Below are 144,179 nucleotides of genomic sequence, written 5' to 3'. Positions count from 1 at the left end.
AAGGCTGCCAGGCCTTCCGCGTGTTGGAGTCTTCCAAAGGACAAAGGGAGCCCTGTTGCAGCCCAGGACACCTCCCTTTGGCTAAGCAAGACCTTCTCTCCTCAGCTCTGAACCTCTGGCAAGCTGAAGGGATGGCAATATTATCACTGCCCCCTTAATGCAGCACAGGGGAGGAGCCTTGGTTGCTCTGCTCCTTCTCAAGGCCTCCCGCCCCCCATCCCTCCATTTGTTCAGCACATGCTATAAAATATATGGACATCTGTGGGCATCCACAGGGGGCCTCCGTGCACACAACACGTTTTGGGGTGCAGATGCTTGGCCTAGTGTGGACAAAATGCTTTTTTGTTGTTTATTCGGTCAGTCGCTTCCAACTCTTCGTGATTTCATGGGCCAGCCCACGCCACAGCTTCCTGTCGGCCGTCGCCACCCCCAGCTCCCCCAAGGTCGAGTCCGTCACCTCCAGAATATCATCCATCCACCTTGCCCTTGGTCGGCCCCTCTTCCTTTGGCCTTCCACTTTGCCTAGCAGGACAAAACGCTAGTGCAGCTTAAAAAAAAAGAAAAACAACTCCCCAATTGGTCTGCAGTGTACACTATGGAGATAATTTTCCTCAGTTGCTTTCAGGCAGGTTGTTTGAGAAAGACAGTGACTTTGCTGAGCATGCACAGAAAGCCCTTCACTTACTGGCAGCCCCCGCCCCACCTCCATCCCCCATCACTGCTTCCAGAGTCAGAGTGTTTCAGGGCACCGTTTATGCCATGCATCTAAGCTGACTGAAGAGTTCTCCTTCCCAGGGCATCTTGGGCATGGGAGTTCTGTACGGGAGGCTTGGGACCTCTGACAGAGAATTCCCAGCCTGTCTCCTGTGAAGATCCTAGCCTGCATGGCAGTTTGACATTAGGGGCCTCCATTTCAAAGGGGAACACGCTATTTTGGGAGCTGGCATGTTTGTCTGGCTTGCTTCCTAGGTGCCGCAGGCTGACAGAGGGGCCCTCTCCCTCAGGTGCTCCTGTGATTTATGAATGTTAATCAACTAGGGAGCTGTCTGAGGGCACCAGGGGAGGATCGGAGACTGGCAAAAAAGAGAGCGCCATGTGGAGCGGCTCCGCGTTGCCCACACTGCCAAACTAAACTTCCCAGGATTCTTTGACAGATAAACTGAGATAAGACCCATAAACATTTGTAGTGTAGATCTCATCTCCGTCTTCCAGATCACCCTGAGCCTGTTCACATTTTTAAATGATTCTGGATGTGGAATTGGCATGTTTTTCTCAGCCTGCTCTTAGTGAGGCATGATTCCTCACCCTGGTGTGAGCCCTTCCCTGTTATCTGCTCATGCAGAATAATTAAGCCTCCTCCTCTATCTACGCATCACAAAATAAGACAACGGAAGGGCACGACTGATGTATCACAGGGCTCCCAATCTTAAGCCTAAATTATAGGTCCCAGTGCACAGGATCTGTAAATATAGGCATTTAATGGGGTTTTAGGCAGGCTATTTTTACAACTTTAATGCACTTAGCACTAATTTGGGGGAAGTTTAATGCAAAACACATAAATGTTGGATGGGAGAGGGTTGAGGTGTTTTATGGCCTCTGGGAAATATACAAAGTATGTGGGGCTCATTTTAACTTCTGATATCACTCAGCACAAAATTACCTTTGCTTGGCCCAGTGCCAAGGAGAGCCTGGCCACGGCTGGTGGGTGTGATGCATTACTATGTCACTTTCATAACTGGGACTGTGTATATATCTAAAACTGAGGCCCTTTCAAGGACTCAAAGCCCTGCTAATGCCTTCCCTAATCTGTCAGGATCAAATTCATCCGATACACTCGGAGTCTCTCAGACTTAACATCCTTGGGGTTTCGGAGGTTTTCATTTTTATGGAGTGTGTCCATAGCACAGACAAGCCAACGGAGGGTTCATGTGCATGGAGTGCCGCCTTGCCAGGGCTCTCTTTCCTCCAGTGTATCTCCCCCTTTCTGCTGCAGAAATCCGGATTTGTGGGATTCTCATTATCTGAGTTTTGGAAGGGAAAAAACAAATCCAAAGGGAAAAAGCTGATGTGGGCATGGAGAAGGAGATGCTTTTGAAAGCACCACCCAGGGATCAATGGACACCAGCGCTCTCCCCTGCCAGCACCCATCCATTTTTGATTGCCTCCAGCCACCTTTCTGGACCATCTGCTTCTCACTGCCTATCAAGTAGGGAGGGCTTTCCTCCTGCAACCTGGCATCCTTCTTTGCAAACTTGCCAGAGCTCTTCATCCCTCCACCAGCTATGCTGTAGAAGCAGATTTCCAGCACTGGCACAGGTTTGGACTAGGTGGCCTTTGAGATCCATTCCAACTCTATGGCTTTATGATTTTATGAAAAATATGAGTTCACAAGAGAGGGGAAGGTCATAGCTCAATGCTGGAGCACATGATGTGCATGCAGAAGGTTCTGGGTTCCATCCCAGTAGGGCTGGGAAACACTCCTGCCAGACCCCTGGAGAGCTACCACCAGTCAAGAAAGGCAACATGGGTGCAGACAAACAGATGGTCTGATTTAGTACCAGGACAATCACTGAGGGGAAAAGGAGAGGAAGAAAGCATATGCTTTATGGATTCATTTAGTATCATTTGAGGGGCATATTGATTGACTTATACAGTGATCCTGCTGCAGAGGGTAAGCTCTGTTCCAGGGATAATGCCACAAAAAGCAGTCACACTGTTCACAATGCTGTGCTCAAGTGGCAACAGCACAGCAATGGCCATGGAAACCAACAACAGCTAATGCAGCAAAGCAGACCAACAGGTCTACAATGTCCCTGGACACTCTGCCATCACCTGTCATTCTTCAGCAATGATGCCCCCACATTACCCATGAATGGAGGCACCTATCAATGCAGGGTGTTGGAAGAACGACACCAGAAGAATAACTCTGGAGGGAGGAGTTTGGGGGAGGAAATGCATGTGCGTGCAAGGCTTCACTAGACTTTGCACCCTGAGCCTTCTGGGATAACTCTGGGGGTCAGGAGTTAATAGAATGAACCACTCCACCGGTGGCTAGGGAGGAGACAGTAGGCATAGCCTAGTAACCACCAGGCCATTGGTCTTCCCCCACCACCCTTTTTGTGTTGGTAGGCTCCTTTCCTTGCCTAGAGGAAGCCATTCCTTTTCTCCCTTCCCTGCATGATGGAGCTAGAAGCTCCCCCATTGCTCTCTCTCTCTATGTAACAAGTAGAAGCCATGGCTGTGATAAGCTATGTTCTTTAAGTAAACTTCCACGTAGAAGGATTTCTTCTCCAGTCTCAGTCTTGTTTTCATCAGCCATCCTCTGCTATCAGATGGCATCACCCAGCTAAGTACACACACCTTCTCTACGCACAGCACACAGTGGGCAGCCAAAAGGGGGTCACGGTGCCCTTGCAGCTCAAGTGACCATGGCACAGTTGGCAGGAGAGCAGCAACAGCTGCCTGTTGTCACAACCCGCCAGGCTTCCTGCTGGCAGAAGGTTGAATCCTGCAGCTGCCAGCCTTCTCTTTTCCCCAGCACATGGCCTCTGTGACCAGTCTAAAGGCCCAGGCACATAGGTGTAAGCAGTACTTCAAATAACCTGATCCCAAACCATTTAAAGGAAACCATAAGCACTTTCAGTTGGGCCTGGAAAAGCACAGGCAACCAGAGCAGCTGGGATAGAATAGGTGCTATATGCCCCGATTATTTGGGCCCACAAGCAATCAGACAGCTGCATTCTGCACCATCTGAAGCTTCCAAGCCATCTTTAAAGGCAGCCCCACACAGAACACCTCATAGTAATCTAAACTGGATGTGACCAAGGGATGAATGACGGCGGCCAGGTCTGCCTTTTCCAGATAGGGCCACAGGTAGTGACCGACATCACCCAAGCCTCCACTGACGGTGTGGGGACCAGGAGACCAACCACACCCAACAGGGGGCACATCTCCCTCCAAATCAGCAGAATTCCCCATCCACAGTACTTGCATGTTATCTGGATTAGACTCCAGCTTGTTCACGCACATCCATCCCAAAACTGCTTCCACACATCAGTTCAGGGTTTCCACAGCCTCCCTGCAACTTGTAGAAGGAAACATGAGGTAGAGGTGTGCAGCATCCTCTTACTTACTTAGTAACAGCTTTCTAAACTGCCTTCCAGGACGTAAAGCCCCTCCTAGGCTGTGCTCAACAACACATAGTTGGGGGATGCCATGGTGGACTTTGCACTGGCCACCAGAGTGTTAGGCAGACGTCAGAAGTGGTGGAACTGAGTTCCAAGGCTTTGGATGACCCACTAAGACCCCCCCCCCACACACACACAAACACATCCACCCCGTGGTGGTTTGGTCAGCGCTGCCCCTGGCTGTGGGAGGAGCCAGCCAGGCCTTTCCACCCCTTTAACAGGCTGCTTTGGTACCACCCTTGCCCCTTAAGAAAAAATAGGGTGTATACAATGATTTTTTCCCCCATTTTCTCCCGTAATGATGGAGGGTTGCTTTTCTTTTCCTCTTTCAGAAACATGGCTCCTTTCCCCACAGGCAGTTTCTTTCCAGCTGCCACTTGGCTTGACTGCAGGGCTTCCCAAGGTGCTCCAGCTGTGAGGGTTTAAATGAGAGAGACTTCAGGAGCCTGATGAGTCCGATGCTAAAGGCAAAGGGTAAAACACACAGGAACCACCACCACCCCCATCAACAGGGCTTCAGAGACTTTAAAACAGGCCTTGGCCATCCATCTGAGAGAATGTTTCCAACCTTGAAGGTCTGAGGGCCAAACCAGATGAGGGTACAGTGGTGGCTGTCGAAAATGAAAAGCAGCCTTAGGAGGCTTTGGGTGGAGCGATGGAGTGGGTGGTGGGCAGCATGACCCTTTCCTACCCTTCAGTCATTTCCCACTCAAAGTTGTCTGCATGTCGCATCTAGTCTGGAGTGAGTCTCAACAGTTTTGGCTTCTCCTTCTTCCCCCTTCCTCTTTAGGTGCCCTGTTTGTTTTTGAAGGCTTCACCTTTCATCTCAGTGTTCTTTCCTTGACTGGACAGCTCTCAGTCTAATGATGTCATGTTACCCAAGTAACGGCATGAATGGTGTTGCCCAGAGCGATCTTTGTTTTCCCATGTATTCTTCCAAGCAGCACCTTTGAATTTATTCAACCAGGAGAGGAGCCAAAGAAATTTCTTGGGCACCAATGATGTGCCCAGACAATGCACCTGGAAAAACACAAGTGGGCTCCACAATGGCCCACCTTGGAAGACAGGGTAAGAGACTCAGTCCCCTGCCCAGGCTAAGTTTCAGACCACATGAGGTTACTGTTCCTCAAGAGCATCTTCAATCTCTAGCTATTATCATAGGAAATTATTATTTAAGTGTTATTTCAATGCATATCCTGCCTTTCTGTCAATGGCACTCAAGGTGGCTAAAAATACAATAAAATACAAATGGGGGGAACGGTAACCACAGCAAATACCCATGAAATATACAAAGCCACTTCTTAGTCTATCCCCCACCCCCCACCCCTTTGATATAACCTTGAAAATATCCAAACAAGGGCTTTGCTGAGGATATGAAGAGAGACTGAAAGAACTGGGCATGTTTAGCCTTGAGAAGACTGAGGGGAGATATGATAGCGCTCTTCAAGTACTTGAAAGGTTGTCACAGAGAAGAAGGCCAGAATCTCTTCTTGATCATCCCAGAGTGTAGGACACAGAATAATGGGCTCAAGTTACAGGAAGCCAGATTCCGGCTGAACATCAGGAAAAACTTCCTGACTGTTCGAGCAATACGACAATGGAACCAATGACCTGGGGAGGTGGTGGGCTCTCCCACACTGGAGGCCTTCAAGGCGAGGCTGGACAGCCATCTGTCAGGGATGCTCTGACTTGGATTCCTGCATTGAGCAGGGGGTTGGACTGGATGGCCTTGTAGGCCCCTTCCAACCCTACTATTCTATGATATTATGATATTGGCCACACCACACCGACCAGAAATAATTTGGTGTGTCATGCACCAAGTTTGGTAGATTCTGGAAGGCCTTGGGCCGAGCTTGGCAGGTCAGGGGGGAGCGTGGGTGGGTGGGTGGTGGTAGTGGTGATGGTGGGTGTGAGGTCAAAAGGAAAACCCATGCTTGGGACACATCTGAGATTTCCTGGCTCCCTGCCCAGTAATTCCCTGCCCACCAGAACATGTTGTCCTGCATAGAACAGTATGATAATGGCCAAATGGTGATCCTGAGGATGGTACTTTCCCTCTTGGTTGCACCTTACAGAGTAGACCAGGAGCACAGGAAACTAGGGATGTATGAAAGTCACTTACCTTTTGTGGATTATGTTGATGGTGGGGGGGGGAGGCATTCCGTCCCTCCCCCCAGAATCCTCGCCGGGGGGGGAGGCGCTCCATTACTCCCCCCCCTGGAATCCTGGCCGGCCGGCTGTGCTCTGCAGCGATTCTGTGGAGCCACCGGCCGGCTCCGCCAGCAGCCGGACATCCAGCCGCTGGCTAGCAAGGATGCAAATGGCGGCGGCCATAGCTGCCGCCATTTGCATCCCTGCAGTCAGCTGTGATAGGCTACGTAAATGTTTACGTAGCCTATCACGGCTGAGTTAAACAAAAAACAAAAAAACGCGCATACGCAAATGGAGACCGCCATTTGCGTTCCTTATTTTGGCACGTCTTAGTCTACATAAACATTTATGTCTACATTTATGTAGACGCTACGCTATTTGCGTTCCCCATATTTTCCCCGTCTTAGTCTACGTAAATGTTTACTTAGACTAAGACGTGCCAAAATAAGGAACGCAAATGGCGGCGGCCATGGCCTCTGCCATTTGCATACGTGCATGTTTTTTTAAAAAGTGAGCCGTGATAGGCTACATAAACATTTACGTAGCCTATCACGTGTTTTTTTTTTTTAAACTGGAAATGGCGGCGGCGGCAGCCGGTCAGAAGACCGGCTGCCGCCGCCGCCACCACGCTGCCACGCTGCCGCCGCCACGCCGCCGCCACCAGGAAGGTCCGCCCAAGGTAAGTCTCATCCGGGGGGGGCGGGGGGCGGGCTGTTCAGCCACCGATTTTGGGGGCCGAATGCGCTGGTATTCGGCCCCCCCAAGATCCGTGGTGGAATTTTTGTACATCCCTATCGACAAGGCTGGTGGGCTGTGTCTGGCTGGTCAGGTGACAAGCTGAGCTTACCCAGCTTAATGACAAGAGAACCAAAGCAGAAGAGCATCCAATGGTTCACCCCAACTAGGATCCACACTTAAGGTACAGACTCAGGGGACTGCATCACCCAGGTGAGGGGCATGCTGGCCCTCCGCAACTGCATTTTTAGCAGTGATGCCCTGCATGCTTCCAAGAAAAGGAAGTCTTTTGATTCTCACCAGTCAGGCTTCTAGGTAGGAATGAGCAAGAAATAGGGCATTCATTACTTTGGCCAGAACTGGAAGCAATGATTGAGATGAGGTGTAGGGGGAGGACTCTTTGGTGCCATTCAGACACGCCTTTAGTAGCCAGTTAACATAGCAGGACATATAAATGCTAATTAAAAGGGCTCAGGAGTTACAGACCCTGACCACTGCTGCCATGGAACAGCTGGTTCGGAAGCGAACAGGTGCTTAATTTCACAATGTTCTAAGCAAAAGGACCATCACCTCTTGGCACAGTCTGAGGTCATTGCAGCTCTCTGCTGCAGGCCTCCAGTTGGTCAGGAGCAAATGACTTGAGGGGTGGGAGAGAGGAGGCCATCATGGATCAATATTCTGGAGAGAGGTTTTCTACTTTTTTTTGCAAAGAAGTGGGGGAAGTAATTGGCACCTTCTCAGAATTTCACTAGGGGAGTTCACACATTCCCATGAGAAGTAAAAATGAAAACATATAAAGAAGCCAGTGGCTGCACAAGGAGCTCTCCGATGAGCTGATACTCAAAAGGGTCATGTATAGGAGAGATATCACCAAGGTGGAGTAGCCTCAAACTGTCAGGATGGGGTCAGAAAGGTGGAGGCTCACAACAAACTGAGGCTGGTGAGGGAGGCTAAAAACAACAGAAGGGCTTCTGTGGCTATGTTAGGAGCAAGAAGAAGATCAGGGGAGGGGCAGGGCCTCTGCTGAGGGAAAATCATGAACTGCTAACAGGTGATGGAGAGAAGGCGGAACTACTCAACTCCTATTTGCCTCAGTCTTCTCCCACAAGGGTGGTTGTGCTCAACCTGGGACAAGTAGATCAAATGCTATACGGAGGGATTTGCAGCCCAGAATAAGTAAGGACATGGTTAGAGAGCACTTTGCTATTTTAAATTGATTGGATATTTGTATTGCTGCCTCCTGTTAAAAGGGCAGCTAGCAGAGAAAAAACAAACGGCAAAACAGAATGAGCATTTTCCACTCCGACATCCACACACAATAAAAGAGAGACCGCACCTTTCTTTAGTGAAGAAAAGGTAAAAGCTTTACTGACAGATATTCTTGCCTATACGTACATGCAGGCACAGCATAGGATTTTGAAAGGAGTTTGTTCAGTCATATCTGTGTGTTCTACAACATGGGCAAGAGAGCGAGAGCGAGCTCTGTGCTCCCAGCCGTGGAGTCATGGAGAGTGCCAGTGCAGGAAGAGGGGGAGCAGGATAGAGGAGCCACGCTGTAGGCGGTAGAGATCCTGAGGCTAGCTGTGCCCATGCATCAACTAACTAAATGCAAGACCCTGCCCCACCCCTTCCTGTAACTTGCAGACGAGGGTGCAATATTCCCAACATGCATGAGTTCAGGTCTCAAGGGCCAGATGAATGAATGACCTCTCCAGCTGCTGAAGGAGCTTGCGGGTGTTAGTTCACAGCTGTGGTCTGTAATCTCCAAGAACTCCCGGAGAACTGGTGAGGTGATGGAAGACTGGAAATGGGCAAATGTTGTCCTGATCTTCAAGAAGGGAAAAGGTAGATCCAGGAAAGTACATCCTGACATCAGTGCTGGGCAAAATTCTTGAACAGATGATTGATCGGTCAGTCTGTGAGCATCTAGAAAAGTTAGTGAGATAGGATTTACCTTTGCAGAAGATGTATTGATTCTTTTTCAGCAGGACTTGCCTGCTAATTTTACTATTAATACCATTTTCCACCAATTTACCTTAAACAGACATTAAGCTTGCTTGCTTGTTATTTCCTGCACCCCCTATGACCCCTTGTTAAAAACTGTCATTACATTAGCCACTGTGATACAGAGACTGATCTTAAGGTGATGATGATCTTTCTAAAAAATTATGTAACTATTTCACGTTTCTTTAAGAACTTTTGGATGGGTACCATCTGGACCATTCATTTGTTTGTATTCTGTTTGTCAAAAAGGTCTACATCTCTTGTCACTACTATTTGCCTTAGTTCCTCAAACTCCCTTCCTGAAAATATCTGTTCAGACACAGGTATCTGCTTTACATCTTCTGCAGTCAAAATAGATGAAAATAATTCATTTAGCTTCTCTGCACTCTCCTTGCCCTCCTTTAACTCCATTGTCATCCAATGGCTCAACTGCCTCCCTAGCTTGTTTTCTGCTTCTGGTATATTTTTTTTTAAATTGGCCTTAAAGTTGTTAGTGATATGCTCCTCAAATCCCCCCCCCCTTTGCAATAATACACGACTGGTCTTCTTATATTTTTTAATGATTTAGATAGAACTAGTAACTTTTTCCAGACAGCGGAATCCTATGCAAGCTCTAGGATTTTTTAAAAATGAAAACAGCAATATTTTTATGAGTAATTTTTTAAAATTAAAACAACAATATTTATTGCAGAATCAGATCCAAAAATTCCTTATTTCTAGTGTTTGTTTTTTTAAATAAATGAATATTAAAGCAGTAATATAAGGGTATTTCATGACATGTTCTTCCAGGTGAATGAAAGCCCTTTGATGGGTGAAACAATGCTGGTATATCAACTAAGAATGTCAGAGGAATGGGGGGGGGGGGCTCAATGAGCTTCCATCAGCTGAGCCCCCTGGACTTCAGCTCATTTTCCTGTGAGTTGGCCCAACTGAATCTGCATCAAGTCAGGCCAGTTTGTAGATTTTCCAGGTTTTAAAAATTTGCATAAAAAGAAATTTGTGCAAATTGCAGCTGCAATTTGTGTGGTTTATGCAAAGTTCAGCTGTAATTCACATAATTTATTCAAATGTCTTCTTATGCAAACAAAACAGCAACAACGGAAAAGTTCCCAGATTTCAGGAAAGACCGAGTGGCTTGATCTGCAAATGCAAACCGAGTCAGGTGTTCAGCAAGAGATTCCACTGAGCCCCCGAAGGACCAATGACAGACATCCTTAATGTCATCCATAAGAACACCAGAAGAGCCCTGCTAGATCAGGCCAAGGGTCCACCTAGTCCAACATTCTGTTCACACAGTGGCCAACCAGCTGTCGCCCAGGAACCCACAAACAAGGCATAAGCGCAACAGCTCTGTAAAATTGTATGTATACCCCATTACATGTGAATAACTGCACATATGTACAGATCAACCATCTGTATACACATGTACACAGATCATATGCACATTGTAACATGTGAACACCCTTTCACTGGCATTATGCTAGGAGTTCCATTTACACAATCAGTATTCAGAGGTTGTTATCCCAGAGTTGCTACCAATCCTTGTGTACAGAGCACTGAAAGCTGCTTCAGCCACATCTCCCTTGCTGACTTGTCCTCGTTATCCACATGTACCTTGTAGGTGTGGATAAGGAGGGGCAGGGACACATCCTTGGCCGCATGCCTGATCTCTCATGTGCCTCTGGCTTTGCCCCCAATGCCTGCATGTTGAACATGAATGTCTAGAAAGGGGCAGCTATGCAGGTTCAGCAGTGTGCAGGGATGTCTCATGTGATCAGGACTTCTGATCATGCAGCTGAGTCCTGATCACCTGGGTCCACACTGATAACTTCTGAATCAGGCTACTGTCTGGGATCATTCTCATCTCACCGTGTTTTTCCACAAACTGTAGCTGAGAATTCCTTTTTTATGGTTTGTGGGATCACATATCCTTGTTGTTGTTCAGTCGTTCAGTCGTGTCCGACTCTTCGTGACCCCATGGACCAGAGCACGCCAGGCCTTCCTGTCCTCCGCTCTCTCCCGGAATGTTCACATATCCTAGAGAAGAGTTAAGAACACTCTTCCTTTTCCCAGAGTAATTCGCCATATCACAATGAGGTAGAGCTGGGGTGGGGCACCTACAGCCCTCAGCCTCATTTCAAAGCCCACCGCAGGTAATACATTCAGGCCTCTGGCAAGAGCGATATGTCCCTTCCCTGGCAGCCTGCCAGGGGAATGAAGAGGGGTGGGTGGGAGAAAAGAGTGGCAGAAAGAGAAAAGGGTCACCCACCCACCTTTGCCTCTGGCCCCGCCCCACACCGGTTTTGGCTCCAGCCACCACTGGCAGGTGGCCCCCAGTAGATTACAGACATGGGAATATGGCCCTCAACAAAAAGGGTCGCCCACCCCCAAGGCAGAGGGAGGAGGTAGCAGCAGTGGGGAGGAATGAAGGCCCCTCTGCTGGAAATGTGAGCTCACCCATTCCGAAAGGTGTGTCTCTGCGGCACCGCTCTTGGGTACAGGTTGTTTGTAAAGTCTCCCTGCGCCCACAAGAGACACATTGTTTCCTTGCTTTCCCTGGCCAGACCTCCCCGTCTTTTACTTGACCTCCCATTGGCTTGTGTCTTCCTGGGGTTTTCTATGCGCCTCTTCGCTTCCCCCTCCTCCAAGCTGCCCCCCTCGCCCCCCGAACTCTGCTCTCTCTGCAGACAGACCTCTTTCGCTCATTTTCTGTGAACATTTTTATGTTTGTCAACAAACAGGCTTCCCTTGGAGGGAATCAAACAGAATTCTACATGCCAACCATGAGAAAGATACGCTGCACTTACTGGGGAGGGGCCCAGGGAGCTGAAGTTGGCAAACTATGGTAAAAAAGGGGTGGAAGCAGGAGAGGGTCCTCAGAAACGTTGGATGCCACAGACAGTTCCTTTTTTTAACCTGCCAAAGTTTGTTTGTTTGTTTATTATTTATTTATTAATTAAATTTATTAATCACCCATCTGGCCTGTCACCCAGCCACTCTGGGCGATGTACAACAATAAAAACAGTTTACACAATAAAATTCAACGTTAAAAACATCACATTTCTAAAATTACCCTAGCCCTCCCCAAATGCCTGAACAACCACGTTTTTAATGCGTGGCAGAAGCTCATTAAAGAGGGGGCATGGTGGAGTTCCCTAGGGAGGGAGTTCCACAGAGTGGGGGCCACCACAGAGAAGGCCCTCTCCCTCATCCTCACCAGCCTAGCTGTTCTGGCTGATGGGACAGAGAGAAGGCCATCCGAGGCTGATCTTGTTAAGTGGCCTATCTGGTGTTGCTGGAGGCGCTCCTTGAGATAGGCTGGGCCGGAGCCGTATAGCGTTTTAAAGGTCAAAACCAACACCTTGAATTTGGCCCAGAAAGCAACTGGTAGCCAGTACAGCTCCTTCAGCACTGGAGTGATGTGATCTTGCCGGTGGCTGCCTTTAATCAGGCAAGCCGCCGCCTTCTGTACCAGCTGCAGCTTCCGAACCGTTAAGTTAAGGTGTATAACTCTGATTTATGACTAGGTAAATATGGCTTAGTAAGGGCAATTTTCTCACTATTAGACCCAACTGTCACATTTCACCAAGACGGTGATTGCGTTTCACTGCAAGGCTTAGACCAACAGGCCTGCCCTCCCGCAAGAGGGGCCTGCCTCTCGGGGGGCTCATGAGGGCAAAGGTGAGAGAGCTTTGCAGAACCCTCCCCTCCCCTTCTGTCGCCTTTAACGTGGCCCAGGGCAGGCAGGCATGAAGGCCCCAGGGGCAGAATAGGTTTCCTCTTGGCAGACCTTTGCCGCTTTGACCAAAGGTGTGTTATTTAAAGTGATTCACTTGAGCAAAAGACCAGCTAAGGTGGCAATTTAAAACGAGGCTATTAGCAAAGGTCCATGTCACTCCTCCTCTTCAGCTGCTACAAACCCGAGTCAGGCTAGTTTGGCTGACAAAGGTTCTGTGGAACAAAAGGGCAACAACAACAACAACAACAAAAACACTGCATGCAAAGTGCTTGAAAGCCCTAAACCACTAAATAAAATGGTATGAATGATGATACAAATGTGTGGAAAATCAGAATCGTTTCTAAAACTTTAGAAACAGCTTTAATGAGAAGTTTTAACAAAGGGTGGTTTAAAAATTAACCACTTCTGGGCCCCATCTACATGAGGCTTTTGCTCTGGTTTTACTTCATCCCCAAGGTGATAGTGGCAGATGACATATACTGCTCTCCATAGCTAGCCCAGTGTTTCTTACACTAAATCCAATTTTTCCCCAAACTCATGCTGTGTCAGATTTTCCCGTTACAGCGGCTTCAGTGCTGTTTGAGAGTCCATGTGCCCTCAGCTGGCTTTGGTGCAGGCTGGTGGGAGTGGTGCTGCTTGGCAGAAGGGAAAGTTGCTTGAGGCATGGGAGAGCAGAGAGGTGAACATGTCTACCTGGAAGCGACTTGTTGCCTTCAGTTCCACTTTGCTGAGCACAGGAGTAGCCCTGATGCTTTGAAACTGTGCAACTACCAAGGAGCACAGCTAAGAAATGGTCGATGCCTGTTGATTTGAAGCTGCGCACCTAAGAAAGGGTGGATGCCGGGGCAGATGCCTTTCATGAATGTGTACTCAGACGCACTTCACTGTGCCTGTGTTGGGGCGGGGGGGGGGGAGCCTGTTGATCAGGCAGTTAATATACATCAGAGACAACGCGCTAGCTGCTCTCCCTCCTCACTGGCTCCGCGCTCTCTGCTCTCAGCGCCTCTTGCACGCCCGCTAAGTACCTGCTCAGTCTCTGGGTGGCGGCAGCTGCCCACTTGCCTGCCCACCTCATAAATGTGTCTGTGTGGCATGTGGGGTTTGTCGTGAACATCTACTTGTGAGCAAGTCCTCCATTGCACTTTGTTGAACACGCGAGGGAGGGGGAGCAAGCCCCCGCTCACTGGCTGTCCTGCACCTACGCAGCTGCTGAAGTTCATTTCTACCTGCGGCGGGACCTGCCCACCCCACCTCAGTGGCTGGGCTTCAGTTCCTGTTTACCCATGAAGGCGGAGGAATGCAGCACTGCAGGTACCATGGGCAGCGCTAATTCAATTCTGTGGAAATGTGGATTTCGACCAAATCACTTCACAAAGTGTTTCCGTTTAGACTGGCCCTGGTGCAACCAAGCGAGTCCTCAGGCGTGAGCCAGAACACACAAGAGGTATCTCTCCTGGGACAGCAGCCCCATCTCTGCCCACCCTTTGCCTCGGCACCGAGCTGCGTGCCTGACTCCTTCAAGCAGTGAGGAGGACCCAGTGGGCTGGGGAAAGGCACCCAGGATGCCTTGCTGCAGGCTGTACTTTTAGCCTCCTTCCCCTTCTCTGTTCTGGCAGAAGAGAGGAAAGCGGGAGGGAAGCAGGGTGTCCACAGGCAGCAGCAGCAGCAAATGGTTCTGGACAATCGGATCAGCAGAGGGCGGGTGAAACTGTCCCCCACCCCCAATATCCACTTGCAAAGCTGAACTAAAATTCCCTTGGTACAAGTCACTGGATTGAAGGGAAGCAACTGAGTCATTGTTCTGCTAGGATGAAGCGAGCTCTCTTCTCATGGCTGGTTCACATGTGCATGCTACTGCGTCCATCACTCCATCCATTTGAAGCCTGACAGCTGAATGTATGGCCTGGACTCGGATTCCACAGAAAAGTCTCATGCTTGGTCTGTGCATGTGTGAGTTGGGCCTCACTTGAGAGAAAACAACTATTTTCATTGTAGAAGTTGGAGAGCACTTTATTGCAGATTCTGTGACTGGAGAAGTGGACTGAAACTCCACGTCCTGATCAAACAAAAGAAAACTGGCCCCAAATTGAGAAGAACTGCCCTCTGCCCCCAGGAATGCAGCGGAATGAGCTAATGTGCCTGCTGTATCTCGGTACTCTCTGGTTCAAAGCTCTCCCTTTCCCACTCCACTTTGCTGTGCACATCAAGCCCCCGAGGGTTGGCCCGGGGCCCAGACATCCTCTTCTCTTTTGTTGAGTCAGCCTTGCACGGCAGATTCAAAGAAGAGTTCACCAGGGCCTCCGTGTGAGGAATCTTCTCTTTCTCTTGTACATGAAGCATACCGAAACCTCCAAGAAATGGGAGGAAGACTGAAATACTGTTCTTTAAAGAACCACCGCAGAGCTACAATGTGTCTAGTGATCTGGATTTCTGGACGTCTCTCCACTCACAGAGAAAGGAGAAAAATGGGGACATCCCCATGGGGGATGGGGAAAAATGGGGAAATCTATCTGGATTTACTGTCTATTTAATTTGTCACACCTATGTATCAATACCTAATCTAAGTATCTTTCTGGATTACTGTATTGCACCATGTGGGGCTGCCCTTACAAACAATTTGGGGTCTTCGGCTGGTTCAAAACACAGGAGCCTAAGCATTACTTGGAATGTCTTACAGGGTGCACATGACTTCTGTATGAGAGTGCTCCCCATTGGCACTATTTGAGATGCTGATTTTAATCTCTTTAGCATCTATGTGCTGAGATCATCTGCAGAGCAGGACCGGCCCTACCATGATGCATCGTGAAGTTGTGGCCATGGACAGCAGCTGCTGGGGGGCAGCAGTAGCAGACCTCCTCCACTGTTCGTCCTGAGCTCCCCACACCCCTGGCTGTTCCCCTCTGGTAGAGGACAGAGCTGTGTATGCCACAGGACCTGTCCCAGGGGTAGGGGAGAATGCTATCCTGTCAGCAGCATTGAAGTCCGGTTCAGCTGCCAGTCCAGTCAGTTACGGGTAGACAGAGAGAGCAGTGGGCCTCACACCCTTAACCTCAGGCAGCAAGATGTCTTGGGCTGGCCCTGCTCAGGAAGCTCGAGGGGCCTCTGCACACGGAGGTCTGTCTCCCAGGAGCAGGGAGGTTTATTAAGCTAGAACAATGCATTCTGTGGGCTTCTGCAATTCCTTCATCTGCATTTCTTTTTTAGTCCAAAGTAGGCTGCTGAGCAGGCTGAGTCTGAGTGGAGGAAGAGCACAGAGAGAGAGGGGGGTGCACAGTGGCGTCACCTTTTCTCCTCCTGGGCCAAAATCACCAGCTGCAAGCAATAGGCACCCTGAACCTCCCTTTCCCTCCAGAGGTAGCTTATCTCGTGGAGGATTATTTTGAGCTGGGAGAGGGCTAGAGTGGACATGCAAAGGCACTTCCATTGCATGCCCAGCTTCCTCCACAGAAAGCAAATTTGGATCTACTGGCAGAGGTCTGGGTGATCTCCAGGAGATCAGCAAGGACTTCTACCTCCCAATTGTTTAACAGCTGCAGCAAAACGGCTTCCAGTCCCCCCACCCTACATTATACTGCTGAAATGAAGAAAACTTGGCATAACCAGGAGTGGATTTTGTTTGGAAGGAGAAGGACTCTTCTCAAAACAGGTTCCTGGGCTCAGAATAGTTTAATTCTAAGTCCATCTCTTTCGGTGGGTCTCAAGATTTCAGTAAAAAATGAAGCAGACCTACTGTATAAGCCTGAAGTCTACCCACCCCTGTTCTAACTTATCACTTCTGAAGGCTGCTTGTTTGATTTTTAAAAGCAAAGACAGGGTGGCCACTTACAAATGGCCTTGAGGTTAGTCTGGAGAAGAGAAGACTGAGGGGAGACAGGATAGCGCTCTTCAAGTACTTGAAAGGTTGTCACAGAGAGGAAGGCCAGGATCTCTTCTTGATCATCCCAGAGTGCAGGACACGGAATCATGGGCTCAAATTACAGGAAGCCAGATTCTGGCTGAACATCAGGAGAAACGTCCTGCTGTTAGAGCAATACGACAATGGAACCAATGACCTAGGGAGGAGGTGGGCTCTCCCACACTGGAGGCGTTCAAGACGAGGCTGGACAGCCATCTGTCAGGGATGCTCTGTCGTGGATTCCTGCAGTGAGCAGGGGGTTGGGCTCAACGGCCTTGTAGGCCCCCTCCATCCCTACTATTCTATGATTCTATGAAATTGCCGAAACAGAGAGCAAAAGGAGACATACAGTCAGGGCCAGAAATATCGGAACAAGGATAACTGTTTTGGCAGTTGGCCTCTGTACACCACCGCATTGAAGTTGAAAGGAAACACACCCAGATGGGAGCGAAGTCAAGACTTTCAGCTGTAATTCAAGGGGTTGGACAAAAGTGCGGCACTAACCGTTCAGGAAGTACAGCCAGCGGCATACACACACACCCATCGTTGGTGGCTCATAAGTAATGGAACAAACCAACATCATTTCAAACATAAGGATCGCCTTTAATACCTGGATGAAAATCCTTTGCAGTCAATGACTGCCTGAAGTCTGGAACCCATGGGCATGACCCAATGCTGAGTGTCCTCCCCCGAGATGAATAAGATTCCAAAGAATCTTATTCCAGAAGTGGGCAGGCTTTTTTAGGTGTTTGCTGGCAAAGGCTAATCTGGCCTTTCGGTTCTTGAGCGTTAACAGTGGTTTGCACCTTGTTGTGAGGCCTCTGTATTTACATTCATAAAGCCATCTCTTGACTGTAGATGTTGACATGCCTACCTCCGCAAGAGCGTTCTTGACCTGGCGAGATGTTGTGAAAGGGTTCCTCTTCACCATGAGCAGCATTCTGCAGTCATCCACTTGAGTTGTCTTCCGTGGTCTTCCAGGCCTTTTGCTGTCACTGAGCTTGCCAGTTGATTCCTTCTTTTCCAGGATGTTCCAAAGTGTTGTGTTGGCACTCCCACTGTGTTTGCTATCTCTCTGATGGGTTTATTTTGCTTCCTCTGCCTAATGATGGCCTCCTTCACTCGCATGGACACCTCTTTGGACCTCATGTTGGGAGTTCCAGTGAACAGCTACCAAATGCAAATGTAACACTCAGAACTACCTCCAGGCCTTTTATCTGCTTGCTTGGTCATGGGGCACCCAGGAAACAGGCCACACCTGGCCATGCAGCTGCTTGTCAGCCATTCATTCCATTACATATGGGCCACCAACAATGGGGGTGTATGTAAGCCACTGGCTGTCCTTCCTGAATGGTTAGTGCCCCACTTTTGTCCAACCCCTTGAATTGCAGCTGAAAGTCCTGACTTCGCCCCCATCTGGGTGTGTTTCCTTTCAACTTCATTGTGGTGGTGTGCAGAGGCCAACTGCCAAAATAGTTATCCTTGTTCCGATATTTCTGGCCCTGACTGTAGATCTGCATAAAGTTTTCACATGCTAATTTATATGAAGACATGTACATTTAGAAATAATTACTCTAATTTAAATAGAAATGCAATACTTCCCACCATAGTGTGACCTGGGCTAGATCTACGCTAGTGTTTTTCATCGGTATTGAAGTGCCCTGATAGTTGTTGGGGCACATGACGCATTCCGCATACCGCTTTTCTAGCATTATTTCCTGCTTTTTATTCCGTATTATCCAAAGTACCACAAAAGATGTCATTGTGTGTGTTGCAAGATATAAATGTGCAAGAGCGATATAGCGTCACCTTGATGGAATCATATTGATATGACATGAGGTGTGGATCTGGCCCTGGTGACCTGTGTGCTGGCCTGTTACTCAGCCTGGGCAACTCAATGCCCCCCCCCCCCCGCTCTCCCTTCTGATGGTTGTTTATTTTTAAACTGAACTTGGACTGGACAGACTTCAAACAGAGGAGGATGCCTTCAAGTAGAGGACTGTCGCCTGTCAGCACACATGGCCACCCTAGGAGAAATGTGTCATTGGAGAAGGCCCACCAGGTACTACTCACCTTGATTTTCACCCCCCCCGCCAAAGCTGCTGTTAGCCACAGGGCTGGGGGAGACAGGTGCAACATCTGTCCCTGTCTCTTCACCCTCCCCCTCACACAGCTAATAGCTGCATTTGGGGGAGGGCGATTTAAACTGAACAAGATCACCCCCTTCTCTCATATCACCACTTCCCAGCTCTTCAAAGCAGTCCTGATGTGGGGCTGCTGATTCTTTTTCTTTCCTTGTAAGTGTGGCGTGGGGTAGTGGGGTGGGGGGAGATTCTGCTAATATACACTGTTCTCCCACTCCAAGTCTGGCTTAGCCCTTGGAAGGATTTTATTTATTTATTTATTTATTTATTATTAAATTTATTAATCGCCCAACTGGCTGGTCACCCAGCCACTCTGGGCGATGTACAGCATATAATAAAACAGTTTAAAACAATAAAATTCTACAATAAAAACATTTTCTAAAATACCCTAACCCACCCCAAATGCCTGCCTGAACAACCATGTTTTTAATGCACGGCGGAAGCTCATTAAAGAAGGGGCATGGCGGAGTTCCCTAGGGAGGGAGTTCCACAGAGTGGGGGCCACCACAGAAAAGGCCCTCTCCCTCGTCCCCACCAGTCTAGCTGTCCTGGCTGATGGGACAGAGAGAAGGCCATCCGAGGCTGATCTTGTTAAGCGGCCTGTCTGGTGCTGCTGGAAGGATGATGAAGATATTCCTGTTTCCAAAAGGCCTTTGAGACGAGGAGCTGGAATGAGCGACTGAAGAGCCCTGTGGCTGCTGTAGGCTGGCTGCCTCACTGAGTTTTAGACCGTTCAGCATTTCTGTGCTTTAGCATTTTTTTTAGGTTTTCGTGTGATGGTTGACCCTGATCACCTTGAAGCCCACTTTGGCCCTAATGGCTCTCTAGAAACTGGATGCATGAATGAATGTGGGGAGCATGCCCAGACTCTCTAGGGGCTTCACTGCGGCCAGTTCTGAAGGAGGACTTGCTCCCGTATCTCTTCTGGTGCTCTGAGGTGGTGCTGCTGGCTGACCTCGGGTGTTATCCAATGTGTTTGATTCTTTTGTATTTGACTTGTTTTATTATTTTGTTGCCATTGCGTACTTTTATGTTTTTAATTTGTAAATCACCCAGAGAACTTAGGCTATTGGGCAGTTTTAAAATACCATAAACCAGAGCTGGGGTGAAAAGTCATGCTGGGGGGTTTCTCATATTGAACATGAGAGTGGGCACATGAGAGTGAGCACATGCAAACATGAGAGTGGGCACATGCTCAGAGACGCTGGGTGGGGGAGGGCTCTTCTGGGGCAACCGCTGTGCCGCGGGCCCAAAGAGACTTTCTGACCTGCCCAGGGCCTCATTAGGGTTCTTCCCTCCATCTAATTATTTCACCTCCTTATCGGGAGGAGTATTTTCTTTTTTTCTCACTCTTTTTTAATTTGGTGGTGGTGGTGATTAATTTCCAACTCCTGCCTCAAACCCCAGCCTGCTGGCAGCATCGAAGCCAGCGAGTCAGCTCACCGTTTGCGTCGGCCAGCCCCGTTGGCATGCAGAGGAAGTGTGCTGGCGCTTGGCTCGCCAGGGCATCTCACCTCTGGGTGATTAATTATCCCCTGAGCATGCTGGCTTTTTCACCTCCAGACATAATTCAAAGTTGCTACAAAATCAGTGTTTTTCTTCTCTCTGTACCATTTAATTAGTTACACATGTTTATAGACTCTGTCCTGGTCTGCTTTTTTTTTTTTTTTTAAGTGATACGGTGTTCATTACTTTTCCAGAGATCCTATTTTACTGTCATTTTCTTCCTTCCTTCCTTTCCCCCAGCCTGGCCATGGCAGAGGAAGTGAACTCTGAAGTGATTTCCACCACACCTGAGCAAGTTTTGACGAGTTTTGCTGTCCATATGTTCACCTAGAGATTTGTCTCCTGAAGGGACCATTTTTGAAGGCAACAGAAGTGGCGGAGGGCAGAGGGATAATCCAGGCAGGGAAACCTGGAACTTCTCACTCTCCGAGTTATCAAACATGCAGTGACCCTCTCCCAAATATTTTCAACCTTACAATGATGCTTTGAATGAATTCATTATTGCCCTGTCTCTCAACAGATGTGCCTGCTCGTCTGAAATCCCTGTCTTCATCTTAAGACAGCTGCAAAGCAAAAGAGGCTGTTTTCTCCTTGGCTTCTCCTTTGTCCTCAGGGCCCAGGATCCAGGAGGAGTCAGGAAGGACATGAGGGGGTGAGACTTCAGCAGAATGGACAATGGGAGACAGACGTGACAGAGATTTTATTATTTGTTGGTTTATTTATTAATTAAATGTCTTAATCGCCCATCTGGCCAGTCACCAGGCCACTCTGGGCGATGTACAACAGTACAACAATCTAAAACAGTAAAATTAAACATTAAAACATATTCTAAAAATACCCTAACCCACCCCAAATGCCTGCCTGAACAAACAAGTTTTCAATGCATGGTGGAAGCTCATTACAGAGGGGGCATGGTGGAGTTCCCTAAGGAGGGAGTTCCACAGAGTGGGGCCGCCACAGAGAAGGCCCTCCCCCTCATCCTCACCAGCCTAGCTGTCCTGGCTGATGGGACAGAGAGAAGGCCATCCGAGGCTGATCTTGTTGAGCAGCCTGTCTGGTGTTGCTGGAGGCGCTCCTTGAGATAGGCTGGGCCAGAACCATATAGGGTTTTAAAGGTCAAAACCAACACCTTGAATTTGGCCCGGAAAACAACTGGTAGCCAGTTGAACGCCTTCAGCACTGGAGTGATGTAATCATGCTGGTGGCTGCCTTTAATCAGGTGAGCTGCTGCGTTCTGCACCATCTGCAGCTTCCGAACTGTCTTCAAGGGTAACCCCACATACAGTGCATTACAGTGGTCTAGACAAGCGGAGACCAGGGCATGTACTACTGATGGGAGCAGATGGTCAGGAAGGTAGGGGCACAGCCGCCGTATCAGATGGAGTTGGTACAGCGCTACACCTGAGCCTCCATGGACAGCTGGGAGTCCAAAATGACCCCCAGGCTGCGGACCAGGTCTTTCAAGAGTAGCCGTACCCCATTCAACACCAGGTCAACCTCCCCCAACCACCTCTTGTCTCCCACCAAAAGTACCTCAGTCTTGTCAGGGTTCAGCTTCAGTTTATTCCTCCCCATCCAGCCACTCACCGTCTCCAGACATTTGGACAGGGATTCTACGGCCAACCTTGGTGAAGATTTGAACGAGAGGTAGAGCTGCGTATCATCCACATATTGATGATACCACATCCCAAACCTCCTGATGATAGCCCCCAGCAGCTTCACATAGATGTTAAATAGCATCGGGGAGAGGATGGAACCCTGTGGCACCCCACAAGTGAGCGGCCACGGGTCTGAAACCGCCTCTCCCAGTGCTACCGTCTGGTACCTGCTGGACAGGAAGGACAGGAACCACCTCAATACGGTGTCTCCAATGCCCAGCCCCTCCAGGTGGTCCAGGAGGATACCATGGTCAATGGTATCAAAAGCCGCTGAGAGGTCGTGGAGAACAAGGAAGGAGCATTCACCCCTATCCAGAGCCCTCCTCATATCAGGTGGTCAAGACTTGGTGAGGAGCACTCAAAATGGAGGAGAAGTTAGTCACACATAGGAATGGACAAATCTGTCCATTTTGCTTTCTCCAGCTTTCAGATTTTTTTAAAATCTCAAGTTCTTTCTGTCCTGAATATGAAGAAATTAGCAAATTTTGGAAAATTCTCATAAAAAACTATCTAAAATGAAATCCTCACATACGACATGAGACTTTCCTTGGTTTTCCAAAAGGTGGGCTTTAAGGACCAATTTGGCAGAGGTGTGAGGAATGCAGAAGGGGGAGCTGGAGTGGGCCTTGGTGGAAAGAGAATTAAAGGCATGGAATGACCAAGAAGAAAGTTGGAGGCTGACCTGTATCTTTTATTTCTCCAAGATTATACAAAATATTAATAACAATATTTTCCTTTGTGAGTTAAAATGTGTATGACACTTCTCCTTCATCCTTAGGACAACTCTGTTATGTCCAGGAGAAACTCACTTTCTCAAGCTCCCCTGCCTCTCCCACCCCTCTCCAGGCACCTCTCTGTGTCAACCAAATTCAACAATGCAGCCAGGTAAAGTTAAAAGCAGTGTGGACAAGCATGTAGGATTTGATTTAGCTTCTCACTCACGCCCTCAATAGAGAAATACTATATATGCTGATAAGAATGTATGTATGTATTTACAGTCAGGGCCAGAAATATTGGAACAAGGATAACTATTTTGGCAGTTGGCCTCCGTACACCACCACATTGAAGTTGAAAGGAAACACACGCAGATGGGAGCGAACTCAGGACTTTCAGCTGCAATTCAAGGGGTTGGACAAAAGTGGGGCACTAACCATTCAGGAAGGACAGCCAGTGGCATACACACACACCCATCAGTGGTGGCTCATATGTAATGGAACGATTTTTCAGCCATTTTTAGAATGGCTGAAAAGCAGCTGCATGGCCAGGTGTGGCCTGTTTCCTGAGTGCCCCATGACCAAGCAAGCAGATAAAAGGCCTGGAGGTGGTTCTGAGTGTTACATTTGCATTTGGTAGCTGTTCACTGGAACTCCCAACATGAGGTCCAAAGAGGTGTCCATGCGAGTGAAGGAGGCCATCATTAGGCAGAGGAAGCAAAATAAACCCATCAGAGAGATAGCAAAAACAGTGGGAGTGGCCAGCACAACAGTTTCGAACATCCTGGAAAAGAAGGAATCAACTGGCAAGCTCGGCAACAGCAAAAGGCCTGGAAGACCACAGAAGACAACTCAAGTGGATGACTGCAGAATTCTGCTCATAGTGAAGAAGAACCCTTTCATAATGTCTAGCCAGGTCAAGAACGCTCTTGCGGAGGTAGGCATGTCAACATCTACAGTCAAGAGATGGCTTTATGAATGTAAATACAGAGGCCTCACAACAAGGTGCAAACCACTGTTAACGCTCAAGAACCGAAAGGCCAGATTAGCCTTTGCCAGCAAACACCTAAAAAAGCCTGCCCACTTCTGGAATAAGATTCTTTGGACCAATGAAACCAAGATTAACTTGTACCAGAATGATGGGAAGAGAAAAGTATGGAGAAGGAAAGGAACAGCTCATGATCCAAAGCATACCACATCATCAGTCAAACATGGCGGAGGCAGTGTTATGGCATGGGCATGTATGGCTGCCAATGGAACCGGGTCACTGGTGTTTATTGATGACCTGACTGCTGATAAAAGCAGCAGGATGAATTCTGACGTGTATAGGGCTATACCTTCTGCTCAGATTCAGCCGAATGCAGACAAACTGATAGGACGCCGCTTCATATTGCAGATGAATAATGACCCAAAACATACAGCAAAAGCTACCCCAGAGTTTCTCAAGGCAAAGAAGTGGGATGTTCTTCAATGGCCAAGTCCGTCACCTGGTCTCAACCCAACAGAGCTTGCTTCTCACTTACTGAAGACAAGACTGAAGGCAGAAAGACCCACAAACAAGCAGCAGCTGAAGGCAGCCGCCGTAAAGGCCTGGCAAAGCATCTCGGGGGAGGACACTCAGCATTGGGTCATGCCCATGGGTTCCAGACTTCAGGCAGTCATTGACTGCAAAGGATTTTCATCCAGGTATTAAAGGCGATCCTTATGTTTGAAATGATGTTGGTTTTTTCCATTACTTATGGGCCACCAACAATGGGTGTGTGTGCATGCCACTGGCTGTCCTTCCTGAATGGTTAGTGCCCCACTTTTGTCAAACCCCTTGAATTACAGCTGGTAGTCCTGACTTCACTCCCATCTGGGTGTGTTTCCTTTCAACTTCAATGTGGCGGTGTACAGAGGCCAAATGCCAAAACAGTTATCCTTGTTCCGATATTTCTGGCCCTGACTGTATTTACTTAATAGATTTATATACCACTTACCATATTTAAAAATACCTCTACAAATCCCCATCTAACTATCAGTTATGTGTCAGCCAGTGTATCATTTTCTGCCCAAAGCAAAATGACAGGATTCATGGCTGGGAAGAATTCAAACCCAACACTCTATTCACTAAACCGCACAGGTTCCATTCAGCCATTGAGCTCTTCCTTCTGCTCAGAGGCTGGAGAACAAGAGGTGGCTCCAATCACAGGTTTCCCAACTATCCTGTTCCACTCCTCTCTCTCTCTCTCTCCCTCCCTCCCTCTCTCTCCCTCTCTCCCTCCCTCTCTCTCTCTCTCTGACTTCATCTGCCCATAGATTTCCACACATCCACTCCACACTCTTGGCACTTGGAGCAGGAAAGAACATGTCTCCTTGCCACAGATGACCAGGAGAGCAGGCTGAAGTACCAATGGGTTGAGGTCTTGGGCCGCTCTCTGTAATCAGGGTTCTATCAGGCAGTTCAGAATTCTGCAGAAAGCAGGGAGACTAGGGCCATGCTTCCACAACAACGGAAAGAGAAACAAATGGAGGAGAACCATATTTTTTAAAAGGAATCAGCTTTCCTGTGCTTTAGTCATGCAGGGCTCCACAAGGAGGTTCTCTGCACCAGTAACACTCACTTCCCAGAACATACTTCTGGGTGGGTGGATGGGGCTGGAGTGAATGTCATCGGACTGGCAGGGGCTGCTCAACCAATAAGAGAGGCTTCCCCCCTCCCCCTTTCTCCTTTCCCCGAAAGTTCAGATGCACCTGCATTTCAGGAGCAAGCCTCATTGAGCACAATCGGAGTTACTTCCGAGTAGACACACATATGCGTGTGCTAGGAAGGGGGAGGGAGAACACAAAGATGGGAAACTAGCCCCCATTTTAACCAACAGGATCTCTACAACAAAGGGTGGAAGTAGTCACTTCCTAAGGCAATAAGCCCAAACAAAGGAGAATTGGAGCCTCGCGATCGGGCTTTACCGCACTTAGGGAACTGGACTTTAAACTGTGCCATGTCAATTGAGGGGGATCTCTGTAAGTTCTGATGGAGAAATTCAGGGGAGAAGCCTCATTGACCACAATGGGAGTTACTTCTGAGTAGACACTAATTGGTTTGTGCAGGGACGGGAAACACACAGGAAACACCTCTTGACCGGGGTCACGGTGAAAGGCACCCCCCTGGGCAGGGCCAGCATCCCCGCGGTCAATGCAGGGGTATACCGAGGACAACTCGGCTTGAGGAAAAGAATCGGACTTTGAGCAGTCTCAGGCAATCCGGTTTTTCCCTGACAAGCTCCGGGGCTGCGGCTGCATGGCCACGACGTCATGTATCCCTACAACCTCCAAACGCAGCTGGCTCAGAGTACATCGCTCATGGAGACGCTCCCTAGGGAGCTGTGTGTTAACACCGCCTCGGGGCTTCCTCACCCATTCTTCATCAGGGCGATCACTCGTGACCAAGTAAGATTGTCTTCCAAAGACAGAGTCTATATAGATAATTCTTTAAAAGTTATCTACTTTTATTTTACTTTTATCGCACATTACCTCTTATGGTGTACATCTTCTGTGAAATGGTTGTTTTGTTGCAGTAGTCAATTTTGTAAGTGGCTGCACCCATGGCAGCCATTTTGTGGCAGTGCCTACATGACTTCCTCAAAAATACAGATGTGTTTGTGGGCCACAAAAAGAGAGCCCCCCCAGTGCAAATTGTAAGTGTGTGGGGGCCTAATCCAGATCAGGATTAGGGATTTATGAAAATCACTTACCTTTCAGGGATTATGCTGATGGTGGGGGGGGGGAGGCGTTCTGTCCCTCCCCCCAGAATCCTCGCCAGGGGGGGAGGCGCTCCGTTCCTCCCCCCCCCTGGAATCCTGGCCGGCTGGCTGTGCTCCGCAGAGATTCTGCGGAGCCGCCGGCCGGCTCCGCCAGTTGCCAGACATCCGGCCGCTGGCTAGCAGGGACGCAAATGGTGGTGGCTGTAGCCGCCGCCGTTTGCGCCCCTGCAGTCAGCAGTGATAGGCTACGTAAATTTTTACGTAGCCTATCACAGCTGAGTAAAAAAACAAAACAAAATGCGCGTATGCAAATGGCGGCGGCCATGGCCGCCGCCATTTGCATTCCTTATTTTGGCACGTAGACGCTACGCTATTTGCATTCCCCTTATTTTCGCCGTCTTAGTCTATGTAAATGTTTACGTAGACTAAGATGTGCCAAAATAAGGAACGCAAATGGTGGCGGTGGCAGCCGGTCAGAAGACCAGCTGCCGCAGCCGCCGCCACCAAAGCTGCCGCCGCCTGGAAGACCCGCCCCAGGTAAGTCTCGTCCCGGGGGGATCTGCGGGGGGGGGGGCGGGGGGGCAGGCCGTTCCACCACAGATTTCAGGGGGCCGAATGCACTGGCATTTGGCCTCTCTGAGATCCGTGGCAGAATTCTCTGCCATCACAACCTCCGCAGGGACGCAAATGGCGTCCCTGCGTTAGCTGTGATAGGCTACGTAAGTATTTACGTAGCCTATCACGGCTATGAAGAGGAAGTGACTGACGGCCATGGGACGGCTGCCATTCGCAAAGCAGCACGGACCGGAGTAGGTAAGTGCTCCGTTTCACGTGCCTTTCATGGGTTGGGGGGGCGGGGGCTTCGTTCTGCGATGGATTTCGGGGGGCTGAATGCACTTGCATTCGGCCTCACCGAGATCCATCACGGAATTCTCTGACATCCCTAGAGAGATCCAGGAAGATCAACAGGGTAGCACTCCCCCTGTCTTTCACCCGGAGTAGTTCTTCAGCCAGAGCAACCAAGGCTGCTTCAGTGCCGTACCCTGGCCTGAAACCAGTCTGAAATGGGTCCAGATAATCAGGTTCCTCCCAAGAACGTCTGAAGCTGCCCAGCCACCACACACTCAAGCACCTTGCCCCCAAAGGGAATATTAGCAATGGGGCAATAGTTCTCACATATAGGGGTGTAATGACTTACCCCGTTCCGGTCTGGGGCATCCGTGGGGTGTGTGTGTGTGAGGCTATTCGTCCCTGCCCCCAGAATCCTCCCCGGCCGGCTCCACTCCACAGCAAGTCTGCCAAGCTGCCGGCCAGGCCCGCCCATAGCCGGACTTCTGTCTGCTGCTGGGCTGCGGCCGCAAATTGCGGCTGCCATTTGCATCCCTGCATTAGCCATGATAGGCTATGTAAGTATTTACGTAGCCTATCACGGCAAAGAGAAGGGATGCAAATGGCGCCCGCTATGCCATTTGCATCCCTGCTGTGTTCGTGATAGGCTACGTATATATTTACATAGCCTATCATGGCAAAAGGCAGGGAAGCAAATGGCGTAGCAGCTGCCATTTGCATCCCTGCTCTTTGCCGTCATAGGCTATGTAAATACTTACGTAGCCTATCATGGCTAATGCAGGGATGCAAATGGTGGCTGCAGACCAGGGGCAGTGGATGGACTGGACGACTGACACCAGGTAGGGTCCGTCCCGGGACAATTTCGCGGGGTGGCGGCGGGATTGCACGCCCAGCTTCCCCCACAGAAAGGAAATTTGGATCTACTGGCAGAGGTGATCTGCAGGAGATCAGCAAGGACTTCTACCTCCCAATTGTTTAACAGCTGGCTAGATGTTGTGAAAGGGTTCCTCTTCACCATGAGTTCATCAAACAAGGAGGGGATGATGTCTGGCTGGGTGATGGACTGGGAGCCGGGAGATCCAGGTTCTAGTCCCCACTCGGCCATGGAAGCTCACTGGGTGACTTTGGGCCCGTCACAGACTCTCAGCCCAACCTACCTCACAGGGTTGTTGTTGTGAGGATACAACGGAGAGAAGGAGGATAATGTAAGCCGCCTTGGGTTCCTTGCAAGAGGAAAAAAAGGCGGGATATAAATGCAGTAATAAATAAAAAATAAAAACTCCCAACCCAGACAACCTATCCAGAAGGATACCATGGTCGATGGTATCGAAAGCCGCTGAGAGGTCCAGGAGAATCAACAGGGTCGCACTCCCCCTGTCCCTCTCCCGGCAGAGGTCATCCCACAGGGTGACCAAGGCAGTTTCCGTTCCAAAACCAGGCCTGAAGCCCGATTGAAATGGATCTAGATAATCCGTTTCATTCAACAGTGCCTGGAGCTGTCCCGCAGCCACCCGCTCAAGCACCTTCCCCAGGAAGGGGATGTTGGCCACTGGCCTATAATTGTTAACATCCTCTGGGTCCAGGTTAAGCTTTTTCAGGAGTGGTCTAATTACCGCCTCTTTTAAAGTGGCAGGCACCACTCCCACTCTCAAGGAGGAATTTACAACCTCCTGGACCCAGCCAGACATCATCCCCTCCTTGTTTGATGAACTCATGGTGAAGAGGAACCCTTTCACAACATCTAGCCAGCTGTTAAACAATTGGGAAGTAGAAGTCCTTGCTGATCTCCTGCAGATCACCTCTGCCAGTACATCCAAATTTCCTTTCTGTGGGGGAAGCTGGGCGTGCAATCCCGCCGCCACCCCGCGAAATTGTCCCGGGACGGACCCTACCTGGTGTCAGTCGTCCAGTCCATCCACTGCCCCTGGTCTGCAGCCACCATTTGCATCCCTGCATTAGCCATGATAGGCTACGTAAGTATTTACATAGCCTATGATGGCAAAGAGCAGGGACGCAGTGGTTCCGCTCCTACTTAGGGGTGGGGGAGAATTTCTCCCCGAAACTTCGGGGGGCCAAGTGCCAACGCATTCGGTACTCTGAAGGTTGTTCGGGGAGAAATTCTCCGCCCCCCCTGCCCCCGCTCCCCCCCCCGGGATGGGACTTAGCTTTCACGAATGTTGCTCCCGGCGGCGGGTCCCGGCGGTGGTTCGGCAGGTCTTCGTCAGGGGCGGGGGCGGCAGCCGGTCTTTCGACCGGCTGCCGCCGCCGCCGCCATTACAAGAAAAGTAAAAAAAACAACAACGCCCCTGTGATAGGCTACGTAACGATTAACGTAGCCTATCACGGCTAGATTTGCAAAGTCAGCCGTGATAGGCTACGTTAATCGTCACGTAGTCTATCACGGGTGATTTAAAAAAAACCAAAAAAAGCGCGTACGCTAATGGTGGCCGCCATAGGGAGCCGCCATTCACGTTCCTTATTTGGTCCCTGTAGTCTACGTAAAGATTTACGTAGACTACGGCGAAAATAAGGGCAACGCAAATAGCAAGTGCTGACTTGCGAATGGCGACCACATCTTCGGCCGCCATTCGCTTCCTCATTATAGCTGTGATAGGCTACGTAAATAATTATGTAACCTATCACGGCTAATGCAGGGATGCCATTTGCATCCCTGCGGAGGCTGTGATAGACTACGTAAGTATTTATGTAGCCTATCACGGCCAACCCCCCCCCCCAAAAAACCAACAGCGGACGCAAATGGCGGCGGCTACGGTGGCAGCAATTTGCGTTCCCTTTTTTGGGGGCTGTTTTTGTTGTTGTTGTTCAGTTGTTCAGTCGTGTTCGACTCTTCATGACCCCATGGACCATAGCACGCCAGGCCTTCCTGTACTGCGTTCTCTCCCGGAGTGTCCATATTCATCCTAAACAATATTGTTCTTTACAGCATCGGACTTTCTTTTCACCACCAGACACATCCACAGCTGAGTGTCCTTTCGGCTTTGGCCCAGCCGCTTCACTCTTTCTGGCGCTACTTGGAAATTCCCTCTGCTCTTCCCCAGTAGTATTTTGGTCACCTTCCGACCTGAGGGGCTCATCTTCCGGCGTCATCTCTTTTAGCCTTGTGATACGTTTCATGGGGTTTTCTTGGCAAGAATACTGGAGTGGGTTGCCATTTCCTTCTCCAGTGGACCACATTTTGTCAGAACTCTCCGCCATGACCTGTCTGTCTTGGGTGGCCTAGGGATGTCAGAGAATTTCGCCATGAATCTCGGGGAGGCCGAATGCCAGTGCATTTGGCCCCCCGAAATCGGTGGCGAAACGGACTGCTCCCCGCCCCCCCCGGGACGGGACTTACCTTCGGCGAATCTTCCTGTCGGCGGTGGCTCCGGCAGCGGCAGCGGCGACGGCCGGTCTTCCGACTGGCTGCTGCCTCCGCCATTTCCAAATTAAAAAAAAAAAAAAGTGATAGGCTACGTAAAGATTTACGTAGCCTATCACGGCTAAATTTTAAAAAACACCTAGTGATAGGCTACGTAAATCACGGCTTAGTAAAAAAACAAAAACAAATGCGCGTACGCTATTTGCGTTCCCCTTATTTTCGCCGTCTTAGTCTACGTAAATGTTTACGTAGACTAAGACGTGTCAAAATAAGGAACGCAAATGGCGGTGCCGATGGGCGCTGCCATTTGCGTGCGTGCGTTTTTTTTCTTTTAAATCAGCTGTGATAGGCTACGTTAACATTTACGTAGCCTATCACGGCTGACTGCAGGGATGCAATTGTGGACCCAGCCGGCCAGGATTCGGGGGGGGGGAGGGACGGAGCACCCCCCCCAGCCAGAATTTCAGGGGGAGGGACAGAGCGCCTCCCCCCCCACCGCAAATCAATTTCGTTAAAAGGTAAGTGACTTTCGTACATCCCTAGCCGGTGGCCCTGCACGGCATAGCTTATGGCTTCATGAAGTTATACAAGCCCCTTCGCCACAACTAGGCAGTGATATTTACGTAGGCTATTATGGCGGTAGTGGCCGCCATTTGCGTTCCCTATTTTTCCCGCTGTAATAGCCTACGTTAATATTTACGTAGGCTAAAATGGCAAAAAAAGGGAACGCAAAAGGCGGCCGCCATAGCCGCCACCATTTGCGTCCGCTGTTTTTGTTTTTTGTTTTGCCGTGATAGGCTACATAAATATTTACGTAGCCTATCACAGCAAAATACAGGGATGCAAATGGCTGTGGCTACGGCAGCCGCCATTTATGTCCCTGCAGGCTGCCCAGCGGCTGGATGTCCGACTGCGGGCGGCCCCAGCCGGCGGCTCTGAGGAATCTCCGCGGAGCTGGCCGAAGTGAATTTCAGGGGGAGGGATGGAGCGCCTCCCCCCCACCGCGAATGTCACCCTTCTAAAAGGTAAGTGACTTTCGTACATCCCTAGTTACAGGACTGAATCAGCCTTGGTTGCCCTAGAATCATAGAATCATATAATAGTAGGGTTGGAGGGGGCCTACAAGGCCCTTGAGTCCAATCCCCTGCTCAATGCAGGAATCCAAGTCAGAGCATCCCTGACAGATGGCTGTCCAGGCTTGTCTTGAACGCCTCCAGTGTGGGAGAGCCCACCACCTCCCTGGGTAACTGGTTCCATTGTTGTATTGCTCTAACAGTCAGGAAGTTTTTCCTGATGTTCAGCCGGAATCAGGCTTCCTGTAACTTGAGCCCATTATTCCGTGTCCTGCACTCTGGGATGATGGAGAAGAGATGCTGGCCTTCTTCTTTGTGACAACCTTTCAAGTACTTGAAGAGCGCTATCATATCTCCCCTCAGTCTTCTCTTCTCAAGGCTAAACATGCCCAGTTCTTTCAGTCTCTCTTCATAGGCCTTTGTTTCCAGTCCCCTGATCATCTTTGTTGCCCTCCTCTGAACCCTCTCCAGTTTGTCTGCATCCTTCTTAAAGTGTGGTGCCCAGAACTGGACACAGTACTCCAGATGAGGCCTAACCAGTGCTGAGTAGAGGGGAACTAGTACTTCCCGGGATTTGGAAGCGATGCTTCTATGAATGCAGCCCAAAAGAGCATTTGCCTTTTTTGCAGCCACATCACATTGTTGGCTCATCTTCAGCTTGTGATCGACAACAATTCCAAGATCCTTCTCGCTTGTAGTGTTGTTGAGCCACATATCCCCCACCTTGTAACTGTGCATTTGGTTTCTTTTTCCTAGGTGCAGAACTTGGCATTGATCCCTATTAAATGTCATTCTGTTGTTTTCTGCCCAGCGCTCCAGTCTAGCCAGATCACTTTGAATTTTGTTTCTGTCTTCCAAAGTATTAGCTATCCCGCCCAATGTTGTGGCATCTGCAAATTTGATCAGCATTCCTTGCACCTCCTCCTCCAAGTCATTCATAGAAATGTGGAAGAGCACTGGGCCCAGGACTGAGCCCTGCGGTACCCCACTAGTTACCTCTCCCCAGTTTGAGAAGGTCCCATTGATAAGCACTCTTTGAGTCCAATCCTGTAGCCAACTGTGGATCCACCGGATCGTGTTTCATCTAGCCCACTTTGAGCTAGTTTGCTCATCAGGATATCATGGGGCATTTTGTCGAAAGCTTTGCTGAAGTCGAGGTATATGATGTCTACAGCATTCCCACTGTCTACAAGGGAGGTGACTTGATCAAAAAATGAGATCAGATTTGTCTGGCAGGACTTGTTTTTGGCAAATCCATGTTGGCTTCAAGTAATCACGGCATTGTTTTCAAGGTGCTTCCAGATGGATTGCTTTATCATCTGCTCCAGAATTTTCCCTGGGACTGATGTCAGACTGACTGGTCTGTAGTTCCCAGGTTCCTCCTTTTTACCCTTTTTGAAGATAGGGACAACATTAGCCCTCCTCCAGTCATCTGGCACTTCACCCGCCCTCCATGATTTCTCAAAGAGAATAGACAGTGGTTCTGAGAGTTCTTCTGCCAGTTCCTTTATTACTCTAGGATGCAGTTCATCTGGCCCTGGAGATTTGAACTCATTGAAAGTAATTCGGTGTTCCTTGACCATATGCCTATCGATCTCAAGCTGCAATCCTGCCCCTTCAGCCTGCACTTCGCCTTTGCCAGGGGGGTCATAGACCCTCTTTGGGGAGAAGACTGAGCCAAAGTAGGAATTGAGCACCTCTGCCTTTTCTTGTCATCTGTTATTGTTTTGCCATCCTTATTTAATAGCTGAACAACCATTTCTTTCCTCTGCCTTTTACTATGCACGTAGCTGAAGAAAGCCTTTTTGTTGTTTTTAGCACCCCTCGCTAACCTCAGCTCGTTCTCAGCTTTAGCCTTCCTGACACCATCCCTGCAATTCTGTGCTACCTGCCTGTACTCTTCCTTTGTAGCTTGGCCTTCCTTCCACTTCCTATATGTGTCCTTTTTGTTTTCAGGTCATTGCTAAGCTTTTTGTGAAGCCACATTGGCTTCTTCTGCTGTCTTCCACCTTTTCTTCTTGTTGGAATTGTTTGTGATTGTGCCTTGAGAATTTCCTTTTTTAAAAGCTCCCACCCATCTTGGACTCCTTTTCTCATTAGCGTCGCTTGCCATGGGACCTTACTGATCATTGTTCTGAGTTTATGAAAATCAGCTTTCCTAAAATCCAGGGTATGCGTTTGACTACACTCAACTTTTGCTTCCCTTAGAACCAAGAACTCAAGTGCAACATGGTCACTTTCCCCCAGAGTTCTTGTAACTGCTACTTTATCCACCAAGTCATCTCTGTTGGTTAGGATCAAGTCAAGGATAGCCGATCCTCGAGTTCCTTCCTCTCCTTTCTGTAGGAGGAAGTGATCCGCCACACAAGTCAGGAATTTCCTGGAGGGGCCCTGTTTTGCAGAATTTGTCTCCCAACAAATATTGGGGAAATTGAAGTCCCCCATTACTGCTACATCATGCTTCCTTAAAACATTGGCTATTTGCTTTTCAAAAGTTTCATCCTCGTCTTCTCCTTGGTTGGGTGGCCAGTAGTACACTCCAACCACCAGGTTCCTTTTATTCTTTGCTCCATTTATTTTGATCCAGATGCTCTCAATGGGGCTACCAAGCTCATCCTCCTGTATTTATGTGCAGAGATACGTATTTTTCACATACAGTGCAACCCCACCTCCCTTTCTGTTCCTCCTGTTCTTTTTGAACAAGTTATATCCTTCAATTGCTGTATTCCAGTCCTGAGAGTCATCCCACCAAGCCCTGATGGATGACCTTTATCGGGAGAGGGACGGGGCAGTGCAACCCTGTAAATTCTGCTCAGTCTGTCATTGGCTTTTGATACCATCGACTGTGGTATCCTCCTGGATCGACTCCGTGGAATTGGTATCAGAGGTTCCACTGTGCTACAGTGGTTCCGGTTCTACCTATGGGGCCGATTTCAGAGAGTAACATTGGGTGACTATTCCTCGGCCCCTTGGCAATTGAGCTACGGGGTCCCACAGGGTACCATCTTGTCCCCAGTGTTGTTTAGCCGCTGGGAGCAGTCATTAGGGGATTTGGAGCTAAGTACCATCAGTATGCTGATGACATGCAGCTCTATCTCCCTGTGAAATCTGATTCAGGAGAGGCTGTGCAAGCCCTGAAGCAGTGCCTAGACTCAGTAATGGGCTGGATGAGGGCCAACGAACTGAAGCTGAATCCTGGCAAGATGGGAGCCCTGTGGGTGAGTGGTTCCTGGGTCCAGGAGATAGGCTCATCATTGCCTGTTGTGGATGAGGTTGCACTCCCTCTGAAACTTCAGGTCTGTAGTCTGGGGTTACTCCTAGATCCATCATTGTTGCTGGCGGCCCAAGCAGTCTCAGCAGCTCGGAGTGCCTTTTACCAGCTTTGGCTGGTTCACCAGCTACGGCCTCACCTGGACAGGGATAGCTTGAGCATGGTGGTGCAGGCATTAGTAACCTCAAGACTGGATTATGGCAATGCGCTCTATGTGGGGCTGCCCTTAAGGCTGGTCCAGAAGCTGAAGCTAGTGTGGAACGCAGCAGCTCAGCTGTTGTCGGGAGCTGCCCCTTTTCAGCGTGCCACTCCTTTGCTGAGGGAACTTCACTGACTACCTATCCACTACCAGGCCAGGTTTACGGTATTAGTACTAGTGTACAAAGCCCTAAACAACTTGGGACCAGGATAACTGAGAGAGCGCCTCCTCCCTTACCAACCTGCCCGGTCACTGAGGTCATCAGAGGGCTTGTTCCTGGTGGTTCCACATGGTCACATGGCCAGGTTAGAGTCTACCAGAAAAAGAGGCTTCAGTGTGGTGGCCCCCTTCCTGTGGAATTCCCTACCTTCGGAGGTCAGGCAAGCATCAATGTTGTGTTCCTTTTGGTGCCTCCTGAAGACATCGTTATTTCGAGCGGCCTTCCTCTGTGGGTTATTACATTCAACCTTATTGGAATTTGTTTTGTTTTAACTGTACTAACCTGGTGTTTTATTCTTTTTTCTTGCTGTTCACCACTCCAAATTTTTTTGATGTTGAGCAGTGTATAAATATTGTAAATAAAATAAATAAATAAATAAATAAATTGAGGGGAAACCTGCAGTAGCCCAAAGGCATTCTGAAGAGGCCTATCTCCCTGAAGTCTCACCTGGCCTCCCCAGTTACTCCTTAAACCTTATCCCAAACCTTTCCTTGATTCACAATTCGCCTCTTTTTCATCTTCATTTGGGATTTACTGGCAGATCAAGGCCAAACAGGCCCTACGACCACCACCTACTGGAAACTGGAAAAACCCCACAACTAATTCCTTCAAGTAAGTATAAATGCCTGTAACTTTAGTGAATCACCATAATGTTTTGAGGAATGTGGTTCTAAGATTCTGAAATTGGGGAACAGACTCCAAAGACTCCAAACAGACTCCAAAGAGTGTAACAGACTTACACTCTTCGTAAGTTCTTATTTCTCTTAATAAACTCTCACTGTAATCATGAACTCCCTCATATTACCTTCAGTGGGGGGAAAATACATTTGAGGGAGGGGCTATAGAGCTTGGAAAGGAACAAATTCCATGACAAGGTACAATCATGAAACAGCAGTACACCAAAATTGGTTTTCTATTCTTAAATGATATGTCTGCTCTTTTTAATGAAATAACTGTTCTGGGGCTCAGAACATTCCAAGGGAAGTACTCTCTGATCTGAAAACCTACTCCACAAAGTGTTCTGGTGACTCATTTGAGAGGCAATTCCACTCTGCACATGTTGAAAGGTAACTATAGTTAAGGTCTGCATGTCACAGAGATGGGCCCTGGCAGACAAAATAACTGCCACAAAGCTGCTGCAACTCCAGAGTGCACAACATTGTGCTACCTCCATGTGCAATATTATATTCTGTCCTGTGCATTGGAATGCTTTTCCAGTGATGGGGGTTGGACTAGATGACCTCTAAGGAACCTTCCGACTTTATAATTCTATGTGGATGGTCTTGGTTCCCAGTTGGGCACTTCTAATGTGGGATGGTAGCTTCAGTTGCATGATAACTTTAGTTGCATAGACTTCATGTGTCTGTTCCAGTGAAAAGAGAAATCATAGAATCATAGAATAGTAGGGTTGGAAGGGGCCTACAAGGCCATCCAGTCCAACCCCCTGCTCAATGCAGGAATCCAAGTCAGAGCATCCCTGACAGATGGCTGTCCAGCCTCATCTCAAATGCCTCTAGCGTGGGAGAGCCCGCCACCTCCCGAGGGAATAGTTCCATTGTCGTATTGCTCTAACAGTCAGGACGTTTTTCCTGATGTTCAGCCGGAATCTGGCTTCCTGTCACTTGAGCCCATTATTCCGTGGCCTGCACTCTGGGATGATCGAGAAGAGATCCTGGCCTTCTTCTCTGTGACAACCTTTCAAGTACTTGAAGAGCGCTATCATATCGCCCCTCAGTCTTCCCTTCTCAAGGCTAAACATGCCCAGTTCTTTCAGTTAGGGATGTCGGAGAATTTCTTCACGAATCTCTGGGAGGCCAAATGCCAACGCATTCGGCCCCCCGAAATTGTTGGGGAAATTCTCCGACACCCTCCCTCCCCCCCTGGGATGGGACTTACCTCTGTCGAATGTCCCTCTCGGCGGCGGGTCCCGGCGGCGTTTCGGCAGCGTTTCAGCGGCGTTTCAACGGCAGCGGGGGCGGCGGCCGGTCTTCCGACTGGCTGCCGCCGCCGCCATTTCCCAGTAAAGTAAAAAAAAAAGAAGTGATAGGCTACGTAACGATTTACGTAGCATATCACGGCTAGATTTTCAAAGTCAGCTGTGATAGGCTACGTAATCTTTATGTAGCCTATCACAGCTGACTTTGGAAAAAAAAACCCATACGCAAATGGCGGCGCCCATGGGTGCCGCCATTTGCGTTCCTTATTTGGGCACGGGTAGTCTACGTAGAGATTTACGTAGACTACGGCGAAAATAAGGGCAACGCAAATAGCCTGCAATATTGCAATAGCCTGCAATATGCAAATAGTCTGCAATAGCGTTGCCCTTATTTTCGCCGTAGTCTACGTAAATCTTTACGTAGACTACCAGTGCCCAAATAAAGAACACAAATGGCGGCGCCCATGGGCGCAGCCATTTGCGTACGGGTTTTTTTTTTTTCAAAGTCAGCTGTGATAGGCTACATAAAGATTTACGTAGCCTATCACAGCTGACTTTGAAAATCTAGCCGTGATAGGCTACGTAAATCGTTACGTAGCCTATCACGTTTTTTTTCCCAATTTACTTTTTTATTTCGCGGCCGGGGAGACGGGGTGCTCCCCCGCGGCCTGAATTTCGGCTGGGAGGGGCGGGGCGCCTCCCCACCGCCAAGAATTTTGGGGGGAGAAACGGAGCGCCTCCCCCCCACACCGAAAACAGCTGCGGAACCAGGTTAGGGACTTTCGTCCATCCTTACTTTCAGTCTCTCTTCACAGAGCTTTGTTTCCAGTCCCCTGATCATCTTTGTTGCCCTCCTCTGAACCCTCTCCAGTTTGTCTGCATCCTTCTTAAAGTGTGGTGCCCAGAACTGGACACAGTACTCCAGATGAGGCCTAACCAGTGCTGAGTAGAGGGGAACTAGTACTTCCCGGGATTTGGAAGGTATGCTTCTATGAATGCAGCCCAAAAGAGCATTTGCCTTTTTTGCAGCCACATCACATTGTTGGCCCATATTCAGCTTGTGATGGACAACAATTCCAAGATCTATCTCGCCTGTAGTGTTGTTGAGCCACGTATCCCCCATCTTGTAACTGTGCCTTTGGTTTCTTTTTCCTAGGTGCAGAACTTGGCATTTATCCCTATTAAATGTCATTCTGTTGTTTTCTGCCCAGCGCTCCAGTCTATCCAGATCATTTTGAATTTTGTTTCTGTCTTCCAAAGTATTAGCTATCCTGCCCAATTTTGTAATGTGGGACTTCGGTCCACCACTCTGCACTGACAGCCATCCAGTTCCAAGGTAGTGGTGAAGCTGGAACTAGCCACAGTACAGGATACCAGACCATACATATATTGCTTAAGTAACACTTCTGTTAAGGGTGCGGGTCTTAACAGTTGTAATTTCCTGGCATTTTGGAGCTTGAGTGAACATGGAAAGCCCTTAACAGAACATACTAAACTGAAACAGTTTTGTCTCTGTGTGTGAATTTGATTTGTTTAAAGCCTTTAAATAGATGGGTGGATGGCAGCAGGGAAAACACTGGGAGCAGCATGGCTTGGCTTCTCCATAACAACTGAGAATGAGGAAGGGATGTGATCCGTTCCGGAGAAAACAGCTCCTCTGGAGGCAACACTGCGGAGAATGAAGTGCAGACAAGCTCCTCACAGAGCCGCTGCATGGTTTGATTCAGCGTACAGGAGGGGGTGTGCGTGTGTCTCTTCGCCGTCTCCTCTGGTCAGGAGACCAAATCATCCCCTTGCTTCCCAAGTGTGTCACTCTGTTCTGTGCCCTTTTCCCTGTTGCTGTGGCAACTGTGGGTGAATGTACCTAGTCAGCCTCTGTAAGCCTTGCTCAAGGCTCTACTTTGCATTATAAACAACCAACCCCTGACCCTCGCACCACACACATGGGCCCAGTGCTGCATTCATCTCGCAGGTATGAAGATTTAATTGCTGTTGTCTTCTGACAAAGTGAAATTAGGAAGCCACTGAGAGTAAAGAAAAGATGTCTCATGTTCCCAGGACATCGGACCCCCATGCAGCACAGTCTATAATGAAGCTGAGGTGGCATGTTATTGTCTTATTGCACATTTGTGAGCACAATGAATATGTAAGTCCAGCAGCACTATAAAGGGTTCCAGTTCCAGCCATGGATGAAATACATGTACAGATTTATCTGAGTGAAGCTACACAACAGGTCACCCTTTATCTGCTAGCAAGGAAGTCAGGGTTCCTGTGCAGATCCAATCTGACAGGGCCAGCCCTTCCATGCAATAGGGCGGACCCTTGAGGGACACCATGAGGTAGATGAAAGCAGGAACTGGTGTCTGAATGGTTCAGGAAGACTTTCTGAAGTGTTGGCCCTAATGTGTGTAGGGTGACCTTTGGGTTTTGCTTCAGGCAGCAAAATATGTTGGACTGCACTGCAGTTCTGAAGGCACCTGCCAGGATTGCACAGCAGTTTTCAGGTTCCTATGTTAAGATGCAACCCTGAGGATTTGCAGAAAAAACTTACTTGGCTGAAAAGTTCCCCAGAAAATTAAATGAACTTATAAACATGTTCTGGGTAAATAGGTTGAAAGCATTATTAAAGATAAAATGAGTACACATATAGAAGGACAAGCCCTGCTGAAAAAGAATCAACATGGCTTCTAGAAAGGTAACTACTATCTCACTAAACTTTTAGAGGTCTTTGAGGGTATCAATAAATGTGTGGACGGGGTGATCTGGTAGACATTGTTTACCTGGACTTCCAAAAGGCTTTTAACAAACTTGCTCACCAAAAACCCCTGACCAAATGTATCAATCATGGAAAAAGAGGAGAGGTCCTCTTATGGATCAGTAACTGGTTAACGAACAGAAGCATAAATTGTAAATTCTCCCAATGGAGGGATGTAAACAGTGGGGTCCAACAGAGATCTGTATTGGGAGTAGGAGTGCTCGAAAGTCACTTACCTCGTCTCGCAGCTTGCTTCGCGGTGGGGGAGAAGTGCTTCGCTTCTCCCCCCGAAATTCAGGCTGGGAGGGGAGGCGCCTCGCCTCGCCCAGCCGAAATTCAGGCGGGGGGGAGGCGCCTTGCCTCGCCCGGCCGCGAAATAAAAAGTTTTTTTAAAAAAAACGCCCCCGTGATAGGCTACGTGACGATTTACGTAGCCTATCATGGCTAGATCTGCAAAGTCAGCCGTGATAGGCTACGTAAATCGTCACGTAGCGTATCACGGGTGACTTAAAAAAAAAAAAAAGGACGTACGCAAATGGCGGCCCCCATAGGGAGCCGCCATTCGCGTTCCTTATTTGGTCGCTGTAGTCTACGTAAATCTTTACGTAGACTACGGCAAAAATGAGGGCAACGCAAATAGCGTTGCCCTTATTTTCGCCGTAGTCTACGTAATCTTTACGTAGACTACAGCGACCAAATAAGGAATGCGAATGGCGGCTCCCTATGGGGGCTGCCATTAGCCGTACGCGCTTTTTTTTTTTTTTAAGTCACCCGTGATAGGCTACGTGACGATTTACGTAGCCTATCATGGCTGACTTTGCAAATCTAGCCGTGATAGGCTATGTTAATCGTCATGTAGCCTATCACGGGGGCATTTTTTTTTTTTTACTTTTTTTGGAATGGCGGCGGCGGCAGCCGGTCGAAAGACCGGCTGCCGCCCCCGCCCCTGTCGAAGCCCTGCCGAACCGCCGCTGCGACCCGCCACCGGGAGCAACATTCGGGAAAGGTAAGTCCCATCCCGGGGGGGGGGGTGCGGGGGGGCGGAGAATTTCTCCCCGAAACTACTTTGGGGGGCCGAATACATTGGCACTCAGCCCCCCGAAGTTTCGGCGAGAAATTCTCTGACACCCCTAATTGGGAGTGATGCTTTTGAATTTATTCATAAATGATCTGGAATCAGGAGTGAACAGTGAGGCGGCCAAATTAGCTGGACACCAAATAATTTCGGGTGAATTAAAAAAAAGGGATTGCAAGGAGCTCCAAAAAGATCTCTCCAAACTGGAAAAATGTGCATCAAAATGGCAAGTGCAGTTAAATGTAAGAAAGTGTAAAGTGATGCACATTGGGCAAAAAATCCCAACTTCGAGTATAAGCTGATGGGATCAGAACTAGCAGTGACTGACCAAGAAAAAGATCATAGAATCATAGAATAGTATGGTTGGAAGGGGCCTACAAGGCCATCGAGTCCAACCCCTGCTCAATGCAGGAATCCAGGTCAGAGCATCCCTGACAGATGGCTGTCCAGGCTCATCTTGAAGCCCCCAGTGTGGGAGAGCCCACCACCTCCCCAGGTAATTGGTTCCATTGTCGTATTGCTCTAACAGTCAGGACGTTTTTCCTGATGTTCAGCCATAATCTGGCTTCCTGTCACTTGAGCCCATTATTCCATGTCCTACACTCTGGGATGATTGAGAAGAGGGTTTCCCACCTCCCAGCTGAGCAGAGCAGAGCAGACCAGAGCAAGCTGCTCCAGCTGGTCCAGGCACTACAGAAGCAAGCAAGCCCCCAGAGAGCGAGCGAACAGGAGTTGGCCAGGGGAGTTTGGCAGGGGAGATCAAGGGGGAGGCCCCTAACATTTTTTTTCTTTTTAACAAACTTTTTGTTTCTGCAAGTTGATCACGCTGCTGGAAGAAAAAGTAGGAGGACTGGAGCGGCAATTATTGACCCTCCGAGGAATAAGAGAACACGAAGAGTTCTTGGACAGAATGGGGGAACTACAGCAGCAAATGGCAGACCAGAAGCTTGAAGAGCAACAGCAAGATGAGGCAGAAGTGGGAAATGCTGAGGTGAAGAAAAATGGAGTAGAGGAAAAGGGTGACAGTTAGGAGAAGAAGAAGTAGACGCCACTCTGCACCAGTGGAAGCAGTGAAGCTGTGGAACTGATTCGAGGTACTTGCGGATGAGACTGGAGGACAGCCTGCAGAGGAAGAATCACAGGGGAACCTGCATGAGAGCGAGCAAGAGGCTGAAGGTCAGTCAAGCAGAGGCGATGAAACCCAGGCCTACAACAAGATGAAGAGAAGAGTGGTAGTAGTGGGAGACTCCTTGCTGCGTGGGATCGAGACCCAAGTATGTCACGAAGACCCGTGGACTCGCCAGGTATGTTGTCTCCCGGGAGGACAGATTAGAGACGTGACTGAAAGGTTGCGTGCACTCATAAAGCCCACTGACAGGTATCCCTTTCTTCTCATCCATGTGGGAACAAATGATACCGCCAAGCGGAGCTATGAAGAGATCACGTCAGACTTTGAAGCTTTGGGAAGGAAACTCAAGAACTTTGGGGCACAGAGCATTTTGTTATCCATCCTTCCAGTAGTTAGAAGAGGGATAGGAAGGGAAGAAAAATACTCCAGGTGAATGACTGGCTATGAAGGTGGTGCCGACGAGAGAGATTTGGATTCTAGGACCACGGGCTATACTTCCTGGAAGATGGGCTGTTGGCTAGGGACGGGTTGCACCTCACAAAGGATGGGAAGAATGTGTTTGGCCACAGCATGAAGAACTTCATCACGAAGGCTTTAAATTGAATCCTACGGGGAAGGGAGATGTAAAGTTGGGGGTAACAATGGATGAAGCTGCATGCACCGCAATGGAATGAACAGCTCTAATAGCACCCAATAATAGTCTTCAGACACATGTAGAAAGAAAGCCAGACTATGAAGCACATGGTCTTCGATGTCTATATACTAATGCCCAGAGCATGGGAAACAAACAGAACGAACTTGAACTCTTAATATAAGAGGGAAATTATGACTTGGTAGGTATAACTGAGACTTGGGGGGATGACTCTCATGACTGGAATACAGCAATTGAAGGATATAACTTGTTCAAAAAGAACAGGAGGAACAGAAAGGGAGGTGGGGTTGCACTGTATGTGAAAAATACATATCTCTGCCCCATCGAGAGCATCTGGAGCAAAATAAATGGAGCAAAGAATAAAAGGAACCTGATGGTCGGAGTCTACTACCAGCCACCCAATCAAGGAGAAGACGAGGATGAAACTTTTGAAAAGCAAATTGCAATGTTTTAAGGAAGCATGATGTAGTAGTAATGGGGGACTTAAATTTCCCTGATATTTGTTGGGAGACAAATTTTGCAAAACATCGCCCCACTAGGAAATTACTGACTTGTGTGGCAGGTAACTTCCTCCTAAAGAAACTAGAGGAAGAAACTCGAGGATCGGCTATCCTTGACTTGATCCTAACCAACAGAGATGACTTAGTGGATAAAGTAGCAGTTACAGGAACTCTGGGGGAAAGCGACCATGTTGTACTTGAGTTCTTGGTTCTAAGGGAAGCAAAAGCCGAGCATAGTCAAACGTGTACCCTGGATTTTAAGATCAAGGATTTTAGGATTTACTTCAAGTCCTTGAAAGGTTGTCACAGGAAGGCCAGGATCTCTTCTTGATCATCCCAGAGTGCAGGACACGGAATAATGGGCTCAAGTGACAGGAAGCCAGATTCCGGCTGAACATCAGGAGAAACTTCCTGACTGTTAGAGCAATATGACAATGGAACCGATGACCTAGGGAGGTGGTGGGCTCTCCCACACTGGAGGCATTCAAGATGAGGCTGGACAGCCATCTGTCCGGGATGCTCTGACTTGGATTCCTGCATTGAGCAGGGGGTTGGACTCGATGACCTCGTAGTCCCCTTCCAACCCTACCATTCTATGATTCTAAGAGATCCTGGCCTTCCTCTCTGGGACAACCTTTCAAATATTTGAAGAGCACTATTATATCTCCCCTCAGTCTTCTGTTCTCAAGGCTAGATATGCCCAGTTCTTTCAGTCTTTTCTGATAGGACTTTGTTTCAAGTCCCCTGATCATCTTCGTTGCCCTTCTCTGAACATTTCCACTTTGTATATATCCTTCTTAAAGTGTGGTGCCCAGAACTGGACACAGTACTCCAGATGAGGCCTAACCAGTGCTGAGTAGAGGGGAACTAGTACTTCCCGGGATTTAGAAGCTATGCTTCTATTAATGCAGCCCAAAAGAGCATTTGCCTTTTTTGCAGCCATATCACATGGTTGGCTCATAGTCAGCTTGTGATCGACAACTATTTCAAGATCCTTCTTGCTTGTAGTATTACTGAGCCAAGTATCCCCCAACTTGTAACTGTGCATTGGGTTTCATTTTCCTAGGTGCAGAACTTGTTATCCCTATTAAGTGTCATTCTGTTGTTTTCTGCCCAGTGCTCCAGCCTATCAAGATCACTTCTGTTCCTGTTGAATTCTGTTCAAAATTCTGAATTCTGTTCAGAATTCTGTTGAATTCTGTTCCTGTCTTCCAGGGTATTAGTTATCCCGCCCAATTTTGTGTCATCTGCAAATCTGATCAGCATTCCCTGCACCTCCTCATCCAAGTCAGTAATAAAAATGTTGAAGATTACTAGCCCCAGGACTGAGCACTGCATTACCCCATTTGGTACCTCTCCCCAGTTTGCGAAGATCCCATTGATAAGCACTCTTTGAGTCCGATTCTGTAGCCAAATGGGGATCCACCTGATCATTGTTTCATGTTGCCCACTTTGAGCTAGTTTGCTCATCAGGATATCATGGGGCACTTTGTCGAAAGCTTTGCTGAAGTCAAGGTATATGATGTCTACAGCATTCCCACGGTCTACAAGGGAGGTGACTTGATCAAAAAATGAGATCAGACTTGGCTGGCAGGACTTGTTTTTGACAAATCCATGTTGGCTTCGAGTAATCAATGCATTGTTTTCAAGGTGCTTACAGACTGTATTACAATCTTCTCCAGGATTTTCCCAGGGGTTGATGTCAGACTGACTGGTCTGTAGTTCCCAGGTTCCTCCTTTTTGCCCTTTTTGAAGATAGGGACAACATTAATCCTTCTCCACTCATCTGGCACTTCACCCGTCCTCCATGATTTCTCAAAGATAATAGACAGTGGTTCTGAGAGTTCTTCTGCCAGTTCCTTTATTACTCTAGGGTGCAGTTCATCTGGTCCTGGAGATCTGAACTCATTTAAAAGTAATTCGGTATTCCTTGACCATAGGCATATCAATCTCAAACTGCAATCCTGCCCCTTCCGCCTGCACTTTGTCTTTGCCAGGGGGCTCATAGACCCTCTTTGGGGAGAAGACTGAGCCAAAGTAGGAATTGAGTGCTTCGTTTTCTTTGTCATCTGTTATCATTTTGCCATCCTCACTGGATAGCTGAACCACCATTTCTTTCCTCTGTCTTTTACGATGCACATATCTGAAGAAAGCCTTTTTGTGGTTTTTAGCATCCCTCGCTAACCTCAGCTCGTTCTCAGCTTTACCCTTCCTGACACCATCCCTGCAATTCTGTGCTACCTGCCTGCACTCTTCCTTTGTTACTTGGCCTTCTTTCCACTTCCTGTATGTGTCCTTTTTTGTTTTCAGGTCATCTGTAAACTTTTTGTGAAGCCACATTGGCTTCTTCCATTGTCTTCCACCTTTTTTCTTGTTGGAATTGTTTGTAACTGTGCCTTTAGAATTTCCTTTTTTAAAAGCTCCCACCCATCTTGGACTCTTTTTCTCATTAGAGTCACTTGCCATGGGACCTTACTGATCATTGTTCTGAGTTTATTAAAATTGGCTTTCATAAAATCCAGGGTGCATGTTTGGCTACACTCGGCTTTTGCTTCCTTTAGAAACAAGAACTCAAGTACAACATGGTCACTTTCCCCCAGAATTCCTGAAACTGCTTCTTTACCCACTAAGTCATCTGTGTTGGTTAGGATCAAGTCAAGGATAGCTGATCTTCTAGGTCCTTCCACTACTTTCTGTAGGAGGAAGTTATCCACCACACAAGTCAGGAATTTCCTGGAGGGGCCATGTTTTGCAGAATTTGTCTCCCAACAAATATTTTAATAAACTTAGAACAATGATCAGGAAAGTCCCACGGCAAGTGACTCTAATGAGAAAAAGAGTCCAAGATGGGTGGGAGTTTTTAAAAAAGGAAATTCTCAAGGCACAATTACAAACAATTTCAACAAGAAGAAAAGGTGGAAGACAACAGAAGAAGCCAATGTGGCTTCACAAAAAGCTTAGTGATGACCTGAAAACAAAAAGGACACATATAGGAAGTGGAGAGAAGGCCAAGTAACAAAGGCAGAGTACAGGCAGGTAGCACAGAATTGCAGGGGTGGCGTCAGGAAGGCTAAAGCTGAGAACGAGCTGAGGTTAGCGAGGTATGCTAAGAACAACAAAAAGTCTTTCTTCAGCCACGTGCATAGTAAAAGGCAGAGGAAAGAAATGGTTGTTCAGTTATTAAATAAGGATGGCAAAACGATAACAGATGACAAAGAAAAGGCAGAGGTGCTCAATTCCTACTTTGGCTCTGTCTTCTCCCAAAAGAGAGTCTATGACCCCCCTGGCAAAGGCGAAGTACAGGCTGAAGGTGCAGGATTGCAGCTTGAGATCGATTGGCATATGGTCAAGGAACACCTAAGTACTTTGAATGAGTTCAAATCTCCAGGGCCAGATGAACTGCATCCTAGAGTAATAAAGGAACTGGCAGAAGAACTCTCAGAACCGCTGTCTATTCTCTTTGAGAAATCATGGAGGACAGGGGAAGTGTCAGATGACTGGAGGAGGGCTAATGTTGTCCCTATCTTCAAAAAGGGTAAAAAGGAGGAACCCGGGAACTACAGACCAGTCAGTCTGACATCAACCCCTGGGAAAATTCTGGAGCAGATGATAAAGCAATCCATCTGTGAGCACCTTGAAAAAAATGCAGTGATTCCTCGAAGCCAACATGGATTTGTCAAGAACTAGTCCTGCTAGATGAATCTGATCTCATTTTTTGATCAGGTCACCTCCCTTGTGGACTGTTGGAATGCTGTAGACATCATATACCTCGACTTCAGCAAAGCTTTCGACAAAGTGCCCCATGATCTCCTGATGAACAAATTAGCTCAAAATGGGCTAGATGAAACAACGATCAGGTGGATCCCCATTTGGCTACAGAATCGGACTCAAAGAGTGCTTATCAATGGGACCTTCTCAAAGTGGGGAGAGGTAATGAGTGGGGTACCGCAGGGCTCAGTCCTGGGCCCAGTGCTCTTCAACATTTGTATTAATGACTTGGAGGAGGAGGTGCAGGGAATGCTGGTCAAATTTGCAGATGGCACAAAATTGGGTGGGATAGCTAATATTTTGGAAGACAGAAACAAAAGTCAAAGTGATCTTGATAGGCTGGAGCGCTGGGCAGAAAACAACAGAATGACATTTAATAGGGATCAATGCCAAGTTCTGCACCTAGGAAAAAGAAACCCAATGCACAGTTACAAGATGGAGGATACATGGCTCAACAGCACTACAAGCGAGAAGGATCTTGGAATTGTTGTCGATCACGGGCTGAATATGAGCCAACAATGTGATGTGGCTGCAAAAAAGGCAAATGCTCTTTTGGGCTGCATTAATAGAAGCATAGCATCCAAATCCCGGGAAGTACTAGTTCCCCTCTACTCAGCACTGCTTAGGCCTAGGGATGTCGGAGAATTTCTCCACGAATCCCCGGGAGGCCGAATGCCAACGCATTCGGCCCCCTGAAATTGGTGGAGAAATGGTCCGCCCCCCCCCCCCGGAATGGGACTTACCTTTCCCGAATGTCCTTGGTGCTGGCGGCTCCTGGTGGTGGTTCGGCGCGGCGGTGGCGGCCGGTCTTCCGACCGGCTGCCGCCGCTGCCATTTCCCTGTAAAAAACAACAACACACAAGCAAAAGTGATAGGCTACGTAAAGATTTACGTAGCCTATCACGGCTAGATTTTCAAAAAACACCATGATAGGCTACGTAAATCCTTACGTAGCCTATCACGGCTGAATTTGGAAAAAAAAAAAAAGTGCGTACGCAAATGGCACCGCCATTTGCGTTCCTTATTTGGGCACGTGTAGTCTACATAAACATTTACGTAGACTACAGCGAAAATAAGGGCAATGCAAATAGCGTTCCCTTATTTTCGCCGTAGTCTATGTAAATCTTTACGTAGACTAGACGTGCCAAAATAAGGAATGCAAATGGCGGCACCCATGGGCCGCCGCCATTTGCGTACGCGCTTTTTCTTTTTTTTCCAAAGTCACCCGTGATAGGTTACGTGACGATTAACGTAGCCTATCACAGCTGACTTTGGAAATCTAGCCGTGATAGCCTACGTTAATCGTTACGTAGCCTATCTAGGGATGGAGGAGAATTTCTCCCCAAAACTTCGGGGGGCCAAGTGCCAATGTATTCGGCCCCCCGAAGTAGTTTCGGGGAGAAATTCTCCGCACCCCCCCGCCCCCCGCACCCCCCCCGGGATGGGACTTACCTTTACCGAATGTCCCTCCCGGCGGCGGGTGCCGGCGGCGGTTCGGCAGGTCTTCGTCAGGGGCGGGGGCGCCACCATTCCAAGAAAAGTAAAAAAAAAAAACACGCCCCCGTGATAGGCTACGTGACGATTAACGTAGCCTATCACGGCTAGATTTGCAAAGTCAGCCGTGATAGGCTACGTAAATCGTCACGTAGCCTATCACGGGTGACTTAAAAAAAAAAAAAAGCGCGTACGCAAATGGCGGCCCCCATAGGGAGCTTTTTTTTTTTAAAGTCACCCGTGATAGGCTACGTGACGATTAACGTAGCCTATCACGGCTGACTTTGCAGATCTAGCCATGATAGGCTACGCAAATCGTCACGTAGCCTATCACGGGGGTGTTGTTGTTTTTTTTAAACTTTTTATTTTGTGGCCGGGCAAGGCGAGGTGCCTCCTCCCTGGCCTGAATTTCGGCCGGGCGAGGCGGGAAGCCTCCCCCCCGGCCTGAATTTCGGCCGGGCGAGGCGGGAAGCCTTCCCCCCCGGCCTGAACTTCGGGGGGAGCAGCGAAGCACCTCCCCCCCACCGCGAAGCAAGCTGCGAGACCAGGTAAGTGGTTTTGTGCACCCCTAAGCCTATCACGTTTTTTTTTTTTTTTCACTTTGAATTTCGCGGCCGGGGAGACGGGGCGCTTCTCCCCGGCCTGAATTTCGGCCGGGCGAGGCGGGGCGCTTCCCCCCCCTTGCCTGAACTTCGGGGGGAGAAGTGAAGCGCCTCCCCCCCACCATGAAGCAAGCTGCTGGACAAGGTAAGTCCCTTTCGTACATCCCTAATACGATAGCGCTCTTCAAGTACTTGAAAGGGTGTCTCAGAAAGGAAGGCCGGGATCTCTTCTCGATCATCGTGGAGTGCAGGACACGGAATAATGGGCTCAAGTGACAGGAAGCCAGATTCCGGATGAATATCAGGAAAAACTTCCTGACTGTTAGAGCAATACGACAATGGAACCAATTACCTGGGGAGGTGGTGGGCTCTCCCATGCTGGAGGCATTCAAGATAAATTTAGCATTTTAGCTGTCTAAATTCTTATCTTTGCTGTTTTAAATCTGTATTTTTAACTCCTGCACTGCTGCTAGGTTTTATTGTGGTTGTATTGTTATATTGTGGTTTCAATGTTCTATATATTTTAAATTGTTTTATTGTGTGTTGTTCAGTTTTAATTTTTTTTGTGAACCGCCCAGAGAGCTTCGGCTATTGGGCGGTATAGAAATAAATAAATAAATAAATAAATAATAAAGCTGGACAGCCATCTGTCAGGGATGCTTTGACTTGGATTCCTGTACTGAGCAGGGGGTTGGACTCGATGGTCTTATAGACCCCTTCCAACCGTATTATTCTATGATTCTATGAACATGAGTGGAAGGTGCCGTTCCACTTATGTCCTGCCTGTGCCAGCCTGTGGGTTTCTCATGGGGAGCTGGTTGGCCACCGTGTGAACAGAATTCTGGACTAGATGGACCTTGGCCTGATTCAGCAAGCATGGCTCTTCTTATGTTTTAATGTTCTTATCTGCAGATAATCTGAAAAATCTACTGTCTCAAAAGAAATTTGCATTTTTAGCTCTGTGTCCTTCATTGGGGTAAAATTTAGAAAAATGTAAATTCATGATGTTTGGTTTTTGTTTTAGCTTGTTTCAATTAAAGAGCCATATAATTATAATATGCTATTTGAAAAGCAACAGATTCTTCAGGGGTGACCATGTTAGTCTGCTGAAGCTGAAAACTTAAGTTATGCCAGAATAGATTTGTTAGTCTTTAAGATGCCACAAGACTCTTTGTTGTTTAAAGAGCAACAAAGAGCAATACTGCAACGTCATGCCATCTCAGGGAGGCCAGGGAGTTGTCCATCCCTGTCTGGCATTTTTCAGGACATTGACCTGCCAGCACCCTGGACATTCAGTTTCCCCACACTAGTATAAGACATAACACAAACACAGCAGGGAAGTGTAGACAGTTTCCCAGCTGCGTTGCCAAGTTGGGTTCCGCAAATTCCTGTAGAGTGAAATCTCTGTTTGAACCTTCTTCTTTTTTTAGTATATCATAAACTCAGGAATTCAATTTGTTCAGGCAAGAGATTTATAAAAGTCCCTGGCAAGGGGAAAAAAGGCTTTATATACAAAGAACAATTCCCTGCCATCCTTCCCATCCAGTAAGTCGTAGCACCCTTATTTTCATACCATGGTTGAGTAGCAGAGGGCCCAGTATACATTTTAGGAGGTTCTTGTCTGACTACAGACTTAATTTTACTCTGCAACAGCCAGTCATATAATACATTATTGTACTTATTCATTCAAGATGAACATCACCAGCTGCAGCATGTGAAATGTCCCCTTACTACTGTTCTTGCATGTGGACCAGAGACAAAAAACTCTCCAGTCCCACTCTGGGATTTAACTTCTAAAGCACATGAGCTCCCTAAGAAAAGTTCTGTGACTCTGTGTGTGTGTGTGTGTGTGTGTTCGATCTCCTCCAGCAGCAAAACAGGAACGTTGGGCACGGTTTGTTTGTTTTTACCAGGGACAAGGACTAAAATTAGGGACTCCCCTTGGTAAATAGGGACCATTGGAACTTAAGTGCCGTGCTGACTCTCTGGTCTGAGCATCAGGAAAATGCTGCTGCCGCCGCCACCGCTCTGTTCCAAGCCACAGACCTGCCTTGTTTCTTCTTTTTCTTTGTGCATCAATTAGAAGAGATTAATAAACAAAGTAAATGTTTTAAGAAGAACTAATCCCACTAAAGATTCCTTACAGCTGAAGAGTAACTCTCTCGGCACTGCCTGGAATATGTATCATGGGATCCGGGCGGGGGGGCGGGCATGAAACAGCCACCTCCTGAGCTCTCATGATTGGTTTACAGCTGGAATAGATACCCCACTTGTCCAACTATCAAGCCTGCCAAGATAAGGAGTTGTGAAACACCCAAGGGGCAGCTCCAGGGGAAGGCGATATAGCAGCATCCCACGGCTGCTCTTCCTTGTCAAGCAGCAAGCCCTCTTGCTTCCAGACCTCTGGAATCCAAACCACTTTCTGAACCTGGCTGCACAGGTCCCCCTTCTCCAGCCCCAAATGTTGCGGGGGTGGGGGATGTTTGTCAGAATCATGGCACCAGGCAGTACAGCGTCGAACACCTCTTCCTCCCTGCTGACGTCATGGTCCCCCTCCCGCTCCCGCAGCTGCAAGAAGGGAAAGTAATGGATGAAAAGGAATAGTAAAGGATGGGGTTGATTTCTAGAGAGGAAGGGAAGACCATAGAGAAGGAAATTACTAGAACCATCTGTACACACTGAAGCCAGCTGCAAGTGCCCAACACCAGGGGTGCTGAGGGATTCAACGGTGGCAAATTCAGATATAGACTGAAGTGATCTGCCCCGCCCAGATGGATGTATTGGGGCAAAGCTATGCCTTGCTTTTTGCACTCCTTTGAATGCTGAGATTAGGGATGTCAGAGAATTCTGTGACGGATCTCGGTGAGGCTAAATGCCAGTGCATTCGTCCCCCCGAAATCCGTCGTGGAACGAAGCCCCGCCCCCCACCCCACGAAAGGCACGCGAAATGGAGCACTTACCTGCTCCCGTCTGCGCTGCTTTGCGAATGGCGGCCATCCTGGCTGCCATTTGCGTCCTCCTCTTCCTAGCCGTGGTAGGCTACGTAAATACTTAGATAGCTTATCACGGCTAACTCAGGGATGCCATTTGCATCCCTGTGGAGGCCGTGATAGGCTACGTAAGTATTTATGTAGCCTATCACGGCGGGGGGAGGAACCCCCAGCTACGCAAATGGCGGCGGCTACCTCCATTTGCATACGCTGGGTTTTTTTCCCCCTGCCGTGATAGGCTATGTAAATATTTACGTAGCCTATCACAGCTCAATACAGGGATGCAAATGGCAGCGGCTATGACAGCCACCATTTGTGTTCCTGCAGGGCTGCCCAGCGGCCGGAGCCAGCCGGTGGCTCAGCGGCTTGGCTGCGGAGCAGAGCCGACCGAGCAGGATTCCGGGGGGAGGGACGGAGCACCTCCCCCCCACCGCGGATGCCTCTGCGCGGAGCCAAGTAGGGGATTCGTACATCCCTAGCTGAGATACAGTTTTCAGCTCAAAAAATATCAAAATGCATTTTAATATGTATTTTGAGAGAAAGTAAGTTCAAAAATATGAATTTAAATGGAAAGTTTCATAAGGATCTCTCTTTTTTTTAAGCTTTCAAATAAATGTGGAAATAGGATGGAATGGATCCATGCGTGAATGTCCGTGAAAGTGACAGTGACCAGAAAGAGTGACTTGTCCACCCCTAATCTACATTTGGGGAGATTTTCAGCTGTTCAGTTGTTGCTAGGGATGTACGAAAGTCACTTACCTTTTCGCAGATGTGATTCGCGGTGGGGGAGTGCTCCGTCCCTCCCCTCGGAATCCTCGACAGGGGGGGAGGCGATCCAGTCCTCCCCCTCGGAATCCTGCCCGGCTGGCTCCGCTTTGTGGCGGCTCCGCAGAGCAGCCAGCCAGGGCCGTCTGCAGCCAGAGTTCCAGCTGCGAACAGGCTGGTGCGGATGCAAATGGCGGCTGCCATAGCAACTGTCATTTGCATCCTGGTCTTTGCCATGATAGGCTACGTAAGTATTTACGTAGCCTATCACGGCAGGCCCCCCCCCCAACAGCATACGCAAATGGCGGCGGCTACGGCGGCTTCCATTTGCTTTCCCTATTTTTTGCCGTTTTATCCTACATAAATATTTACGTAGGCTATTACAACGAAAAAAAAGAGAACGCAAATAGCGTAGTGGGCACTATTTGCGTTCTCTTTTTTTTGCTGTAATAGCCTACGTAAACATTGATGTAGGATAAAACCGCAAAAAATAGGGAACGCAAATGGCGGCCACTGTAGGCGCCGCCATTTGCGTACGCTGTTGTGTGTGTGTGTTTTTTTGGCTTGCCGTGATAGGCTACGTAAATACTTATGTAGCCTATAATGGCAAAGACCAGGATGCAAATGGCGGCTGCAGCAGCCAGTCGAAAGACCAGCCGCCGCCACTGGAGCCACTGCCGGAGCTGCTGCCGCTGGAACATCCGCCCCAGGTAAGCTTCGTCCTGGGGCCATTCCGCGAGGTGGCGGGGGGTGGGAGGCCATTCCGCCACGGGTTTCAGGGGGCCGAATGCCAGTGCATTCGGCCTCACTGAAATCCATGGCAGAATACTTCGCCATCCCTATATTGTACTGAACAAAAATAGTTGCATTTTCTGGGCTGAAACAGAGCCTGAAGGGGGGAAAACATGGGAGAGAATTTTTTCTCAAAGAGGCCTAAGTGCCATGGCATCAAATGCACACACCAGAGAGATCTGGGGAGGGACACTGTGTATAGGGGGTTTCTATGCTAATACTAGAAGCCTCTGAGCCAAGATGGGAAATTTGGACTGCCTGGTTTTGAAGCAGAACCTAGATATATTGGGCATAACAGAAACCTAGGGCCCGTCTACATGGGAGGTTTTCTCCAGTGCTGCTGTGGCTTAAAGTTGTTAAGGACACATGATGTTGTGGCCACTCTGCAGCCACCCCAGAGTTTACCTGTGGGGAAGTCGTCACATTTTTGCAGAGTATTTTTACTCCATGGTTTTTCTTTAATTTGGCTCCCCTGCAGTTGAGCTGCTGTGTGCCCATCCCTCCACTTTAAATTCAGTATGATGGGGGCATTCCTAGAGGTGTGTCTTTCACCTGACCATGCCCTCAGTAACCTCAGTAACTAGAGTAACTCACCTGCCTCTCCAATGCCCTTTTGAGCCCTCAGAATCGGCCTACACTTCCTTTTTGCCAGTGGGACGAATTACCCTCTGTGATGATGCATTTCTCTGATGTTTGCATTACTTTGCTTCCCTGATGTCATGTGAAATTGCTTCCCTGATATTGTGTAAAGTCACTTCTCTGATGCATAAGAGCTTTATCGCAGTAGCAATAAGGTGAGGTGTCAGGATCAAGGGAGCCTGTCATTGCAAGAAGGGAGAAAGTGCCCAGAGAAGGAGAAAGGGGGCAGGGAGTGAAAGCAATAACTCTGTGACAGTTTCTTGGAATGGGGCAAAATGGGGAGGGGCTGCTCTCATAGGGAGCCTTCAGATGCTGTACTGGAGAATCAGGGATTTTGGCTTCTACATGCAAAACAGAGGAGCCTGGACCGGGGCAGGAAACAAGCCTCTCTCATTGGTTGAGCAACCCCTGCCAGGTTGATGACATTCCGTTCTACTCCCCCCACCAAACCCAAAAGTATGTTCCTTTCAAGCACTGTGTGACCCGCAAAAACCAGATTTTAAAGGTACAGTACACTCGGCTTTTCTTGCTTTGTGTGTCCCTGACAGACCAAAGCCGATTCCATGACTATCCAGATAATACTCCAATGCACGTCTCATTCCATTTTCACAAAGATCCCCTCCTGGGGGAATGGAAAGAACCAGTCAGATACGGTCATCTCTGGATATAAACCCTACAGGATGGACAGGGAAGGGTGCACTAGAGGAGGTGTTGCTCTGTACGGCAACGAGGGAAGAGTGCCAAGCAGGCTAGAAAACCTAAAAGGAGAAAACTTTTCTAGAAGTGCTGTGGGTGACAATACCAGGCTCCAAAAGTAATTTAGTCCTGGGGACATGCTATCATCCCCTGGACCAGAATGCTCAGGGTGGTCTTAAGATGGAAAACGAAATCAGGGAGGCCTCCAAACACGGAAGTGTTGTAATAATGGGCGACTTCAATGATCCCCACACTGATTGGATAAATGCATGTTCCAGTCACAACAAAGAGGTTAAATTTCTCGATGCCCTAAATGACTGTGCCCTAGAACAGTTGATCATGGAAACGATCAGAGGGGAGGTAACCCTGGATTTAATCCTAAATGGTACTGCCCAGGACCTGATGTGAGATGTGAGTGTTATTGAACCAATTGGAAACAAACAGTGACCACAGTGCTATCGTATCAGAAAATTGCCAGGGAAGTTCAACACTGTCACATTTGATTGATTGATTGATTGATTGATTGTATTTATATCCCTCCTTTTTTCCTCCAAGGAACCCAAGGCAGCGTACATAATCATCCTTCATCATTTGACTTCAGAAGAGGAAACTTCTCTAAAATTAGGGAACTGGGGAGTTGAAAGGGGGAGTCAAGTTGAAAGGGGGAGTCAAGAGGGTTAAATTCCTTCAAAATGCTTGGAAATTATTCAAAACCACAATAATAGAAGCTCGGCTAAAATGTGTACCACAGATCAGGAATGGTAGCACTAGGGATGATGCCAGAAATTGGACGGAGCCACTCCTGCCTGCACCCTGAGCCCTGCTCGCTGAGCCCTTGCCCCCACTTGCCCCCTGCCTGCACTCAGCAGGTGGCCCACACTCACTCTGAGCTGCACAGTCACCATTTTTTGAAAAATCAAATGGCAATCGCAGAAATGCGCATATGCGTGAAAATGTGTATTTTGGTGAATGCGCATATCCGCACCCGTATGCAAATATGCGCAGTTGCGAAAATGCACATTTTGCATATACGGAAATATGTACATTCACAAAAATGCACATTTTTGCACACATGCTAATATGCATATTTTTGCAATCGCCATTTTATTTTTCAAAAATGGTGACCGCGGAGCTTGATGAGGCCGTCATGGTGAGTGCAGACCACTTGCCGAGCATGGGAGGGGCTCGAATGCAGTCCGGGGACTGGCGAGCGGGGGCAGTGGCTGGGTGGGCACCCAGAGAACCTGGACAGTGGTGGATTTGCACATCCGTAGGAAGCACCAAGTCCAAGGGGTCACCAGCAGGGTTAATGAGCAGTGCAAGGAAGCTATTAGAGAAAAGAGGGCTTCCTTCAGAAAATAGAAATCTTGACCAAATGGGAGAACAAAAGGGAGCACAAGCTTCCACAAAGGAGATGCAAGCAGGCAATAAGTTACCTAAAAGTAGGGCTGTGCACAACCCCCCCCCCACTTCACTTCGGATGCTGATTCTGACCTTCCAAAGTAGCCCCGCTTTAGTTTGGATTGATTCGGACCCCATCTGCTTTGCTGCGGATCTGAAGTGACATTTGGATATCCGAATCATTCTGAAATGATGTTTTCCATTGACGTGCATTGGAAAATAGAAATGGCCATAACTTTTTCAGTGCTCATGAGAAATACATGACATTTGGAGAGCTGTCAGCCCCCCTGGAGTGGATTCCACCTGACACATTTCTGACAGTTTGTTCCAGTAGTTTTTGTGCCAGGTGGAGTTAAAATTTGATTTTTTTTCAGTGAAAACTCTCAAAGCAAAGAGCTGCAACTTTTCATTGTTTCCACGGAAGCACATAAAATTTGGGAACCTCTCAGCCCCCATGGAGTGGATTCCACCTGACATATTTAAGACAGTTTGGCCCAGTAGTTTCTGTACTAGGCACAGGTAAAATATGCTGTTCTCAGAAGCTCAAACCAAAGGCCATAAAGGGATAATCAGAAAAGTTAGGTGTTTAAGCAGTTATTAGGAGGAGGTCACTATCCCTAATCCCTGTTGTAGGTTTCTTTGAAGTACAAATAACCCCTCTCTCCTAGTACTACTAAATTTGGTAATCTGGGGCCAGATGAAGTTGGCATCCAGGCTGTGGACTGCCTGGATCTAGCCGGAAAACTATGAAGAAAGAATGGGAAATAGTCCAGCATACATGCACACATACACAACAGATCTAGCCAAGTAACTTCAGAACTCTCTCCAATAACACCACCAGATCTCTTTCTTGCTATGAACAAACTCAGGCTTTTTTTCTTCAATATATCCAGCATCCCACCACCACCACCGTCACTGAGTGGAGACTGCTGGGTTACGTTCAGCCCTAATTTGGCAACTGGAGTTGCCATTTGCCAAAGCTCCCTCCCTCCTCTTCCTCCTCCCCCCTCCCCAATCTTTCTCAAGTTGATACATTTTTGAGACAGGCTATCTGGGTTTTAGAAGGCATCAGAATAGCTCCAAATTTCCAAGGCATACCGCGGTCCTTCATTGGTGACCTGCTTCAATTCAGAGTGCCTTGGTGCTGGTCTGATTTGCTTTGGATCGCACCAAGGCACCCCCAAAGCACCCTGATTCACTTTGGGATTCAGATTCGGCACCTAAGCTATGCAGTGCCCTAAAGAAAAGCATTTTGAGGAGCATATCGCTAACATCATCAAGGCCAACAATAAAGAATTCTTTAAATATATCAGAAGCAGGGAGGCAGTTGGACTGCTAGGTGACAATGGAGTTAAAGGAGTACTGAAGGAGGACAAGGAGATTGCAGAGAAGCTGAATAAATTCTTTTCATCGGTCTTTACTGTAGAAGATGTAGGACAGATAGCTGTGCCTGAACTGATGTTTTCAGGAAGGGAGTTTGAGGAACTGAGGCAAATAGTGGTGATAAAAGATGAAGTACTCAACCTTATTGACAAACTGAAAGGTCATAAATCTCCTGGCCCAGATGGTATCCATCCTAGAGTTCCTGAAGAACTCAAATATGAAATTGCTGATTTTCCAACAAATATGTAACATGTCCCTAAGGACAAGAGTGTACCAGAGGATAAGAGAGTGGTAAATGTAGCACCAATTTTTAAAAAGGGATCCAGGGAGGATATGGGAAATTACAGGCCATTTAGCTTAATGTCTGTTCCAGGTAAATTGGTTCAAAATATTATTAAAGATAAAATTAGTAAGCAAAGGTAAGTCATGTCCTGCTAATCTTTTAGAGTTGAGAGTATCAATAAACTTGTGGACAGGGGTGATCCAGTAGACATTGTTTCCTTGGACTTCCAAAAGGCTTTTGACAAAGTCCCTCACCAAAGACTCCTGAGAAAACTTAGCGATCACGGAATAAGAGGAGAGGTCCTCCTATGGATCAGTAGCTGGTTAAAGAACAGAAAGCAGAGAGGAGGAATTATAAATTCTTCCAATGGAGGGAAGTAAATAGTGGGGTCTCACAGGGATCTATACTGGGATCACTGCTTTTAAAGTTGTTCATAAATTATCTGGAGTTCGGAATGAGCAGTGAGGCAACCATGGTTGCTGATGACACCAAATTATTTATTATTTAGAAATTTTGTTCACGGTACCTGCACATTGGCTTCACATTTTCATTGAGCTGTCCACCACAACCCCAAGATACCTTTCTCAGCCAGTCACTACTAGCTCAGATCCCATCAGCTAATATGTGAAGTTGCATCATGCTTACATTGAATCACATTTGTCATTTTTGATGCCCATTCTTCCCATTTCAAGAGGTCCTTTTGGAGCTCTTCGTAATCCTTTTTTGTTTTAACCACCCTATCTATTCTATGATAGGGTGGTTAAAACAAAAAAGGATTACGAAGAGCTCCAAAAGGACCTCTTGAAATGGGAAGAATGGGCATCAAAAATGACAAATGTGATTCAATGTAAGCATGATGCAACTTCACATATTAGCTGATGGGATCTGAGCTAGTAGTGACTGGCTGAGAAAGGTATCTTGGGGTTGTGGTGGACAGCTCAATGAAAATGTGAAGCCAATGTGCAGGTACCTCGAACAAAATTCCATGTTAGGCATAATTAGGAAAGGAATCAAAAATAAAACTACTAAGATCATACTGCTGTTATACAAATAGATGGTGTGACTACACTTGGAATACTGTGTTCAGTTCGGGTCGCCACACCTAAAAAAGGATACTGTACAGTTGAAAAAAGTGAGGAAAAGGGCAACTAAACTAATCAAGGGGCTGGAGCAACTCCCCTATGAAGAAAGGTTACAACAGCTGGAACAGAGTTGCTATGGAACACAAGCAGGAGAGTTGTAGTCATGTCTTATTTAGGGGTTTCATACTGTGTGAACGGAACGCTGGGGTAGACGGACCTTTGATCTGATCCACCATGGGTCTTCTTATGTGCCCTACAAGAATAGCCCTTTATCATTTTATTCAATTATTTTTACATTCATTAATTGCCTTTCTAGACTTTGCCCAATCAATAAACAATTATCAATAAACAATAAAATCAATGACAAAATAAAGTGCAACTAATATGAATGAATGGATAGATACACGTTGGGCGAAACTCCACAAAACCAGGAAATTGGAAGCTAAGGCTGATGCCTTATCTGACGTGTCTAGGGATGTACGAAAGTGACTTACCTTTCACGGATTATGTTGATGGTGGGGGGGAGGCGCTCCGTTCCTCCCCTTGGAATCCTCAAACAGCTGGCTGTGCTCCACGGCAGCTCCACAGAGCAGCCGGCCAGGCCCGGCCGGCCAGAGCCGTCCACAGCCGGATTTCCGGCCACGGAGGGCTCTGGGTAAAAACAACAACAACAACAACAACAACGCGTATGCAAATGGCGCCGGCTATGGCCGCCGCCATTTGCGTTCCTTCTTTTTACCCTTTCAATCTATGTAAATATTTACGTAGACTATGACGGTGAAAATCAAGGGGAACGCAAATAGCGTAGCGGGCGCCATTTGCGTCCCCTTTTGATTCCCCGTTTTAGCCTACATAGGCGAAAATGGGGAATCAAAAAGGGACGCAAATAGCGCCCACTACGCTATTTACATTCCCCTTGATTTTCGCCGTCATAGTCTACGTAAATATTTACGTAGATTAAGACGGCCAAAAAGAAGGAACGCAAATGGCAGCGGCCGTAGCCACCGCCTTTTGTGTATGCTTTTTTTTTTAAACCCACCCCCAACCATGATAGGCTACGTAAAGATTTACATAGCCTATCTCGTCTTCCCCCCCCCCCCAAGCCTGGAAATGGCGGCGGCAGCAGCCAGTCGGAAGACCGGCCGCTGCCACCGCCTTCGCCGGAGCCTTCGCTGGAGGCGCCTAGAAGATCCGCCCCAGGTAAGTCTCATCCCGGGGAGGATCCACGGGGGGGCAGGCTGTTCCACCACAGATTTCGGGGGGCCGAACGCACTGGCATTCGGCCTCACCGAGATCTGTGGTGGAATTCTCTGACATCCCTAGACCTGTCCCATGATCAGTCATGACGTTGTGTAATGTAAGCACACATAATTTGTGACAACTTATCCTCAAGCACCCACACTTTTCTTGGGTCTTTCAGTCCCAAATCCATATTGGAAGGATGGAGCACCTGGAATCAGCAAAGATGCTCCACATTGTCCTTGTCCTGTATTAAACTGGGAGATCTTCTGATAAATTAATTTCCTTGGTTTCTGAAAAACAAATGTCTCCCCAACTTACTTGCTTTTAGATTTGCCACTCTCAGGACTCTATGTGTGCTGTGTATGCCTGCTCTGTCTATCCCTATATTTCCCCATGAGGCCCAGCCAGGGGCAGTCAGTAAATTAAACTGGGGGGGGGGGGATTCCACCAAGCTCAGCTGAGAGCAGCTGCTGTAGAATGTGGACCTGCAAGGAGTGGTGAGGCCAAGTTTCTGGCAGACCCAACCAGGCAACTCAATGGCCTGTTAGGCCCTCCATTTGCAGCCTGATAACTCCCTTACCAACTTCTTGCTAAATGCCCAGTTTTTCTGCATTTATAGGATTGGGACGTTCTGTATCTGCAAACAGAGGATTAATTTATTCCTCCACAATGAGAACAGTTCTCCAGATCTTTAAGCCTCTGTTGTGGGCTGTATGCCTGGTTTACAGATTCATGTTGAGTGTCTTTATTTTCAGAATGCAAATCCTGTACATTTTTCACTGCTGCTTCCATGGCTGTTGCTACTTTTACTGCTTTGTCCCAGGTCGGGTTCCCATCAGCCAGTAATTGCTTTTGAATTTTAATATCACCAGCTCCACACACAAATCTGTTGCTCAGCATCCCCTCCAGAACATCTCCAAAAGAACAGTGTTCTGAACTTCTGTAAGCTTTTTGAGATCAGCTATATTCTCAGATACAAATTCCCCTTCCTTCCTCCTATTATGGAATTTGAAAGACTCCACAATTGTGCTTGGCCTTGGAAGATAGTAATCTGACAAGCTCTTTTGTAAGTCTGCCAAACTTGTATCCCCTAGCTTTTGTGTTTGCACCAAACTACTTAAAAGGGAGTACGTTTTACTGCCACAAACACTGAGGAATATCGCCTTTTGTTTGTCCTCTTCAGTGATTTCATTAACAAGAAAATAGTGCCCTAGTCCTTCCACATATTGCTGCCATTCTTCTATTTTTGGATTAAATTCCTCTATTTTTCCATAAGCTGACATGATCTGATTTTTCGCGTTGCCACTGTTACGTTCTCATTTGTGTAATGTAAACGAAACAGAGCACTCGCTTGTAGGCCCAAGCAACAAGAGGCTGTTTGTTGAGGAACAGGCTAAGGCTGAACCAACTGAGAAAAGGGAAGTAATCACAAGCACAAGATAGAGGGGTGGAGTCTAAACTCCAACCCATAATAACTGGAGGCAATATTTAACTCTATAGTTTCCAATTACTACACCACCAAAATAACATTTATTATATGCAACAAAATCAACAATTGATAAAATGAGGCAGGTGTTGCTCGTGGCCAGTGCTTGCAAGCGACACTGGTGTGGGAGCAGCTCTGTGGCTTGGCTTTCACTGGTGATCACGGGGAGACCGACACAGCTTGCGCATGAACACCAGGCCTGCAGTGGGAATGTCTTCTATCTGCCTCACCAGAATGAGTAAACTGCATAACAGAACTTCATAAATCATATCAACACAAGCAGGTCTGTCGGGGCCAGCTCCTTAGTCTCATAGCCACAGCCTACGATTTCTGATCTAAATCAGGCATGTCATTAATTTTCGATGTGAAAATGTGTGATTTCAGTTATCAGAATTTTTCAGATGTATAATTTAGATTTCTCAACATATTTTAAAAGCCTGCATGGTGGTGGTGGTGATGGTGGTGGTAGTATCAGTAGCCAAAAATTCCCATCATCCTGTGTGTCCTGAGTTAAACGTTTGTCTGACATCACACCTGGTCCTGCTGGTAGAAATAGGTGACACTGTTCCATGAAATAGGTTCTGTGGACTTGGATTTTTTAGCCTGGTGTATCCTGGGTATCCTGCCCTTCCAGCTGTTTCTCCAGAAAATGTTCTGGGGTTCTTGCCACTTAAAAACTTACTGAACTCTGGCAGGTGTTGGAGGCTCCAGAAGTCTTTTGGGGTTTGATACAATCCTTTGCGTTTATAGGCTGGCTTTTTCCTTTGACAAGTGTGTGTGTGTGTGTGTGTGTGTCTAAGTGCAAGTAGAAGCTCTACATGGACATCAGTGTGCCTGTGGAAATTTGATTTGGAGTGATAATGTTTCTGATAAATAGATGAAGCATATGGGAGCATGAATGAACAACCAATATGAGGAGAGATGCAGGAGCAAAGCTGTGCAGAGCCCTCTGCTTCTTTCTCTACTTCTTCTGTTGACAACCTCTCTCTCTCTCTCTCTCTCTCTTTCTCTCATGCTTCCCCCCCCCCTGCTCTCTCCCTCCTGGTCCTTTCTCTGATCCATTTTCATTGCACACCTCCCACTGCACTGATCAGCAGACGGAACAGCACATCCGGGCCTCATCAGCCACGGTGTTTTCAGCACAGCCGCACACGAGTACTGATGGAGCAGCTTTTGTATGTGCAAAAAGGGTCTTTGTCTGATCCATTGACTGGGGAAAAAAAACATCTTGAGCTCCCCAAATCCCAGCTGCCATTCCGACAGCTCACGGCAGCTTCTCCCTGGCTGTTGGTTGTGTGTGTGTGTGTGTGGGGGGGGGGGGTGATAGTCTCTGTTATTTGGGCACAGAGGTGGAATGCAGTGGGCAGGCTGAAATTCCAGTGCCGGAGTGCACAGCCTGGCCCATCAATAGCCCCATCAGCTGTGGTCATCACAGAATTCTCTGCCCAAGGCAACTTCATCACAGCACATTATAAACTCCAGTAGGTTTTGCAGCTTTGCTTTGTGGTCAGCCAGGCAGCGGGAAGCGCTGGGTGAATGTCACTCTTTTTTCAGCAGGGAAGATTCAATTTTCTTAGAGTGAAGACAGATGGAGCATTTTAAGAGCATTCGCAGGACAGGAAGGCCTGGCGTGCTACGGTCCACGGGGTCACGAAGAGTCGGACATGACTGAACAACAAAAAGGCAGTCACTTGGGGTGGGGGGTGTTCTCCATCTGTGGCGTGAACCCAGCTTTGTGGCTTGTGTTAGGGACAAACGTATCTGCTGGGTTGGCGAGTTATTTCCCATACCAAGGAGGTTTGATCAGCCAATAGTCTCACTCTTGGTGCCCTTTTTTCAAAGTGACACATATTCACGGCACATTCATTCAACACTTTACCAGAAAGTCACAAGCATCTTAGAAACACTCAAACATGGCGAGAGAGGAAAGAGGGCTCTGGGGGAAAGGGAGGAGGGCCCTGTTCACCCCTTAAAAAACAAACAAACGTGGGGGAGGGGATGAGGCGAGGCCCTCTTCCCTGGCGCAGGGGAGCGAACGCATCCCTGAAAGGGAAGAAAAAGCAATGGTTCTGAAAGGGTAGGGAACTGTTGCTGAGGGGCCATTCAAAGGGTTACAGCTGGCCTCGTGCAACAAAATGGAAAGTGCCCCAGAAAATACCAAAACCTAGCAGCAGAAGGAACCTTTAAAAATGTGACTGTCTCTGAGGAAGGCTGAACTCCGCTGCCCTCCCCCACTTATTCCCAGGGAGGCTGGATCCCTCAAACGGGAGCAGTTCTTCCAAGCACTCCCGGAAAGCGTGTGGAGACCCCAGGGAAGCCATTCCTTTGCTCCAAAAGACCCTAAGAGCTCTGCTCAGCCACTGAGGAAAGAGAAATGACACCGCTAGGCACTTTTTCAACGCACTTACTGTCCCCCAGGTAAGTAAGGTGACAAGTTATTTGTTCAGGATGGAGAAACTTGTCAGCCACTCAGAGATGTTTTGCAAATGGAGAAGGGTCTGCTAAATTTCCCCCTCTCAATGGAAACGTCTTTCCAAGCAGCAGATTGTCCAAGGGCAGCACCCAATTTCTTTGCTTGCACCTAGTCAAACAAACAAAGAACACACCCTGGAGAAGCCTTGGGCTGATGGTCAGCCCCCACCCCCCTGCCCTGCTGCATGGGGAGGGAGCTTAGGAGGGAGGCTTAAAGGCGCCTGTAAATAATCCCCATGGGGGCAGTTTTTAAAGGTGGGTCTGCGTACCAGTCCTCAAGAATAATGCTGTATGCCCAATTAGTACCCAGCAGATGACTTGAAAAACAATAATTTGAGGAATAGAATGGTTCAAACAATGAGGCCAACAGACTGACAAAAAAGTTGGCTGGTCAGCAGCCCTGCCCCAGAAGACACCCCATACGTGGCTCTTGAGGAAGCACCTTGCCCGAAGAAGGAGCCACCACCACAGCGAATGCGCCAGTCCTTGAGCTACCAATCAGACTTCAGAGGGTCAAGGCATTTGGGGAGGGCCCCGCTAGATCATCTAAGAGCACATAGGAGGGGGGCCCCTGTGAGAATGCCTGCCTGGCCAGGCATTTGAGTGCCCTCCTGCTTCTCCCATCCCCTCCTCCACTCCCCACCCCTGCAGGGTGGGACTCTTCTTCCTCAAGTGTTCTTATCTGAGCAAGCAGCCAACATGAGATGCTAACACCTTAGCAGTTAGTCAAGCTGCTTCTCCCCCTTTTTCTTCCCTGGGATCTACCTCCCCGCAGAGGATAATGCCTCAGCTGGCATGGATAGACTGTCTTTGCAAGAACTGCACATATGGGGAAGAGGAAAGGTGCACTCTCAGGGCATCTCTACACTAGCCTAAAATCCCGCCTTTAAAGGGGGCCTTTCTGCTTCTGTTTTAAATGCAGGATCACAACGGGCTCCCTTTGCACGCACTCCCTTTCCCCCTCCCCTTCCCCCTCCTTCTCCCCCTTATTTGAGTCTTCCATATGTTTCATTGGTCTCGCTCCTCTTCTTCCCTTTTTCACAGAGGGAACTCGAGCGGAACACAATGGGGTAATGTGATAGCTCAGTATCTCCGATCTATTTAGAAATGGAATAAAGGGCAGTTAGTGCAACAAAATCCTACAAGCTAGGCTTCAGCAGTATGCGAACCGAAAACTACCGGAAGTACAAGCTGGGTTTCGAAGAGGCAGAGGAACTAGAGATCAAATCGCCAACATTCGCTGCATCATGGAGAAAGCAAGAGAATTCCAGAAAAACGTCTATTTCTGCTTCATTGACTACGCGAAAGCCTTTGATTGTGTGGATCACAACAAACTGTGGCAAATTCTTAAAGTGATGGGAGTACCAGACCACCTTACCTGTCTCCTGAGAAACCTGTACGAGGGTCAAGAAGCAACAGTAAGAACCAGACATGGAACAACCGAGTGGTTCAAAATTGGGAAAGGAGTACGACAAGGCTGCATATTGTCACCCTGCTTATTTAACTTATATGCAGAGTACATCATGAGAAACGCCGGGTTGGATGAATCAGAGGTCGGAATTAAGATTGCCGGGAGAATTATCAACAACCTCCGATATGCAGACGATACCACCCTAATGGCAGAAAGTGAAGAGGATCTAAAGGGCCTCTTGTTGAGGATGAAAGAGGAGAGTGCAAAAGCTGGTTTGAAACTCAACATTAAAAAAACGAAGATCATGGCATCTGGCGCCATCACTTCCTGGCATATAGAAGGGGAAGAAATGGAAGCAGTGACAGATTTTACTTTCTTGGGCTCCAAGATCACCGCAGACGGTGACTGTAGCCATGAAATTAAAAGACGCTTGCTCCTTGGGAGGAAAGCTATGGCAAACCTAGACAGCATAGTAAGAAGCAGAGTCATCAACTTGCCGACAAAGGTCCGTCTAATCAAAGCTATGGTTTTCCCAGTAGCAACGTATGGCTGTGAGAGCTGGACTATAAGGAAGGCTGAGCGCCGAAGAATTGATGCTTTCGAACTGTGGTGCTGGAGAAGACTCTTACGAGTCCCCTGGACTGCAAGGAGGTCAAATCAGTCAATCCTAAAGGAAATCAACCCTGAGTGCTCATTGGAAGGACAGATAATGAAGCTGAAGCTGAAATATTTTAGCCACCTAATGCGAAGAGAAAACTCTCTGGAAAAGACCCTGATGCTGGGAAAGACTGAAGGCAAAAGGAGAAGGGGACGGCAGAGGATGAGATGGCTAGATAGCATCACCGATGCAATGAATATGAATCTGAGCACACTCCAGGAGAGTGCGCAGGACAGGAAGGCCTGGCATGCTATGGTCCATGGGGTCACGAAGAGTCGGACACGACTGAACGACTGAACAACAACAACAAGTGCAGGAGACACCCTGGAGGGTCACAGCGTCATGTAAAGAGCCCACAAACTTCTGTGAAGGAGCCATCTCAATCGCAGGATAAAAGCTCCATGTGAAGGAGCCCTGAGTGTGCCAGGGCAAAAATGGTGCAGCTATAAATGAAGATTTCCAGACTTTTCTTCTTCTTAGTTCATACTGAGCCGATTTTTTTTCCTGGCGGATGAAAAAGCAACTGGTTTAGGAAGAGAAAAATATAATAAAGAAAGAACTGACCCTGTGTGGGAAAGAACCAAATATTTCTGAACACAATGACTGTGCCTCAAGTCTGTTAACTCTCCCACATCCTGCCTGAGGTCCAGCCTAGGAAGCACTGGAGATGGGAGTGAACCACACTGACTCGCCGAGGTTACGGCCTTCTCCATGAAGGGAGCAACTGGGCAGCTGGCCTTTGGGCCAGCCCTATCCCTGGGCCTTTAGTTGCAGCTGGGGAGCCAAGCCCCAAGTGACCCAGGAGGTCCAGGGCTTGCCTGCTGCTCGGGTGCCTTGGCGGTCACAGTGGTATTGCCAGTTGCTTCCATATTTCACCTGGGCGCTCCCACGGTTGGCTGCTAGACACAGGTGTTGGGCTGTGCTCCTGTCACCTTTTACATTTTTGTTATTGTGCCAAGCTGTTCTGTTGCTGGTGTTGCTGTGATTATGATGATGGTGATGATGCATCTGGGGCGTTTTGTTGATGGCAACTGAGGTGGGGTGGGGTGCTTCTCCCACATGTTTATGGGCAGGGGGAGTTATGGTGTTAGGAGTCAGACTAGCCAGGTGAGGGAAAGGGAGCTCAAACCCTCAGAGCTTCTTTCGCCTTCTGGTACTTGTCACAGCCCCACAGCCCCATGAGGGGCTGCCAGGGTGCCATTAGGACTAGCAGCGGTGCTGCTTCATGCCAGGTAAGTCCACAATGGAAACACCGCCATCTCTGATTTGAGTGTGGTTGTGGGCACTGACCTAGCTTGCATCACCGAGACCTGTGAAGACGACTTGGGTGGATCCTCCCTAGCTGTGGGCTTCTCCACATGGGGCTTTTATCCTATGATTGAAATTGGTTACTCACAGAAGTGTGCGGGACCTTTACATGACGTTGTCAATCTCCAGCACCTCTCCTGTGGTTTCCAACCATTTCCATGGCTTAATTTGAAATGGAAATGATGAGCTAATAAAAAGAAGCGGTTTGAATCGGTTTGAATTTGTCCATGTAAAGAGGAAGTGGTGCTATAACAACACCATCATCTAGTGACTGTATAATGAAACATAAAGAACTCGCAGATAAAGGTGAAAAATGGGGGAAGGGAAACACACGTAAAGGGCCGATCTTAATCCTGCAAAGAATCTGGAAGCAGAAGCCCCAGTCAAATCACAGGATAAGAAGCCTCTGTGTAGAGAAACCCTGTGTCCCCTGGTTTCTCAATTCAGCCATAACACAGGCTCAATGGGCAGGGAGAGGGACATGCAATTACCTATAGGAATTCCACCTGTCTGTATGAGTGCTCCAGTTTTGAGCATTTGTATAGTCAGCACTTAAGGCAGCCAAAGGATTCTGTTAGTGCGCCAACTCTCCTGCTGCCTGTCATGGTGTTCTTGCTTCATATTCTTGTTGTTTTTGTTATGATCTTAGTGTTTTTCATTTTGTAAACCACCTTCAACATTTTAATGGAAAGACTACCTTGTTGGTGTGTCTCAGAACTGGATGGTCCCAACATGCCATCAACAACCTAACATGCATTGCTGCTCAAACCTGGCTTGCTCTTGTCAACTGAATGGGAAGACAGTGGTCTGTTTAGGGGTGGGGGAATGTTTCTGCTACTCCCTTGTCATGGTGAAATCACTTCCTCCTGAGATTTAGACTGATAATGGCTACTCCCTTCATCTTCCTTCACTATTGCACCTAGGTGCCCGTTTCCCCTAATCATTTACTGGGGAACTGAGAACTATGAAGCAAGCAGGAAGATGGCTAGAATGCATGGCAGAATAATCAGCATCGATATGCCTGAACACATATCGGATCTCATTATTGAGCTTGCTCTGTGTTGGTGATGGTGAAGAAATGCTGCTACTTCCCCATTGCCATTTCATCCTTGAGCTGTCAGCCAACCAGATGAGCTTTTCTGAGTGGTTTGGGGCCTTTTATGGGTTGCTCCGTTTGTGTGTGTGTGTGTATGCGCGTGCGCACGCGCACGCACGTGTGTATTGGGGGAAGGGGTGGGGAACCCTTAGAGGCATGCTGTGACATGTTTGCCAAATATTTCCAGGATAAAATTGCTCCTGCCCACTTTGGCTGGGTGTAACTAATTTTGCAGTTCGGTCTAGGGAAGTGTCACTGGGCCTCGCTTGCCCTGTTTTATGAAATGAATTTCAGCTGCTGCAACTGGAGGATGTAGACAACATACTTGGTCTACTGGGGCCTTGCGTGTGCGACCTGTGCCTTCCTGGATGGAGGGCGTGCAGCCCAGCTCATTCTTCTCGACCTCTTAGCCGTTGCCTTTGATAACAGTCCTGGGCCCAGTGCTCTTCAACATTTTTATGAATGACTTGGAAGAGGAAGTGCAGGGAATGCTGATCAGATTTGCAGATGACACAAAATTGGGCAGGATAGCTAATACTTTGGAAGACAGAAACAAAATTCAAAGTGATCTGGATAGACTGGAGCGCTGGGCAGAAAACAACAGAATGACATTTAATAGGGATCAGTGCCAAGTTCTGCACCTAGGAAAAAGAAACCAAATGCACGGTTACAAGGTGGGCGATACGTGGCTCAACAACACTACAAGCGAGAAGGATCTTGGAACTGTTGTCTATCACAAGCTGAATATGAGCCAACAATGTGATGTGGCTGCAAAAAAGGCCAATGTTCTTTGGAGCTGCATTAATAGAAGCATAGCTTCCAAATCCCGGGAAGTACTAGTTCCCCTCTACTCAGCACTGGTTAGGCCTCATCTGGAGTACTGTGTCCAGTTCTGGGCACCACACTTTAAGAAGGATGCAGACAAACTGGAGAGGGTTCAGAGGAGGGCAACAAAGATGATCAGGGGACTGGAAACAAAACCCTATGAAGAGAGACTGAAAGAACTGGGCATGTTTAGCCCTGAGAAGAGAAGACTGAGGGGAGATAGGATAGCGCTCTTCAAGTACTTGAAAGGTTGTCACAGAGAGGAAGGCCAGGATCTCTTCTTGATCATCCCAGAGTGCAGGATACGGAATCATGGGCTCAAGTTACAGGAAGCCAGATTCCGGCTGAACATCAGGAAAAACCTCCTGACTGTTAGCACAATACGACAATGGAACCAGTGACTTAGGGGGGTGGTGGGCTCTCCCACACTGGAGGCGTTCAAGACGAGGCTGGACAGCCATCTGTCAGGGATGCTCTTCTGACTTGGATTCCTGCATTGAGCAGGGGGTTGGATTTGATGGCCTTGTAGGCCCCTTCCAACCCTACTATTCTATGATTCTGTGAACTTTGGCCAACAACTCTCTGGAATGTGGATTGGCGGCGCAGCATTGCAGTGGTTTCATTTTTGTCTGGGAGCCATTTCCAGAGGGTGGTGCTGGGAGATACCTGCTTGGCCCCAAGCCATTTATGATTCAGGGATCCACAAGGCTCCATCTTGTCTCCTGTGCTTTTTAACTTCTCTGTGCGGTGATCCAGGGATTTGAAGTGAGGTGTTGCCAATTGCTGATGTCACGCAGTTAAATCTGTCCTGTATATCTGATTCAGATAAGGCAGAGGATGTGCTGAACTTTGTGTCTGGAATCAGTAATGGACTGCATGAGGATCAATAAACTGAAACTCAATCCAGACAAGACAGAGGTGGATGGCTCTGGGGGGGTGGAGTTCAGTCTGCTGTGTAAGGGTTGCATTCTTCCTACAGGACCATGTTTGCAGTTTGAGGATGCTCTTAGATCCAGCTCTGTCACTGGAAGCCGCAGTGGAGTCTGCAGCTCAGAATGCCTTTTACCAGCTGAAGCTGGTGTATCAGCTCTGATCACTGCAAAGAGGCAACTGGGCCACAGTTATCAATGCTCTGGTAATCTCCAGATTCGACTAATGCACTGTACGCGAAGCTAACTCTGGAGATTGTCTGGAAACTCAGTGAGTTCAGAATACAACTGCGAGCTCAGGGCTGGGGCCAGCCCATGGGAGCATACGGCACCAATGCATAAACATCTTCAGTAGGGCCTGGTCAATTTCCAAGTGCAATCCAAGGTGCTGGTGTTCAGCATTATAGTCCTACCGCAGGGGTGGGGGACCCCTTTCAGCCAAAGGGCCGGATTTGATTTCAGAGAAGCTCTTGGGGGCCTCATTCCAGTGGTGGGCGGGGCCAAAGGCCAGAGGGGTGGGGGTCAAACACCCCTTCCCCAAAGACCAGCTTATTTTCACTCTTTCTGCCAGTAATGTGGCCTTCAGGGAGGCGTTTCTACCTTTTAGGACGGGGAGAACTACACACCAGCCAGGAAACCAACAGACAATGGGCAGTCAGTCGATGGGTGGAGGGAAGCGGCATGGCCCTCTGGGAAACCACAGAGGGCCAGAGTGGGCCTGCAGGCCTGAGGTTCCCCAGCCAGCCCTGCCTGGTCAGGGACCCAGGGAACATCCTTTCTCACCTCAACCTGCCTGTAGATGAAGAACTTCCTGAGACGCCCCCTCCAGGTGCCACCACTACCTGTGGTGAGGCAGGGGGTGACTGGCCTTCTCTGCAGTGGTGCCCTATTTGTAGGCTTCTCTGTCTAGGGAGGCTCACCTACTTTGTTATATTTTCTGTGCCAGGCAATGGCATTTTTATTCTCCCAGTCTTTTAACTGTGATGCAGTCTTTGTTGTTAGTGTATCTGCTGCTTCAATTTTACTTTTATACTTTTATTGTTCTGTTTTATTGATGCAAGCAACCAGGGCTTTTTTGAAAGAAAAACTGCAACCAGACAGAAAACGTACAAGAAAAATATATGTGCATTTCCAAAAGATCATTTCTGCAGTTCAAAAATTCAAGGCATGCAAAATTTGTATTATGCTAGCTGATGTGAAAATGGTGCTGTGTCAAAACTTTCTTCCATTGTTTTTACTGTTCTCATTCGGTTTGATAGAAAAGAAATTGCTTTCAGTAAAATTATCAAAGGAGAACAAATATTTGGTGAAATTCTCATGGGTGGGGCATGGGGCTCTTGCATTACCTTACTTACAAGAAAAACAAACAAACAAAAACAAAGATAGCTGTGTTGCAATAGCCTTATTAGGCCAACCAAAAGATCACAATAAATGTGCAAGATTTTGAGATCTCCAGATCTCTTCATCAGGCAAGTTGTCACAAAAAGTGTGGGGGGGGGATAGAGAGAAAAAAAACCTTGATTTGATAGTGACGATGCATGTTCAGAGTCCTAAGATGACATGGGGGAGGAGGAGGGGTCTCCAGGCATTCAAACTAGGCTACTCATGTCAGGTGATGTGCAGAAGGTTGGGCCTGCAGCTGCTACTGGGTCACTGGGAACCAGAAAGGGGAAAATCTCGGAAGCGCACAAACCACTTTTATCAGTGAATCACAAGAGAAACGAAGCAGCCTTTATAAGAACCAAGCTGGGTATGAAATGCGAGGCATGAGGTCGCTGGAGAGTATGTGCGAGTATCCTGACTTCCATTGTCCGCTCAGCTCTGGCCGTCTGCAGCCTCCCTGGCCCCTCGCACGTCAGTCAGAACCCAAGGGAGCTGCCGTAACGTGCTCTGAGCTGAAGCAGGAGCCCATGGGGAGCAACTTGCTCTGACTGATCTGAGACCGGCTGAAGCCTTTTGCGCCTCAGCCCAGGCAGCTCCGTTCGGACACTCCGCCATCTCCCCAAGAGCTCATGCTGGTGGTGCTGCTGGCCCTGATGCACGAGCTGCAAGGATGGCGGAGCTCTTGGCGATGGGGCTGCTGGCCCAGGGCTGAGATAGGCCCCGGGGCCTCAGTTGTTGGTCCAGGCCCAAGGATTTTGGGACTGAGGGCCTCTGGCATTTTGGGCCCGGGGCTTCTGGTTCCACAGCGATGCTTTTGGCCCAGTACCTCACCTGCTGGTGCCACTTGGCGTCTGAGTTCATGTCCAGGTCACTGCCGGACTCTGGGGACAGGACACGTCGCTGCTCCCCATGGGGCTTTTCCAGAGCAGGAAGCGGAGGCTGCTGGGGAGGCTGCAGAATGTTGGAAAGATCGGTAATGGAAACGCACACGGCCCCCTCGGCCAGCTCACGGTGGAAAGGTACACTCACAAACGTCACCAAAAGAAATTCAAAACCAATGACAAAATACCCCGAGAATGAGGCCCCAAAATGAAAACCCCTTCCTCGGGGGAGGAACACTTCCAGGAAATTGGAGGGCAGATTTTTGGCCCAGCACTAGCTTCCCAGAGCTGGACACAACACGGCCCCCCTTACGCTGCGGGGCTTGCGAGGAAAGAGTGATAGTATAAGCATCTGCATCAGAGACCAGATATATCCACAGCCACCCCTCAGAGATGTGATGTTTGGAAATCCCGAAGAAGGTGCTGAACCCTCAGCAATGGCAACCAGAGCTGAACCAACAATTCTCAGGAGGCATTTTTCCGAGAAGAGTTCCAAGATCTTTCTTATCCCCGCGAGAAAGGGAAGGCTCCTTTGCTGCATCCTCTCCACCCTTTCATTTGCGGTAGCCCCCTCCCCACTTCTCCCATGCCCAAAATGACCTCAGGCCTGGGGCATTGTGCGGGACGCAAGACAGTGGTCATGTGGCCAGCACACTTGCTGCTGCTGCCACTTGCAGCGGCAGCAGAAACACCAAAACCCTCAGGACAAACAAAGCTGCGCTGTGACCCCTGTGAACAGTGAGCCCACCTCTGAGAAGTGGTTGCGGAATCCCTCCTCGCCCTGGAAGGCCATTTGTGCACGGCGCTGTAGTGAAGCGAGGAGGGCAGGCTCCCCCAGGATCCCAGGACCCAATGGAGTGGACCCGTGCTGCCTCCTCCCCCTGCAAAGACACTCCCCACAGGCGCCACTGCCACTCCCCACAGAGTGCTCTCCAGCGCTCACCAGATTAAGGTAACCATTGCAGAACACGTCGGAGACCCCTTTTCTGGGAAGTCGTGTGGAATTCTCAATGGTGCGATGCCAGAAAATATCCGATGGGGCATTCGTAACAGGGACATGGACCATTTTGTCTGAAAGTATCACCGTAGCACAGCAGCTAGTCTGCACCCCAACGAAAAAAGCCTCCTTGAAGCTGTTTAAGTTGTTTTTTGCCACATACAACAAGACAATGAACAGGGACAAATTACTGGTTTTTGAGAAGAGGAATTCTCTCCCCCACACCTCTCTTATTTGCAATGTTTAAAATACATAAATATGATCAACTCTATCTGAATGTCAACAGGATACAAAATATACACACAATTTTACACTAATACTGTATATATAACTTATATGGAAAAATACAATTGAAACTAATTAATTAAATTATTAAAAGATCTTGAAACTTGAATACATATTAATTTCTACTTCATACTTTATTCTCCAAAATTCAGTAAAAGGTCTCCACTCTTTCACAAATTTAGGATTCTGCTACTGTCTCTCAGTTTCACTGCCTCATTCATTTTTAATAATTGCACTAATTGACAAAGCATTTGTTATCCACTCCCTACATGGACTTCCTTTTGCATTTTCCAAAGTTTAACAATAATCAACTTTGCTGCTATCAATGTTAGATACCATTGGTTTATTTCCACCAGGGAAAACTTTCTAAGGTCAACAGTTCAATCATATCCAGTTATTGTAGTTATGCCTCTTTTAACTTGTCTCCAGAAAACCTGGGTATTCCATGACCGCTACACGTGCTTCTATCTCGATTTATCATGGTAATGAGAAGTCAGCTGCGTATTGCCCTCGAACGTCTCTTCAGAAGTATGAGTTCTCAGCTCTCCCAAGATCCCTCTTCGCTCTAGTTGGAAACGTGCTCTCCATCTCCTTCCATAAAATAAGTCAAAAGTAAGTTATTCCCTAGATTACACACACACACACACACACACACACATACACACACACAGACTTCTCTTTTCCTTTCCACTCGCACGGCCCTCCAGCCAACAGGGCAGTTCACCCAGGCGATCTTGGTAGACACACCGCAAGCTCCCAGAGGGATTCTGCTATGGTAGAAGCCCAGAGTTCTGTGGCAGCTGCCTGCTCAGGAACCTGCCCAAGAGGAGGATGGGATACCTGCAGTGTTATTCCAGTCCTTGGGGTCCAGAGGCCCCCTACAGCAGTAGCCTCACGAAGTGTGCATGTCCAATGTGGATTCCACAAATCCCATTCATCTGAGTGAAGTTAGGTTGCCTGCCTGAAGCCTCTTTGGGAAAGATGGGCCTTTGGCACCCCTGCTTCCATCCCACCGCTCATCCACCTTCATGGTAGGGATGTACGAAAGTCACTTACCTTTTACAAAATTTGATTTGCGGTGGGGGGGGAGGCGCTCCATCCCTCTCCCCGAAATTCTGGCCGGGGGGGGAGGCGCCCCGTCCCTCCCCTCCGAAATTCTGGCCGCGGGGGAGGCGCCCTGTCCCTCCTGCCGTGAATCCTGGCTGGCCGGGTCTGCAAATGGCGGTGGCCGTAGCCGCCGTTTGCGTCCCTGCAGTCAGCCGTGATAGGCTATGTAAATCTTTATTTAGCCTATCACGTTTTTTGTTGTTTTTTTTAAAACTTGGAAATGGCGGCGGCGGCAGCCGGTCAGAAGACCGGCCGCCGCCGCCACCGCCGCCGGAGCTGCCGCCGCCGCCGCCGCCGCCAGGGAGATTCACCCAAGGTAAGTCCCGTCCCGGGCGGGGGCGGGGGGGCAGACCGTTTCGTCACCGATTTCGGGGGGCCAAATGTGCTGGCATTCGGCCTCCCCGAGATTCGTGGCAAAATTATCTGACATCCCTACTTCATGGTCATAAAACGGTACTGGTTCTCTTTCCTCAAAGACCTCCAGGAGAGACTAATGGAACTGCAGATCAGACATTAGCAGCCAATCAATCCACTCGATTAATCAAATTCTCCTGGTGAGGATTTGATTTCTATAGACCTGCAAATGCTTTGAAGTACTAAGGGATCGTGTCATGACAGCATACTGGGGATGATTTAAGGTATTAGGCTCATGGAGATCTTTGTACGAAGAAGGCAAATTCCTTTTCCATGGGATTCCAGTTCATCATTCACTTCCTCAGGCTTAGGATGGGATAGAGAGATGTGCTTCAAAATGAAAATTGGCAGGGAATAGCTGAGAACAGAAAATCTGGCACAAATTCTAAGTTTCACAAAATTTCAAAATTCAAATTTCAATTGCAGTTGTTTTCAGATTGTGCTTTTGCAATTCAGCTTTGAGGTTGGAGGAGCAGGGGAAACTTTGCTTGTCTCTACTAATGTGCACAGTAAATACAGAGTGCTTTCATGGCCTTTCCCAGACAGGGCCTCATCCCCAGTGTTTCATGTCTCCTCAAGTGCCAGTGTGGCTGTCAAGGCTCCAAACTCTTTCTCAGCTTGCCCCACCTCTCTCTCTCTCTCTGGTTTCATGGAAGGTCTTGTATGCCTCTCAACTGAAGTGCTCCTTAGCCTTTGATCACTGGTCCCTTGGATGAGAAAGCACAGCTTCCGCTTCCCTGTAGCTCCAGCCCACAGCAAACTGTTGGCATGAAGGAAACAATCACAGGTCAGCCACTTTCACTTTGGGATTATTTGCATTATGTGGATTGATGTTGTTGTGTTCACGGTTAAAAGCCATCTACAGAGAAGACGTTTTCAACTCATCCCTGTTCTGTGTGTGTGTGTGTGTGTGTGTGTGTGTGTTGTTTTGGTGTTTTTGATTAAAAATGCAAAGAATAAGAAAGAAAGGAGCGAAGCCCAGAAAACTTTTCTCCCTTCATAAAATTGTATAAATATTAGGGATGTACGAAACTTACTTAACTTTTCACGGATTGATTCACGGTGGGGGGGAGGCGCTTCATCCCTCCCCCCGGAATCCTCGATGGGGGGGAGGAGATCTGGTCCTCCCCCCCCAGAATCCTGCCTGGCCAGCTCTGCTTCCTGGCGGCTCTGCCGAGCAGCCAGCCAGGGCCATCCACAGCCAGATTTCCAGTCGCGGATGGGCTGGTGCGGATGCAAATGGCGGCTGCCATAGCAGCCGCCATTTGCGTCCAGCCAGGCTGCCGTGATAAGCTACGTAAGTATTTACGTAGCCTACACGGCTAACCCTCCCCCCAAAAAACAACCAGCGTACACAAATGGCAGCAGCTACGGCGGCAGCCATTTGCGTTCCTTATTTTTCGCCGTTCTAGCCTATGTAAATATTTTTACGTAGTATTTACATAGCCTATCACGGCTAACCCCCCCCAAAAAAACAACCAGCGTACGCAAATGGCAGCGGCTATGGCGGCCGCCATTTGCGTTCCCTATTTTTCACCGTTCTAGCCTACGTAAATATTTACGTAGGCTATTACAGCAAAAAAAGGGGGAACGCAAATAGCGCCCGCTACGCTATTTGCATTCCCCCTTTTTTTTGCCGTAATAGCCTACATAAATATTTACGTAGGCTAGAACGGCGGGGAAAAGAGGAACACAAATAGCGCTCACTACGCTATTTGTGTTCCCCTTTTTTTCGCCGTAATAGCCTACTTAAATATTTACTTAGGCTAGAACGGCGAAAAATAGGGAATGCAAATGGCAGCCGCCGTAGCCGCCGCCATTTGCATATGCTGGTTTTTTTGGGGGGGTGGTTAGCCGTGATAGGCTATGTAAGTATTTACACATCACAGCTGCAAGGACGGCAATGGCGGCCACAGCAGCCCCGCCGTGGCAGGCCAGGAGACCAGCCGTCGGAGCTTCCGCCGCCGGAACTGCTGCCGCCGCCGCATCCGCCCGAGGTAAGTTCCGTCCTGGGGGGATTCCGCGGAGGGGCGAGGGGGCAGAAGGCCGTTCCGCCACGGAACTCACTGAAATCTGTGGAGGAATTCTCTGCCATCCCTAATAAATATTCCTTGCCTTCACCTAACCCCAGTCTTAGGCACAGCGTTGTACCACTTGCAGCTGCAACAGTGTAGAATGAGAAGCTGAGCAGGTTGCTGCTGTAGGTTAGGTGGGGGCAGGGGAGAAGGAGAATTGAGAAGAGCGAGGCCTGAAGGATCTGCCCCTCCCAGCAAGGACTATCAATTTCATGCTGAATTACAGCTACTCCCTGGGAGGCTGGGGCTTATCTGGAAGGCAGCCACTGGCATGACACCTCATCATGGTACCCAAGCAACATTGCAGCACTGTAGAGGACTTAGGGCCAATCTACATTGCGCCCGCCATCGCAACGAATTCGGTGTCCTGTCGGGTGAAACGCTCTCACATTAAAACGTGATTATCCACACTCAGCCATTTTCCCCATTGTGGTGCTTCATTGAATCCGCGAGCTCATTTCACACTCGAGCGCTGTGCTGTTTTTCTGCTCTTAAAGACAGTGGCTCTCATTGGAGGACCAGAAACTCTTCCTGTTTCTGCTGATTCCGCGCCCACTGCATGGCAGTGGCAGAAGAGGCTTGTTGTTTTCCGCATGTTTTCTTGGCCTCGGGGAAAATGACCAGCTTGTCCCTTGCTGCCGCCGCTGTAACAGGTGGGAGTGGAGGGAAGAAGGAGGCACCTATCCTCTTCTCCCCCCCACCTGCTGGAGGCCAGGGCAAGTGGCTGGGGGGTGTCTGCCAATGCTCTTTTCCCTGCACCAGCCCTTGACAGCTGGTGCGAGGAAGAAGGGCAGTGGCGGCACCACCCAGGGCACGTGTTTGAGGGGGGCTGCTGGCATCTTCAAAGATTCGAAGCTTCACATCAGGCTGGTCAGTAGTTGGATGGGCGACCACCTGGAAATCAGGGTTCCTGCATTGAGCAAGGGGTTGTTCTATCCCTTGAAATGAGACTAACTACCTTCTAACCCCCGCTTTGGCTTTTTTAAAAAAATAAGCTGTTTCCCACCTCCCAGCTGAGCAGAGCAGAACAGAGCAAGCTGCTCCAGCTGGTCCAGGGACTACAGAAGCAGGCAAGCTCCCAGAGAGCGAGCGAACAGGGGGAGCAAACAGGAGTTGGCCAGGGGAGTTGCAGTGGTTGAAGAGACAAAGGAGACAAAGGAGACAGAGGCTAAGAGGCAAGTGGGTTGCAGGAAGCCCAGGGGCCTGCCCTTTATCCTTCTGATTGGCTGTGAGCTCACCAGGTGCTTCTGAGAGCTCCAACTGAATTGGAGGGGTGTGGCCTGAGTACTCCCAGCAGCTGACTGGGCAGGAAGCTTCAGTCTGTTTCCCGCCTCCCAGCTGAGCAGAGCAGAGCAAGCTGCTCCAGCTGGTCCAGGGACTACAGAAGCAGGCAAGCTCCCAGAGAGCGAGCAAACAGGAGTTGGCCAGGGGAGTTCGGCAGGGGAGGTCAAGGGGGAGGCCCCTAACATTTTTTTTAATTATTTTTATTTTTTATTTTAACTGACTTTTTTCCATTTATTTGTCTTGTAACACACACTTCCACACCAGTGGGACTCTGCTTTTAACCTCTACTGAGTAGAGGAGCAGGCACAGGCTAGTCTAGAACAATCACAAAGCTAGACACAAAAAGGGAAAAGAGGCTATGGAAGGACAAGACTCTCCGGTGGTGGTGACCTGCAAGGTGTGTGCAATGTTTGTTTTCTTACCTGAGAACAACATGGCCTACACCTGCAACAAGTGCAAGTTGATCACGCTGCTGGAGGAAAAAGTAAGTGGACTGGAGCGGCGACTGTCGACCCTCCAGGGAATAAGAGAACACGAAGAGTTCTTGGACAGAATGGGGGAACTACAGCAGCAAATGGCAGACCAGAAGCTTGAAGAGCAACAGCAAGAAGAGGCAGTGGGAAATGCTGAGGTGAAGAAAAATGGAATAGAGGATACTTCTTGGAAAAGGGTGACAGGAGAAGAAGAATTAGACGCCACTCTGCACCAGTGGAAGCAGTGGAGCTGTGGAACCGGTTCCAGGTACTTGCGGATGAGACTGGAGGACAGCCTGCAGAGGAAGAATCACAGGGGAACCTGCATGAGAGTGAGCAAGAGGCTAAAGGTCAGTCAAACAGAGGCGATGAAATCCAGGCCTACAAGAAGAAGAAGAGAAGAGTGGTAGTAGTGGGAGACTCCTTGCTGCGTGGGATCGAGACCCAAGTATGTCGCGAAGACCCATGGACTCGCCAGGTATGTTGTCTCCCAGGAGGACAGATTAGAGACGTGACTGAAAGGTTGCCTGCGCTCATAAAGCCCACTGACAGGTATCCCTTTCTTCTCATCCATGTGGGAACAAATGATACCGCCAAGCGGAGCTACGAAGAGATCACGTCAGACTTTGAAGCTTTGGGAAGGAAACTCAAGAACTTTGGGGCCCAGATAGTTTTCTCATCCATCCTTCCAGTAGTTAGAAGAGGGATAGAAAGGGAACGAAAAATACTCCGGGTGAATGACTGGCTACGAAGGTGGTGCCGACGAGAGAGATTTGGACTCTGGGACCACGGGTTATACTTCCTGGAAGATGGGCTGTTGGCTAGGGATGGGTTGCACCTCACAAAGGCTGGGAAGACTGTGTTTGGCCACAGCATGAAGAACTTCATCAGGAGGGCTTTAAACTCAATCCTACAGGGAAGGGAGATGTAATGTTGGGGGTAACAATGGACATAGGCGCATGCACTGTAATGGAGAGAACAGCTCTGATAGCGCCCAATAATAGTCTTCAGACACATGTAGGAAGAAAGCCAGACTATGAGGCACATGGTCTTCGATGTCTATATACTAATGCCCAGAGTATGGGAAACAAACAGAACGAACTTGAACTCTTAATACAAGAGGGAAATTATGACCTGATAGGTATAACTGAGACTTGGTGGGATGACTCTCATGACTGGAATACAGCAATTGAAGGATATAACTTGTTCAAAAAGAATAGGAGGAACAGAAAGGGAGGTGGGGTTGCACTGTATGTGAAAAATACATATCTCTGCACAGAAATACAGGAGGAGGAGCTTGGTAGCCCCATCGAGAGCATCTGAGTTGAAATAAATGGAGCAAAGAATAAAAGGAACCTGGTGGTCGGAGTCTACTACCGGCCACCCAATCAAGGAGAAGACAAGGATGAAACTTTTGAAAAGCAAATAGCCAATGTTTTAAGGAAGCATGATGTAGTAGTAATGGGGGACTTCAATTTCCCTGATATTTGTTGGGAGACAAATTCTGCAAAACAGGGCCCCTCCAGGAAATTCCTGACTTGTTTGGCGGATAACTTCCTCCTACAGAAAGTAGAGGAAGGAACTCGAGGATCGGCTATCCTTGACTTGATCCTAACCAACAGAGATGACTTAGTGGATAAAGTAGCAGTTACAGGAACTCTGGGGGAAAGCGACCATGTTGTACTTGAGTTCTTGGTTCTAAGGGAAGCAAAAGCCGAGTGTAGTCAAACGCGTACCCTGGATTTTAGGAAAGCTGATTTTCATAAACTCAGAACAATGATCAGTAAGGTCCCATGGCAAGCGATGCTAGCGAGAAAAGGAGTCCAAGATGGGTGGGAGCTTTTAAAAAAGGAAATTCTCAAGGCACAATCACAAGCAATTCCAACAAGAAGAAAAGGTGGAAGACAACAGAAGAAGCCAATGTGGCTTCACAAAAAGCTTAGGGATGACATGAAAACAAAAAAGGACACATATAGGAAGTGGAAAGAAGGCCAAGTAACAAAGGAAGAGTACAGGCAGATAGCACAGAATTGCAGGGATGGCGTCAGGAAGGCTAAAGCTGAGAATGAGCAAGGGATGTTAAAAACAACAAAAAGGCTTTCTTCAGCTATGTGCATAGTAAAAGGCAGAGGAAAGAAATGGTGGTTCAGCTATTAAATAAGGATGGCAAAACGATAACAGATGACAAAGAAAAGGCAGAGGTGCTCAATTCCTACTTTGGCTCAGTCTTCTCCCCAAAGAGGGTCTATGACCCCCCTGGCAAAGGCAAAGTACAGGCTGAAGGGGCAGGATTGCAGCTTGAGATCGACAGGCATATGGTCAAGGAACACCTCATTACTTTTAATGAGTTCAAATCTCCAGGGCCAGATGAACTGCATCCTAGAGTCATAAAGGAACTGGCAGAAGAACTCTCAGAACCGCTGTCTATTCTCTTTGAGAAATCATGGAGGACAGGGGAAGTGCCAGATGACTGGAGAAGGGCTAACGTTGTCCCTATCTTCAAAAAGGGTAAAAAGGAGGAACCTGGGAACTACAGACCAGTCAGTCTGACATCAATCACTGGGAAAATTCTGGAGCAGATCATAAAGCAATCCATCTGGAAGCACCTTGACAACAATGCCGTGATTACTCGAAGCCAACATGGATTTGTCAAAAACAAGTCCTGCCAGACAAATCTGATCTCATTTTTTGATCAAGTCACCTCCCTTGTAGACCGTGGGAATGCTGTAGACATCATATACCTCGACTTCAGCAAAGCTTTCGACAAAGTGCCCCATGATATCCTGATGAGCAAACTAGCTCAAAGTGGGCTAGATGAAACAAGGATCCGGTGGATCCACAGTTGGCTACAGAATCGGACTCCAAGAGTGCTTATCAATGAGACCTTCTCAAACTGGGGAGAGGTAACGAGTGGGTGCCGCAGTGCTCAGTCCTGGGCCCAGTGCTCTTCAACATTTGTATTAATGACTTGGAGGAGGAGGTGCAGGGAATGCTGATCAAATTTGCAGATGACACAAAATTGGGAGGGATAGCTAATACTTTCGAAGACAGAAATAAAATTCAAAGTGATCTGGATAGACTGGAGCGCTGGGCAGAAAACAACAGAATGACATTTAATAGGGACAAATGCGAAGTTCTGCACCTAGGAAAAAGAAACCAAATGCACAGTTACAAGATGGGGGATACATGGCTCAACAACACTACAAGCGAGACGGATCTTGGAATTGTTGTCGATCACAAGCTGAAGATGAGCCCACAATGTGATGTGGCTGCAAAAAAGGCAAATGCTCTTTTGGGCTGCATTCATAGAAGCATCGCTTCCAAATCCCGGGAAGTACTAGTTCCCCTCTACTCAGCACTGGTTAGGCCTCATCTGGAGTACTGTGTCCAGTTCTGGGCACCACACTTTAAGAAGGATGCAGACAAACTGGAGAGGGTTCAGAGGAGGGCAACAAAGATGATCAGGGGACTGGAAACAAAGCCCTATGAAGAGAGACTCAAAGAACTGGGCATGTTTAGCCTTGAGAAGAGAAGACTGAGGGGAGATATGATAGCACTCTTCAAGTATTTGAAAGGTTGTCACAGAGAAGGCCAGGATCTCTTCTTGATCATCCCAGAGTGCAGGACACGGAATCATGGGCTCAAGTTACAGGAAGCCAGATTCCGGCTGAACATCAGGAAAAACGTCCTGACTGTAAGAGCAATACAACAATGGAACCAGTTACCTAGGGAGGTGGTGGGCTCTCCCACACTGGAGGCGTTCAAGACGAGGCTGGACAGCCATTTGTCAGGGATGCTCTGACTTGGATTCCTGCATTGAGCAGGGGGTTGGACTCGATGGCCTTGTAGGCCCCTTCCAACCCTACTATTCTATGATTCTATGATCTTCGAAGGATCGTGGCTTCTCCGCAGTTTTTTTTTTCTAATTCAGGGTTAAGGTTAGGTTAAGGTTATGAATTCAGGCATGATCTTTGAAGATTCGAAGATGTGAAGCTTTGAATCTTCAAATCTTCAAAGATCATGCCTGAATTAGAAAAAAAAAAAATCGCGGAGAAGATGACATGGGACTGTCGAGAGCTGTGATTGGACAGGAGGGAAATACAAACACCGCTGTATATGGACAGGCAGGGGAGGGGACTATGACCAGACGTGGTAGCAAAGGCAGAAAATCAGAGCACATTAAGTGAAAATACCGGGATATCAGGGTATTGAAAGCAGGAGGAAGGAAGTGGGAAATTCCGGTTCCAGTTCGAGGTGGGTACTGAGCAGTGTGAAAGACGGGCGGTGAAACCTCATTGGAAGTGGAAAAACTCGTAAGTGTAGGTCGGCCCCTGGTCAACTAAGAGGACTGAAGTGTCCACACATTATTAAGGAAAGAATGCAGCACTAAAAAAGTAATATATTTTGAAGGAATGCTGTTGCTTCCTTTCTTAAAAAATTATTTAAGGGTACAACCATGAGGTTTCTAAGTACTGAATGCCCTTCTGGGCTGCAGCCAGGAAGGCAGGAGGAGCAACAGAGGCGTTTTTTGCTGCCCCAGCCTCCTCTTGAGATTTTCCCACTAGAGAGGCCTCTGAGCCCATCTAGTGGAGTCATGCTGGTGGGGACGGGGCTGGGGCTGGGGAGGCCACAGGATGGAGCATATCCTGGCCTCTCCTCCTCCCTCCCCTCCCCGCCCACTGGCATGCCCCCTTTCTCCTCTTCCACTCTCATCTGAGGAGCTGCTATGGAGCGTTCTGCGGCAGCTGGGAGGGGGCAAGGGGAAGATCGAAGTGGGGATTTTCACCTCCAAGGTCATGGCTCCGTCTTATGGCCTCAGAGGTGAAAATCCTGAGTATCCTATATCTGAGTATCCTCAGACAATGTCTAGGGGCCATAGGATTATGTCCTATACATGTTTGTGATGGTTTTGAATTCTCTTCACAGGTAGCAAAACTGAATAGTTGTCTTGCAATTGCCATATATGTTTGCTAATTAGAACAAATCAAAAGCATAATAGTAGGGTGATTTATTAGGAATGACCAAAAGTCAAAAACGAGAGAGCCAGCTTTTGAGTTATCCAAAAGGCTTCTTTGTGCTGAATTAAAATAAAAAAGGAGAGTTTAAAGCTCTTTACTAGAACCCCCTTCCTGCAATTTATAGTGAAGGGTGTGGATTGCAAATGGAGGCTGCAGTTCTATTTGGCTTACTAGACAAGAAGCCTTACTAAACAAATTACAACTTACATTTGAGTATTAAAATAGGGAGTGGGAGGGGCGCCCCACCCTCCTTCCCGCCAGTAATTTTCTCCTTTGCTTCAAGGTGACCTCCCTGCCAAACTGCCCAAATCCTGGCTGCAGTGCAGCGTGCCACCCTCTTGGACAAACAGCAGCACCAGACAGCGCCAAAGGAGTGCATTGCTCTCAAACCACATGTCCGCCATGTAAATGCTTGAGTACATTTCTTGATTGGAGGGAGAAGAGGGTAAAATGCCTCCCTGCAACGAAGGGAGACAGATCTGATCCCCCCACCCCACCAAGCTCAGAATCAACATCCTCTGTTGATTCAGAGCACCCCATTAAGTTCAATGGGGCTTACTCCCAAGTAAGTGTGCGTGTCAGTCTCCATCCACCAGTAACGTGCAAGGGGAGGGAAAGGGGCAGGAACCAGGGAGGAATTATTGCTACACCTGGGGCGGCATCACCACCCCCGTGAGAAGGAAAGAAATTAAAAATAATGCGATGGGGGCAGCCATCTAAAGAGAACGACCCAGTCCTGCAATTATTCTGGATGGGGAAAGAACTGGCATTGATGTTTAATTCTCCATCCATGTGATAGAGCCCTAAATTCTGCCAGGAAACAGACTGGTAGTCAGTGAAGCTGTTGTAACAACAGAGTCATGTGCTCCCTGAAACCAGCAGCGATCAACCATCTGGCCACAGTATTTTGAACACTGTTCAGGCAGCCCCACACAGAATGCGTTACAGTGGTCCCAACAGGACGTAACTAAGGCATGTGTGCACATAGCCAGATCAGACATCTCTAGGAACGGGTGCAGTTGGTGCACTGTTTTTCTCGGAGTCCCGCGGATTCCATGGGCTTGCAGACTGTTTTCTTACTTGGCGCAATTCTCCCTTTTGCTAATGTGTATTAGTGCTAATTAGCACCTGTGCTAATGCAGAAGTGGAACAAAATTCTTGCACCCCCCCCCGCCGCAAACTCCGATTCTGTCAGTGGGTGGATGATGGAACAAAAGATCCCTGACAGTCCGTGAAACACAGATGGAACGGATTTAACAAAGTCAGTACATCCCTACGCAGCACTGATACAATAGCCCTGCAGTGTAGCCCCCTGCAGAAAGCCCTTTTTGGCCCTGAGGAGCTGCCATAGGAGATTCGGAGGAGGAGTTTTTTGTGAGGCAATTCTGAGGGAGAGTGGAAGATTTGAGAGAGAAAAGGGACAGGGGGAGAGAGAGAGAGAGAGAGAGAGAGAGAGAGAATAAAAAGCACCAGTGGAGGAGAGAGCACTGCAGCCAAATACCTTCATACCCTCATACCACCTGCAGCCATTTCTGGACAGAGAGAGTCTGGCCACAGTAAATCATGCTAGAGCTAGAGTAGGACACCTGAAAGGGACAGGCTCTTCCACAGAAGCACTGTGGGAAACAATCCCAGGCTCCAAAGCTCATTTAGTGCTAGGAATGTGCTGTCGTCCCCCAGACCTGAATGCCCAGAGTGACCTTGAGATGGAAAACGAAATCAGGGAGGCTTCCAAACGAGGAAGTGTTGTAATAAAGGGCAACTTCTATTACACCCACATTGATTGGATGAATGCATGTTCCAGTCAGGGCAAAGAGGTTAAATTTCTCAATGCCCTAAACGATTGTGCCCTAGAACAGTTGGTCATGGAACCGACCTGAAGGGAGGCGACCTTGGACTTAATCCTGAGTGGTGTCGCCCAGGACCTAGAACGAGATGTAAATGTTGCTGAACCAGTTGGAAACAGTGGCCACAGCGCTGTCAGATTTAATATATATTTAAGGGGAAAATTGCCCAGGAAATCCAACAGAGTCACATCTGACTTCAAAAGAGGAACCTTCTCTAATAGGAGGGAACTGGTGAAAAGGAAGTTAAAAAGAGTAACCAAGAGGGTTAAATCCCTTCAAAATAGTTGGAGATTACTCAAAACCACAAGAATAGAAGCCAAGCTGAAATATGTACCAAGGGTTAGGAAAGGTAATACCAAGTCCAAGAGGTTGCTGGCCTGGTTAATGAGCAGTGTTAAGAGTGCTATTAGAGAAGAGCAAATGGAAGCCTTGCCCAAGTGTGGAAAACAGAAGGCAGCACAAGGTTGCACAGAGGCGATGCAAGCAGACAAGAGATGCAGAAAAGCATTTTGAAGAGTATCGCTAACATCATCAAGGCCAACAATAAAGAATTATTTAAATATATCAGAAGCAGGAAAACAGCTAGAGAGGCAGTTGGAATGTTGGATGACAACTGAGTTACAGGAGTACTGAAGGAGGCCAAAGCGATTGCAGAGAAGCTGAATGAATTCTTTTCATCCGTCTTCACTGCAGAAGATAACGGACAGATACCTGTGCCTGAACTAATGTTTTCAGTAGGGATGTCAGAGTATTCCGCCATGGACCCCAGTGAGGATCCATGGTGGAACGGCCTCCCCCCCGCCACTCCGCGGAATCCCCCCGGGACAGAGCGTACCTGGCGGCAGATGCAGCGGCTCCGGTGGTGGTGGCAGATGCGGCGGCAGCTCCAGCTGGTCTCCTGGCCGCTGCTGGGCTGCTGCAGCTACAAATGGCGGCCATCGTAGCGGCCGCCATTTGCGTGGCTGCCTTTCTTCATGATAGGCTATGTAAATACTTACGTAGCCTATCACGGCAAAGAACAGGGGCACAAGTAGTGGCCACTACGCCATTTGCGCCCCTGCTCTTTGCTGTAATAGGCTACGTTAAGTATTTATGTAGCCTATCACGAAGAAAGGCAGCCACGCAAATGGCGTAGTGGCTGCCATTTGCGTGGTTGCCTTTTGTTGTGATAGGCTACGTAAGTGTTTAGGCTACATAGGTACGTAAGTGGCTTGGCAGCTACACAAATGGTGGCCGCTGTAGCGGCCGCCATTTGCGGCCGCAGCAGCCCAGCAGCAGCCGGAATTCCGGCTGTGGCCGGCCCTGGCTGGCGGCTCTGCAGAGTCGCCGCAGAGCAAAGCTGGCTGGGGAGGATTCCAGGGGGAGGGACAGGGCGCCTCCCCCCCACCGCAGATATCCCAGAACAGAGCAGGGTAAGTGTTTCGTACATCCCTAGTTTTCAGAAAGGGAGTCTGAGGAATAGGGATGTACGAAAGTCACCTTTCTGCCAATTATGTTTATGGTGGGGGGGAGGCGTTCCGTCCCTCCCCCCGGAATCCTCGACGGGGGGGGAGTCGATCGGTTCCTCCCCCCGGAATCCTCGAATGGCCGGCTGTGCTCCGCGGCGGTTCCGCGGAGCAGCTGGCCAGGCCCAGGGCAGAGCTGTCCGCAGCTGGATTTCCGGCCGCGGAGAGCTCTGGATTAAAAAAAACAAACCGCGTATGCAAATGGCGGCGGCTACGGCCGCTGCCATTTATGTTCCTTATTTTTGGCCGTCTTAGTCTACGTAAACATTTACGTAGATTATTACGGTGAAAATAAAGGGGAACACAAATAGCGCCCGCTACGCTATTTGCGTTCCCCTTTATTTTCGCCGTAATGGTCTACGTAAATATTTACGTAGACTAAGACGGCCAAAAATAAGGAACGCAAATGGCGGCAGCCGTAGCCGCCGCCATTTGCGTACGCGTTTGTTTTTTTTTAACCCAGCCGTGATAGGCTACGCAAATCTTTACGTAGCCTATCACGTCTCTGTAAAAACAACAACAACAACCTCCAGACTGCAAATGGCGGTGGCGGCAGCTGATCGGAAAACCAGGCGCCGCAGCCGCCACCGCCAAAGCCGCCGCCGGAGTCACCGCTGCCCGGAACATCCGCCCCAGGTAAGTCTCATCCCGGGGGGGATCCGTGGGGGGGCAGGGGGGGGCAGGCCGTTCCGCCACAGATTTCGTGGGGCCGAATGCACTGGCATTCGGCCTCACTGAGATCCCTGGTGGAATTCTGACATCCCTACTGAGGAACTGAGGCAAATAGTGGTGGCAAAAGATGAAGTTCTCAACCTTACTGCTAAATGGAGAGCAAATAAATCACCGGGCCCAGATGGTATCCATCCTAGAGTTCTCAAAGAACTCAAATATGAAATTGTTGATCTTCTAACAAAAATATGCAACATGTCTCTAAGATCAGCCTCTATAACAGAACTGGAAGATGGCCAATGTAACACCAATTTTCAAAAAGGGATCCAGGGGGGATCCAGGAAATTACAGGCCAGTTAGCTTAACATCTGTTCTGGGTAAATTGGTTGAAGGCATTATTAAAGATAAAATTAGTAAGCATATAGTAGGACAAGTCCTGCTGAAAAAGAATCAACATGGCTTCCGCAAAGGTAAGTCCTGTCTCACTAACCTTTTACAGTTCTTTGAGAGTGTCAATAAACATGTAGACAAGGGTGATCTGGTAGACATTGTTTACTTGAACTTCCAAAAAACTTTTGACAAAGTCCCTCACCAAAGGCTCCTGAGCAAATTTAGTAGTCATGGAATAAGAGGAGAGGTCCTCTTATGGATCAGTAACTGGTTAAAGAACAGGAAGCAGAGAGTAGCAAGAAATGGTAAATTCTCCCAGTGGAGGGAAGTAAAGGGTTATAATCTAACCCTGCTTGGTGCTTCTCCAGAACTTTATCCTGGACTTGTTTTGATGCCTCCTTGGTCTTCATGATGCGGTTTCTTTAGATATGCTCTCCAACAAACTCTGGGACCTTGCAGAAACATTTAATTTAATCTGAGATCATGTGACACTTGAATTGCACACAGGTGGACTCCATTCAAGTAATTATGTGACTTAGGCAGTTGGTTGCACCAGAGCTTATTTAGGGGTGTCACAGCAAAGAGGGTGAATACTTATGCAATCCAGGCTTTTCAGCTTTTTATTTATAGATCATTTTGTAAAATATGTAGATGTGGAAACTAGGGAGTTTTAGTACCTCCACTAGCAGGGGACCTAGAAAGAGACCCCTGAGGCCATGCCTAGCAAGAGAATAGTGGTGGTCTTCCAGGCCGGAAATCCAGCTGAAGGGGGACCTGGGCCGGCAGCAGCAGCAGTTTGCTCAGAATGCTGCTGGTTCATTGCGCTCTGACACAGCTTTGCTTTGACTCCAGTGAATCTCACAAGCTCTGGACACTGCATAGGATGATACATAGAAATACTTTGCATAAACATCCTTAAGCATAATCTTCTGAAACTCAGTTTCAATTTCCCTCTCATGGCAATAGGCTTACAGATCCCCAGTTCCTGGCTCCCCAGATCCCCAGGAACAAATGAAATTAAATGGTTTAAATTAGAGGCATTACTTCTAAATATAAATCTAATATTATAACATATAAATTAGCCGATGCATCTTCTATGCAGATCTGTACCATGTTTTGCCCTCTTTTGGGGTGATGCACAGGTGGCCCCTGGCCCTCCCCCTCAGGCTGCTCTGGCGTTGGGGCTCCTTCCCTCCCTGGCCCTGACAGAGCTGAGGGGAAGATCTACAGAGCACTGGGCCAGTCTCAGCCACCCATTGGATCTCTAGAGCCCAGCACAGCCCAGCAGAAGCCTGAGAAGAGGTCAGGCCACCCACATGCCCAGGCACAGAAGATGACTCTCGAGCAGGACTAGGCCTGCCTGATGCACTCCAGATGCTTTGGACTAGAACTCCCCTCAGCCCAGCTGGCATGCAAATGGTCAGGGATGATGGGAGTTAGTCCAAGATGTCTGGAGAGCACCAGGGTGCCTCGCCCTGCTCAAGAGGCCTCTGTCTCTGTGCTAGTGTGTGAGCGGGGGGCACAGCCATGCCCTCTGAGCACATGCCTCTGATGGCCGCCATGGCATAGCCGGGGACGGTGGCCTGGCTGTGAGATAGGGATGGGTGGAAGGGGTGGAGGAGGAGGCCACACCCCTTGCTCCAGAACTGAGTCAAGGATGATAGCACAGTGGCCTCCGCTGAATCAAGGGACAGTGTGATGCGGAGTACTAAAGAATGGTATTGCTGTGTTTGAATGTTCTTAGAATCATTGCAAATGAGGGGGGCAGGGACAAAGCCCACGTGGGTTGCTCTGCCTCAGTCCACCATTGGCTGCCTTGCCTCTGCTGACCCTGACCCAATGAGAACCAGCTGCCCCTGGAAAAGGGCAGTCACTCTAAGCCCTCCTTTGTATGCGGCAAACTCTCTTTGCCTGCACTCCTTTGGAGACCGGAATTGCTCATCAAACTGCGTGATGCTGGGGCCCCTGAGGGTAAGGCTGGCCTCATCTGCCTCCCTTTGCTTTGGAGTCTGATCTTCCCATTTCTTGTTAGATTGTTCCAATTAAAAATGGACAGTTTCCCATTTTATATCATGTTTTTGAACTGTCACTCAGCTGGTGCCCTGCCCTGTGATGAAGAATCACCAGCTCCAGGTGGCAAGACGGGGTTGCTTCTTAACTGGGACGGAACAAGTACTGTCCCCTCCACCACGTCTCACATATAAATCCACAACACAGGCAATGTGTGGGTATGTGGGCCACAGTGCAACATGATGTCTGTAGCCACATTGGCTTTGAAAAGGGTCTTTTAATATTGCATAGAAACACTGGGAATTGGTGGGTGGAGGGCTTGAAGACCACCTAGTCCAATCCCATGCTTGAGCAGCTAATCCAGAGCTAGATCAGGCCCAACAGATGGCTGCCCAGTCTCTGCTTGAAGGCCTCTACATTGAAGGAAGAGCCCACCACTCCCCTGGGTATCTGGTTTCATTGTTGAACTACACTCGCCATTAAGAAGTTTCTCCTACTGTTCAACCAAAATCTACCTTAACCTCATTCCATCTAGCCTTGCCCTCTGGGCAGCAGATGACAAGCCCTTGCCCTCTTCTATGTGCAATCCCTTCAGGTCTTTGAAGAGGGACGTCATGTCACTCCTCGGTCTTCTCTCCTCCAGGGTAAACACTCCCAATTTCAACATACCCAGTTCCTTCCATCTTTCCTCAAAGCACTTGCCTTCTGTTCCACCGACCATCTTCACATCCCTCCTCTGGACCTGTTCCAATCAGCCTACATCCATCCTAAACTGCAGCACCCAGAAATGGACACCGTTCTCCAGATGAGATCTGACTTGTGCAGAATGTAGCCGATAAAGTGGAAGTATTACTTCCCAGGACTTGGAAACGATGATTCTTCTTTTAACGCATCCCAATGCAGGGTGTGTGTGTGTGTGTGCCCTTAATTCATCCATTCTCTGGCTGCTTCTAACGGGATATGAACAGGGCCGGGTGAAAAGAAGTTAGTAACTTTTGCTGTGTTTCATGCTGTTCTGTCAAGTCTTGTTTTATTACAAGTATTTTTTGAAAAGGATCAAACTAAAGATGACCGTTATGAGATTCTTCCCCGCCACCCCAAACTTCTTTTAAAATGCAAAATAGCCTCCAGTACCTCTTTCCTCTAGGTACTCTCCAGCTGTTTTGGACCATAGCTCCCAGCCTTCCTGACCATTTGCCATGCCAGCTTGTGCTGATGGGAGTTGAACAAAGCATTTGTAGGACAGCAGGTCGGGGAAGACTGCTCCAAAACTTCCAGTCTGAGCAGAGGAACAGATGGGAGGGGCTGCTTAACCCTTTTCTTTCCTGCCATTTGTCCACTCAGTGTCACCACCCCAAGGGCTTTTCAGCAGGGGGGAAAGACACAGGGTCCCCATATTCAGACTCAGCTGCCAATTTTGAGTGGACAAATAGGCAGGAAAGGCTTAAGCAGCCCTCTTTTCTCCCCCCCCCCCTCAGCACACCACTCTTCCTGCTGCTTGATCATCATATGCTTTATGGGTGCTCTGCATTAAAAAATAATAGGCAAAAAAAAGTTTTGCACAACTTGGAGGTGGTCAGCAGCACACGGTGCTATCAATGTGCAGGTATCTAGGGATCAAATGTTTGATTCCATTATCATCTGATTTTTGTTGGGGAGGCTATAAGCTGGCTTTGCAGCAAATTTTCATCCTGTTAAAGGAGCAAGTTTCCAATTTCAGAAGGATGCAGGAGTTAACATTCATGGCATTATGATATAGTTTCTGAAGGTTTCATTGATTGTCCCCAGAAAAGTCTGGGGAAACTGTCCAGAGGCTGCAAATCAAGGCCATTTAGCTCCGGGTTGTTGTTGTTGTTTTAATCTTCTTTCAGGCTGGTACAAAAATATCATTAATTGGACCAAACTAATGTGAGTTCCTCTAATCAGAGCACCCTGAAAGAATGTGTAAAAAGGATAATTATTAAAGCCTTCAAAATGGGAGAAAGGGGCAAGAGAGAAATAGGGAAGTAGCCATGCCAGGAACATCACAGAAGGTAAAAAGCGGGGAAGTTCTACATGAACAATAATAGCTTGGCCTGGAGGAATGTGGGAGCAAAAGTTTCAAGGGCCAAGAGCTCATAAGATGTGAACTGCTAAATATCTCATTAACCGAAAGAACAGGTCTCTGCAAAGCTGGGAGCCATTGTGTGAAGAGTCCAGCAAAAATCAGTTATTAAACTAAAGCTGCAGTGGTTAGTCATAAAAAGGAAAGAAAACAAAACAAAACAAGAAACGTCAACAACCCTCTCACCCAGGATTGCATTCCGTAAATTAAGGAAATCATGATATATTAGCAAACAGTGAATCTACACCAAGTGGTAGAAGTGTTTGCACCCAGTCCTGTTCTCTTGCTCGCTGTGGAAGCCCTCCTCCGCACCCCACCCCACCCCACCCACCGACCCCTTCCCTCTCTCTCTGGTTGTCAATGATCAAAGATATACAACACTCTGATCTAGTGAAACTTTACCCAGTATAGAAATAAGCATGATCACCTGCTGGTTAGAAGCACAGCTAAAGCAACCGCCCAGGACGCTGGCAGCCTGCCCTTCCCCCTCCTCCCTTAATGGGACCGGCCTTTCCCTAGCATCTTTGTTTTAGATTCCCCACCCCCACCTCCTTTTTCTTCCCCAAAGGAGTTCCCGCATCAGCACCCAGAGGTTTGTAAAGAAGCGTTGGGCATGTTTATGTCACTGACCCCCGCCCAGAAAGGCCCCGACTGCCAAACACCCACTTGTGTTTTTTCCTCGGAGGTGGTTCACATTTTCCTTCACCCAGCTGGGAACCCGGCCTGCTGAGCGCATGGAAACCCCCGCACCCCCGGCCTGCCAAGGAAATGCGGTGCGGCAACTACATGTGCGTGCACGAGCCTCTTTTGCGGAACCTCTGCCCCGCCGAGGGTGAATGTGAAAACCAGAGGCGTGTTCCCACGGGGTATGTGCCATGAGCTGGGAGCATTCTGAGGTTGTTCGGGGCACAGGATGTCATGGCCTTTCCACAGCTACCTCAGATTTCTCAGATGAAAAGACAGAGTTTCTGCAACTAGTCCATTTTATTCCTTTAAATCAGCTTCTTCGCACTTTTGGTGCTGGGTGCCTCTTCTCCCACATTTACTTCGATATGAAAGCCCTGCCCAGGAGGCGTGTCTTTCACCTGCCTGTGACCTCGCTGACCCCAGGCAAGGGGTGTCCCCCCCATTTCCCCCCCATTGTTTCTGCTATTTTTCCCATTGTTCCCACCATTTCTCAGCCAGGCACACTGGAGTTCAGAGCTCACACTGATTCACTTTGTCAGTGTGGTAGTTGATATCTCTCATCATCTACCTTCCATCATCCACAGAAGTCACTTGGCAGCAATATTTATTTTGGGTAACCCATTAAAAGCACTATGGTATTAAAACTTGAAGCTGTGACTGCGAATACCCCCCCCCCCCGATTCCAAGGAGCAAACACAGGGGTAATGGAGGGATAAACCGCAAGGGGGGTGCAAAAATGTGCACTAGCGAAATGTTGCCTGGCAGTCAGCGGGAGCGGGGAGGGGAACCTTCTGTACTAGCAAGCAGGAACCCTTTCGTCCCCCTTCTGAAAAGCTCACTTTGTCCGTAATATGAGGGTGCAGGATAGTGAAAATGTGCTATAGGGAATTGTCTCTCTAGTGGGAGGGAGGAAGGGTTGAAGGAGACTCCTACACAACCCCAATAGCTCCTAAAAGCTCAATTGGGCCATAAAACGACAGAGCAGCATAGCAAAAATGCGCAATAATGAAATGTTGCTCTATTATTCGGGTGGAAGAGGTCGAAGGAGAGTTCTTCACTTAAAACAGTGCATTTATAAGACTCTCTCCTCTTAAAGGCAAAACTGAAGTACTTTGGCCACATAATGAGGATACCCTGGAGAAGATGCTGATGCTAGGGAAAGTGGAAGGCAAAAGGAAGAGGGGCCGACCAAGGGCAAGGTGGATGGATGATATTCTGGAGGTGACGGACTCGACCTTGGGGGAGCTGGGGGTGGCGACAGCCGACAGGAAGCTCTGGCGTGGGCTGGTCCATGAAGTCACGAAGAGTCGGAAGCGACTGATCGAATAAACAACAACTCCTTCTCTGAGGTCAGACAGCAATTAGGCAGGGCGAAACTGACACATCACACACAACATAGGGTTGAGGTTTTGAATGGGGAAGCGGTACACAGGGGAAAGCCATCACTTGTATTCGTGGATGTGACATAGCGAAATTGTGCTTCATTGGGGCGCAGAAACATCGCTATAGCGATTATGCAATTTAGTGAAAGATATTAAAAAATAAACAAAAAGCACAGCGAGCCAAAAACGCTACCATACTATTGGAGGGATGCATGGGGGGGGGGGGGAGTATAGGAAGAGTAGGCGATAAAACACATGGTTGGCGGGGGAGGTTCTCTGATGTCGCTAGACTCTGCCCAGAAGCAGCCCAGAAGCAGCACAAAAACGTGTTTCAGCACTGTGTGACCAGTGCAGAGAATCTCCACAGCACTGGTTTTGTACCAGTTTTGTACAACACTCCACGGGATAATATGCAGTAGTGTATCACCAAACAAGAAGGTTCAAAGTGCTGTAAAAGCACAGGAAATTGGAAAGTGGAACAAAAGCGGTGCCATGGAGATTTGCCCCTGGTCTATGTGCCTATGGATGTAAGTGCTTGAGCAAGGCCCATGTCACATGCACTGCCTCGCATGTGCGAGGATGGGGCTCAGCAGAACCTGGTGCCCATGGAGGTGGTGGTCAGCTGTGCTCAGTGGGGCTGCCCTCCCCCAGAATGATCAAATTCATCATTTGGGGGTGCTCTTAGGCCCAGCATGGCTTATGGGTGTGCGGGTGGTGCCTGCAGCTCAGAACACCTTCTCCCAACTATGGCTGGTATCGCAGCTGCACCCCTCTTGGACACTTGGCATGGTAAACCATGCATTCATCCAGGATTGCTGCTGTGAGGCTGCCTTTGAGAAGTCTTTGCTTCGTTTGGTCTATGGGAGCTCAGTTAAACAGCTTCACTTGCTAAGACTAAGTGCAAGTTTCTGGGCTAATTTAAAGTGCTATCAAATGACTTGGGACAAGGTTCCCTGACAGACTGCCTACGAACCTGCCCCAGCTTAGGCTCTCCTGAGTGGCTCTTTTCTCTGTCCTGCCTACCTACAAGGCGTGTTTGATGGGGATTCAGAAGAGGGCCTTCTCAGTGGCTCTCGTAGGATCTGGGACTGCCTTCTGAGGGAGAAGCCCCCTCCCTGTTGAACTTACCTTGACAAATAAAGATATTTTTATTTAGATAGACCTTTCATCTGTTTGGCTGATTCATTTTTTATTTGCAGCTGTGTATATTTTTTGTGTTTGTTTAATTGGAAGCTATTTCATTAACTTGTTTTTATCAGCTCTGGTTTCCTATTGTGACATATTCTATATAATTGTCCTTTTGTATTTTGTTGTTGTTAGGCAATTTGAGCACATTCTTGTGGAAAGGAACTCAACTTAATAATAAATAATAGGTTGTTAATTGAGGCCCACCATAGCTAACATATTTCACTGATGCTGAAAGACCACCATTGGCTTTCAGTTTGTTTCTGACAATTCAAAATGCTGCTTTTTACTGATGAGGTTCTGCACAGTCTGGGATCAGGTGCCTTAAGGAAGCTGTCCAGTGGCTGTGGAGGTGGCGGCTGGAGCCCTGTGTGGGCACCTTGCTTCCCTGGGAAGAGGCAGGTGGCGAGCAGGGACGCCTCCAGGGGGAAGATGCCATCTGTCATGTTTCCTTGGGGTTTCGGTCGTAGCTTCTGGTTTTGTTCTGGTGGTGGCAGTGACTGGTTTTTATTGCTGCTGTTAGGCATCCCAAGAAGCCAGCCACTTTAGCTCACTCAGTGTGTCTATGCCAGGGACAGGGGACCAGCCCAGTGGTCAAATTGGCTCAGGACCAGCATGCCAGGGACCGCATGCCGCTCAGCAGGGCCACAGCCACTGCTGTCCCATGCCCCCAGAACCCACTCTCACACACACACTCATTCACATATGCACACACACAGTCATTTGAACACACAGAGAGAGTGAGCTTGGCCTGCTTCTTGTCCTCCCCAGTCGGAGGTGGTGAGGGGAGGGAGAAGCCAGCTCTGGACTCAGCTGGAGGCTCGAGGAGTGATGCCTCAAACACAGAGCCAGCTTTGCCTGCTGCTTGCCATCCCTGATGCGGGGAGGTGTCACAAATCCGTTGACCCTCTCTATCCTTAAGCCTATCCTTAAGCACTCTCACATACACATAGAGAGGCTTCAGTCTCACGCCTTTAATTCATTATTCACAGGTTCATTACAGACGCAAATCCTCTAAGAATCTCTGGCTGCAAAGGGAAGCCTCCGGGGGATTCAAATGGGATCACCGAAAGCTGCCTGCAGTTTGAAAGGGCAGCTGTCTGGCTAGGCTAACTTCGGGAGGGAGGTCCTGCCCCTCGTGTGATGCTTCCCTGCGTCGCCTCTCATACATCGCTAACCGGGTCGACTGCCTGAGCTCCGCCCCGGACGTTTCCCTCTTAGCTCTGTGCCGCCACCTCGCAGCTCTTAGGTCACAGTCCTCAGGCCCCTCCTCCTCCTGCTCGCTGCTTCTCACAGAAGGGAGTAAAGAGGAAGCTTCATGCCCAGCAATCTGGGAGTTGGTAACCTGAGAAGCACGCCCACCCATATCTGCACTGGCTTGTGAAAATGCTTCCCCCAGTTCTGGCTGCTCCTCTTCTTAATCTGAGCTGCTAACTATCTCCCTGTACTCAGAATCAATCCTAACAGAAGGGAAGCAGCAGGCAACCCCCTCACAGGTGCTGCCTCACCATTCCAGGTGAGTCCGGAGCTGGCTTTCCCGCTGCTGGCCTTTCCCGATCCAGTAAACGAGCAGCAGGCGCAGCCCTCTCGGGTGTGGTCCAGGGAACAGCCCTGCAAGCTGGACCCAGGATGCTCAGGGCCAGATGAGGCCCCCAGGCCAGAGGTTCCCTTTGCTTGGCCTACACTGACCAGCAGCAGCTCCTTCCCGGCCCTGCTGGCCTTGCCAGCCATGGGACCAGGACCTCTGGCAGGCCAAGCAGGGGCTCTGCCATTGAACTGCCCTTCCGCATTCAGTGCTGAGCAGTTTCATGGATGCGGGTGCGTGTACGGATGTACGGATTCCCCACCATCCATTCCGGTGGGGAATCCACCCGGCGGAGCGGGGGGGAGACAATCCATTCCTCCCCCCTTAATCCTCCGGAGCAGCTCCACTCCGCAAGGATTCCACAGAGCCGTCCAGCTTGAAGGCCGCTTACCTGGTCCATCCTGGGCCCGTTCGCCTCCGCACCGATCACCATGTTGCTTAAAAAAATGGTGATTGGCAGGTTGTGCCCATAGACTTATACACAAAGTAGAGCTGTGAATCTTTCTTATAAGTCTATGTGTTGATAGACTTATATGCAAGATTCACGGCTCTATTTTGTGTATAAGTCCATGGGCACATCCTGCCGCTCGCCATTAAAAAAAAAAAAAAATGGCGATCAGCACGGAGGTGAACGGCTCCAGTTAAGCAAGCAGCCGAGAGCCGTTCCGCGCGGAATCCTCCTGAAGCAGAGGTAAGTGGGGCTGTCCCGCCGCGGATTCCAGAGGCTGGATTCCAAAGAATCTGGCCTCATTTGAATCCGCAGAGGATTTCTCTAACATCCCTAGGCACGTTAAGGATGGACGAAAGGCCCTTACCTGGTCCCACAGCTGTTTTCGGTGGGGTGGATGCGCTCCGGTTCTCCCCCCGAAATTCTTGGCGGGGGGGAGGCAACCCGCCCCTCCTGGCCGAAATTCAGGCCGGGGGGGAGGCGACCCATCCCTTGCCGCCAAAATTCTGGCCGGGGGGGAGCACCTCATCTGCCCAGCCACAAAATAAAAAAGTTACTTGTAAAAAAAAATTAAAAAACCATGATAGGCTACGTAATGATTTACGTAGCCTATCACGGCTGACTTTGGGGGGAAAAAAAGCGTGTACGCAAATGGTGGCGCCCATGGGCGCCGCCATTTGCGTACGCGCTTTTTTTTTTTTTCAAAGTCAGCCGTGATAGGCTACGTAAAGATTTACGTAGCCTATCACGGCTGACTTTGAAAATCTAGCCGTGATAGGCTACATAAATCGTTACATAGCCTATCACTTTTTTTTTTTTTTAAATTTTACTAGGAAATGGCGGCGGCGGCGGCAGCCGGTCAGAAGACTGGCCGCCGCCCCCGCCCCCACCGAAACGCCACCAAAACACCGCCGGGACCTGCCGCCGGGAGGGACATTTGCCCGAGGTAAGTCCCATCCCGGGGGGTGGCGGAGAATTTCCCCAACAATTTTGGGGGGCCGAATGCGTTGGCATTCGGCCTCCCAGAGATTTGTGGAGAAATTCACCGCCATCCCTAAGGCGCGTGTTCCATTTTTCCATTGCTCTTGGGTTTAGTACTGTAGTTTTAAATTGTCTGTATCTGCTGTTATAATTATTTTATTTTAGGTCTTCAAGTAAAACCTCCCAGAGTGGCTAACAAAATAAAAAAATGCAAAATACAAAAAACCTATAGAAAATAGTATAAAAATAGCAGACGTAAAAACAAAAGGCCATATTAAAACACTCCACATCTTTAAAAGCCTGGTACAAAAAAAATCCATCTTAGTGCCAGGCAAACCTCCCTGAGGAGGGCATTCTAAAGTTGGGGCGTCATAAGCGAAATCATTATTCGTAGTATGTATGTATTAAATTCCATACCATCCAAGCTCTCTGGGCAGTTCACAAAAATTACAAGCCACACCCCCCACAAATACAATATAATAAAAACAAATGCAAGCGAGCCTCTGCTATTTGGCAGTATAGAAATGTAATAAATAAATAACTTATATAAAATAAATAATATAAAAACTTTAACATACAATATTTAAAAACAATTTAAAACAGCTAAAAACAGTTACAGTAAGATACTGGACCTGATAAAAACAACTGACAGAAATGCCCCATCATATGCCATCAAATGCCTGGAAGTAGTGGACAGTCTTAACATGGTGCCCGAATGATGACAGTGTCAGTGCTAGGCAGACCTCAGTGGAGAGAGCATTCCACAATTGGGGGGCCACCACCGAGAAGGTCATCTCCCTTGTTGCCACATTCTGAACCTCCCTCAGAGGAGGCACTTGGAAGAGGGCCTCAGATGCTGGTCATATTGTCCATGTAGGTTTGTGTCGGGAGAGGCGATCCATCAGGTATTGTGGTCCCAAGCCGTGTAAGGCTTTATAGATTAAAATCAGCACCTTGAGTCAGGCTCAGGAAGCCAATACAAGCAGGTGAGAATGGTGTTGTATGCTCAGAACTTCTGGTCCCTGTTATTAACCTGGCTGCTGCATTTTGCACAAGCTGCAGCTTCTGAACAGTTGTCAAGGGCAACCCCATATAGAGTACATTCCAATAATCTAACTTGGAGGTTGCTAGGGAATAGGCTACTCAAGCTAGGTTATCCCTGTCCAGACAGGGGCATAGCTGGGTCACCAGCCAAAGCTGGTAGAAGGCTCTCCATGCCACTGAGGCCGCCTGAGCCTCAAGTGGCAAAGATGGCTCCCAGAGAACCCCCACGATATGAACCTGCTCCTTCAGGAGAAGTGCAACCCATCCAGAGCAGGTTTAACTCCCTCCAACTGGTCAGAAGGGCCACCCACTAACAGCATCTTCATCTTGCCTGGATTGAGCTTCCGTTTATTAGCCCTCATCCAGTCCATTGTCGCAGTCAGGCACTAATCTAGCATATCCACAGGCTCACCTGATGAAGATGAAAAGGAAAAAGGCTGCATGTCATCAGCATACTGATGGCAACCCACTCCAAAAGTCTGTATGACCACACTCAATAGTTTCATGTAGATGTTAAATATGGGGAAGAAAACCATCCCTGCAAAACCCAATGCTGGAGAATCCATGGGGCTGAACAATATTCCCCAAGCCCACCTTCTGGAGCCGACCCTCCAAGTAGGAGCAAAACCACTGCGACGCAGCGCCTCCCACCCCAGCTCAGACAGTCACCTCGGAAGGATACCAAGGATGGCATTGAAAGCCACCAAGAGATCAAGGAGCATCAAAAAGATCACAGTCCCCCGGTCTCTCTCCTGACACAGGTAATCATACAGGGCAACCAAGACTGTTGCTGTGCCAAAACCTGGCCTGAACCCCGGCTGAAATGGATCCAGATAATTGGTCTTATCCAAGAGTATCTGGAGCTGGTTGGCAACCACCTGCTCAAGGACTTTGCCCAGGAAAGGAAGATATGCCACAGGCCTAAAATTATTAAGAGTTTCTGGGTCCAGGGAGAGTTTCTTCAGGAGTGCCTGAAGAAACCACTGCCTCTTTCAAGTAGCCTGGGACCACTCCTTCTCACAAGGAGGAATTAATCACCTCCCTGGCCCAGCCAGCTCTTCCCTCCCTGCCAGTTTTTATAAGCCAAGAGGGGCAAGGATCCAGCACAGAAATGGTTGCATGAACCTGTCCAAGCACCTTGTTAATGTCCTCGAGCTATAGCAACTGAAACTCATCCAAGAAAATTGGACCAGGCTGTGTTCTGGATACCTCAGTTGACTGACTTGCTATAACACTGGAGTCTCAGTGGATGTAAGAGATTTTCTCTTGGAATTGCCTTGCAAACATATTGCAGTGGGCCTCTCGTGGATCTATGGCATCCTCAGGGCAGCACATAAAGGATTCATGTTGGGATAGTTCCATGGTCATCATGAAATCCTGAGCTGCCTCAGGCAAGGTGCCCTCAGAATGCTGATATCCCCCAAAACCAACAGCCTGGGGGGCCTCAGCATCACATCTGAGACCATTTCTGTCTATTCAGGTAGGGAGACTGCTGGGTAGCAGGGTGGGTGATACACTAGCAGAATCTGTCCTGTTGGCCCAACACAAGAAGCAAACACTCCAGGCTAGCAGTCAATACCCTATTACAGGTCACCACCCTGCCTCATCTCAGACAGCAGTGGGGATGACTCATAGAAGGGCCTCTGAGGCCAATCTCAGTGGCCAGACAAGTTCATATAGGGTCAGTGTAAGTGGCCTTAATCCCTTTGTGTTTTCCTCTCCCTCCTCGTCTCTTTTTTTATTCTGTGTTCTGTTGTATCTTTGAGATTGTAAGCCTGTTGGCAGGAACTACCTTATTTTTTTGATCTTATATAAGCTGCTGTGGAAGCCTTTTAGGCTGATGAAGAGATAGACAGAAATACTTTAAATAAATAAATGTGCAGGTAGAAAGGTGGGCCATACATTTTAAATATTCAAAAATGAACAGTTAAATTTGTTCCATCTGCGTTTTGCAGATTGTCAGGCATCTTTCATTCCATTGTCTGCTCATTGGCAGAATTGGATTATTTTTTAGGGATGGACGAGAGTTTCATCACTGTTTGCAAATGTGGAGTTGTGCAAGTGCGCACTTGTGCTAATGTGCTAATGTGCATTAGTGCAAGTGAGCACTTACGCAAATACCCAATTGTGAACCCCCCCCCCCAGTAAACAACCAGTGTGCAAGGAAGCAGAATCTGCATGACTCAGAAAAGGCTGGTCCACTGAGGAATCCAGGTCAGATCTATAGACATTGGAGCCCATTTGCAGGTTCCTCCGGTATTCCGACTGGCAGCCCTAAGGCCTCATTATTGCTCGGCCTGCAGAACTCCCTCTCTTGGCCTCTCTGCCTGGGGCCTCCTTGATGGGATAAAGACATTTCTGTTTACCAGGGCATTCAGTGGCCTTTCATGGGAAGGCCCCATACATGGGGTTTGTCTCAACTCTGGTTGATGCAGATGTACTGTTTTTAATCTATGCTGTATTTTTATGCCTTAAAAATATGTATTGAAAGGCAGGATATAAATATTTCAAATGCATAAATGATAGTAACATAGAAGCCTGAAAATGGTTTCTTACCAACGTTGTATAAATCACTCAAGGCTGCTAGACTGGATATGAGGCAGGAACAAACATCTTGCAAACATCTGGCAAAGGGCAGCATCATCTGGTGCAAAGGGAACATCTAGAAAGCGAAAGTCCCTGGCAGAACACACAACCAAAACCATAATGGATGCATTCATTTCCTCACTGGACAGGGGCAGCATCCAGCATGGAATATGAAACCCTAAGCCCCGGGGTAGATACCCCAAGCCCTTGGCTTTGCCTGTATAGGGCTTTCATGACACAGCCTGCTTCTTCAGCCAACAGCCCCACAGCATGAATAGGATTTCCCCTCTTGCCTATTATGTACAAATATTGAACGTTTGGAGGACTTGTGTTTATAGCTGGCTTGGTGCTCTGAAATGCCAGGTTGTGGCCCAGACTTTGGGAAGAGCAAAAGCTTGCTTGGGGGCACTCGGTGGGGGACGGGAAGACAAGACCTTTGTGTAGCGGTTGATGCATCTTAGGCCTCAGCATCTCATCACCCTGACTGTCTTTCATTACAGATGTGTAGGCCCTGGTTTCCAAGCTCTCTCTTCGTAGCTTGTGCAAAACATCTGTTTTGAAGGAACAAAATTCTTACTTGTGTTTGAAAAGTGAGCAAAAACATTTATTGAAAAAGCAGTCATAGGCCTCTTTCCCTTTCAACGACAAAGGAACAGAGCTACAAAGTTGATGTTTGTTGAATAGGGATGTCAGAGAATTTCGCCACAAATCTCGGGGAGGCCGAATGCCAGCACATTCGGCCCCCCGAAATCGGTGGCAAAACGGTCTGCCCCCCCGCCCCCCCCCGGGACGGGACTTACCTTGGGCGAATCTCCCTGGCGGCACCGGCGGCGGCGGTTCGCCGGCGGCAGCTGCGGCGGCCGGTCTTCCGACCGGCTGCCGCCACCGCCATTTCCAAGTTAAAAAAAAAAAACACGTGATAGGCTACGTAAAGATTTACATAGCCTATCACGGCTAGATTTTAAAAAAATACCGTGATAGGCTACATAAATGTTTACGTAGCCTATCATGGCTGAGTTAAAAAAAAAAAACCAACCGCGTGTATGCAAATGGCGGCACCCATGGGCGCTCCTTAATTTGGCACATCTAGTCTACGTAAACATTTACGTAGACTATGGCGAAAATAAGGGGAACGCAAATAGCGTAGCGTCTACGCTATTTGTGTTCCCCTTATTTTCGCCGTAGTCTACGTAAATGTTTACGTAGACTAGATGTGCCAAAATAAGGAACGCAAATGGTGGCACCCATGAGCGCCGCCATTTGCGTACGCACGTTTTGTTTTGTTTTTTTAACTCAGCTGTGATAGGCTACGTAAACATTTACATAGCCTATCACGGCTGACTGCAGGGACGCAAACAGCGGCGGCTATGGCCGCCGCTATTTGCAGACCCGGCAGGCCAGGATTCGTGGCGGGAGGGACGGGGCGCCTCCCCCCTGGCCAGAATTTCGGGGGGGGAGGGACGGGGCACCTCCCCTCCGGCCAGAATTTCGGGGGGGAGGGACGGGACGCCTCCCCCCCGGCCAGAATTTCAGGGGGAGGGACAGAGCGCCTCCCCCCGACCATGAATCAAATTTCGTAAAAGGTAAGTGACTTTTGTACATCCCTATTGTTGAATGAGGCTTAGAAAATGCTGTCTTGTTTTAAAACAGGAAGACAGTGGAGGATGTTTTAGCAAATTGGAAGGGCACCTGGCACCCCGCGGCCATTCTGGAAACAGCTGGGGTTTTGCCAGGGAGGAGGCCTGGTGCTCCTCTGGCTTAACCATTTTTCTGTGGCTTCTTCTCATAGTGGGATGTCTTCTTCAATAGAAACAATACACCCACTTAGTGGTTTTCATCCAGTCAAACATTTCTGGCCCCAAGGATGTCATTGCTGGGGAATTGTTAGGCAATGCAAGACCTCACTTGTCCTCACTTTTCATGAAGGACCAATTTCCCGATACTAAGTGCTGCTTCATATATTTAGTTTGCAGTTGCACCGAGATGGCATATGCTACAGATTAGAGAAGGCGAAACCTCATTTGGTCTTGTTTGGCAGCACCAGGTCATCCTCAGGCTGACTAGTTTGTGATTCCAGAGCCCAGTTTGTTCCAGTAGCTCCCAAATGTGAGTCCTTTTCTCTGGGCAAATTCAAAACAGCACAAACATCTTTTCACCCTCCAGTCTGCAGGTAGGTATAACTTCACTGAGCTTCCATAACAACGTTGCAGTTAAAGGCTAGTTTGATGGGCCATTTGTAGCCTTTACAGATACCTGGCAGTGGTCACCAACCACCACCAGGCTATACGATAACGTAGAAAGCGTCCGGGTACACGGAATGGCTCCCTTAGGAGGGAACGCTCCCTTAGGTCACACGGGTGACCCTGTGTTGATTTGTTTTGGCTCCATTGTCAGTTGTGGCTTGTCTGGCTTTTCTGAGTCATCTGGAGCTACCTGCTTTGCATACACTTTGACTCACTGCACTCTGTTATGACTGCTCTCTGTGGCCAATTGTGATTCAGACAGCAGGGGACACTCCAAAGCATGGGTGGGGGACCCATTTTGGCCTGAGGGCTGGGCTCCTACCTGGGAAATCTCTCAGGGGCCACATGTCAGCAGTAGGCAGGAGCACCCCGCTCTCCCACACATACTTCATTTATACACACACACACTTCTCATTTTCTCCAACCTCAAGTAATCCATGGAGATCAGCTGAACAGAGAGTTTTACACCTCCTCCTGCCCCAGCACATCATGATAAGGATGAAAAATCGTCCCTTGCTGGTGTGGATCAGCTGAGGAGTGGTGCAGGCCCGATTTTCATCTCCATCATATCTGTGGACAGAGAGTTTTAAACCTCTCCCTCCAGCACGCTGCAATGGGGATTGAGGTCTTGCCAGGGGAGGGGGAGGGTGTGGCCTGGGAGAGTGCCACAGGCCAGACTGGGGGGCCACAGGCTGGGGATCTACAAGAAGCAGTTCTCTGGTGATATAGTCGGGAGCGGAGAGACAAAGAGCTCCAGCGTGAGAAGTCGCAGTGAGCCCTTGTGCTGTGGATGGATTGGCGGAGTCAGGCTCAGCACAGAGAGAAGGCAGAAGACGTGGGGAGGCTGAGCGAGTTCGCCATTTGCAATGCACCCCATTGTCTGCCCTCATCCCAAGGAGACGGGTGGGGCCCTGAATGCCTCAGAAAGCTTTCCACAGTCTCCTTTTCTCATCTCCAGTGCCAAGAACTCATTGCTACATATTTCAACAACTCTTTTCAAACTCCTTTCTTTATCACGTGCTTCGTCAGCGGCAGCTGGACATGTGTGTTTTGGAATGCAAAGAAAGGGAAGGCCCCTGCTTTGCAATGGGAAAGTAGGGCAGAGTTAGTTCAGAGTTTCATAACCTTTCTGGCAGATGGTTGTAAAGGTGCGTAAAAGCCACGTTCAAGCTGTGCAGAGTTAATTAGCTCTACGCAACTAGACCTCTGTTCTGCAGCACCACACACGGATTGCCGTGTATCACAGAAACAGTCATTTGCTGGCATTATCTGCACTCCTTTTGCCCAGCAGCAATGGCTTTCTAGCTGCCTCAGATAGTTCTGGCCTTAAAGTGGCACCCCTGGCCACGACTTCAGGGCTCCTTGGACGGGGACTGGCATGCCGGGCCCTGCCACCTGTTGCTGTGCTCTGTGCATGCTCCGGCAGGCCTCCCAGGGCCTGCCTCTGGGCTGGCAAGGCAAGGCCTGGCCTCCGCCTTTGGCCACTGTCTGATCAACAGACCAAGCCTCCTTGCTGCTCCAGCTGAAGCTTCTGGCTCCAGCAGCTGGGCCTCAGGGGCCCTGGACACACACTCCAAGCCTGACGTCCGCTCCTTCCAGGTGGAGGCGGCGGCGCTCTTCGAAAGAGGTGGACTCCCCACTGCAAATGAGCGGCGAACACAGAGCAGGGTGCCTGAGGGGAACTTGAGTTCTCCCCACTGATCGTATCATCCGCAGCACAAGGAGCCTGGAATCCAGCCGTCAAAAGCCACCCACACAGCGCCCCGCCCCGCCCAGGGCGTCACAGCAGCGGAGGCAGGAGAAGCAGATGCATGGAATGTCCCGGGGGGGGGGGGAGGCTGCTCAGCATGTGGCTGGCTGAGCGCCAGGCGCGACACACTCTGCCCAGGGTTGCCTGGCCCGCCCGGCCTGCCAGCCAGCTTCCCAGGCAAATGGGTGCTTCTGATGGAGGTGACATCAGAACACCCCCACACCTGCTTGGAACCCGAGCTGGTGAAGCGGTGGGTGCTGCTCAGAGTGAACCTTCCTCTGCTGAGATATCCCACCCCGAATATCCCAAGGGAGTAGCAGGCAGCCCCCCTCCACTGCAGCTACGCCCGGCCCCCCCAGCTCTCATCCTACTGTAATTTTGTGTTCATTTGAACCGTGTGCTTTGGTGCAGAATCCCAGCCCTGACCTCGGAACACTTCGCTGCTCCCAGCACAGGGCCTCGCGTCTGAACAGGCAAGTGTGCCTGGCAAAGGTGCTTCTGTTTGCTGCTTTCCTTCAGCGCCCGCCAGGACGGGGCAGCTGGGCTCAGGGACTGTTACGCTGGACGTGCCACGTCACAGGCCTGAGGCTTGCCCACATCTGGCGCTCACACCCCATGCTGCCTCTCCCTGCCACTGCCCACCTGCACCGCTGGCCCCAGGCTTTGGAGGGCCCTTGCTCACGATCCCTCAGTGGCCCCCCTCCCTCAGTGAGCCCACCTTCTCGCTGCCGTTGCCACCGGCTGCTTTTGCTCCTCTTCCGCCTCATTGCTCCCACTTGCTGGCTTGCCAGGCACAGAGCCAGGGAGCAAGGAGGCCGCGGCATCTGCTGCTGCTCCTTCTCACCCCCTGCGTTGCCTTGGGCCGGGGCAAGAAGCAGGGGAGCCAGCAGGCTGCAGTGGTGACGAGAAGGAGCAGGTCCAGGAGCTCTTGGCAGTGGGCCCCTGCTGGGTGTGGTCCCTGCCAGGGGCCCGGCCATGCCTACGCTTGACACCAGCCCTTCCCACCTGCCTCTCGTTCAGTTGAGTTCCTCAAGTGTGAACTTGGAGCCAGGGCTCTTCTCTGGGGACTGTGCCTCGTAAAGGTACACATGGTGCACCTGAATCTGCCTTTCTCTCTCTCCAAAAATGCCCACCTGCCGCCTGGCTACCCCTCTGATCAGGCGACTGTGTCTTCTGCTAAAGGTGCAGGACTTGACCTTTCTCTCCCCACACTCCTCCTGAAGGCCAGGACTGGGTGGGCAGGGACAGGCTTGGAGCTTGCTGGAACGCCGCACACGCAAGTCCTGCCTCATGGCCACTGCCACCCTAAGCAGTGCTGCCATTTCCATGATGTTGGTGCAAATGGAGCAGAGAGCAAAACATTTTAAAGCTCCAAATGCTGCTTTTATTCATAACAATGCCTGACTGAAATTTTGCAGGGAACTTACCGAGGGACACCTCTGTCTTGCATATCACATTCATGCAAAACTTCCACAAAAAGAAAGGGGATCAAGCCTTGTTTAAAAACAACAACACAGAACCGTCAAACTTTAAAAGACACCTAGCATAAAAGCCCCTGCACCTATATGTCTGAAATTTGGCAGGCTTCCTTCCCTCAGAAGGGGCTATTATGCCTGCAGAGTTAATCCAATTCTGCCAAAACTTTAAAAAGTCATAGGTATTTGTTGATTATGAACTTGAGCACACTCCAGGAGAGAGCGGAGGACAGGAAGGCCTGCCGTGCTATGGACCATGGGGTCACGAAGAGTCGGACACAACTTAACGACTGAACAACAACATTTGTTGATTTCCCCCTAGTAATCAATGGGGAAGACATTCGAGACTTCAGCGAATGAGAAAGACAACCCCGTGCCTTGGACCTGGGGTGAAGGGCAAAGCTAATCTGAGCCACAAGCCGAAGCAACCTCTTCTCTAAGCCAGCAAGATGGGTTTGAGTGGGTATGTTTTTTCAGTGCACAGCCCTAGTACATAGTTCTTTGGAGAATCGGACTGTTGACAGTGGAGGAACGTCACCATTTGTTGACAAAGACATAATGCACACTTCAGGAGAGGCTGAGGAGCACAAGGTGGGCAGTGAGGCCAGGGCCTGCAGGAGAAGCCATCACCACCGGGGAAGAGGCGTGCCTGCTGCTGCTGGGCCTGCTGCTGCCGCCACTGCCACCACCACCAGGCCTTCCCTGTGGACTTCTGCCTGGCAGACCGCCAGTCCCTGCAGGACCAGGCCCCCAGGTACCAAGCCAGCTGTGCTGCTCCACCTGCCCCTCCCTGGAGGGGCTACATAAGCTGGCTGGCTGAGGTGGCCTGGGAGAGCCAGGGCCTGCAGGAGTGGCCACCACCACCGGGGAAGAGGCGCGCCTGCTGCTGCTGCTGCTGCTGCTGCTGTTGCCACCGCCGCCGCCGCCGCCAGGCCTTCCCTGTGGACTCCTGCCGGGCGTTATTTTTAAGAGAATTTTTTTAATTGTTTGTTGTTGTTGTTGTTGTTTTTTCTGGGGGATTTTGTTGTGTTTTTAGGGGTGAGTAGCCTGCCTGATAGGCGGGAGCGAGGGGGTATGTGTCCACCTGATGGAGGCAGTGGGGGGAGTGTTGGGGGCCAGAGCATACCAAGGCTGGGCGGCAGGCGCTGGCAGAGCGCTAGGGGCAGGCCATGCCAGGTAAGGGGAACAAGGGAGAGATGTGTAGTATCCGTCCCCTGCTCCGGGCCTGTCCAGAGCCAAAGGATGGCTGGGGGAGGCGTGACCCCATCTTCTGGCCTTCGTTTGCTGCTCTGCAATGCCAGGTCTGTTACCCCGAAAACCTCCCTCATCCATGACATGATCCTGGATGAGGGTGCAGACCTGGCATGTATTACGGAGACCTGGCTGGCCAAGGCTGCTGCTCCAACCCTTGCAGCCATGTGTCCAGCCGGATTTTCGTATGCACAGCAGCTGAGGGCTGGGGATCAGGGAGGGGGAGTGGCTGTTATCTACCGAGAGTCCTTGGACTTCACCAGACCCCCTTTCCGGGAGACCAAGGTTGCTGAGAGCATGTACTGGAGGTTGGGCCCGAAGGGCGGTCTGGGGATTCTGCTCGTGTACCGTCCACCCCGCTGCACGACTGACTCCCTGGCCGAGGTGCTTGAGGTGGTCTCTGATGTGCGTGTACAGTCCCCTAACTTATTGGTGTTGGGGGACTTCAACGTACATTCGGAGGCCATCCTCACAGGAGCACCTCGGGACTTCATGGAGACCATGGCCTCCTGGGAGCTGCACCATATTCTAACTGGGCCCACCCATGTAGCCGGTCATGCGCTAGACCTTGTGTTTGTTTCTGGAGAAGCGGGGAGTGATCTGGAAGTCGGGGGTATATCCACCACCCCCTTGTCATGGTCAGATCACTATCTGGTGACGTTGGACTTCTCGGTTCCACAACCCCTCCGCAGGGGTGGAGGACCCATTAAAATGGTCCACCCCAGGCGTCTTATGGATCCAAATGGATTCCAATGGCCCACTCGGTCGGGACCCTGGTGGGTGGCTGGAATGCCGCAATCACTGGGCATTCCAGTGATTCCACTCTACCCCTCCACAGGGGTAGAGGACCCATTAAGATGGTCCGCCCCAGGCATCTTATGGATCCGAATGGATTCCTGAATGCGCTTGGGGATTCTCTGGAGCACGCCAACGGCCACTTGGTCAAGACCTTGGTTGGAGGCTGGAATGCCGCAATCACTGGGGCATTAGATCGGGTGGCTCCGAAATGCCCTCTCCCGCTGAACAGGCCTCGGACTGCACCATGGTTCAATCCGTGGTTACGAGCTCTGAAACAGGAGGTGAGACTGCCTAGAGCGCCGGTGGCGGTAGTCTCGCTCCAAAGACGATCAGACACGGGCTAGAGCTGTATCTTCAGCCTATCACGTGGCGGTGAGGGCAGCAAAAAAGGAATATTGTGCTGCCTCTATCGCATCTGCAGAGTGCTGTCCCAGGAGGCTGTTCCAAGTGGTCCGGAGCCTGGTCGGCCCTGTGGCTCCGGAACCACTGGAGCATTCTAAGGCCTCCTGTGAGGCCTTTGCAAGGCACTTTGCAGATAAAATTGATCAGATTAGGTGTGTTACTCTGCACGCTGTGGATACAGTTAGTGAGCAAGAGGCGGCCTGTGGCAAACCAGTTTTGTGGGATCGGTTCCAGCTTCCTCCTCCTGATGAAGTGGACAAGGTGCTTTCATCTGTAAGGCCGACCACCTGCTTACTTGATCCTTGTCCATCGTGGCTCATTATGGGCTGCAGAGAGAGACTGGGTGAAGGGATCAGGGCAGTGGTGAATGCCTCCCTTGAGGAGGGAGTGATGCCATCAGCCCTCAAGGAGGCAGTGATAAGACCGCTCTTAAAGAAGCCCTCCTTGGATCCTCAAGTTCTGAACAACTTTCGCCCAGTCGCAAATCTGCCATTTTGGGGCAAGGTGATTGAGCGGGTGGTGGCGATGCAGTTGAAGGCACACTTGGAAGAAACTGATTATCTAGACCCTTTTCAGTCGGGCTTCAGGCTTGGGCATGGGCCAGAAACGGCCTTGGTTGCCTTGGTGGATGATATGAGGAGGGCTCTGGATAGGGGTGAATGCTCCTTCCCTGTTCTCCTCGACCTCTCAGCGGCTTTTGATACTGTTGACCACGGTATCCTCCTGGACCGCCTGGAGGGGTTGGGCATTGGAGACACCGTATTGAGGTGGTTCCGGTCCTTCCTCTCCAGCAGGTACCAGAGGGTAGCACTGGGAGAGGAGGTTTTGGACCCGTGGCCACTCACTTGTGGGGTACCACAAGGTTCCATCCTCTCCCCGATGCTATTTAATATCTATGTGAAGCCTCTGGGGGCTATCATCAGGAGGTTTGGGGTGCAGTGTCATCAGTATGCGGATGACATGCAGCTCTACCTCTCGTTCAAATCTTCACCAAGATTGGCCATAGAATCCCTGTCCAAATGTCTGGAGACAGTGAGTGGCTGGATGGGGAGGAATAAGCTGAAGCTGAACCCTGACAAGACCGAGGTACTTTTGGTGGGAGACAAGAGGAGGCTGGGGGATGTTGACCTGGTGTTGAATGGGGTACGGCTACCCTTGAAAGACCAGATCCGCAGCCTGGGGGTCATTTTGGACTCCCAGCTGTCCATGGAGGCTCAGGTGTCAGCTGTGAGCCGGACAGCGCTGTATCAACTCCATCTGATACGGCGGCTGCGCCCCTTCCTTCCTGACCATCTGCTCCCATCGGTATTACATGCCCTGGTCTCCTCTTGTTTAGACTACTGTAATGCGCTCTACGTGGGGTTACCCTTGAAGACGGTTCAGAAGCTGCAGCTGGTACAGAACGCGGCGGCTCGCCTGATTAAAGGCAGCCGCCGGCGAGATCACATCACTCCAGTGCTGAAGGAGTTGCACTGGTTACCAGTTGTTTTCCAGGCCAAATTCAAGGTGTTGGTTTTGACCTTTAAAACCCTATATGGTTCCAGCCCAGCCTATCTTAAGGAGCGCCTCCAGCAGCACCAGACAGGCCGCTTAACAAGATCAGCCTCGGATGGCCTTCTCTCTGTCCCATCAGCCAGGACAGCTAGACTGGTGGGGAAGAGGGAGAGGGCCTTTTCTGTGGTGGCCCCCACTCTGTGGAACTCCCTCCCTAGGGAACTCCACCATGCCCCCACTTTAATGAGCTTCCGTCGTGCATTAAAAACGTGGTTGTTCAGGCAGGCGTTTGGTGTGGGTTAGGGTATTTTAGAAAATGTTTTTACTGTAGAATTTTATTGTTTTAAATAGGGGTGCACGAAAACCACTTACCTGGTCTCGCAGCTTTTCGCGGTGGGGGGGAGGCGCTTCACTGCTCTCCCCCTGAAGTTCAGGCCGGGGGGGAAGGCTTCCCGCCTCGCCCAGCCGAAATTCAGGCCGGAGAGGAGGCGCCTCGGCTCGCCCGGCCGCGAAATAAAAAGTTAAAAAAAAAAAAACGCCCCTGTGATAGGCTACGTGACGATTAACGTAGCCTATCACGGCTAGATCTGCAAAGTCAGCCGTGATAGGCTACGTTAATCGTCACGTAGCCTATCACGGGTGACTTTAAAAATAAAAAGCGCGTACGCAAATGGCGGCCCCCATAGGGAGCCGCCATTCGCGTTCCTTATTTGGTCGCTGTAGTCTACGTAAATCTTTACGTAGACTACAGCGACCAAATAAGGAACGGGAATGGCGGCTCCCTATGGGGGCCGCCATTATCCGTACGCGCTTTTTTTTTTTAAGTCACCCGTGATAGGCTACGTGACGATTTACGTAGCCTATCACGGCTGACTTTGCAAATCTAGCCATGATAGGCTACGTTAATCATCACGTAGCCTATCACGAGGGCGTTTTTTTTTTTTTAGTTTTATTGGAATGGCAGTGGCGGCAGCCGGTCGAAAGATCGGCTGCCGCCCCCGCCCCTGACGAAGACCCGATAACCGCCGCCGGGACTTACATTCGGGAAAGGTAAGTCCCGTCCCGGGGGGGGTGCGGGGGGCGGGGGGATGCCGAGAATTTCTCCCCGAAACTTGTTCGGGGGGCCGAACACGTTGGCGCTCGGCCCCCCGAAGTTTCAGGGAGAAATTCTCCGCCAACCCTAGTTTTAAACTGTTTTATTGTATGTTGTACATCGCCCAGAGTGGCTGGGTGACCAGCCAGATGGGCGATTAATAAATTTAATAATAATAATAATAATAATAATAATAATGAGGGAGACAGCCATGTGGTCCAGCAAGCAAAGACACTAGGGATGTACGAAAGTCACTTACCTTCTCACGAAATTGATTCACGGTGGGGGGGGCACTCCGTCCCTCCCCCCCGAAATTCTGGCAGGGGGGGAGGCGCTCTGTCCCTCCCCCCCGAATCCTGGCCAGCCGGATGCGCAAATGGTGGCGGCCGTAGCCGCCGCTGTTTGCATCCCTGCAGTCAGCCGTGATAGGCTATGCAAATATTTACATAGCCTATCACGGCTGAGTAAAAAAAAAACCAAAAAAACCCCTGTGCGTATGCAAAAACCCCTGTGCGTATTTGTGTTCCTTATTTTGGTATGTATAGTCTACGTATACATTTACGTAGACTACGGCGAAAATGAGGGGAACGCAAATAGCATAGCGTCTACGCTAAAAGTTTACGTAGACTACAAGTGCCAAAATAAGGAACACAAATGGCGGCGCCAACGAGCGCCGCCATTTGCATACGCACGGGGGGGGGGGTTGTTTTACTCAGCCGTGATAGGCTACGTAAACATTTACGTAGCCTATCACGTTTTTTGGGTTTTTTAATGGAAATGGCGGTGGCGGCCACCAGTTGGAAGACTGGGTGCCGCCGCACCCACACCGGAGCTGCCGCCGCCAGGAGGATTCACCCAAGGTAAGTCCCATCCCGGGGGGGGGGGGGTGGCAGACCATTTCGCCACCGATTTCGGGGGGCCGAATGCGCTGCCATTCGGCCTCCGTGGTGAAATTCTCTGACATCCCTAAAAGACACTGTTGGCAAACCTCCTCCATAACACATGGCTCAAACTGCAGAAGAGCAGCAGAGATCATATCATCGCTTCTCTCTGGTCCCTTGACTTCTTGAGTCAAAATGGTTCTGCCCCAGCCCAGGATGGGCCTGTGGCTAGCTTGCAGTGACTCCCTGCTTTAAGCCGGTGTCCTGGTGATGAGCAGAGTGAACTGGTCTTGGCTTCTTAAGTTCATATGGTTCCTAGTTTGAAATCCAGCAACACCCAATGCTGGGTGACTCATAGGCCAATTATAGTGGCACAGTAGTTTGATTATTTATTTATTTATTTATTTATCATATTTTTATTCTGCTCCTCAGCCAAAAAAGGCTCCCCGAACAGATTACAATCAGTCAGGGAAAAGGACAGTCCCTGCCCATGGGCTTACACTCTAAAAAGACACAACACAAAAGGAAAAGGAGATGGGGAGGGAAGAGGAAAACTGATTGACCCTTACCATGTTGCATGTAGAATTATTCAGCATGTCCGCTGGAAAAGGTTTGCATAGCATATTGTGTATCGGTGTGGGAAATGTGGCTCACTCACAAAACTCTGAAGACCCTCTGCACAACTGGTGCACCTCGGGGCTATTTTACACATTATGGGGCAGGAAACACAACTTGGCTTACAAAGGTAGACTTGACAAGAGGTTGCAGTCAATCCGTCACATGTCTATTTGTATGAAATACATGTTAATGGCATTCACACATCACATTTTTCAGTGTATACTTCAAACATCTCAGGTCTGTTTAATATTATGCCTTCTGCCACTTCCTGGTAGTTTCCCTGTATGCAGTTTTGAGGCAGAAGTAGAGAGCGATAACATTGGAAAATTACCTCATGCACTTTAACTCCAGAGTTCTGGCCCAAGACTGGCTCACAACTATACAGGATGCCCATGAGGGCAAGTATGTGGATTGCCTCTTCTTCGTCTTCTTCTGAGTCTCCCAAGTTGCCCGCTAACTACAAACATAATTGCCTTTCTTTAATTGACTTTGCCCTCAGGGGGAAAAGCTGCCTGGGCTGGCTCCTGGCCTCGCAGGCTGAGCTTGCTTGGCTTGTGTGCAGCCATGGTGGGGGAGCCTGGCTGAGGCACGGGCCTGTGTGAGGGCGGGGAGCATTGTGCATGCTGGCAACACACCACAAATCGTGGCAAGAAGAGGGAGGTGGGCCATAAAAGGCCAAGGGTGATTTGAGAGAACTAGGACTGACTGGGAAAGCAACGCTGGGAGGAGAAAAAAAGATAGTGAGGGAAATCGTAATTAGGGCTGGTTTAGCATGCATGAATTTTGCTGGGTCTGCAGCAGAAGGCTCGCCTGGCAGCTGCAGAAATGATTTATTGCATGCTCGCTACATTTGCCCTGTAGGAAGGTAAATAAAATGTACACACTGTCCCATTTACTCAGACAATCGAGGGATATGACCTAATTTCTATTGTGCTCCAACACTTTGCTCACCACAGTGGGGCTCCCGGGAAGTGCTGTGCTCCTCATTTGCCCATCCAAAGCCCCAGAAATGCACCCCAGTCACTTTTATCTCACCCACTCCTGTTGTCAGATGACTTTGAAACTGCACGTTTAGCATTTCATACTTTTCAGATGAGCCCATGCAAATGGCTTTATGCTCCATTTGTGAAAAGCGCTGCCATTTCCCAAATGCCAGAGCCCTGTGGCAATGTGGAGTCTGAGGAGTGAGTTGTGAGTCTTTCCCAGGCTTGTTTCCATGGAGCTGAAAGCCATCTTGACCAGTCCCCAAAGCTGATCAACCAACCTGCATTATCCAGTGTAGGGAGCAGCTGGGCCCTGAAGAGGACTGCAGCGGTAGGAGTGTTATGGTGGTGCCATTTGCGCCATATTCATATTGTATCAATGATTTAGTCGATCACATCCAGTCATTCTCGGCTCTTTCCTCCCTAGCCTGTGCTATGTCACAGAGAAGAAGGCCAGGATCTCTTCTTGATCATCCCAGAGTGCAGGACACGGAATAATGGGCTCAAGTTACAGGAAGCCAGATTCCGGCTGAACATCAGGAAAAACTTCCTGAGTGTCAGAGCAATACGGCAATGGAACCAATTACCTGGGGAGGTGGTGGGCTCTCCCACACTGGAGGCCTTCAAGACGAGGCTGGACAGCCATTTGTCAGGGATGCTCTGACTTGGATTCCTGCATTGAGCAGGGGGTTGGACTCGATGGCCTTGTAGGCCCCTTCCAACCCTACTATTCTATGATTCTATGATTCTATGTCTGGCAGTCTCTTCACCCTGAAATGGGGGTGAGAATTGATGTCAGCTCCTGGTGTCTCCCTAAAGCGGGGGGAAGCAGTGGCATCTCCCTGTGTGCAGTTCCAAGAGGGAGGGGGCATTTGGGGAGCTCTCGCCCGGGGAAAAGTTTGTGGATTCCTGTGAAGAAACTGAGGCAACCATTGAACTGTTATGCTTTGTTTCAGTGACCGAAGGGGTGCCCAGGAGAAGGGGGAAATGTGTGCCTGAAGAGAGACACTCGGCAGTGTGGGGTGCTGGTGGAGTGGCAGCTGCTGTTTCCACGGGGAAGGGAGCAGGAGCCTGGGTTTCTGTATGTATGGGGAGGGCGGATCACAATGGGTCCCATCTGATTGGAGGACAGCTGAACGTTCTCAAGATGCCCACTGGTCCCGAGTTTGACGGAGGAGGGGGCATGGAATGTGGCCACACCAAAGCTGATTGGCTGGAGGGTCCTGCCAGGAGCAAGTATAAGGTGCTCTTGAGAGGCATCTGGGGGGAGTTTGGCTGAGGACGCGTCACCAGGAGGTGTCTTTGTGGGAGCCCAAGGAAGACGCCTGCCAGGAAGAACAGCAGATACAAGCCCGGGAGGCTGGGCTGAGCGCGCAAGAGGCAGAAGCCGGAGGAGGCCCGCAAGAGGCGGGAGGAAGAGTCCTGGAGCAGCCTTCGGGGGAGGGAAGAGCCAAGGCCTGCATGTCAGCAGGCGGCCGTGGTGTGCAGACCGACCACTCCAAAAGGAGAGTCAGGTTTGCACATGCTCATTGATTACTCTGGATGCCGGTTAGACATAATGGTTGTTGTTCAGTCGTTCAGTTGTGTCCGACTCTTCGTGACCCTGTGGACCAAAGCACACCAGGCCTTCCTGTCCTCCGCTCTCTCCCGGAGCGTGCTCAAGTTCATATTCATTGCATCGGTGATGCTATCTAGCCATCTCATCCTCTGCCGTCCCCTTCTCCTGTTGCCTTCAATCTTTCCCAGCATCAGGGTCTTTTCCAGGGACTTTTCTCTTCGCATTAGGTGGCCAAAATATTTGAGCTTCAGCTTCAGTATCTGTCCTTCCAATGAGCACTCAGGGTTGATTTCCTTTAGGATGGACTGATTTGACCTCCTTGCAGTCCAGGGGACTTGTAAGAGTCTTCTCCAGCACCACAGTTCGGAAGCATCGATTCTTTGGCGCTCAGCCTTCCTTATAGTCCAGCTCTCACAGCCATATGTCGCTACGGGGAAAACCATAGCTTTGATTAGACGGACCTTTGTCGGCAAAGTGATGTCTCTGCTTCTTACTATGCTGTCTAGGTTTGCCATAGCTTTCCTCCCAAGGAGCAAGCGTCTTTTAATTTCATGGCTACAGTCACCGTCTGCGGTGATCTTGGAGCCCAAGAAAGTAAAATCTGGCACTGCTTCCATTTCTTCCCCTTCTATATGCCAGGAAGTGATGGGGCCAGAGATGCCATGATCTTAGTTTTTTTAATGAGTTTCAAACCAGCTTTTGCACTCTCCACTTTCACCCTCAACAAGAGGCTCTTTAGATCCTCTTCGCTTTCTGCCATTAGGGTGGTATCATCTGCGTATCTGAGGTTGTTGATAATTCTCCCGGCAATCTTAATTCCGACCTGTGATTCATCCAACCTGGCGTTTCTCATGATGTACTCTGCATATAAGTTAAATAAGCAGGGCGACAATATGCAGCCTTGTCGTACTCCTTTCCCAATTTCAAACCAATCAGTTGTTCCATGTCCGGTTCTTACTGTTGCTTCTTGGCCCTCATACAGGTTTCTCAGGAGACAGGTAAGGTGGTCTGGTACTCCCATCACACAGCAACTATAACACCAAGAACCCAACTTGAGGAAAAGGATCGGACTTTAAGCAGTCTCAGGCAATCCAGTTTTTCCCTGATAATGATGGCCACGACGTCATCTATCCCTCATGACCTCCACACACAGCCGGCTTGGAGTAAATTGGTGGTGGAGACACACCCTGTTTCCTTTCCAGGAACACCATGCAGAAGAGGAAACGGGTGCCCTGTGGTGGGTCTGGGTATTTCTGCTTCCCTACAGCATCCCTGGAATGGAAGCGGAAATGGCATCAGCTCCCTTGCTAGCGGCATCTTTGGCCCCGCTGCCTTCCAGCAGTGGGCTGGGCCTTCTGGGGCTGAAGTGGCAGGCAGTGGGCTAGGGAGCAAGAGCGGTGGCATGGGTCCACAGCAGCATGCCCCTCTCTGGAGACGTGTCCCCCTGCACCTGTCCATTGGCAGGCCTCAAAGTGCAAGCAGAGATATGGCCGTACTTGGTGTCCTTCCCATTGTTACCCCACCCCCACCCTGGCCGCAATTTGTTTCCATCCAGAATCCGCTTCCTCACACGCAGAATTGGTGGCTCTGCATCCCATCCTGGAGAATGGATTCGACAGCAAAAGCCCCTCGAGGGAGGGGGTTCGCTTGATCTTCCATAGTCTCTTTCTGTTGGCGAGATTTGCGTTAGAAAATCCCAGGGACTCTCCCTGGCTTTGACGGATGCTTGATGAGCTCTTCACACACAAGTCCTCAGTACAGGTGTCCCCCCCCCCCCGATCCTGTGCCTGGCATGTCCAGGGAGAGCAGCCTCTGGCTAAATTAGTCTTCCTCTGTCCCCACGGTGGTGCTTCCAGCCTTTGCCAGGCCCTGCAGTGAGAGGGAAGGGGAAGAAACCCAGCCAGCCCCTCACTTTTTCTTTTCCTTTGCCAAGCCAGGAGGAGGGGGAGTCACCCCGCAAGGCTGCCCTTTGAAAGGTCTTGCTGCAGAAGCAGTTTCACGTCTCAAGTACAAAGAGCTGCACTCCGTAGGAGGCCCAAGGAGGACAAAAACATCACAGAGAAGTGCAGTCTGAAGTAACCATTTCCCTCCCCTTTTAAAAACATCCAGGGTGCAGGACTAAAAAATAGTTTGTGCCAAAAGGCCTAAAGAACAAAGGCCTCTAATAACGGAGCAGGTAGAGGAGGAATTGTTAGGGCGCTGAAAGGAGGTAGGGAGGCTTTCAAATATCATATTTATTACACTATGCTGGAAACCACCATAAAGAAGACGGGATTACTATAATCTGCCTCCATTTTATGCTGCTGAACCCTCATCTCCTCTGCCCAGGGAATCCTGGGAACTGTAGTTCTGGGAGGGGGGATTGGTAAGAGAATGGTCATCACTCTCACCAAACTACAGCTCCCAGAATTCTCTGGGGAAACCTTGAGAGCAAAATCAACGTAAAAGCTGTAGAGGTTGTAGTGCTGTAGAGGTTGTAGTGTAGATATACCATCCCGAAGGGTCCCATGATCTCAGCTCCTCCAGGATGAATGAGGGGAGGGAAACCACGTGGCCCAGTGGAGCGCTCTGAGGGAGAGGGCCATCCCAGCGAGCCATAGCTTTGATTGTTTTGGCCTCTACTTCAGTTTCCACCCGTGAATTCCTCCACTCGTGAAGCAGCCCATATTTCCTTCTTTGCTGTAGTAAGGATGCTACAGGAGAGAACCTAGTTGCATAGGCATAATTATTCCAACTGCCCACATGAAGCACTGGGAAGAATGCCTAAGCTAGATGGACACTTGTAGGGGAAACACACATTCTTAGTCTTCTCTTCCATCACCTTCTTTGGAGGAGGGTTGTACATCCACTTTGGAGAAAGGAAGCCCAGACCCAGAACTGCTTCAGGGTTATTTTGGGTGCTTTCAGATGGTGGGCTTCTAGTACTAACAATCCAAAGGCATTGTGCAGTTAGACTTTTCTTCTTTCTTTCACCAATTTTGTTCTGGGAAGAAACAAGACAGAAGAAGCTGTGGGAAAACATAGGAGGGCTTCAAAGTGAAGGCAACCATCTTTGGACCCTTTGTAGAACTCAGTGAATGAGGCAGCACAATTGAACAATAAAATGCACATTTGAAAGAACCCTCAGGCTTTGTCCAAGATGAAGCAAGGCTTCCCTGGAGCAGCTCAAAGTATATCGGGCGGTTCCCAAAGGGCATCTCTACACCAGCATAAAATCCTGCATTTAAAACGGGGCTTTCTGCTTCTGTTTTAAATGCAGGATCACGACTCCCTTTTTCACGTGCTTCCTTCTCCCCCACCCCCTTCCCCCTCCTTCTTCCTGTATCTGAGTCTTCCATTATCTTTCATTGACCTTGCTCCTCTTTTTGCCGCTTTTAGGGTTACGGTCAGGATTTTCCCACCCTACGATTTTCTTCTTTTCACGGAGGAAACTGAAGAGGAACACAACAGGGTAATTTGATAGCTCATTATCTGCGATCTATTTAAAAACGGAACAAAGGGCATTTCATGCAGGAGACACCCTGCAGGGTCACGGCAGGGACACGGCGTCATGGAAAGAGCTCGCAAACTTCCATGAAGGAGCCATTTGAATCGCAGGATAAAAGCGCCGTGTGAAGGAGCCCAAAGTCTTGGGTCTGCCTTGTTGATCTGAAGGATGCAGAGAGAGTCAGACAAGCATTCTGCTAAAGATGATGACATTCCCCGTCCCCAAGCTTTCCATAAAAGGAAAGTGCCAGGGTGGAGGAGGGGAGGGTGCTGTAGTTTGGAGACTGACAGCTCTAGCTTCCAACCAGGGAATAACTTTACCAAGGCTCTCTGTTTTACCTCCCATCACAGAGTTTTGGGGAGGAATGTAGAAGAATCAACTTGTCAGGTGGTGTCAACAGAGCAGAGAACAAAAAGAAAGCCTCAAACTGTTTTTCATTTGGCATAACTCCCTAGCCCGAGCACCTATAATTATGACATTTTACAGGTATTAACTTAGGAGCACCTCTATGACATAGGCTATATTCATATAAATCACCCCCAAAAAACATGGGGTGGGGAAGCAAAGCCCCCTGCAAGCCTTTAAAGACTTAAATTGCACCACAAACCCACCCACCCACCCTGCACCTATTTGTCTGAAATTTGACGGTTTCATCCCCTCAGAAGTATCAAAGCACAGAAACCCCATGCACCTATATGTCTGAAAGTTGATAGGCTTAATTCCCTCAGAAATGGATATTTTGCTTTGCAATTTCATGCAGTTCTGTCAAAAAGTAAAAAGATTATAGGCATTTGATTATTTTCAGATGTAAGTGAATGGGAAGACGGGACTTGCTGAGCGAGGCTTAGCTTTGAGCCTGAGGCTACACAGATGGTGTCGGAAGCGGTCAGCATCGGCCCACTTTCCAAAGTGCCAAAGCAGGGTCAGAGCCAAACCTTGTCTTCACCGCACAGCATGAGAACATAAGAAGAGCTGTGCTGGATCAGTCCAAAGTCCTGTCTAGTTCAGCATTTTATCCCCACAGTTGCCCCAATGAGAAGCCCACAAGCAGAAAATGAATGCAATAGCACCCTCCCGCTTGTGTTCCCCAGCAACTGGTATAAAGAAGTATATGTTCTATTACAACTGTAATGAATATATAAGCAACACCTCCAGTCACATGCTCATGTCCTTCCATGTTGTGAGAAACCCACATACTCCAATGTAGCTCAACAGTGCCCCCTAGAGGGTGGACAACATGTGGCTCATGGGCCATATGGGCCCCCTGGCATTTTTTTTGAGGCTCCTGCTGCCTCCCCCTCCCCCCGCCCCCTGTCACTGCTACTGAATTGCTGCCAACTTTTGGTGAGGCACTGGTGGAAACAAAGTCACATTTTCCCTTTAGACACAGGGTGGCTAGGCAGCACACACCTTTTTAATGCAAAATAGTGCTTCTGGGAGCACAATTATGCATGAAAAGTGAAAACACTGTGTGTGCTCCTTGGGCACCTTGTTTTAAAACAGGGCTGGGCAATTTTGGGAAGTCTAGGGACCATTTTCACTTCCCAGAAGTGAAAATGCCACAGGCCAGTTACCTTGTGGGAGCCAAAAAAAGTTTTTTTAACATTTAAAATGGCATCTGTAGCAGCTACAGAGCATGAAAAGGGTCAAAGTGCGCTAGTTTGCAAGCTGATTTTGACACTTTGGATGCTTCATAGCCACTATGGATGCATTTTTTTCCCTCATATTTTGGAATTTGGGTAAATTTGGAAAGGCAGCAGGGGCCACATGTGTTGCCCCTCCCTCCCTCTATTTATTTATTTAATTAATTTCTATATCGCCCAATAGCCAAAGCTCTCTGGGCGGTTCACAAAAATCTTTTAAACTGAAAATGACACTTTTTTGCCACCGCAGAATTGCCACTGAATTTTGGCAGCAAGTTGGCCCACTACGCTATTTGCGTTCCCCTTTGTTTTGCCGTAATAGCTTACATAAATATTTACGTAAGCTAAAACAGCGAAAAAAACAGAACACAAATGGCAGCCGCCGTAGCTGCCGCGATTTGCATACACAGTTTTTGTTGTTGTTGTTGCCGTGATAGGCTACGTAAGTATTTACATAGCCTATCACGGCAAAGGCAGCTACGCAAATGGCGTGGTGGCCGCCATTTGCGTGGCTGCCTTTGCCGTGATAGGCTACATAAATACTTACGTAGCCTATCACGGCAGCCTGGCTGGATGCAAATGGCGGCCGCTATGGTGGCCGCCATTTGAGTCCACAGCAGCCGGCCAAGAGGCCAGCTGCCACTGCCACCTCCGGAGCCACCACCAGATCCACTGCCGGTGGAACATCCGCCCCAGGTAAGCTTTGTCCCGGGGGGGATTCCACAGGGGGGTGGGGGGTGGGAGGCCATTCCGCCACGGGTTTCGGGGGGCCGAATGCCACTGAAATCCGTGGCGGAATTCTCCGCCACCCCTATTTGCAATGCACATCCAAAAACAACTTCTTTATAATGAGCCAACTGGTTCAAACCAGCTGAGTGTTTCTAGATGTAAGTTTATAATTATTAGGAAGCTGGGCCCAACCACTAAGTAATTTTCTGATTTGCTAATTTTAGAAATGGAGGCTATCACATTATTGGACAAAACAACAATCAGCCTCTGCTAAGGGGCTTGCCTTTACTGAACTCGGATTCCCATAAAAAGAGTTTGCTTACTCCTAGTTCACATACCATCTAACTGGAGGCTAATATGTGTTCTCTCAGATCATCCTCTCTGCAGTGCTCTGCATATGCTCTGGAACCCAAGACTCTACTCAAGTAGGTAACATATATATAGCTAAGTTAGATTGATGTTTTGTTTTTATTTGGAATTCTGTGTGTGTGTGTGTGTGTGTGTGTGTGTGACAGACAGACAGACGTCTTCCCTTATTTTTTTTTCCTCCTGCCAAAATCTTTATATTTGGACATTTTGCTGCATCATTTTAAAAGGGAATTCTCACTAAACTGTCCTGCATGTGAAGGATTGCATGGTTACAAAGCTACCACCTGTGGGCCTTGGGCAAGAGAATCCAAGGCACCTTTCTTTAGTTTTTTTCCTAGGACTGGGGTGAAGGAGGTGGCCTTGGCAGTGGGGTTCAAAATCTCCTCAAGCAGCTGGACAGACTAGGGTGTGCCAGGAGGTTCATCCTGAGTGGTGACAGGATATCAGGAATTGGGGGGGGGGGGTAAAGAAGGGGTCCACCTGTAGCAAGGTTATCTCCTTCCCAGTCTGTAACACATGTCCTTAGTGATTAGCTACGGTTCTGTGTCTTGTCTTACCGTTATTTGTTGTCTTGGGGAAGTTCCTCAAAAGAGCAGACCTAGGCTGGAAGTCTACGCTGTTGGTTTAACTTGCAGATCACTAATAAAGTCTGTTCTTCTAAGCAAGTGTTACAACTGAAAGGAGTAGATGAAGAATAGATCTGGGTGATTCAGCATCCCCGCCCCTCGCCCCTGCCACTAAGTGGCAGGATAGGTGCTCCAAGTTTACCTTGGATGTTGTCTGGCTCTGAATAAACATTGAGAGGCAGGAGGAATGCTGTTTGCATTGCAGCGACCAGCAGGGAAAGGAACACACAACATGCCTTCTCATCTATTCCCCGTCATCAGCTCAAGGCTTTTCATTGAAGGTGGTTATCTAAAGCTTTGATCAGCACTTGTGCTGCTTTTATGGCATGTTTCTTTTTCATCTGAGCAGCTCGAAGCATGTCATCCACATCCATTAATCAAGCATGGCTACGAGAGGCCACAGTGACTCCCATTTAAAAAATGGAATCATAGATGTGGGGAGACACAAGCAGGCATTTTGGTGCCTAAGGTGGGAAATTCAAAAGGTGCCCACTACTCTTGCTACTTCACATGACCCATCAAGCTCTCGCATAGCTTGCATAGGAGGAGAACACTCCTGGTGCATTATGCCTCAGGGGCCACATCTGTCTGAAGTGAATACCACACTTAATGGCACTCAGAATGCACCACACTTTGCCTCATGGAAGGGCTATCCTGGACTCAAGGGATGTGAGCCCATCAGAAGGCTGAGGATGGAGTTCAAGGATTCTTTGCTCCATGCTTTAGCCTCTAGTCCACAGCTGGCCTTGGCCATTTTGTCCCTAGCATGACACTCCCATCTCTAACCCTGGCCGTCATCATCACCCTTGTCTGTGCCAGACAGCTCCTGGATGCCGCAGTTGCCCCGCTCCCCCTGCTATCCTGCTTCCCCTGTGGCCTCTTGAGCCCCATCGGAGCAGCCTCAATATATTTCTGTACAGTCCATGCGGTCCAAAGGCAGCAAGGCAAGTCACAAGCATTTCAAGTGTCCACTGCTGGTAATTAGCAGCTGTGCCCTGCTGGATTCCCTGTCATCTCCCTTGTCTTTCTTGGCAGTGTAGTGCAGAATCCAGGCTGCCTCCATTTCCTATGACCGGACTCTTCCTCACCCCAAGCAGCTCAGACCAGACCCTCCTCCTGTCCCCCGGCAGCAGATGACATGTCAAGGCGGTGCAAATAATTCCTTTCCATCTACTGCTGTCAATGAAGGTCTGTTGCTGGTGCTGTCCTGTACAGCCACCTAGAATCGCCTCATGGTAGAAGCCCACAAGGAATTCTTTGCCCCCCTACCTTTCCCACTTTGATGTCCCTGCTGTGCTTCCCTAACAACTGTCAGCATTTAAATCAAGGTTTCCTTGTTAACTTTGCCCAAAGCTCTGCCCCTCATCCAGCCATTGTGCAGAGCAGTGCAGAGCATTGGTCTCTGTGCAGCTTTTTCCAGCACCAGAGATGCCTTTCTTAGGCCCACCTCATGGTCAGGGGTGTTTTATAGGGCTTGCCTGATTGCGGGTAGCTTATCTTTCAGAAGTGCTCCCTTTAATGGGACATTTCCTGTGATGGCTCCAGTTTCCAGGTACTTCATCACCCACCTAAAAATAATGACAAATCACGGTGACCTCATGATTTGCAAGAATAAATTAGCCCCAATTATCACATGGTTCTTTTCATGTTACATTTCCCCCCAAGCTGTTTTAGCTGTGTGGAGTGGTCCTGACCTTTAGCTACCTTGGACTATATTTCTTCACATTCTATCACTTTCCTTCTTCGTTTGTTTCCCTGACTGGTGGTAGGTCTGTTTAGCTGCTCACTGTTACTGTGAGGAGACCCATTTCCTTTCTTGTTGCCACAAAAGGGCAGATGCACTCAAGCAGCTAAAATCAGCTTGAAAAACCAGTTAACCAGTTTAATTGTCATGGATCTCCACAATGAACTCTGGGACATGTAGTTTTGTGAGAATGTTGAGACTTCTTTGTTGGAAATCTCTGTATGTTTGTATGCATGTTTATGTCTCTCTTTAAAAATCTATTTTGGTGAAGATAACTCACAACATGCAGCATAGGGCTGTATATGATGTTTGTCATGCCAATCCATTATGAATAATAGATGGGGAGACAGCTAGCAGAGGGGGTTCTGCAGTCTGAATTTGGGTGGACAGAGGCACAGAGGGCTGGGAGTTTGTAGCTAGAGTTAGCAAAAACAGAGGCATGTTTGGGCTGCCATTACTGTTTTGATACTGAAAGTGTGGGTATCTGCTAGAAGGAAAGGAGATGGAGGGAGGGAGAGACCTTGGAGCTGCCCCACCTGGACTGCCTCCCCCCTCATCTACCACCAAATGATATGTGACAGGGCATGTCAGATGCTGGCTCCTGTTCCAGTAGGAATGGTTGTTTAATTTACTTTTGATTCTGTGATTCCTAGTGTAACCATTGTATACTGTTGTATGCCATTTTGAGAACTCTAAGCGAAAGCCAGGATATACATTTACTAAATAAATAAATAAATAAATAAAGCAAGCAAGCAAGCAAGCAAGCAAGCAAGAACAGCAGGTGTGCTGCCTGCTGTAGGGATCTATTTGCTTCCACTATGCTCTGCGTGCATGTTTGTAAATAAATGGATGTTGCAAACATGCCAGAAATCTCGAGCATGCTTTTGTCCAAAGGAAAGTCAACCCTGTAATGTTGTCTCTGGCCATCTTACTGCTCAGGGAAGGGGGGAGTGTGTAACAATATGAAGGCACCTTATATTGAACAAGACCATTGATCGGTCTGCCCCAGTATTGTCTACCGTGACTGTCCCAGTCCCAGGCAGGAGCCCTTCCCAGCCCCACAGCCTGAGATTCTTTAGCTGGAGATGGCAGGGCTGGGTGGGGAACCCCGTTGCGACTGGGGGCTGGATTGCTCCCTGGACTGCTCCTGTGGATTGCTCCACAGGCTGGATGATGTTGGGGGTGGGGCCTGTCTGTGCCACCATGGGTGGGGCCCTACCCTGACAGTATCAGGTCCTTGGCTGGAGTTCCTCCAGCCAGTGCCTCAGTCAGGGAACTCACTTCACTGCACATGGACTTCACTCAGCCAGGAAAGTCAGGGGGGAGCAAGGCTGGTTCCCAGACTGAGAAGCTGCTGGAGGAGCACTCTTCCAGCTGGCACCTCATGCAAGGAGCTGGCTTCACTGCACCTGAGCCTTCCCTGGCTAGGGAAGGGAAAGCCTGGGTGGAGCAGAGCCCACCCAGGCACTGGTTTTGCTCCTCTGCATTTGCCATGCAGAGAAGTGATGGAGGAACAAAGCTGCTCCACTGCCATCTTTCCCACTGTACCTTCAGGGGTGGGTGGGGCAGGGGCGTCTTTGAGAGGGCACCTGGGCATGGGCCCCGGATCTTTTGAGCTGTCCTAATTGCCTTTTTTTTTGTTTACATTTTCCCATTTACTTGCATTGGAAAACAGAAACGGCCATAACTTTTTCAGTTTGTATGATAAATTCATGAAACTTGGCGAACGTGTAGCCCCCATGGATGTGATTAAACCTGCTGAATTTCAGGCAGTTAGGTTCAGTGGCTTTTGTGCTAGTCACAGCTAAAATTTGCTATTTTCAAGAGAATCTGTCAAAGCAAAGAGCTATATATTTGTTTGTGCTTCCACATATGTGCATGGAATTTGGGGACCTGCCAGGCCCTATGGAGCTGACTGAACCTGTCAAATTTCAGACAGTTAGGTCCAGTGGCTTTTGTGCTAGCCATGCATAAAGTTTCCTTTTCTCAAAGACTAAAACAAAAAGTAAAAACTGTCAAGCCACACAGGAGATTAGAGATCCTAATCAGAAGGTGTTTAAGGTGACCATTAGGTGGTCACTATCCCTAATCTCAGGTATAGGTTTTTTTGTTTTATTTTTTTGAGGTGCAAAAAACCTTTCTCCCCCTACTTTTCTGCTCTTACATGCCCACTGTTGGGAGCTTGCTTGCAATGAAATTTTGAAGAGGGAAAAGGAAGGGAAGAAAGAGCTCCATCTGAAATACTGTTATGTCACACAGCATCTGATTTTACTGCTCCAAACTGGAATCTTTGGCTTCTGCAGAAGTTTAGTAGCTAACAAACTTTTTTCTCCCCATCCACTTTAATTTCTCCTAAATAGCTGTAGGACTCAAATTAGTCCAAAAGGAGGGCCAGGACTATGTGGGCTCATGATTGAGGAACTGCTGAGGCTTTTAAATAGGTTCTACAGTTTTAAAAAAGCTACAAAAAGCCCTCAGCCACCTCACCTCTAGAGTTGTACAAAACACCTACCTAGCTCCGCGCCGGGCAATCTGCGATGGGGGGGGGAGGCGCGCCGTCCCTCCCCCTAGAATCCTCGACGGGGGGAGGCGATCCAGTCCTCCCCCCCCGGAATCCTGCCTGGCTGGCTCCACTCCACGGCGAAGCCGCGGAGCCGCCAGCTGACTCCGGCCGCCCACAGCCGGACATCCAGCCGCTGGGCAGCCCTGCAGGGACGCAAATGGCAGTTGTCAAATGGCCGCGAACTTCAAAAGAAAACAAAAAACAAAAAATGCCCCTGTGATAGGCTACGTAACGATTAACGTAGCCTATCACGGCTAGATCTGCAAAGTCAGCCGTGATAGGCTACGTTAATCGTCACGTAGCCTATCACGGGTGACTTTGGGGGAAAAAAAAAAGCGCGTACGCAAATGGCGGCCCCCATAGGGAGCCGCCATTTGGGTTCCTTATTTGGTCCCTGTAGTCTACATAAAGATTTACGTAGACTACGGCGAAAATAAGGGCAACGCTATTTGCGTTGTCCTTATTTTCGCCGCAGTCTACGTAAATCTTTACGTAGACTACAGCGACCAAATAAGGAACGCGAATGGCGGCTCCCTATGGGGGCCGCCATTAGCCGTACGCGCTTTTTTTGTTTTTTTTAAAGTCACCCGTGATAGGCTACGTGACGATTAACGTAGCCTATCACGGCTGACTTTGCAAATCTAGCCATGATAGGCTACGTTAATCGTTACGTAGCCTATCACAGGGGCGTTTTTTGTTTTTTTACTTTGCTTGTAATGGCGGCGGCGGCAGCCGGTCGAAAGACCGGCTGCCGCCCCCGCCCCTGACGAAGACCTGCCGAACCGCCGCCGGGACCCGCCGCCGGGAGGGACATTCGTGAAAGGTAAGTCCCATCCCGGGGGGGGGGGGGGCGGAGAATTTCTCCCCGAACAACCTTCGGAGGACCGAATGCATTGGCGCTCGGCCCCCCGATGTTTCAGGGAGAAATTCTCCCCCATCCCTATCTAGAACTAACACCAAAAAAAGATGTCCTCTTCATCATAGGGGACTGGAATGCTAAAGTAGGAAGTCAAGAAATCACCGGGATAACAGGCAGGCATGGCCTTGGTGTACAAAATGAAGCGGGACAAAGGCTAATAGAGTTTTGCCAAGAGAACACGCTGATCATAGCAAACACTCTTTTCCAACAGCACAAGAGACGACTGTACACATGGACATCACCAGATGGTCAATATCGAAATCAGATTGATTATGTCCTTTGCAGCCAAAGATGGAGAAGCTCCATACAGTCAGTAAAAACAAGACCTGGAGCTGACTGTGGCTCAGATCATGAGCTGCTTCTTGCAAAATTTCGGCTTAAATTGAAGAACGTAGGGAAAACCACTAAACCATTCAGGTATGACCTAAATCATATCCCTTATGAATATACAGTGGAGGTGAGGAATAGATTTCAGGGATTAGACCTGATAGACAGAGTGCCTGAGGAACTATGGACGGAGGTCCATAACATTGTTCAGGAGGCAGCAACTAAATCCATCCCAAAGAAAAAGAAATGGAAGAAAGCAAAGTGGCTGTCTGATGAGGCTTTACAAGTAGCTGAGGAAAGAAGGGAAGCAAAAAGCAAGGGAGAAAGGGGAAGATACATCCAACTGAATGCAGAGTTCCAGAGAATAGCAAGGAGAGACAAGAAGGCCTTCTTAAATGAACAATGCAAGGAAATCGAGGAAAACAACAGAATGGGAAAGACTAGAGATCTCTTCAAGAAAATTGGAGATCTCAAGGGAACTTTTTGTGCAAAGACAGGCATGATAAAGGACAAAGAAGGCAGGGACCTCACAGAAGCAGATGAGATTAAGAAGAGGTGGAAAGAATACACAGAAGAACTATACAGGAAAAATCTGAATGTCCCTGATAGCCATGATAGTAATGTCCTTGATAGCCATGATAGTGCGGTCACTGAACTTGAGCCGGACATCCTCGAGAGTGAAGTCAAGTAGGCCTTAGGAAGCATTAGTAACAACAAAGCTAGGGGAGATGACAGTATTCCAGCTGAGCTATTTAAAATCCTAAAAGATGCTGTTAAAGTGCTGCATTCAATATGCCAACAAATTTGGAACACTCAGCAATGGCCGCAAGACTGGAAAAGGTCAGTTTACATTCCCATTCCAAAGAAGGGCAACGCCAAAGAGTGTTCAAACTACCGCACAATTGCGCTCATTTCACATGCCAGCAAGGTGATGCTCAAAATCCTACAAGCTAGGCTTCAGCAGTACGCGAACCGAGAACTACCGGAAGTACAAGCTGGGTTTCGAAGAGGCAGAGGAACTAGAGATCAAATCGCCAACATTCGCTGCATCATGGAGAAAGAAAGAAAGAAAGAAAGAAAGAAAGAAAGAAAGAGAATTCCAGAAAAACGTCTATTTCTGCTTCATTGACTATGCTAAAGCCTTTGATTGGGTGGATCACAACAAACTGTGGCAAATTCTTAAAGTGATGGGAGTACCAGACCACCTTACCTGTCTCCTGAGAAACCTGTACGAGGGTCAAGAAGCAACAGTAAGAACCAGACATGGAACAACCGAGTGGTTCAAAATTGGGAAAGGAGTACGACAAGGCTGCATATTGTCACCCTGCTTATTTAACTTATATGCAGAGTACATCATGAGAAATGCCGGGTTGGATGAATCACAGGTCGGAATTAAGATTGCCGGGAGAATTATCAACAACCTCCGATATGCAGATGATACCACCCTAATGGCAGAAAGCGAAGAGGATCTAAAGAGCCTCTTGTTGAGGGTGAAAGAGGAGAGTGCAAAAGCTGGTTTGAAACTCAACATTAAAAAAACTAAGATCATGGCATCTCTGGCCCCATCACTTCCTGGCATATAGAAGGGGAAGAAATGGAAGCAGTGCCAGATTTTACTTTCTTGGGCTCCAAGATCACCGCAGACGGTGACTGTAGCCATGAAATTAAAAGACGCTTGCTCCTGGGGAGGAAAGCTATGGCAAACCTAGACAGCATAGTAAGAAGCAGAGACATCACCTTGCCAACAAAGGTCCGTCTAATCAAAGCTATGATTTTTCCAGTAGTAATGTATGGCTGTGAGAGCTGGACTATAAGGAAGGCTGAGCGCCGAAGAATTGATGCTTTCGAACTGTGGTGCTGGAGAAGACTCTTACGAGTCCCCTGGACTGCAAGGAGGTCAAATCAGTCAATCCTAAAGGAAATCAACCCTGAGTGCTCATTGGAAGGACAGATACTGAAGCTGAAGCTCAAATATTTTGGCCACCTAATGCGAAGAGAAAACTCTCTGGAAAAGACCCTGATGCTGGGAAAGACTGAAGGCAAAAGGAGAAGGGGATGGCAGAGGATGAGATGGCTAAATAGCATCACCGATGCAATGAATATGAACTTGAGCACACTCCGGGAGCAAGCGCAGGACAGGAAGGCCTGGCGTGCTATGGTCCATGGGGTCACGAAGAGTCGGACATGACTGAACGACTGAACAACAAAATAAATTCTAGTCATTCTAAATTTGCATGCCTGTATATCCTAGGGATGTACGAAAGTCACTTACCGTTTCGCGGATCTGCTTCGTGGTGGTGGGGAGGCGCTCCATCCCTCCCCCTGGAATCCTCGACGGGGGGGAGGCACTCCGTACCTCCCCCCCAGAATCCCTGCAATTCTGTGCTACCTGCCTGTACTCTTCCTTTGTTGCTTGGCCCACTTTCCACTTCCTATATGTGTCCTTTTTGTTTTCAGGTCATTGCTAAGCTTTTTGTGAAGCCACATTGGCTTCTTCTGTTTTCTTCCACCTTTTCTTCTTGTTGGAATGGTTTGTAATTGTGCCTTGAGAATTTCTTTTTTTAAAAGCTCCCACCCATCTTGGACTGCTTTTCTTGTTAGCGTCGCTTGCCATGGGACCTTACTGATAATTGTTCTGAGTTTATTAAAATCAGCTTTCTTAAAATCCAGGGTACGCGTTTGACTACACTCGGCTTTTGCTTCCCTTAGAACCAAGAACTCAAGTACAACATGGTCGCTTTCCCCCAGAGTTCCTGTAACTGCTACTTGATCCACTAAGTCATCTCTGTTGGTTAGGATCAAGTCAAGGATAGCCAATCCTCTAGTTCCTTCCTCTACTTTCTGTAGGAGGAAGTTATCCGCCACACAAGTCAGGAATTTCCTGGAGGGGCCCTGTTTTGCAGAATTTGTCTCCCAACAAATATCGGGGAAATTGAAGTCCCCCATTAATACTGCATCATGCTTCCTTAAAACATTGGCTATTTGCTTTTCAAAAGTTTCATCCTCATCTTCTCCTTGATTGGGTGGCCGGTAGTAGACTCCGACCATCAGGTTCCTTTTATTCTTTGCTCCATTTATTTTGCTCCAGATGCTCTCGATGGGGCTACCAAGCTCCTCCTCCTGTATTTCTGTGCAGAGATATGTATTTTTCACATACAGTGCAACCCCACCTCCCTTTCTGTTCCTCCTGTTCTTTTTGAACAAGTTATATCCTTCAACTGCTGTATTCCAGTCATGAGAGTCATCCCCCCAAGTCTCAGTTATACGTATCAAGTCATAATTTCCCTCCTGTATTAAGAGTTCAAGTTCGTTCTGTTTGTTTCCCATACTCTGGGCATTAATATATTGACATCAAAGACCATGTGCTTCATAGTCTGGCTTTCTTCCTACATGTGTCTGAAGACTATGATTGGGCGCTATTAGAGCTGTTCTCTCCGTGTCAGTGCATGCGCCTACGTCCATTGTTACCCCCAACTTTACATCTCCCTAGGGATGTCAGAGAATTTCGCCACGAATCTCGGTGAGGCCGAATGCCAGTGCATTTCACCCCTGAAATCGGTGGCGAAACGGTCTGCCCCCGCCCCCGGACAAGACTTACCTTGGGCGAATCTCCCTGGCGGCAGCGGCTCCGGCCGCCGCCATTTCCAAGTTTAAAAAAAACACACAAAAAAAGTGATAGGGTACGTAAAGATTTACATAGCCTGTCACGGCTAGATTTTTAATAAATACCATGATAGGCTACGTAAGTGTTTACTTAGCCTATCACGGCTGTGTTAAAAAAAAAAACCCACGCGTACGCAAATGACTAGACGTGCCAAAATAAGGAACGCAAATGGCGGCGTCCATTACGTAGCCTATCACGGCTGACTGCAGGGATGCAAACGGCAGCGGCTATGGCCGCCGCCATTTGCAGACCCGGCTGGCCAGGATTCGCGGCGGGAGGGACGGGGCGCCTCCCCCCTGGCCAGAATTTCGGGGGGGAGGGACGGGACGCCTCCCCCCCAGCCAGAATTTCGGGAGGAGGGACGGAGCACCTCCCCCCCACCGCGAATCAAATTTCGTAAAAGGTAAGTGACTTTCGTACATCCCTACCTCCCTTCCCCGTAGGTTTCAGTTTAAAGCCCTCCTGATGAAGTTCTTCATGCTGTGGCCAAAGACATTCTTCCCATCCTTTGTGAGGTGCAACCCGCCCCTTGCCAACAGCCCATCTTCCAGGAAGTATAGCCCGTGGTCCCAGAATCCAAATTGCTTTCGTCTGCACCACCTTCGTAGCCAGTCATTCACCCGGAGTATTTTTCGTTCCCTTTCTATCCCTCTTCTAATTACTGGAAGGATGGATGAGAAAACTCTCTGGGCCCCAAAGTTCTTGAGTTTCTTTCCCAAAGCTTCAAATCTGACATGATTTCTTAGTAGCTCTGCTTGGTGGTATCATTTGTTCCCACATGGATGAGAAGAAAGGGATACCTGTCGGTGGGCTTTATGAGTGCAGGCAACCTTTCAGTCACGTCTCTAATCCGTCCTCCCGGGAGACAACATACCTGGCGAGTCCATGGGTCTCCGGGAGACAACATACCTGGCGAGTCCATGGGTTTTCGCGACATACTTGGGTCTCAATCCCACGCAGCAAGGAGTCTCCCATTACTACCACTCTTCTCTTCATCTTGTTGTAGTCCTGGGTTTCATCACCTCTGTTTGACTGACCTTCAGCCTCTTGCTCACTCTCATGTAGGTTCCCCTTTGATTCTTCCTCTACAGGCTGTCCTCCAGTCTCATCCGCAAGTACCTCGAATCGGTTCCACAGTTCCACTGCTTCCACTGGTGCAGAGTGGCGTCTACTTCTTCTTCTCCTAACCGTCACCCTTTTCCAAGGAGTATCCTCTACTCCATTTTTCTTCACCTCAGCATTTCCCATTGCCTCATCTTTAGGGATGTACGAATCCCTTACCTGGCTCCGCGCATGGGCATCCGCAGTGGGGGGGAGGCGCTCCGTCCCTCCCCCCGGAATCCTCGACGGGGGGGAGGGGCTCCGTCCCTCTCCCTGGAATCCTGCCCGGCCAGCTCCGCTCCACGGCCAAGCTGTGGAGCCACCGGCCGGCTCCGGCCGCCCGTAGCCAGACATCTGGCCACTGGGCAGCCCTGCAGGGATGCAAATGGCGGCTGTCATAGCTGCCGCCATTTGCGTCCCTGTATTGAGCCGTGATAGGCTATGTAAATACTTACGTAGCCTATCACGTCAGGGGGGGGGGAAATCCAGCGTACGCAAATGACGGTAGCCGCTGCCATTTGCGTACACTGGGGTTTCCCCCCCTCCCCACCGTGATAGGCTACGTAAATACAAATGGCATCCCTGTGTTAGCCGTGATAGGCTATATAAGTTTTTATGTAGCCTATCACGGCTAGGAAGAGGAGGACGGCCGCCATTCGCAAAGCAGCGCGGACGGGAGCAGGTAAGTGCTCCGTTTTGCGCGCCTTTCGTGGGGTGGGGAGGGGGGCTTCGTTCCGTGACGGATTTCAGGGGGCGAATGCACTGGCGTTCGGGCTCACTGAGATCCGTCGTGGCATTCTCTGACATCCCTACTCATCTTGCTGTTGCTCTTCAAGCTTCTGGTCTTCCCTTTGCTTCTGTAGTTCCCCTATTCTGTCCAAGAACTCTTCATGTTTTAGGGATGTCGGAGAATTTCTCCACAAATCTCCAGGAGGCCGAATGCCAACGCATTCGTCCCCCTGAAAATTGGTGGGGAAATTCTCCGTCCCCCCCCCCCGGGATGGGACTTACCTCTGTCGAATATCCCTCTCGGCGGTGGGTCCCGGTGGCGTTTCAGCAGCGGCGGGGGTGGCGGCCAGTCTTCTGACTAGCTGCCGCCGCCATTTCCCAGTAAAGTAAAAAAAAAAACGTGATAGGCTACGTAACGATTTACGTAGCCTATTACGGCTAGATTTTCAAAGTCAGACGTGATAGGCTACGTAAATCTTTACGTAGCCTATCACGGCTGACTTTGAAAAAAGAAAAGAAAAGCGCGTACCAAATGGCGGCGCCCATGGGCTTTTTTTTTTCTTCTCAAACGCAAATAGCATTGCCCTTATTTTCGCTGTAGTCTACGTAAATCTTTACGTAGATTACCCATGCCCAAATAAGAAACGCAAATGGCGGCGCCCATGGGCGCCGCCATTTGCATACGCGCTTTTTTTTTTCTTCTCAAAGTCAGCTGTGATAGGCTATGTAAAGATTTACGTAGCCTATCATGGCTGACTTTGAAAATCTAGCCGTGATAGGCTACGTAAATCGTTACATAGCCTATCACGTTTTTTGTGTTTTTTTTACAATTTACTTTTTTATTTCACGGCTGGGGAGACGGGGCGCTCCCCCCCGGCCAGAATTTCGGTGGGGAGGGATGGGGCGCCTCCCCCCTGGCCTGAATTTCAGCTGGGAGGGGTGGGGCGCCTCCCCCCCACCAAGAATTTCGGGGGGAGAAACGGAGCGCCTCCCCCCCCACAGCTGCGGGACCAGGTAAGGGACTTTCGTCCATCCTTAGTTCTCTTATTCCCCGGAGGGTCGACAGTCACCGCTCCAGTCCTCTTACTTTTTCTTCCAGCAGCGTGATCAACTTGCACTTGTTGCAGGTGTGGGCCATGTTGATCTCAGGCAAGAAAACAAACCTGGCACACACCTTGCAGGTCACCACCACTGGAGATTCTTGTCCTTCCATTGCCTCTTTTCCCTTTTTGTGTCTAGCTTTGTGATTGTTCTAGACTAGCCTGTGCCTGCTCCTCTACTCAGTAGAGGTTAAAAGCAGAGTCCCACTGGTGTGGAAGTGTGTGTTACAAGACAAATAAATGGAAAAAAGTCAGTTAAAATAAAAAATAAAAATAATTTTAAAAAAATGTTAGGGGCCTCCCCCTTGACCTCCCCTGCAGAACTCCCCTGGCCAACTCCTGTCTGCTCGCTCTGCTCGCTCGCTCTCTGGGAGCTTGCCTGCTTCTGTAGTCCCTGGACCAGCTGGAGCAGCTTGCTCTGCTCTGCTCTGCTCTGCTCTGCTCAGCTGGGAGGCGGGAAACAGACTGAAGCTTCCCACCCAGTCAGCTGCTGGGAGTACTCAGGCCACACCCCTCCAATTCAGTTGGAGCTCTCAGAAGCACCTGGTGAGCTCACAGCCAATCAGAAGGATAAAGGGCAGCCCCCTGGGCTTCCTGCAACCCACTTACCTCTTAGCCTCTGTCTCCTTTGTCTCTTCAACCACTGCAACTCCCCTGGCCCACTCCTGTTTGCTCCCCCTGTCCGCTCGCTCTGGTCGCTCGCTCTCTGGGAGCTTGCTTGCTTCTGTAGTCCCTGGACCAGCTGGAGCACCAAAGTTTGGAGCTTTGCTGAAGTGGACCAACTACAACTTGGCAGAGCAGAAGTGGTGTGAGTTGAAGTGGATGGGGGGGGTCAGTGCACACTTCTTATGTATGTATGTATGTATGTCATCTATACACACACACCACTCGCACGCACACGTACATACACATACATATTAGAGGTGCACTTAGACTCGCCCAGGTTTGTGTTACGGGCCTGTGCCCTGGATCTTTTAAGAGCCTAGCAACACCCCTGGGGTGGGGCTTTAGCGAGGGGCTTCAGTTGAGGCCACAACATCCAAATTTGGCCCGTGAACCTCTGCGAAGTATTAAAGCTGGGACCTTCTGCATGGGGAAAAAAGTTTTCCACCATGATTTGCTCGTCAAACAAGAGCTCAGGCACAACCTTAGTGGAAAATGTGGCCACGTAGCTCTACATGGAGGTACCTATGCACCAGGATAGAGTTGGACAGGGCAAGGGTAGAGCCTGCACTTTCCATCCAGCAAGCCCTGAGGCTTGGTCTCCATCAATTTCAACGAGAAATGGATCTTGGGTCACAGGACTGAGGAAGAGCTCTCTCTGCCAGAGACCTTGGCAGCCGGCCAGGCATGGACAACAGTGGCCTGCAGCTGCCCGATGAAATGCCCCCCGGAGGCTGCTTTGCATGCTCCAGATGCTCCAGAGCTGTGGGGCTTTGGAGGCGGCAGCCCATTAGCTTGGCTGATCTTCTCCCCAGTGCAGCCCTCAGAGGGGTGCTGCTGCTAGGCCACCAGAAAGGGAGAAGAGCGCTGCCGCCATCAGGCAGGCTCCGCAAGGCTCCGCGTTTGCTTGGAGGAAGTGCAGCAGCGCTCTCTGGGTGGTCTCCCCCTTAATGCAAGGGGTAGCAGGATGTTACTATCAGAAGAAGTTTCTTAACCTGAGAATGAGTAGGAAGCAGCTGCAGCTTGGAAAATGTAATAATTGCAGAGTGGAGCTATCTAATTATACGGTGTGTATCAACTGCTCCAGTGTTTACTTAGCGCCAGCTCAAAGCCTCTTCAAAACAGCATCAGGAGCAGCATGCTCAGTTTCCTAGAGGAAAAGAGTACAATGGGGGGTGGGGAGAGAGAAAGAGACTGGAGAGATGGGAGGGAAGATGTCGCGGTTGCTCTTAGCCAGGGCGTACAAGCCAGGGCTTGGAGTGAGTCAGCAACCGGACTCACTGGCCCAGCTTTAGGTGAGATGATGGTGGGTGGTGGCTCTAGCTCCTTGCATGTAGAGTCCCCACCCCCTCCAGGGGGACACTGTTCCTTTTGCACAAGAGCTCCACCCTATAAACTCACCTATAGAAATCCCCATAGAAGGCGTTTAGGACTCGTTCACATGACAGATTTAAATTATGCATTTAACTAAGGCTGCAGTCCTTAATGCAGCCACGGTCCGTAGGAGAGGGAGGTCCGTGGGTGGAGAAAGGAGTCTGCCCTCCCCGCCCTGGGATGAGCAAGAGAACCTGCGCTGCCCTCTCTGTCCCATGGCTGGCGCTGCAGTGGTGGCAATAGCAGAAAGGAGGCCTCCCAGGGGTGTGCCAGGGCAGACTGCAGGAGGCTGTGGATCCTCTCCGTCCAAAGCCCTCCCATCCCCCTGACACCCCCAGAACGGGGGGGGGGAGTATGCCAGCCTTGGAACTGGCATACTTATTCTCCCTCCATCCACACCCCCTCTTCGCTTCTGCCCTGCTGGCATAGGCCTGCCAGGGCATTGGAGGTGGGAAGTGGGGGGGTTGTGTACTAACCAACCTCTTTTGTACTAGCCTAGGATGCCTGCAGAATTTTCTTCACCCACATTTAAACTGCTGTTGGAGTTTTGAATCACCTGGTCTTGTTTCCAAAATGGAACTGATGCAACATTGTCGCATTTTTTAAATTCTGATTTTCGTACTGGCCTTTGGGGATGTCCACTTTGCCTTCGGCCCTTTGGCTCATTCAATGAAATAGCAGTCTGGATGAGACTGTGCACCTGATTGCATCAAGCTACGATTAGGAGCATCAACACAAAAGGAATCCTGATGCAGTCCCTCACGTGTTCACATCAAGACTGGGTGGGGGCTGCTGCGTTGCATCCATGCCTGCAGGCTCATCTAGACTATGGCACGGGGGAGATGCAAATGAACCGAGGGCTGCAGCAGGCCGCACATGCTCCAGTTCTGGAATTAGTTTGGGAAATGCTTCCAGACCACGATTTCAGGGGCTCACCCACAGGCCTGCCTGGGTCTGCAAGAATCTTGTGTGCAGCGGGCAAGGGGCAGGGAGGGAGGGGGAGGCCCAGCCCCTGTCAGACCCACAGGGGGGGCGCGGTGCAGGCCTGACTCACTGGCTGCCTTCAGCTGGGCAGAAAGCTGCTTTGTTACCAGGGTGGCAGCAGGTGGAGGCAGAGGCCAGAAGCCCTTTCAGCAGCTGGCCTGCCTTCCCCTTCCCCTCCACCCAAGCCCAGAGCCCAGCCCTCCCCTCCTGCATAGCCCTTCCTCCCTCCGCGTCCATTTGCAATACTTCTGTGCTGAGTTTCCGGCACAAAGTGAAGCCCATTTCTGAAGCCACTTTCTAAGCTCTGCTGCCTGTGCAACCTTTGCAACGGTCTCACTTTGATCCTTAATTACAGAGTGTTAATGGCTTTGTGATGTGATGAATGGAACGATCAGAATGGAGAAGGTTCAGCAGCACTCTTAACCCGTTGTTAGCGGGGACCTTCCACCAGGCACTGCGATCTCCTCCTCCCACGCGTCATTCATCAATCACGCGGGGGAATTAGATCATCAAGGACAGCTAAGCGGTGGGAAATGTCAGGGGTTCCAGGACCAGGCGCCAGTATTGGGAGGAATCACTGTAACGTGGGTGCATCCCCGTTCCAAGCAGTGAGAAATGTCAGGGGTTCCAGGACTTACTCAGGGTTGTAGAGGGAGGTCACTGGAGACTTGAGGCATTTCGGTGCTATGAGGTTTATGTGTGTGTGTGAGTGTATGCATGTGTGTGTGTGTGTGTGTATGTATGTATATATGTATATGTGTGTGTGTGTGTGTGTGTGTGTATATATATATATATATATATATATGGTGAGCAAAAGACGAGGGTTCGCAGCATTAACACTTCAACAGATTCCTGCTCCTCATCAGACGGACAGGGGAACCCCCCGGGCCGTAGGTGTTCCTGCAGGGAGCAAAGCCAGCCCTCTGCCTCCTTCTCAGATCCGCTTCCAGCACAGAATGGCCTCCTGCCATACCCACAGGCCACGCTCGCCCCTCCCCTTGGCATAGGGGGTCCCAGAGGACAGTCGTCCCTCCCATCACTCTTTCGTCTTGGCCTCTCCCCGCCCCCTGCCCTGGGTGGTTCCCCAGACATCGGCTGCCTGTGGCGGGTCTTTGAGCGGGGCTGCCTCAGGCAACTGGTAGCTCTGCAGAAGGCGCAGAAGCAAGAGTTGCGGAGGGGGGGTCCTGAATCTCCTCACAGTCAGAGGCACTGGGCTGGAAGGGACCCTTGGAAGGTAATTTAGGCTACCAAACACGGAGCATCATGTGCAGTTACAACAAGAGTAGCTGGGATCAGCAGCCACGGTGGGGCGCTTCCCCACATGCCCTTCACTCCAGCTGCTGGCCTGGCTGCCCCTGCTGGGATTTTCCTGCCTGGGCCTGAGCACCCGCAGACCAGCTTGGAAGCCTCGCGTGACGATGGCTAGGCAGTGGCCAGGTCCCATCTCCAGCGGCTGCCCAGGCCAGTGGTCGGCCCCTGCTCCACCCCCTCACACTCGCCGAGGACAGGTGTCCCCCTCCCCCTGTGCAGTTAGGACAGGAATATGATTCTGCCTTACGATCCTCGCTGCTCTCCCCGTCACTGTCCCGCCTGCCACAGAAAGGGGTCATCATTGCTTGGGTCCCTTCCCACCCCCACCAGGCCCAGAAATGGATGCTGCAATGCCTTGAGCCAATTTCATCAAATAATGCTCACATCCTATGGGAGAATGGTGGATGGCGGCTCCCCGGAAGAGGAGAGCTCTGTCTCCTGTGATGCCTGGCTACCTAATAGTCTCACCCCACCCCCACCCCCCACCCGGCCCTGGACAACCCAAATTCTGCCTGATATCCTCGTTTGGCTCCCTCTGTGCTTGCTGGAAACCAACTCCAACCCAGACATTTTTGTTAGGTCGTGCACAACCAGCATCTGTGGCAGATGTCTGTCACAGCCAACTGTATCATTTATTTACATCTTAAAGCACGTTTACCCTGCTCTTTACCCAAAAAGGATCCCAGAGTGGCTCTAAAGTTTCATCCCACTGTAGACCCATCTTACCAAACCACCTGATGTTGGCTAGATGGCTAATACCATGGCTTGCACCCACCTGTGTCACTGCCTGGAAGGGGGTGCTGAGGCCACAGAATCGGATGCTCAGTGAGGGGATGCTGAAACTGAGGAACTAGTTAGTGTGAGCCATGGAGCTCCACAGGCCTTCGATATGTTGCCCTTCTCCCAGTCATGCACTGTGGGACAGTCCAGGAATGTTCCATGCTCTGATCCCCCTGCACCTGGACTTGCTGCTCTTACTGGCCCATCTAGCTGCATGGAACCCGCCACCCTCTCGGCATCAATGCCTGTCTCTGAGCTGCTGGTGCCCCAGCCCCCGGAAGCCTTGCAATTCACGCACGGATCCCACTCACCATCCGTTCCGGGGCATCGGCAGTGGGGGGGAGGCGCTCTGTCCCTCCCCCCGGAGTCCTCCCCGGCCGGCTCCATTCCACGCAACTCTGCGGACCCACCGGCCGAGGCCGGCCACAGCTGGAATTACAGCTGCAGCCAGGCTGCTGCAGCCGCAAATGGTGGCCGCTATACCAGCTGACATTTGCGTGGTTGTCAAGCCATGACAGGCTACGTAAGTATTTACGTAGCCTATCACGACCAAAGGCAGCCACGCAAATGGCAGCCACTACGCCATTTGCGTGGCTGCCTTTTCCTGTGATAGGCTACATAAATACTTACGTAGCCTATCACGGCAAAGAGCAGGGGCGCAAATGGTGTAGCAGCCGCCATTTGCGCCCCTGCTCTTTGCCGTGATAGGCTACATAAGTATTTATGTAGTCTATCACAGCAAAAGGAAGCCACGCAAATGGTGGCTGCAGCAACCTAGCAGCGGCCGGGAGACCAGCCACCCCTGCCCCCACCACCGCCACATCCACCGCCAGGTAAGCTCTGTCCCAGGGGGATTCCACGGGGTGGTGGGGGGAGGCCATTCTGCCATGGATTCCGGGGGTGGGCATAGTCTAAGGTATCCAGCCTCACTGGAGTCCGTGGCGGAATTCTCTGACATCCCTAGGTTTGACCACGGAGGAGAATTCCACCACGGATCTCGCTGAGGCTGATTGCCAGTGCATTCGGCCCCCTGAAAGCCGTGGTGGAACGAAGCCCCCCCATCCCCACCCTGTGAAATGGGCCTGGAATGGAGCCCCCTACCCACTACACGCGCGTGAAACGGAGCACTTACCTGCTGCCGTCCGTGCCGACTAGCGAATGGCGGCCGCCTCCGCAGCCGCCATTCGCTACCTCTTCATAAACATGATAGGCTATGTAAATACTTAACGTAGCCTATCACGGCTAACGCAGGGATGCCTTTTGCATCCCTGCGGAGGCCGTGATAGGCTACGTGAGTATTTACGTAGCCTATCATGGCCAGGTAAAAAAACCCCAAACCACTACGCTAATTGCATTCCCCTTTTTTTTTTGCCGTAATAGCTTATGTAAATATTTACATAGGCTAAAATGGCAAAAAAAAAAGGAAGGAAATGGCAGCCTCTGTAGCCACCGCCATTTGCGTACACTTTTTTTTTTTTTTTTACTTTGCCATGATAGGCTACGTAAATATTTACGTAGCCTATCACGGTTAAACACAGGGACGCAAACGGCGGTGGCTACAGCAGCCGCCATTTGCATCCCTGCTGCCCAGCGGCCAGATGTCTGGCTGTGGGCGGAGCCGGCCAGCGGCTCTGCGGAACCCCACGGAGCGGAGCTGGCTGGGCAGGACTCCGGAGGGAGGGACGGAGCGCCCCCCCCCACCGTGAAGCAGATCTATGAAACAGTCAGTGACTTTCGTATGTCCCTACCACCTCCACCCTAGGGATGTTGGAGAATTCCGCCACGGACTCCAGTGAGGCTGGATTCTTTGGAATCTGCCCCCCCGGAGTCTGTGGTGGAATGGCCTCCCCCCCGCCACCCCCAAAATCCTCCCCCCCAGGACAGACCTACCTAGCGGCGGATGTGGTGGCGGATGCGGCCGCAGCTCCAGCTTGTCTTCCGGCTGTTGCCGGGTTGCTGCAGCCCCCATTTGCGTGCCTGCATTAGACCGTGATAGGTTACGTAAATACTTATGTAGCCTATCACGGCAAAGAGCAGGGGCGCAAATACGGATTCCCCACTGCGGAAGCCACACAACAGAACAAGGTAAGGATTGACAGCCTACAGCCTGTGTTGCCCAGTCATTAAACTAGGGATGGACGGATTGCTTACTGTCTGATCCGTGGCGTTGTCCGCTGGGTGGGGAGGCGATCTGTTCCTCCCCCCCAGACTCCTCCAGAGCCACTTTACTCCATGACAATTCTGCGGAGCCGCACACTGGCTCCGGACCACTTCTGATATGGTAATGAAAGCCGCCATTATCGTATCGCTGTGAGGAATACAGCCACAAACGGTGTAGTGGACGC

This window comes from Heloderma suspectum, chromosome 9 (assembly GCF_057233095.1).
Source record: "Heloderma suspectum isolate Gila_16-S chromosome 9, 16-S_ref, whole genome shotgun sequence".
NCBI lineage: Eukaryota > Metazoa > Chordata > Lepidosauria > Squamata > Helodermatidae > Heloderma > Heloderma suspectum.
The sequence above is the reverse complement of the archived record's forward strand: the minus strand, read 5'-3'. Positions refer to the sequence as shown.